This window comes from Mesoplodon bidens (assembly GCF_964165515.1).
Source record: "Mesoplodon bidens genome assembly, chromosome: Y".
Lineage (NCBI taxonomy): Eukaryota > Metazoa > Chordata > Mammalia > Artiodactyla > Ziphiidae > Mesoplodon > Mesoplodon bidens.
The window spans coordinates 6,139,548-6,283,726 of NC_138180.1; positions in this window are offsets into that span (position 1 = coordinate 6,139,548).

Consider the following 144,179-nt stretch of genomic DNA (forward strand, 5'->3'; position numbering starts at 1 on the left):
CGAAGTTCGCTGGAGAGATGATTCCCAGGTTCACATGCAGAGAGGCTCATGCCAGGGCCACAGGCGGCCCACTGTCCCTGCCCAAGATCGGCGGCCGAAAGCAGCCCTGTCTATTTCCCCTACCCCTAGAGGGAGTATTGGACCAACACTTCTAGAAAACGGGGTCCTTGTGGGCAACTCATTGGAGGGACACAAATAAATCTTTGCCGACTTTTTGCTGAAACTTACGAGCGTTCACTCCTAAGCCTTTTACAAGGTCAGCTGTTTAGCTAAACATGAGCTCATGATCTAAATTTACACAATAATGAAGAAATCAGCTACAAAGGGAGACAATCAGCAAAAACAATCAATACCAGAATTAGATTCCCTAGGCCATCCTTGAGATGTTGGAATAATCAGGTGCTAGGCAGAAAATATACATAAACCTGGAAAAGAAATAAGGAACAAGGATGTTTTCAAAGACTGGTAGGATCTCTAAAACATTTTTAAAGTACATGTCATTGATAAAGCTAAATACTCAAAGGTTGTTTAATACAACAAATTAAGCAGTGAGAAGAGTGAAATTATGCTGTTTAGAAAACTATGGAAGGTGAGATTTTCTGCCTAATTATATAAGATGATTTCTCTAAAAAATAAACATTATTTCAAAGACTTATTGGCTGTGAAATAAGTTAAGGGTATTTCAAATGTCTTGTCTGCAAAGAAAGGTGAGATGTAGGGAATCACAGAAAGCCGAGGGGATAATATGTCAATATATACATTGCTATATGGTGAACTAAGCCTTAGGCCGGCAACAGTGTAGAGGAATGGACCCTTAGAAACGTACAAGGAAGCTGGAATCTTTAAAAGTTCAAATCTTTATAAGTAAAACGATTTATTAAAAATAATAACCAAGTGTTTTACTTGACATCAGAAAATCAAAACAATAAACCCTGAGAACATAGAAAAAAGATAAAGATAGATATGAGCAGAACTTAATACCACAGAAAACGTGTAAAATTCAGGTGAGTTAGTAAGTCCAAAGAATATTCTTTGAAAAGATTTAAAAGACACACTTTGATTAAGGAAAGCACAAACATAATTAAGAATATATAGAAAGAATCAGGACAATGTTATAGCAGAGAATATATGAAATGCCAGTAAATTTGAACATTTCTGTAAAGTGGACCATTTCCTAGCTCCTACAGTTTACCAAAACTGACACAAGAGGAAATCATTTAAGGTCATCATGTCTGCCCTTGGCATTCTCGGAACGCCCTGGCCTCAGAATGCAGCATCTGTAGTCCATGGTAACCTGCGGAGAGTGGGCGGGACTGAGGGAGGCTGGAACACTGCCCTCACAGAGGGAGTGGGTGTGGCCATCTCTGCTGTGACTGAACAAAGGGCAGGGGAGAATGCGGGCCCTGGGCAGGGCCCTCAGAGCTCGGCAGGCCTAGTGGGGTGTCACAAGCATTTAGGCCCAGGCCTTAGGGCGCCTTCTTTGTCTGCACAGCTGCCCAAACTCACACTTTTCCACTCAGGCCGCCCAATTAGTTGCAGTGAGTGTGGAACCTGTCCGCGCAGTATACCTCGCTGCACAGCTGCCCATAGGTCTGGGCATCATAGCTTCCTGCCAGGTGACCGAAGTTCGCAGGAGAGATGATTCCCAGGTTCACTTGCAGAGAGGCTCCTGCCCGGGCCACAGGCGGCCCACTGCCCCTGCCCAAGATCGGGGGCCGAAAGCAGCCCTGTCTAATTCCCCTACACCTAGAGGGAGTATTGGACCAACATTTCTAGAAAACGGGGTCCTTGTGGGCAACTCATTGGAGGGACACAAATAAATCTTTGCCGACTTTTTGCTAAAACTTACGATCGTTCACACCTAAGCTTTTTACAAGGTCAACTGTTTAACTAAACATGAGCTCATGATCTAAATTTACACAATAATGAAGAAATCAGCTACAAAGGGAGACAATCAGCAAAAACAATCAATACCAGAATTAGATTCCCTAGGCCATCCGTCAGATGTTGGAATAATCTGGTGCTAGGCAGAAAATATACATAAACCTGTAAAAGAAACAAGGAACAAGGATGTTTTCAAAGACTGGTAGGATCTCTAAAACATTTTTAAAGTACATGTCATTGATAAAGCTAAATACTCAAAGGTTGTTTAATACAACAAATTAAGCAGTGAGAAGAGTGAAATTATGCTGTTTAGAAAACTATGGAAGGTGAGATTTTCTGCCTAATTATATAAGATGATTTCTCTAAAAAATACACATTATTTCAAAGACTTATTGGCTGTGAAATAAGTTAAGGGTATTTCAAATGTCTTGTCTGCAAAGAAAGGTGAGATGTAGGGAATCACAGAAAGCCGAGGGGATAATATGTCAATATATACATTGCTATATGGTGAACTAAGCCTTAGGCCGGCAACAGTGTAGAGGAATGGACCCTTAGGAAAGTACAAGGAAGCTGGAATCTTTAAAAGTTCAAATCTTTATAAGTAAAAAGATTTATTAAATATAAAACCAAGTGTTTTACTTGACATCAGAAAATCAAAGCTATAAACCCTGAAAACATAGAAAAAAGATAAATAAAGATATGAGCAGAACTTAATACAACAGAAAACGTATAAAATTTAGGTGATTTAGTAAGTCCAAAGAATATTCTTTGAAAAGATTTAAAAGACACACTTTGATTTGGAAAACAAAAAAAAGTAAATAATATACAGAAAGAATCAGGATAATGTTATAGCGGAGAATATATGAATTGCCAGTAAATTTGAACATTTCTGTAAAGTGGACCATTTCCTAGCTCCTACAGTTTACGAAAACTGACACAAGAGGAAATCATTTAACGTCATCATATCTGCCCTTGGCATTCTCGGAACGCCCTGGCCTCAGAATGCAGCATCTGTAGTCCATGGTAACCTCCGGAGAGGGGGCGTGGCTGAGGGACGTTGGAAGACTGCCCTCATTGAGGGAGTGGGTGTGGCCATCTCTGCTGTTACTGAACAAAGGGCAGGGGAGCAGGGGGCCCAGGGCAGTGCCCTCAGAGCCCGGCAGACCCAGTGGGGTGTCACAAGCATTTAGGCTCAGGCCAAAGGGCGCCTTCTTTGTCTGCACAGCTGCCCAAACTCTCACCTTTCCACTCAGGCCGCCCTCTTATTTGAAGAGTGTTGGGTACCTGTCCGCGCAGTACACCTCGCTGCACAGCTAACCATAGGTCAAGGCATCGTAGCTTCTTGCCAGGTGACTGAAGTTCGCAGGCAAACGGGTCCCAGGGACACATGCGGAGAGGCTTCTGCCCGGGCCACAGGCCGCCCACTGGCCCTGCCCCAGATCGAAGCCTGAAAAGCAGCCATGTCTGAGTCCACTGCCTCTCGAAGGAGTATTGGAGCAACACTTGTAGAAATCGGGGTTCTTGCGGGCAACTCATTGGAGGGACACAAATAAATCTTTGCCGACTTTCTGCTGAAGCTTACCAGCGTTCACACCTAAGCCTCTTACAAGGTCAGCTGTTTAGCTAAACATGAGCGCATGATCTAAATTTACACAATATTGAAGAAATCAGCTACAAAGGGAGACAATCAGCAAAAACAATCAATACCAGAATGAGATTCCCTAGGCCATCCATCTGATGTTGGAATAATCAGGTGCAAGGCAGAAAATATACATAAAACTGGAACTGAAACAAGGAACAAGGAGGTTTTCAAAGGCTGGTAGGATCTCTAAAACATTTTTAAAGTACATGTCGTTGATAAACCTAAATACTCAAAGGTTGTTTAATACCACAGATTAAGCATTGAGAAGAGTGAAATTATGCTGTTTTGAAAACTATGGCAGGTGAGATTTTCTGCCTAATTATATAAGAAGATTTCTCTAAAAAATAGACATTATTTCAAAGACTTATTGGCTGTAAAATAAGTTAAGTGTATTTCAAATGGCTTGTCTGCAAAGAAAGGTGAGATGTAGGGAATCACAGAAAGTCGAGGGGAAAATGTCAATATATACATTGCTATATGGTGAACTAAGCCTTAGGCCAGCCACAATGTATGGTACCTGACCCTTAGAAACTTGAAAGTGAGCTGGAATCTTTAAAAGTTCAAATCTTTATAAGTAAAAAGATTGATGAAAATGAATAACCAAATGTTTTAATTGACATCAGAAGATCAAAACAATAAACCCTGAGAACATAGAAAAAAGATAAATAAAGATATGAGCAGAACTTAATACCACAGAAAACGTATAAAATTCAGGTGAGGTAGTAAGTCCAAAGAATATTCTTTGAAAAGATTTAAAAGACACACTTTGATTATGGAAAACAAAAAAAGTAAAGAATATACAGAAAGAATCAGGACAATGTTATAGCAGAGAATATATGAAATGCCAGTAAATTTGAATATTTCTGTAAAGTGGACCATTTCCTAGCTCCTACAGTTTCCCAAAACTGACACAAGAGGAAATCATTTAAGGTCATCATGTGTGCCCGTGGCATTCTCGGAACGCCCTGGCCTCAGAATGCAGCATCTGTAGTCCATGGTAACCTGTGGAGAGTGGGCGGGGCTGAGGGAGGCTGGAACACTGCCCTCACTGAGGGAGTGGGTGTGGCCATCTCTGCTGTGACTGAACAAAAGGCAGGGGAGCATGGGGCCCAGGGCAGGGCCCTCAGAGCAAGGCAGGCCCAGTGGAGTGTCACAAGCATTTAGGCCCAGGCCATAGGGCGCCTTCTTTGTCTGCACAGCTGGCCAATCTCTCACTTTTCCACTCAGGCCACCCACTTATTTGAAGTGTGTGTGGAACCTGTCCACGTAGTATACCTCGATGCACAGCTAACCATAGGTCTGGGTATCGTAGCTTCCTGCCAGGTGACCGAAGTTCGCAGGAGAGATGATTCCCAGGTTCACACGCAGAGAGTCTCCTGCCCAGGCCACACGCCGCCCACTGACCCTGCCCAAGATCGGGGGCCGAATGCAGCCCTGTCTAAGTCCCCTACCCCTAGAGGGAGTATTGGACCAACACTTCTAGAAAACGGGTTCCTTGTGGGCAACTCATTGGAGGGACACAAATAAATCTTTGCCGACTTTTTGCTGAAACTTACGAGCGTTCACACCTAAGCCTTTTACAAGGTCAGCTGTTTAGCTAAACATGAGCTCATGACCTAAATTTACACAATAATGAAGAAATCAGCTACAAAGGGAGACAATCAGCAAAAACAATCAATACCAGAATTAGATTCCCCAGGCCATCCGTCAGATGTTGGAATAATCAGGTGCTAGGCAGAAAATATACATAAATCTGGAAAAGAAACAAGGAACAAGGATGTTTTCAAAGACTGGTAGCGTCTCTAAAACATTTTTAAAGTACATGTCATTGATAAAGGTAAATACAGAAAGGTTGTTTAATACAGCAAATTAAGCTGTGAGAAGAGTGAAGTTATGCTGTTTAGAAAACTATGGAACGTGAGATTTTCTGCCTAATTATATAAGATGATTTCTTTAAAAAATACACATTATTTCAAAGACTTATTGGCTGTGAAATAATTTAAGGGTATTTCAAATGGCTTGTCTGCAAAGAAAGGTGAGATGTAGGGAATCACAGAAAGCCGAGGGGATAATATGTCAAAATATACATAGCTATTTGTTGATCTAAGCCTTAGGCCCGCAACAGTGTAGAGGAATGGACCCTTAGAAACGTACAAGGAAGCTGGAATCTTTAAAAGTTCAAATTTTTATAAGTAAAAAGATTGATGAAAATGAATAACCAAGTGTTTTACTTGACATCAGAAAATCAAAACAATAAACCCTGAGAACATAGAAAAAAGATAAATAAAGATATGAGCAGAACTTAATACAACAGAAAACGTATAAAATTCAGGTGATTTAGTAAGTCCAAATAAATTTCTTTGAAAAGATTTAAAAGACACACTTTGATTAAGGAAAGCACAAACATAATTAAAGAATATATAGAAAGAATCAGGACAATGTTATAGCAGAGAATATATGAAATGCCAGTAAATTTGAACATTTCTGTAAAGTGGACCATTTCCTAGCTCCTACACTTTACCAAAACTGACACAAGAGGAAATCATTTAAGGTCATCATGTCTCTCCTTGGCATTCTCGGAACGCCCTGGCCTCAGAATGCAGCATCTGTAGTCCATGGTAACCTGTGGAGAGTGGGCGGGGCTGAGGGAGGCTGGAACACTGCCCTCACTGAGGGAGTGTGTGTGGCCATCTCTGCTGTGACTGAACAAAGGCCTGGGGAGCAGGGGGCCCATGGCAGGGCCCTCAGAGCAAGGCAGGCCCAGTGGGGTGTCACAAGCATTTAGGCCCAGGCCATAGGGCGCCTTCTTTGTCTGCACAGCTGGCCAAACTCTCACTTTTCCACTGAGGCCACCCAATTATTTGAAGTGTGTGTGGAACCTGTCCACGCAGTATACCTCGCTGCACAGCTAACCATAGGTCTGGGCATCGTAGCTTCCTGCCAGGTGACCGAAGTTCGCAGGAGAGATGATTCCCAGGTTCACACGCAGAGAGGCTCCTGCCCGGGCCACACGCCGCCCACTGCCCCTGCCCAAGATCGGGGGCCGAAAGCAGCCCTGTCTAAGTCCCCTACCCCTAGAGGGAGTATTGGACCAACACTTCTAGTAAACGGGGTCCTTGTGGGCAACTCATTGGAGGGACACAAATAAATCTTTGCCGAATTTTTGCTGAAACTTACGAGCGTTCACACATAAGCCTTTACAAGGTCAGCTGTTTAGCTAAACATGAGCTCATGACCTAAATTTACACAATAATGAAGAAATCAGCTACAAAGGGAGACAATCAGCAAAAACAATCAATACCAGAATTAGATTCCCTAGGCCATCCTTGAGATGTTGGAATAATCAGGTGCTAGGCAGAAAATATACATAAACCTGGAAAAGAAATAAGGAACAAGGATGTTTTCAAAGACTGGTAGGATCTCTAAAACATTTTTAAAGTACATGTCATTGATAAAGCTAAATACTCAAAGGTTGTTTAATACAACAAATTAAGCAGTGAGAAGAGTGAAATTATGCTGTTTAGAAAACTATGGAAGGTGAGATTTTCTGCCTAATTATATAAGATGATTTCTCTAAAAAATAAACATTATTTCAAAGACTTATTGGCTGTGAAATAAGTTAAGGGTATTTCAAATGTCTTGTCTGCAAAGAAAGGTGAGATGTAGGGAATCACAGAAAGCCGAGGGGATAATATGTCAATATATACATTGCTATATGGTGAACTAAGCCTTAGGCCGGCAACAGTGTAGAGGAATGGACCCTTAGAAACGTACAAGGAAGCTGGAATCTTTAAAAGTTCAAATCTTTATAAGTAAAACGATTTATTAAAAATAATAACCAAGTGTTTTACTTGACATCAGAAAATCAAAACAATAAACCCTGAGAACATAGAAAAAAGATAAAGATAGATATGAGCAGAACTTAATACCACAGAAAACGTGTAAAATTCAGGTGAGTTAGTAAGTCCAAAGAATATTCTTTGAAAAGATTTAAAAGACACACTTTGATTAAGGAAAGCACAAACATAATTAAGAATATATAGAAAGAATCAGGACAATGTTATAGCAGAGAATATATGAAATGCCAGTAAATTTGAACATTTCTGTAAAGTGGACCATTTCCTAGCTCCTACAGTTTACCAAAACTGACACAAGAGGAAATCATTTAAGGTCATCATGTCTGCCCTTGGCATTCTCGGAACGCCCTGGCCTCAGAATGCAGCATCTGTAGTCCATGGTAACCTGCGGAGAGTGGGCGGGACTGAGGGAGGCTGGAACACTGCCCTCACAGAGGGAGTGGGTGTGGCCATCTCTGCTGTGACTGAACAAAGGGCAGGGGAGAATGCGGGCCCTGGGCAGGGCCCTCAGAGCTCGGCAGGCCTAGTGGGGTGTCACAAGCATTTAGGCCCAGGCCTTAGGGCGCCTTCTTTGTCTGCACAGCTGCCCAAACTCACACTTTTCCACTCAGGCCGCCCAATTAGTTGCAGTGAGTGTGGAACCTGTCCGCGCAGTATACCTCGCTGCACAGCTAACCATAGGTCTGGGCATCATAGCTTCCTGCCAGGTGACCGAAGTTCGCAGGAGAGATGATTCCCAGGTTCACTTGCAGAGAGGCTCCTGCCCGGGCCACAGGCGGCCCACTGCCCCTGCCCAAGATCGGGGGCCGAAAGCAGCCCTGTCTAATTCCCCTACACCTAGAGGGAGTATTGGACCAACATTTCTAGAAAACGGGGTCCTTGTGGGCAACTCATTGGAGGGACACAAATAAATCTTTGCCGACTTTTTGCTAAAACTTACGATCGTTCACACCTAAGCTTTTTACAAGGTCAACTGTTTAACTAAACATGAGCTCATGATCTAAATTTACACAATAATGAAGAAATCAGCTACAAAGGGAGACAATCAGCAAAAACAATCAATACCAGAATTAGATTCCCTAGGCCATCCGTCAGATGTTGGAATAATCTGGTGCTAGGCAGAAAATATACATAAACCTGTAAAAGAAACAAGGAACAAGGATGTTTTCAAAGACTGGTAGGATCTCTAAAACATTTTTAAAGTACATGTCATTGATAAAGCTAAATACTCAAAGGTTGTTTAATACAACAAATTAAGCAGTGAGAAGAGTGAAATTATGCTGTTTAGAAAACTATGGAAGGTGAGATTTTCTGCCTAATTATATAAGATGATTTCTCTAAAAAATACACATTATTTCAAAGACTTATTGGCTGTGAAATAAGTTAAGGGTATTTCAAATGTCTTGTCTGCAAAGAAAGGTGAGATGTAGGGAATCACAGAAAGCCGAGGGGATAATATGTCAATATATACATTGCTATATGGTGAACTAAGCCTTAGGCCGGCAACAGTGTAGAGGAATGGACCCTTAGGAAAGTACAAGGAAGCTGGAATCTTTAAAAGTTCAAATCTTTATAAGTAAAAAGATTTATTAAATATAAAACCAAGTGTTTTACTTGACATCAGAAAATCAAAGCTATAAACCCTGAAAACATAGAAAAAAGATAAATAAAGATATGAGCAGAACTTAATACAACAGAAAACGTATAAAATTTAGGTGATTTAGTAAGTCCAAAGAATATTCTTTGAAAAGATTTAAAAGACACACTTTGATTTGGAAAACAAAAAAAAGTAAATAATATACAGAAAGAATCAGGATAATGTTATAGCGGAGAATATATGAATTGCCAGTAAATTTGAACATTTCTGTAAAGTGGACCATTTCCTAGCTCCTACAGTTTACGAAAACTGACACAAGAGGAAATCATTTAACGTCATCATATCTGCCCTTGGCATTCTCGGAACGCCCTGGCCTCAGAATGCAGCATCTGTAGTCCATGGTAACCTGCGGAGAGGGGGCGTGGCTGAGGGACGTTGGAAGACTGCCCTCATTGAGGGAGTGGGTGTGGCCATCTCTGCTGTTACTGAACAAAGGGCAGGGGAGCAGGGGGCCCAGGGCAGTGCCCTCAGAGCCCGGCAGACCCAGTGGGGTGTCACAAGCATTTAGGCTCAGGCCAAAGGGCGCCTTCTTTGTCTGCACAGCTGCCCAAACTCTCACCTTTCCACTCAGGCCGCCCTCTTATTTGAAGAGTGTTGGGTACCTGTCCGCGCAGTACACCTCGCTGCACAGCTAACCATAGGTCAAGGCATCGTAGCTTCTTGCCAGGTGACTGAAGTTCGCAGGCAAACGGGACCCTGGGACACATGCGGAGAGGCTTCTGCCCGGGCCACAGGCCGCCCACTGGCCCTGCCCCAGATCGAAGCCTGAAAAGCAGCCATGTCTGAGTCCACTGCCTCTCGAAGGAGTATTGGAGCAACACTTGTAGAAATCGGGGTTCTTGCGGGCAACTCATTGGAGGGACACAAATAAATCTTTGCCGACTTTCTGCTGAAGCTTACCAGCGTTCACACCTAAGCCTCTTACAAGGTCAGCTGTTTAGCTAAACATGAGCGCATGATCTAAATTTACACAATATTGAAGAAATCAGCTACAAAGGGAGACAATCAGCAAAAACAATCAATACCAGAATGAGATTCCCTAGGCCATCCATCTGATGTTGGAATAATCAGGTGCAAGGCAGAAAATATACATAAAACTGGAACTGAAACAAGGAACAAGGAGGTTTTCAAAGGCTGGTAGGATCTCTAAAACATTTTTAAAGTACATGTCGTTGATAAACCTAAATACTCAAAGGTTGTTTAATACCACAGATTAAGCATTGAGAAGAGTGAAATTATGCTGTTTTGAAAACTATGGCAGGTGAGATTTTCTGCCTAATTATATAAGAAGATTTCTCTAAAAAATAGACATTATTTCAAAGACTTATTGGCTGTAAAATAAGTTAAGTGTATTTCAAATGGCTTGTCTGCAAAGAAAGGTGAGATGTAGGGAATCACAGAAAGTCGAGGGGAAAATGTCAATATATACATTGCTATATGGTGAACTAAGCCTTAGGCCAGCCACAATGTATGGTACCTGACCCTTAGAAACTTGAAAGTGAGCTGGAATCTTTAAAAGTTCAAATCTTTATAAGTAAAAAGATTGATGAAAATGAATAACCAAATGTTTTAATTGACATCAGAAGATCAAAACAATAAACCCTGAGAACATAGAAAAAAGATAAATAAAGATATGAGCAGAACTTAATACCACAGAAAACGTATAAAATTCAGGTGAGGTAGTAAGTCCAAAGAATATTCTTTGAAAAGATTTAAAAGACACACTTTGATTATGGAAAACAAAAAAAGTAAAGAATATACAGAAAGAATCAGGACAATGTTATAGCAGAGAATATATGAAATGCCAGTAAATTTGAATATTTCTGTAAAGTGGACCATTTCCTAGCTCCTACAGTTTCCCAAAACTGACACAAGAGGAAATCATTTAAGGTCATCATGTGTGCCCGTGGCATTCTCGGAACGCCCTGGCCTCAGAATGCAGCATCTGTAGTCCATGGTAACCTGTGGAGAGTGGGCGGGGCTGAGGGAGGCTGGAACACTGCCCTCACTGAGGGAGTGGGTGTGGCCATCTCTGCTGTGACTGAACAAAAGGCAGGGGAGCATGGGGCCCAGGGCAGGGCCCTCAGAGCAAGGCAGGCCCAGTGGAGTGTCACAAGCATTTAGGCCCAGGCCATAGGGCGCCTTCTTTGTCTGCACAGCTGGCCAATCTCTCACTTTTCCACTCAGGCCACCCACTTATTTGAAGTGTGTGTGGAACCTGTCCACGTAGTATACCTCGATGCACAGCTAACCATAGGTCTGGGTATCGTAGCTTCCTGCCAGGTGACCGAAGTTCGCAGGAGAGATGATTCCCAGGTTCACACGCAGAGAGTCTCCTGCCCAGGCCACACGCCGCCCACTGACCCTGCCCAAGATCGGGGGCCGAATGCAGCCCTGTCTAAGTCCCCTACCCCTAGAGGGAGTATTGGACCAACACTTCTAGAAAACGGGTTCCTTGTGGGCAACTCATTGGAGGGACACAAATAAATCTTTGCCGACTTTTTGCTGAAACTTACGAGCGTTCACACCTAAGCCTTTTACAAGGTCAGCTGTTTAGCTAAACATGAGCTCATGACCTAAATTTACACAATAATGAAGAAATCAGCTACAAAGGGAGACAATCAGCAAAAACAATCAATACCAGAATTAGATTCCCCAGGCCATCCGTCAGATGTTGGAATAATCAGGTGCTAGGCAGAAAATATACATAAATCTGGAAAAGAAACAAGGAACAAGGATGTTTTCAAAGACTGGTAGCGTCTCTAAAACATTTTTAAAGTACATGTCATTGATAAAGGTAAATACAGAAAGGTTGTTTAATACAGCAAATTAAGCTGTGAGAAGAGTGAAGTTATGCTGTTTAGAAAACTATGGAACGTGAGATTTTCTGCCTAATTATATAAGATGATTTCTTTAAAAAATACACATTATTTCAAAGACTTATTGGCTGTGAAATAATTTAAGGGTATTTCAAATGGCTTGTCTGCAAAGAAAGGTGAGATGTAGGGAATCACAGAAAGCCGAGGGGATAATATGTCAAAATATACATAGCTATTTGTTGATCTAAGCCTTAGGCCCGCAACAGTGTAGAGGAATGGACCCTTAGAAACGTACAAGGAAGCTGGAATCTTTAAAAGTTCAAATTTTTATAAGTAAAAAGATTGATGAAAATGAATAACCAAGTGTTTTACTTGACATCAGAAAATCAAAACAATAAACCCTGAGAACATAGAAAAAAGATAAATAAAGATATGAGCAGAACTTAATACAACAGAAAACGTATAAAATTCAGGTGATTTAGTAAGTCCAAATAAATTTCTTTGAAAAGATTTAAAAGACACACTTTGATTAAGGAAAGCACAAACATAATTAAAGAATATATAGAAAGAATCAGGACAATGTTATAGCAGAGAATATATGAAATGCCAGTAAATTTGAACATTTCTGTAAAGTGGACCATTTCCTAGCTCCTACACTTTACCAAAACTGACACAAGAGGAAATCATTTAAGGTCATCATGTCTCTCCTTGGCATTCTCGGTACGCCCTGGCCTCAGAATGCAGCATCTGTAGTCCATGGTAACCTGTGGAGAGTGGGCGGGGCTGAGGGAGGCTGGAACACTGCCCTCACTGAGGGAGTGTGTGTGGCCATCTCTGCTGTGACTGAACAAAGGCCTGGGGAGCAGGGGGCCCATGGCAGGGCCCTCAGAGCAAGGCAGGCCCAGTGGGGTGTCACAAGCATTTAGGCCCAGGCCATAGGGCGCCTTCTTTGTCTGCACAGCTGGCCAAACTCTCACTTTTCCACTGAGGCCACCCAATTATTTGAAGTGTGTGTGGAACCTGTCCACGCAGTATACCTCGCTGCACAGCTAACCATAGGTCTGGGCATCGTAGCTTCCTGCCAGGTGACCGAAGTTCGCAGGAGAGATGATTCCCAGGTTCACACGCAGAGAGGCTCCTGCCCGGGCCACACGCCGCCCACTGCCCCTGCCCAAGATCGGGGGCCGAAAGCAGCCCTGTCTAAGTCCCCTACCCCTAGAGGGAGTATTGGACCAACACTTCTAGAAAACGGGGTCCTTGTGGGCAACTCCTTGGAGGGACACAAATAAATCTTTGCCGACTTTTTGCTGAAACTTACGAGCGTTCACACCTAAGTCTTTTACAAGGTCAGCTGTTTAGCTAAACATGAGCTCATGACCTAAATTTACACAATAATGAAGAAATCAGCTACAAAGGGAGACAATCAGCAAAAACAATCAATACCAGAATTAGATTCCCTAGGCCATCCGTCAGATGTTGGAATAATCAGGTGCTAGGCAGAAAATATACATAAACCTGGAAAAGAAACAAGGAACAAGGATGTTTTCAATGACAGGGAGGGTCTCTAAAACATTTTTAAAGTACATGTCATTGATAAATCTAAATACTCAAAGGTTGTTTATTACAACAAATTAAGCAGTGAGAATAGTGAAATTATGTTGTTTAGAAAACTATGGAAGGTGAGATTTTCTGCCTAATTATATAAGATGATTTCTCTAAAAAATACACATTATTTCAAAGACTTATTGGCTGTGAAATAAGTTAAGGGTATTACAAATGTATTGTCTGCAAAGAAATGTGAGATGTAGGGAATCACAGAAAGCCGAGGGGATAATATGTCAATATATAGTTTGCTATATGGTGAACTAAGCCTTAGGCCGGCAACAGTGTAGAGGAATGGACCCTTAGAAACGTACAAGTAAGCTGGAATCTTTAAAAGTTCAAATCGTTATAAGTAAAAAGATTTATTAAAAATAATAACCAAGTGTTTTACTTGACATCAGAAAATCAAAACAATAAACCCTGAGAACATAGAAAAAAGATAAATAAAGATATGAGCAGAAATTAATACAACAGAAAACGTATAAAATTTAGGTAATTTAGTAAGTCCAAAGAATATTCTTTGAAAAGATTTAAAAGACACACTTTGATTTAGGAAAACAAAAAAAAGTAAATAATATACAGAAAGAATCAGGACAATGTTATAGCGGAGAATATATGAATTGCCAGTAAATTTGAATATTTCTGTAAAGTGGACCATTTCCTAGCTCCTAAAGTTTACCAAAACTGACACAAGAGGAAATCATTTAAGGTCATCATGTCTGCCCTTGGCATACTCGGAATGCCCTGGCCTCAGAATGCAGCATTTTTAGTCCATGGTAACCTGCGGAGAGGGGGCGTGGCTGAGGGAGGTTGGAAGACTGCCCTCACTGAGTGAGTGGGTGTGGCCATCTCTGCTGTGACTGAACAAAGGGCAGGGGTACAGGGGGCCCAGGGCAGGGCCCTCAGAGCCCGGCAGACCCAGTGGGGTGTCACAAGCATTTAGGCCCAGGCCAAAGGGCGCTTTCTTTGTCTGCACAGCTGCCCAAACTCTCACCTTTCCACACAGGCCGCCCTCTTATTTGAAGTGTGTTGGGTACCTGTCCGCGCAGTACACCTCGCTGCACAGCTAACCATAGGTCAAGGCATCGTAGCTTCCTGCCAGGTGACTGAAGTTCGCAGGCAAATGGGTCCTGGGACACATGCGGAGAGGCTCCTGCCGGGGCCACAGGCCGCCCACTGGCCCTGCCCCAGATCGAAGGCTGAAAATCAGCCATGTCTGAGTCCACTGCCTCTCGAAGGAGTATTGGACCAACACTTGTAGAAAACGGGGTCCTTGCGGGCAACTCATTGGAGGGACACAAATAAATCTTTGCCGACTTTCTGCTGAAGCGTACCAGCGTTCACACCTAAGCCTCTCACAAGGTCAGCTGTTTAGCTAAACATGAGCTCATGATCTAAATTTACACAATATTGAAGAAATCAGCTACAAAGGGAGATAATCAGCAAAAACAATCAATACTAGAATGAGATTCCCTAGGCCATCCATCTGATGTTGGAGTAATCAGGTGCAAGGCAGAAAATATACATAAAACTGGAACTGAAACAAGGAACAAGGAGGTTTTCAAAGGCTGGTAGGATCTCTAAAACATTTTTAAAGTACATTTCGTTGATAAACCTAAATACTCAAAGGTTGTTTAATACCACAGATTAAGCATTGAGAAGAGTGAAATTATGCTGTTTTGAAAACTATGGCAGGTGAGATTTTCTGCCTAATTATGTCAGAAGATTTCTCTAAAAAATAGACATTATTTCAAAGACTTATTGGCTGTGAAATAAGTTAAGTGTATTTCAAATGGCTTGTCTGCAAAGAAAGGTGAGATGTAGGGAACCACAGAAAGTCGAGGGGAAAATGTCAATATATACATTGCTATATGGTGAACTAAGCCTTAGGCCAGCCACAATGTAGAGGACCTGACCCTTAGAAACTTAAAAGTGAGCTGGAATCTTTAAAAGTTCAAATCTTTATAAGTAAAAAGATTGATGAAAATGAATAACCAAGTGTTTTAATTGACATCAGAAGATCAAAACAATATACCCTGAGAACATAGAATAAAGATAAAGATAGATATGAGCAGAACTTAATACCACAGAAAACGTATAAAATTCAGGTGAGGTAGTAAGTCCAAAGAATATTCTTTGAAAAGATTTAAAAGACACACTTTGATTAAGGAAAGCACAAACATAATTAAAGAATATATACAAAGAATCAGGACAATGTTATAGCAGAGAATATATGAAATGCCAGTAAATTTGAACATTTCTGTAAAGTGGTCCATTTCCTAGCTCCTACAGTTTACCAAAACTGACACAAGAGGAAATCATTTAAGGTCATCATGTCTGCCCTTGACATTCTCGGAACGCCCTGGCCTCAGAATGCAGCATCTGTAGTCCATGGTAACCTGCGGAGAGTGGGCGGGACTGAGGGAGGCTGGACACAGCCCTCACAGAGGGAGTGGGTGTGGCCATCTCTGCTGTGACTGAACAAAGGGCAGGGGAGCAGCGGGCCCTGGGCAGGGCCCTCAGAGCCCGGCAGGCCTAGTGGGGTGTCACAAGCATTTAGGCCCAGGCCTTAGGGCGCCTTCTTTGTCTGGACAGCACCCCAAACTCTCACTTTTCCACACAGGCCGCCCACTTAGTTGCAGTGAGTGTGGAACCTGTCCGCGCAGTATACCTCGCTGCACAGCTAACCATAGGTCTGGGCATCATAGCTTCCTGCCAGGTGATCGAAGTTCGCAGGAGAGATGATTCCCAGGTTCACATGCAGAGAGGCACCTGCCCGGGCCACAGGCGGCCCACTGCCCCTGCCCAAGATCGGGGGCCGAAAGCAGCCCTGTCTAATTCCCCTACCCCTAGAGGGAGTATTGGACCAACAATTCTAGAAAACGGGGTCCTTGTGGGCAACTCATTGGAGGGACACAAATAAATCTTTGCCGACATTTTGCTGAAACTTACAAGCGTTCACACCTAAGCCTTTTACAAGGTCAGCTGTTTAGCTAAACATGAGCTCATGATCTAAATTTACACAATAATGAAGAAGTCAGCTAAAAGTGAGACAATCAGCCAAAACAATCAATACCAGAATTAGATTCCCTAGGCCATCCCTCAGATGTTGGAATAATCAGGTGCTAGGCAGAAAATATACATAAACCTGGAAAAGAAACAAGGAACAAGGATGTTTTCAAAGACTGGTAGGATCTCTAAAATATTTTTAAAGTACATGTCATTGATAAAGCTAAATACTCAAAGGTTGTTTAATACAACAAATTAAGCAGTGAGAAGAGTGAAATTATGCTGTTTAGAAAACTATGGAAGGTGAGATTTTCTGCCTAATTATATAAGATGATTTCTCTAAAAAATACACATTATTTCAAAGACTTATTGGCTGTGAAATAAGTTAAGGGTATTTCAAATGTCTTGTCTGCAAAGAAATGTGAGATGTAGGGAATCACAGAAAGCCGAGGGGATAATATGTCAATATATACATTGCTATATGGTGAACTAAGCCTTAGGCCGGCAACAGTGTAGAGGAATGGACCCTTAGAAACGTACAAGTAAGCTGGAATCTTTAAAAGTTCAAATCTTTATAAGTAAAAAACATTTATTAAAAATAATAACCAAGTGTTTTACTTGACATCAGAAAATCAAAACAATAAACCCTGAGAACATAGAAAAAAGATAAATAAAGTTATGAGAAGAACTTAATACAACAGAAAACGTATAAAATTAAGGTGATTTAGTAAGTCCAAAGAATATTCTTTGAAAAGATTTAAAAGACACACTTTGATTTAGGAAAACAAAAAAAAGTAAATAATATACAGAAAGATTCAGGACAATGTTATAGCGGAGAATATATGAATTGCCAGTAAACTTGAACATTTCTGTAAAGCGGACCATTTCCTAGCTGCTACAGTTTACGAAAACTGACTCAAGAGGAAATCATTTAAGGTCATCATGTCTGACCTTGGCATTCTCGGAACGCCCTGGCCTCAGAATGCAGCATCTGTAGTCCATGGTAACCTGCGGAGAGGGGACGTGGCTGAGGGAGTTTGGAAGCCTGCCATCACTGAGGGAGTGGGTGTGGCCATCTCTGCTGTAACTGAACAAAGGCCAGGGGAGCACGGGGCCCAGGGCAGGGCCCTCAGAGCCCGGCAGACCCAGTGGGGTGTCACAAGCATTTAGGCCCAGGCCAAAGGGCGCCTTCTTTGTCTGCACAGCTGCACAAACTCTCACCTTTCCACTCAGGCCACCCTCTTATTTGAAGTGTGTTTGGAACCTGTCCACGCAGTACACCTCGCTGCACAGCTAACCATAGGTCAGGGCATCGTAGCTTCCTGCCTGGTGAACGAAGTTCGCAGGCAAATGGGTCCCTGGGACACATGCGGAGAGGCTCCTGCCTGGGCCACAGGCCGCCCACTGGCCCTGCCCCAGATCGAAGGCTGAAAAGCAGCCATGTCTGAGTCCACTGCCTCTCGAAGGAGTATTGGACCAACACTTGTAGAAAACGGGGTCCTTGCGGGCAACTCATTGGAGGGACACAAATAAATCTTTGCCGACTTTCTGCTGAAGCGTACCAGCGTTCACACCTAAGCCTCTTACAAGGTCAGCTGTTTAGCTAAACATGAGCTCATGATCTAAATTTACACAATATTGAAGAAATCAGCTACAAAGGGAGAAAATCAGCAAAAACAATCAATACCAGAATGAGATTCCCTAGGCCATCCATCTGATGTTGGAATAATCAAGTGCAAGGCAGAAAATATACATAAAACTGGAACTGAAAGAAGGAACAAGGAGGTTTTCAAAGGCTGGTAGGATCTCTAATACATTTTTAAAGTACATGTCATTGATAAACCTAAATACTCAAAGGTTGTTTAATACCACAGATTAAGCATTGAGAAGAGTGAAATTATGCTGTTTTGAAAACTATGGCAGGTGAGATTTTCTGCCTAATTATGTCAGAAGATTTCTCTAAAAAATAGACATTATTTCAAAGACTTATTGGCTGTGAAATAAGTTAAGTGTATTTCAAATGGCTTGTCTGCAAAGAAAGGTGAGATGTAGGGAACCACAGAAAGTCGAGGGGAAAATGTCAATATATACATTGCTATATGGTGAACTAAGCCTTAGGCCAGCCACAATGTAGAGGACCTGACCCTTAGAAACTTAAAAGTGAGCTGGAATCTTTAAAAGTTCAAATCTTTATAAGTAAAAAGATTGATGAAAATGAATAACCAAGTGTTTTAATTGACATCAGAAGATGAAAACAATAAACCCTGAGAACATTGAATAAAGATAAAGATAGATATGAGCAGAACTTAATACCACAGAAAACGTATAAAATTCAGGTGAGGTAGTAAGTCCAAACAATATTCTTTGAAAAGATTTAAAAGACACACTTTGATTAAGGAAAGCACAAACATAATTAAAGAATATATAGAAAGAATCAGGACAATGTTATAGCAGAGAATATATGAAATGCCAGTAAATTTGAACATTTCTGTAAAGTGGACCATTTCCTAGCTCCTACAGTTTACCAAAACTGACACAAGAGGAAATCATTTAAGGTCATCATGTCTGCCCTTGGCATTCTCGGAACGCCCTGGCCTCAGAATGCAGCATCTGTAGTCCATGGTAACCTGCGGAGAGTGGGCGGGACTGAGGGAGGCTGGAACACTGCCGTCACAGAGGGAGTGGGTGTGGCCATCTCTGCTGTGACTGAACAAATGGCAGGGGAGCAGCGGGCCCTGGGCAGGGCCCTCAGAGCCCGGCAGGCCTAGTGGGGTGTCACAAGCATTTAGGCCCAGGCCTTAGGGCGCCTTCTTTGTCTGGACAGCAGCCCAAACTCTCACTTTTCCACACAGGCCGCCCACTTAGTTGCAGTGAGTGTGGAACCTGTCCGCGCAGTATACCTCGCTGCACAGCTAACCATAGGTCTGGGCATCATAGCTTCCTGCCAGGTGACCGAAGTTCTCAGGAGAGATGATTCCCAGGTTCACATGCAGAGAGGCACCTGCGCGGGCCACAGGCGGCCCACTGCCCCTGCCCAAGATCGGGGGCCGAAAGCAGCCCTGTCTAATTCCCCTACACCTAGAGGGAGTATTGGACCAACACTTCTAGAAAACGGGGTCCTTGTGGGCAACTCATTGGAGGGACACAAATAAATATTTGCCGACTTTTTGCTGAAACTTACAAGCGTTCACACCTAAGTCTTTTACAAGGTCAGCTGTATAGCTAAACATGAGCTCATGATCTAAATTTACACAATAATGAAGAAGTCAGCTAAAAGGGAGACAATCAGCCAAAACAATCAATACCAGAATTAGATTCCCTAGGCCATCCCTCAGATGTTGGAATAATCAGGTGCTAGGCAGAAAATATACATAAACCTGGAAAAGAAACAAGGAACAAGGATGTTTTCAAAGACTGGTAGGATCTCTAAAACATTTTTAAAGTACATGTCATTGATAAAGCTAAATACTCAAAGGTTGTTTAATACAACAAATTAAGCAGTGAGAAGAGTGAAATTATGCTGTTTAGAAAACTATGGAAGGTGAGATTTTCTGCCTAATTATATAAGATGATTTCTCTAAAAAATACACATTATTTCAAATACTTATTGGATGTGAAATAAGTTAAGGGTATTTCAAATGTCTTGTCTGCAAAGAAATGTGACATGTAGGGAATCACAGAAAGCCGAGGGGATAATATGTCAATATATACATTGCTATATGGTGAACTAAGCCTTAGGCCGGCAACAGTGTAGAGGAATGGACCCTTAGAAACGTACAAGTAAGCTGGAATCTTTAAAAGTTCAAATCTTTATAAGTAAAAAAGATTTATTAAAAATAATAACCAAGTGTTTTACTTGACATCAGAAAATCAAAACAATAAACCCTGAGAACATAGAAAAAAGATAAATAAAGATATGAGCAGAACTTAATACAACAGAAAACGTATAAAATTTAGGTGATTTAGTAAGTCCAAAGAATATTCTTTGAAAAGATTTAAAAGACACACTTTGATTTAGGAAAACAAAAAAAAGTAAATAATATACCGAAAGAATCAGGACAATGTTATAGCGGAGAATATATGAATTGCCAGTAAACTTGAACATTTCTGTAAAGTGGACCATAGCCTAGCTCCTAAAGTTTACCAAAATTTTCACAAGAGGAAATCATTTAAGGTCATCATGTCTGCCCTTGGCATTCTCGGAACGTCCTGGCCTCAGAATGCAGCATCTGTAGTCCATGGTAACCTGCGGAGAGTGGGCGGGGCTGAGGGAGGCTGGAAGACTGCCCTCACTGAGGGAGTGAGTGTGGCCATCTCTGCTGTGACTGAACAAAGGGCAGGGGAGCAGGGGGCCCAGGGCAGGACCCTCAGAGCCCGGCAGACCCAGTGGAGTGTCACAAGCATTTAGGCCCAGGCCAAAGGGCGCCTTCTTTGTCTGCACAGCTGCCCAAACTCTCACCTTTCCACTCAGGCCGCCCTCTTATTTGAAGTGTGTTGGGTACCTGTCCGCGCAGTACACCTCGCTGCTCAGCTAACCATAGGTCATTGCATCGTAGCTTCCTGCCAGTTGACTGAAGTTCGACGGCAAATTGTTCCCTGGGACACATGCGGAGAGGCTCCTGCCGGGGCCACAGGCCGCCCACTGGCCCTGCCCCAGATCGAAGGCTGAAAATCAGCCATGTCTGAGTCCACTGCCTCTCGAAGGAGTATTGGACCAACACTTGTAGAAAACGGGGTCCTTGCGGGCAACTCATTGGAGGGACACAAAAAAATCTTTGCCGACTTTCTGCTGAAGCGTACCAGCGTTCACACCTAAGCCTCTTACAAGGTCAGCTCTTTAGCTAAACATGAGCTCATGATCTAAATTTACACAATATTGAAGAAATCAGCTACAAAGGGAGACAATCAGCAAAAACAATCAATACCAGAATGAGATTCCCTAGGCCATCCATCTGATGTTGGAATAATCAGGTGCAAGGCAGAAAATATACATAAAACTGGAACTGAAACAAGGAACAAGGAGGTTTTCAAAGGCTGGTAGGATCTCTAAAACATTTTTAAGGTACATGTCGTTGATAAACCTAAATACTCAAAGGTTGTTTAATACCACAGATTAAGCATTGAGAAGAGTGAAATTATGCTGTTTTGAAAACTATAGCAGGTGAGATTTTCTGCCTAATTATGTCAGAAGATTTCTCTAAAAAATAGACATTATTTCAAAGACTTATTGGCTGTGAAATAAGTTAAGTGTATTTCAAATGGCTTGTCTGCAAAGAAAGGTGAGATGTACGGAATCACAGAAAGTCGAGGGGAAAATGTCAATATATGCATTGCTATATGGTGAACTAAGCCTTAGGCCAGCCACAATGTAGGGTACCTGACCCTTAGAAACTTGAAAGTGAGCTGGAATCTTTAAAAGTTCAAATCTTTATAAGTAAAAAGATTGATGAAAATGAATAACCAAGTGTTTTAATTGACATCAGAAGATCAAAACAATAAACCCTGAGAACATAGAAAAAAGATAAATAAAGATATGAGCAGAATTTAATACCACAGAAAACGTATAAAATTCAGGTGAGGTAGTAAGTCCAAAGAATATTCTTTGAAAAGATTTAAAAGACACACTTTGATTAAGGAAAACAAAAAAAAGTAAAGAATATACAGAAAGAATCAGGACAATGTTATAGCAGAGAATATATGAAATGCCAGTAAATTTGAACATTTCTGTAAAGTGGACCATTTCCTAGCTCCTACAGTTTACCAAAACTGACACAAGAGGAAATCATGTAAGGTCATCATGTCTGCCCTTGGCATTCTCGGAACGCCCTGGCCTCAGAATGCAGCATCTGTAGTCCATGGTAACCTGTGGAGAGTGGGCGGGGCTGAGGGAGGCTGGAACACTGCCCTCACTGAGGGAGTGGGTGTGGCCATCTGTGCTGTGACTGAACAAAGGGCAGGGGAGCATGGGGCCCAGGGCAGGGCCCTCAGAGCAAGGCAGGCCCAGTGGGGTGTCACAATCATTTAGGCCCAGGCCATAGGGCGCCTTCTTTGTCTGCACAGCTGGCCAAACTCTCACTTTTCCACTCTGGCCACCCACTTATTTGAAGTGTGTGTGGAACCTGTCCACGTAGTATACCTCGCTGCACAGCTAACCATAGGTCTGGGCATCGTAGCTTCCTGCCAGGTGACCGAAGTTCGCAGGAGAGATGATTCCCAGGTTCACATGCAGAGAGGCTCCTGCCCAGGCCACACGCCGCCCACTGACCCTGCCCAAGATCGGGGGCCGAAAGCAGCCCTGTCTAAGTCCCCTACCCCTAGAGGGAGTATTGGACCAACACTTCTAGAAAACGGGGTCCTTGTGGGCAACTCATTGGAGGGACACAAATAAATCTTTGCCGACTTTTTGCTGAAACTTACGAGCGTTCACACCTAAGCCTTTTACAAGGTCAGCTGTTTAGCTAAACATGAGCTCATGATCTAAATTTACACAATAATGAAGAAACCAGCTACAAAGGGAGACAATCAGCAAAAACAATCAATACCAGAATTAGATTCCCTAGGCCATCCGTCAGATGTTGGAATAATCAGGTGCTAGGCAGAAAATATACATAAACCTGGAAAAGAAACAAGGAACAAGGATGTTTTCAAAGACTGGTAGGATCTCTAAGACATTTTTAAAGTACATGTCATTGATAAAGCTAAATACTCAAAGGTTGTTTAATACAACAAATTAAGCAGTGAGAAGAGTGAAATTATGCTGTTTAGAAAACTATGGAAGGTGAGATTTTCTGCCTAATTATATAAGATGATTTCTCTAAAAAATACACATTATTTCAAAGACTTATTGGCTGTGAAATAAGTTAAGGGTATTTCAAATGTCTTGTCTGCAAAGAAATGTGAGATGTAGGGAATCACAGAAAGCCGAGGGGATAATAGGTCAATATATACATTGCTATATGGTGAACTAAGCCTTAGGCCGGCAACAGTGTAGAGGAATGGACCCTTAGAAACGTACAAGTAAGCTGGAATCTTTAAAAGTTCAAATCTTTATAAGTAAAAAGATTATTAAAATGAATAACCAAGTGTTTTACTTGACATCAGAAAATCAAAACTATAAACCCTGAGAACATACAAAAAAGATAAATAAAGATATGAGCAGAACTTAATACAACAGAAAACGTATAAAATTCAGGTGATTTAGTAAGTCCAAAGAATATTCTTTGAAAAGATTTAAAAGACACACTTTGATTTAGGAAAACAAAAAAAAAGTAAATAATATACAGAAAGAATCAGGACAATGTTATAGCGCAGAATATATGAATTGCCAGTAAATTTGAATATTTCTGTAAAGTGGACCATTTCCTAGCTCCTAAAGTTTACCAAAACTGACACAAGAGGAAATCATTTAAGGTCATCATGTCTGCCCTTGGCATTCTCGGAACGCCCTGTCCTCAGAATGCAGCATCTGTAGTCCATGGTAACCTGCGGAGAGTGGGCGGGACTGAGGGAGGCTGGAACACTGCCCTCACAGAGGGAGTGGGTGTGGCCATCTCTGCTGTGACTGAACAAAGGGCAGGGGAGCAGCGGGCCCTGGGCAGGACCCTCAGAGCCCGGCAGGCCTAGTGGGGTGTCACAAGCATTTAGGCCCAGGCCTTAGGGCGCCTTCTTTGTCTGCACAGCTGTCCAAACTCTCACTTTTCCACTCAGGCCGCCCACTTAGTTGCAGTGAGTGTGGAACCTGTCCACGCAGTATACCTCGCTGCACAGCTAACCATAGGTCTGGGCATCATAGCTTCCTGCCAGGTGACCGAAGTTCGCAGGAGAGATGATTCCCAGGTTCACATGCAGAGAGGCTCCTGCCCGGGCCACACGCGGCCCACTGCCCCTGCCCAAGATCGGGGGCCGAAAGCAGCCCTGTCTAAGTCCCCTACCCCTAGAGGGAGTATTGGACCAACACTTCTAGAAAACGGGGTCCTTGTGGGCAACTCATTGGAGGGACACAAATAAATCTTTGCCGACATTTTGCTGAAACTTACGAGCGTTCACACCGAAGCCTTTTACAAGGTCAGCTGTTTAGCTAAACATGAGCTCATGATCTAAATTTACACAATAATGAAGAAATCAGCTACAAAGAGAGACAATCAGCAAAAACAATCAATACCAGAATTAGATTCCCTAGGCCATCCGTCAGATGTTGAAATGATCAGGTGCTAGGCAGAAAATATACATAAACCTGGAAAAGAAACAAGGAACAAGGATGTTTTCAAAGACTGGTAGAGTCTCTAAAACATTTTTAAAGTACATGTCATTGATAAAGCTAAATACTCAAAGGTTGTTTAATACAACAAATTAAGCAGTGAGAAGAGTGAAATTATGCTGTTTAGTCAACTATGGAAGGTGAGATTTTCTGCCTAATTATATAAGATGATTTCTCTAAAACATACACATTATTTCAAAGACTTATTGGCTGTGAAATAAGTTAAGGGTATTTCAAATGGCTTGTCTGCAAAGAAATGTGAGATGTAGGGAATCACAGAAAGCCGAGGGGGTAATAGGTCAATATATACATTGCTATATGGTGAACTAAGCCTTAGGCCGGCAACAGTGTAGAGGAATGGACCCTTAGAAACGTACAAGGAAGCTGGAATCTTTAAAAGTTCAAATCTTTATAAGTAAAAAGATTTATTAAAAATAATAACCAAGTGTTTTACTTGACATCAGAAAATCAAAACAATAAACCCTGAGAACATAGAAAAAAGATAAATAAAGATATGAGCAGAACTTAATACAACAGAAAACGTATAAAATTTAGGTGATTTAGTAAGTCCAAAGAATATTCTTTGAAAAGATTTAAAAGACACACGTTGATTTAGGAAAACAAAAAAAAAGTAAATAATGTACAGAAAGAATCAGGACAATGTTATAGCGGAGAATATATGAATTGCCAGTAAATTTGAATATTTCTGTAAAGTGGACCATTTCCTAGCTCCTAAAGTTTACCAAAACTGACACAAGAGGAAATCATTTAAGGTCCTCATGTCTGCCCTTGGCATTCTCGGAACGCCCTGTCCTCAGAATGCAGCATCTGTAGTCCATGGTAACCTGCGGAGAGTGGGCGGGACTGAGGGAGGCTGGAACACTGCCCTCACAGAGGGAGTGGGTGTGGCCATCTCTGCTGTGACTGAACAAAGGGCAGGGGAGCAGCGGGCCCTGGGCAGGGCCCTCAGAGCCCGGCAGACCCAGTGGGGTGTCACAAGCATTTAGGCCCAGGCCAAAGGGCGCCTTCTTTGTCTGCACAGCTGCCCAAACTCTCACCTTTCCACTCAGGCCGCCCTCTTATTTGAAGTGTGTTGGGTACCTGTCCTCACAGTACACCTCGCTGCACAGCTAACCATAGGTCAAGGCATCAAAGCTTCCTGCCAGGTGACTGAAGTTCGCAGGCAAATGGGTCCCTGGGACACATGCGGAGAGGCTCCTGCCCGGGCCACAGGCCGCCCACTGGCCCTGCCCCAGATCGAAGCCTGAAAAGCAGCCATGTCTGAGTCCACTGCCTCTCGAAGGAGTATTCGACCAACACTTGTAGAAAACGGGGTTCTTGCGGGCAACTCATTGGAGGGACACAAATAAATCTTTGCCGACTTTCTGCTGAAGCTTACCAGCGTTCACACCTAAGCCTCTTACAAGGTCAGCTGTTTAGCTAAACATGAGCTCATGATCTAAATTTACACAATATTGAAGAAATCAGCTACAATGGGAGACAATCAGCAAAAACAATCAATACCAGAATGAGATTCCCTAGGCCATCCATCTGATGTTGGAATAATCAGGTGCAAGGCAGAAAATATACATAAAACTGGAACTGAAACAAGGAACAAGGAGGTTTTCAAAGGCTGGTAGGATCTCTAAAACATTTTTAAAGTACATGTCATTGATAAACCTAAATACTCAAAGGTTGTTTAATACCACAGATTAAGCATTGAGAAGAGTGAAATTATGCTGTTTTGAAAACTATGGCAGGTGAGATTTTCTGCCTAATTATGTCAGAAGATTTCTCTAAAAAATAGACATTATTTCAAAGACTTATTGGCTGTGAAATAAGTTAAGTGTATTTCAAATGGCTTGTCTGCAAAGAATGGTGAGATGTAGGGAATCACAGAAAGTCGAGGGGAAAATGTCAATATATACATTGCTATATGGTGAACTAAGCCTTAGGCCAGCCACAATGTAGAGTACCTGACCCTTAGAAACTTGAAAGTGAGCTGGAATCTTTAAAAGTTCAAATCTTTATAAGTAAAAAGATTGATGAAAATGAATAACCAAATGTTTTAATTGACATCAGAAGATCAAAACAATAAACCCTGAGAACATAGAAAAAAGATAAATAAAGATATGAGCAGAACATAATACCACAGAAAACGTATAAAATTCAGGTGAGGTAGTAAGTCCAAAGAATATTCTTTGAAAAGATTTAAAAGACACACTTTGATTAAGGAAAACAAAAAAAAGTAAAGAATATACAGAAAGAATCTGGGCAATGTTATAGCAGAGAATATATGAAATGCCCGTAAATTTGAACATTTCTGTAAAGTGGACCATTTCCTAGCTCCTACAGTTTACCAAAACTGACACAATAGGAAATCATTTAAGGTCATCATGTCTGCCCTTGGCATTCTCGGAACGCCCTGGCCTCAGAATGCAGCATCTGTAGTCCATGGTAACCAGTGGAGAGTGGGCGGGGCTGAGGGAGGCTGGAACACTGCCCTCACTGAGGGAGTGGGTGTGGCCATCTCTGCTGTGACTGAACAAATGGCAGGGGAGCATGGGGCCCAGGGCAGGGCCCTCAGAGCAAGGCAGGCCCAGTGGGGTGTCACAAGCATTTAGGCCCAGGCCATAGGGCGCCTTCTTTGTCTGCACAGCTGGCCAAACTCTCACATTTCCACTCAGGCCACCCACTTATTTGAAGTGTGTGTGGAACCTGTCCACGCAGTATACCTCGCTGCACAGCTAACCATAGGTCTGGGCATCGTAGCTTCCTGCCAGGTGACCGAAGTTCGCAGGAGAGATGATTCCCAGGTTCACACGCAGAGAGGCTCCTGCCCAGGCCACACGCCGCCCACTGCCCCTGCCCAAGATCGGGGGCCCAAAGCAGCCCTGTCTAAGTCCCCTACCCCTAGAGGGAGTATTGGACCAACACTTCTAGAAAACGGGGTCCTTGTGGGCAACTCATTGGAGGGACACAAATAAATCTTTGCCGACTTTTTGCTGAAACTTAGGAGCGTTCACACCTAAGCCTTTTACAAGGTAAGCTGTTTAGCTAAACATGAGCTCATGACCTAAATTTACACAATAATGAAGAAATCAGCTACAAAGGGAGACAATCAACAAAAACAATCAATACCAGAATTAGATTCCCTAGGCCATCCGTCAGATGTTGGAATAATCAGGTGCTAGGCAGAAAATATACATAAACTTGGAAAAGAAACAAGGAACAAGGATGTTTTCAAAGACTGGTAGGGTCTCTAAAACATTTTTAAAGTACATGTCATTGATAAAGCTAAAAACACAAAGGTTGTTTAATACAGCAAATTAAGCTGTGAGAAGAGTGAAGTTATGCTGTTTAGAAAACTATGGAAGGTGAGATTTTCTGCCTAATTATATAAGATGATTTCTCTAAAAAATACACATTATTTCAAAGACTTATTGGCTGTGAAATAAGTTAAGGGTATTTCAAATGTCTTGTCTGCAAAGAAAGGAGAGATGTAGGGAATCACAGAAAGCCGAGGGGATAATAGGTCAATATATACATTGCTATATGGTGAACTAAGCCTTAGGCCGGCAACAGTGTAGAGGAATGGACCCTTAGAAACGTACAAGTTAGCTGGAATCTTTAAAAGTTCAAATCTTTATAAGTAAAAAGATTTATTAAAATGAATAACCAAGTGTTTTACTTGACATCAGAAAATCAAAACTATAAACCCTGAGAACATAGAAAAAAGATAAATAAAGATATGAGCAGAACTTAATACAACAGAAAACGTATAAAATTTAGGTGATTTAGTAAGTCCAAAGAATATTCTTTGAAAAGATTTAAAAGACACACTTTGATTTAGGAAAACAAAAAAAAGTAAATAATATACAGAAAGAATCAGGACAATGTTATAGCGGAGAATATATGAATTGCCAGTAAATTTGAATATTTCTGTAAAGTGGACCATTTCCTAGCTCCTAAAGTTTACCAAAACTGACACAAGAGGAAATCATTTAAGGTCATCATGTCTGCCCTTGGCATTCTCGGAACGCCCTGGCCTCAGAATGCAGCATCTGTAGTCCATGGTAACTTGCGGAGAGGGGGCGTGGCTGAGGGAGGTTGGAAGACTGCCCTCACTGAGGGAGTGGGTGTGGCCATCTCTGCTGTGACTGAACAAAGGGCAGGTGAGCAGGGGGCCCACGGCAGGGCCCTCAGAGCCCGGCAGACCCAGTGGGCTGTCACAAGCATTTAGGCCCAGGCCAAAGGCGCCTTGTTTGTCTGCACAGCTGCCCAAACTCTCACCTTTCCACTCAGGCCGCCCTCTTATTTGAAGTGTGTTGGGTACCTGTCCGCACAGTACACCTCGCTGCACAGCTAACCATAGGTCAAGGCATCGTAGCTTCCTGCCAGGTGACTGAAGTTCGCAGGCAAATGGGTCCCTGGGACACAAGCGGAGAGGCTCCTTCCCGGGCCACAGGCCGCCCACTGGCCCTGCCCCAGATCGAATCCTGAAAAGCAGCCATGTCTGAGTCCACTGCCTCTCGAAGGAGTATTCGACCAACACTTGTAGAAAACGGGGTTCTTGCGGGCAACTCATTGGAGGGACACAAATAAATCTTTGCCGACTTTCTGCTGAAGCTTACCAGCGTTCACACCTAAGCCTCTTACAAGGTCAGCTGTTTAGCTAAACATGAGCTCATGATCTAAATTTACACAATATTGAAGAAATCAGCTACAAAGGGAGACAATCAGCAAAAACAATCAATACCAGGATGAGATTCCCTAGGCCATCCATCTGATGTTGGAATAATCAGGTGCAAGGCAGAAAATATACATAAAACTGGAACTGAAACAAGGAACAAGGAGGTTTTCAAAGGCTGGAAGGATCTCTAAAACATTTTTAAAGTACATGTCATTGATAAAGCTAAAAACACAAAGGTTGTTTAATACAGCAAATTAAGCTGTGAGAAGAGTGAAGTTATGCTGTTTAGAAAACTATGGAAGGTGAGATTTTCTGCCTAATTATATAAGATGATTTCTCTAAAAAATACACATTATTTCAAAGACTTATTGGCTGTGAAATAAGTTAAGGGTATTTCAAATGGCTTGTCTGCAAAGAAAGGTGAGATGTAGGGAATCACAGAAAGCCGAGGGGATAATAGGTCAATATATACATTGCTATATGGTGAACTAAGCCTTAGGCCGGCAACAGTGTAGAGGAATGGACCCTTAGAAACGTACAAGTAAGCTGGAATCTTTAAAAGTTCAAATCTTTATAAGTAAAAAGATTTATTAAAATGTATAACCAAGTGTTTTACTTGACATCAGAAAATCAAAATTATAAACCCTGAGAACATAGAAAAAAGATAAATAAAGATATGAGCAGAACTTAATACAACAGAAAACGTATAAAATTCAGGTGATTTAGTAAGTCCAAAGAATATTCTTTGAAAAGATTTAAAAGACACACTTTGATTTAGGAAAACAAAAAAAAGTAAATAATATACAGAAAGAATCAGGACAATGTTATAGCGGAGAATATATGAATTGCCAGTAAATTTGAATATTTCTGTAAAGTGGAACCTTTCCTAGCTCCTAAAGTTTACCAAAACTGACACAAGAGGAAATCATTTAAGTTCATCATGTCTGCCCTTGGCATTCTCGGAACGCCCTGGCCTCAGAATTCAGCATCTGTAGTCCATGGTAACCTGCGGAGAGGGTGCGTGGCTGAGGGAGGTTGGAAGACTGCCATCACGGAGGGAGTGGGTGTGGCCATCTCTGCAGTGACTGAACAAAGGGCAGGGGAGCAGGGAGCCCAGGGCAGGGACCTCAGAGCCCGGCAGACCCAGTGGGGTTTCACAAGCATTTAGGCCCAGGCCAAAGGGCGCCTTCTTTGTCTGCACAGCTGCCCAAACTCTCACCTTTCCACTCAGGCCGCCCTCTTATTTGAAGTGTGCTGGGTACCTGTCCGCGCAGTACACCTCGCTGCATAGCTAACCATAGGTCAAGGCATCGTAGCTTCCTGCCAGTTGACCGAAGTTCGCAGACAAATGGGTCCCTGGGACACATGCGGAGAGGCTCCTGCCCTGGCCACAGGCCACCCACTGGCCCTGCCCCAGATCGAAGGCTGAAAAGCAGCCATGTCTGAGTCCACTGCCTCTCGAAGGAGTATTCGACCAACACTTGTAGAAAACGGGGTTCTTGCGGGCAACTCATTGGAGGGACAGAAATAAATCTTTGCCGACTTTCTGCTGAAGCTTACCAGCGTTCACACCTAAGCCTCTTACAAGGTCAGCTGTTTAGCTAAACATGAGCTCATGATCTAAATTTACACAATATTGAAGAAATCAGCTACAAAGGGAGACAATCAGCAAAAACAATCAATTCCAGGATGAGATTCCCTAGGCCATCCATCTGATGTTGGAATAATCAGGTGCAAGGCAGAAAATATACATAAAACTGGAACTGAAACAAGGAACAAGGAGGTTTTCAAAGGCTGGAAGGATCTCTAAAACATTTTTAAAGTACATGTCATTGATAAACCTAAATACTCAGACGTTGTTTAATACCACAGATTAAGCATTGAGAAGAGTGAAATTATGCTGTTTTGAAAACTATGGCAGGTGAGATTTTCTGCCTAATTATGTCAGAAGATTTCTCTAAAAAATAGACATTATTTCAAAGACTTATTGGCTGTGAAATAAGTTAAGTGTATTTCAAATGGCTTGTCTGCAAAGAAAGGTGAGATGTAGGGAATCACAGAAAGTCGAGGGGAAAATGTCAATATATACATTGCTATATGGTGAACTAAGCCTTAGGCCAGCCACAATGTAGAGGACGTGACCCTTAGAAACTTGAAAGTGAGCTGGAATCTTTAAAAGTTCAAATCTTTATAAGTAAAAAGATTGATGAAAATGAATAACCAAGTGTTTTAATTGACATCAGAAGATCAAAACAATAAACCCTGAGAACATAGAAAAAAGATAAATAAAGATATGAGCAGAACTTAATACCACAGAAAACGTATAAAATTCAGGTGAGGTAGTAAGTCCAAAGAATATTCTTTGAAAAGATTTAAAAGACACACTTTGATTAAGTAAAACAAAAAAAAGTAAAGAATATACAGAAAGAATCAGGACAATGTTATAGCAGAGAATATATGAAATGCCAGTAAATTTGAAAATTTCTGTAAAGTGGACCATTTCCTAGCTCCTACAGTTTACCAAAACTGACACAAGAGGAAATCATTTAAGGTCATTATGTCTGCCCTTGGCATTCTCGGAACGCCCTGGCCTCAGAATGCAGCATCTGTAGTCCATGATAACCTGTGGAGAGTGGGCGGGGCTGAGGGAGGCTGGAACACTGCCCTCACTGAGGGAGTTGGTGTGGCCATCTCTGCTGTGACTGAACAAAGGGCAGGGGAGCAAGGGGCCCAGGGCAGGGCCCTCAGAGCTAGGCAGGCCCAGTGGGGTGTCACATGCATTTAGGCCCAGGCCATAGGGCGCCTTCTTTGTCTGCACAGCTGGCCAAACTCTCACTTTTCCACTCAGGCCACCCACTTATTTGAAGTGTGTGTGGAACCTGTCCACGCAGTATACCTCGCTGCACAGCTAACCATAGGTCTGGGCATCGTAACTTCCTGCCACTTGACCGAAGTTCGCAGGAGAGATGATTCCCAGGTTCACACGCAGAGAGGCTCCTGCCCAAGCCACAAGCCGCCCACTGCCCCTGCCCAAGATCGGGGGCCGAAAGCAGCCCTGTCTAAGTCCCCTACCCCTAGAGGGAGTATTGGACCAACACTTCTAGAAAACGGGTTCCTTGTGGGCAACTCATTGGAGGGACACAAATAAATCATTGCCGACTTTTTGATGAAACTTACGAGCGTTCACACCTAAGCCTTTTACAAGGTCAGCTGTTTAGCTAAACATGAGCTCATGACCTAAATTTACACAATAATGAAGAAATCAGCTACAAAGGGAGACAATCAGCAAAAACAATCAATACCAGAATTAGATTCCCTAGGCCATCCGTCAGATGTTGGAATAATCAGGTGCTAGGCAGAAAATATACATAAACCTGGAAAAGAAACAAGGAACAAGGATGTTTTCAAAGACTGGTAGGGTCTCTAAAACATTTTTAAAGTACATGTCATTGATAAAGCTAAAAACACAAAGGTTGTTTAATACAGCAAATTAAGCTGTGAGAAGAGTGAAGTTATGCTGTTTAGAAAACTATGGAAGGTGAGATTTTCTGCCTAATTATATAAGATGATTTCTCTAAAAAATACACATTATTTCAAAGACTTATTGGCTGTGAAATAAGTTAAGGGTATTTCAAATGGCTTGTCTGCAAAGAAAGGTGAGATGTAGGGAATCACAGAAAGCCGAGGGGATAATTTGTCAATATATACATAGCTATATGTTGATCTAAGCCTTAGGCCGGCAACAGTGTAGAGGAATGGACCCTTAGAAACGTACAAGTAAGCTAGAATCTTTAAAAGTTCAAATCTTTATAAGTAAAAAGATTATTAAAATGAATAACCAAGTGTTTTACTTGACAACAGAAAATCAAAACTATAAACCCTGAGAACATAGAAAAAAGATAAATAAAGATATGAGCAGAACTTAATACAACAGAAAACGTATAAAATTCAGGTGATTTAGTAAGTCCAAAGAATATTCTTTGAAAAGATTTAAAAGACTCACTTTGATTAAGGAAAACATAAAAATAAGTAAAGAATATGCAGAAAGAATCAGGACAATGTTATAGCAGAGAATATATGAAATGCCTGTAAACTTGAGCATTTCTGTAAAGCGGACCATTTCCTAGCTGCTACAGTTTACGAAAAGTGACACAAGAGGAAATCATTTAAGGTCGTCATGTCTGCCCTTGGCATTCTCGGAACGCCCTGGCCTCAGAATGCAGCATCTGTAGTCCATGGTAACCTGCGGAGAGGGGGCGTGGCTGAGGGAGCTTGGAAGTCTGCCATCACGGAGGGAGTGGGTGTGGCCATCTCTGCTGTGACTGAACAAAGGGCAGGGGAGCAGGGAGCCCAGGGCAGGGCCCTCAGAGCCCGGCAGACCCAGTGGGGTGTCACAAGCATTTAGGCCCAGGCCAAAGGGCGCCTTCTTTGTCTGCACAGCTGCCCAAACTCTCACCTTTCCACTCAGGCCGCCCTCTTATTTGAAGTGTGTTGGGTACCTGTCCGAGCAGTACACCTCGCTGCACAGCTAACCATAGGTCAAGGCATCGTAGCTTCCTGCCAGGTGACCGAAGTTCGCAGGCAAATGGGTCCCTGGGACACATGCTGAGAGGCTCCTGCCCGGGCCACAGGCCACCCACTGGCCCTGCCCTAGATCGAAGCCTGAAAAGCAACCATGTCTGAGTCCACCTCCTCTCGAAGGAGTATTCGACCAACACTTGTAGAAAACGGGGTTCTTGCGGGCAACTCATTGGAGGGACAGAAATAAATCTTTGCCAACTTTCTGCTGAAGCGTACCAGCGTTCACACCTAAGCCTCTTACAAGGTCAGCTGTTTAGCTAAACATGAGCTCATGATCTAAATTTACACAATATTGAAGAAATCAGCTACAAAGGGAGACAATCAGCAAAAACAATCAATACCAGAATGAGATTCCCTAGGCCATCCATCTGATGTTGGAATAATCAGGTGCAAGGCAGAAAATATACATAAAACTGGAACTGAAACAAGGAACAAGGAGGTTTTCAAAGGCTGGTATGATCTCTAAAACATTTTTAAAGTACATGTCATTGATAAACCTAAAAACTCAAAGGTTGTTTAATACCACAGATTAAGCATTGAGAAGAGTGAAATTATGCTGTTTTGAAAACTATGGCAGGTGAGATATTCTGCTTAATTATGTCAGAAGATATCTCTAAAAAATAGACATTATTTCAAAGACTTATTGGCTGTGAAATAAGTTAAGTGTATTTCAAATGGCTTGTCTGCAAAGAAAGGTGAGATGTAGGGAATCACAGAAAGTCGAGGGGAAAATGTCAATATATACATTGCTATATGGTGAACTAAGCCTTAGGCCAGCCACAATGTAGAGGACCTGACCCTTAGAAACTTAAAAGTGAGCTGGAATCTTTAAAAGTTCAAATCTTTATAAGTAAAAAGATTGATGAAAATGAATAACCAAGTCTTTTAATTGACATCAGAAGATGAAAACAATAAACCCTGAGAACATAGAAAAAAGATAAATAAAGATATGAGCAGAACTTAATACCACAGAAAACGTATAAAATTCAGGTGAGGTAGTAAGTCCAAAGAATATTCTTTGAAAAGATTTAAAAGACACACTTTGATTAAGGAAAACAAAAAAAAGTAAAGAATTTACAGAAAGAATCAGGACAATGTTATAGCAGAGAATATATGAAATGCCAGTAAATTTGAAAAATTCTGTAAAGTGGACCATTTCCTAGCTCCTACAGTTTACCAAAACTGACACAAGAGGAAATCATTTAAGGTCATCATGTCTGCCCTTGGCATTCTCGGAACGCCCTGGCCTCAGAATGCAGCATCTGTAGTCCATGGTAACCTGTGGAGAGGGTCGGTGCTGAGGGAGGCTGGAACACTGCCCTCACTGAGGAAGTGGGTGTGGCCATCTCTGCTGTGACTGAACAAAGGGCAGGGGAGAAGCGGGCCCTAGGCAGGGCCCTCAGAGCACGGCAGGCCTAGTGGGGTGTCACAAGCATTTAGGCCCAGGCCTTAGGGCGCCTTCTTTGTCTGCACAGCTGCCCAAACTATCACTTTTCCACTCAGGCCGCCCACTTAGTTGCAGTGAGTGTGGAACCTGTCCGCGCAGTATACCTCGCTGCACAGCTAACCATAGGTCTGGGCATCATAGCTTCCTGCCAGGTGACCGAAGTTCGCAGGAGAGATGATTCCCAGGTTCACATGCAGAGAGGCTCCTGCCCGGGCCACAGGCGGCCCACTGCCCCTGCCCAAGATCGGGGGCCGAAAGCAGCCCTGTCTATTTCCCCTACCCCTAGAGGAAGTATTGGACCAACACTTCTAGAAAACGGGGTCCTTGTGGGCAACTCATTGGAGGGACACAAATAAATTTTTGCCGACTTTTTGCTGAAACTTACGAGCGTTCACACATAAGCCTTTTACAAGGTCAGATGTTTAGCTATACATGAGCTCATGATCTAAATTTACACAATAACGAAGAAATCAGCTACAAAGGGAGACAATCAGCAAAAACAATCAATACCAGAATTAGATTCCCTAGGCCATCCGTCAGATGTTGGAATAATCAGGTGCTAGGCAGAAAATATACATAAAACTGGAAAAGAAACAAGGAACAAGGAGGTTTTCAAAGACTGGTAGGATCTCTAAAACATTTTTAAAGTACATGTCATTGATAAAGCTAAATACTCAAAGGTTGTTTAATACAACAAATTAAGCAGTGAGAAGAGTGAAATTATGCTGTTTAGAAAACTATGGAAGGTGAGATTTTCTGCCTAATTATATAAGATGATTTCTCTAAAAAATACACATTATTTCAAAGACTTATTGGCTGTGAAATAAGTTAAGGGTATTTCAAATGTCTTGTCTGCAAAGAAATGTGAGATGTAGGGAATCACAGAAAGCCGAGGGGAGAATATGTTAATATATACATTGCTATATGGTGAACTAAGCCTTAGGCCGGCAACAGTGTAGAGGAATGGACCCTTAGAAACGTACAAGTAAGCTGGAATCTTTAAAAGTTCAAATCTTTATAAGTAAAAAGATGTTTTAAAAATAATAACCAATTGTTTTACTTGACATCAGAAAATCAAAACAATAAAACCTGAGAACATAGAAAAAAGATAAATAAAGATATGAGCAGAACTTAATACAACAGAAAACGTATAAAATTTAGGTGATTTAGTAAATCCAAAGAATATTCTTTGAAAAGATTTAAAAGACACACTTTGATTTAGGAAAACAAAAAAAAGTAAATAATATACAGAAAGAATCAGGGCAATGTTATAGCGGAGAATATATGAATTGCCAGTAAATTTGAATATTTCTGTAAAGTGGACCATTTCCTAGCTCCTAAAGTTTACCAAAACTGACACAAGAGGAAATCATTTAAGGTCATCATGTCTGCCCTTGGCATTCTCGGAACGCCCTGGCCTCAGAATGCAGCATCTGTAGTCCATGGTAACCTGCGGAGAGGGGGCGTGGCTGAGGGAGTTTGGAAGACTGCCCTCACTGAGGGAGTGGGTGTGGCCATCTCTGCTGTGACTGAACAAAGGGCAGGGGAGCAGGGGGCCCAGGGCAGGGCCCTCAGAGCCCGGCAGACCCAGTGGGGTGTCACAAGCATTTAGGCCCAGGCCAAAGGGCGCCTTCTTTGTCTGCACAGCTGCCCAAACTCTCACCTTTCCACTCAGGCCGCCCTCTTATTTGAAGTGTGTTGGGTACCTGTCCGCACAGTACACCTCGCTGCACAGCTAACCATAGGTCAAGGCATCGTAGCTTCCTGCCAGGTGACTGAAGTTCGCAGGCACATGGGTCCCTGGGACACATGCGGAGAGGCTCCTGCCCGGGCCACAGGCCGCCCACTGGCCCTGCCCCAGATCGAAGCCTGAAAAGCAGCCATGTCTGAGTCCACTGCCTCTCGAAGGAGTATTCGACCAACACTTGTAGAAAACGGGGTTCTTGCGGGCAACTCATTGGAGGGACAGAAATAAATCTTTGCCGACTTTCTGCTGAAGCTTACCAGCGTTCAACCTAAGCCTCTTACAAGGTCAGCTGTTTAGCTAAACATGAGCTCATTATCTAAATTTACACAATATTGAAGAAATCAGCTACAAAGGGAGACAATCAGCAGAAACAATCAATACCAGAATGAGATTCCCTAGGCCATCCATCTGATGTTGGAATAATCAGGTGCAAGGCAGAAAATATACATAAAACTGGAACTGAAACAAGGAACAAGGAGGTTTTCAAAGGCTGGTAGGATCTCAAAAACATTTTTAAAGTACATGTCGTTGATAAACCTAAATACTCAAAGGTTGTTTAATACCACAGATTAAGCATTGAGAAGAGTGAAATTATGCTGTTTTGAAAACTATGGCAGGTGAGATTTTCTGCCTAATTATATAAGAAGATTTCTCTAAAAAATAGACATTATTTCAAAGACTTATTGGCTGTGAAATAAGTTAAGTGTATTTCAAATGGCTTGTCTGCAAAGAAAGGTGAGATGTAGGGAATCACAGAAAGTCGAGGGGAAATTGTCAATATATACATTGCTATATGGTGAACTAAGCCTTAGGCCAGCCACAATGTAGAGGACCTGACCCTTAGAAACTTGAAAGTGGGCTGGAATCATTTAAAGTTCAAATCTTTATAAGTAAAAAGATTGATGAAAATGAATAACCAAGTGTTTTAATTGACATCAGAAGATCAAAACAATAAACCCTGAGAACATAGAAAAAAGATAAATAAAGATATGAGCAGAACTTAATACCACAGAAAACGTATAAAATTTAGGTGAGGTAGTAAGTCCAAAGAATATTCTTTGAAAAGATTTAAAAGACACACATTGATTAAGGAAAACAAAAAAAAGTAAAGAATATACAGAAAGAATCAGGACAATGTTATAGCAGAGAATATATGAAATGCCAGTAAATTTGAACATTTCTGTAAAGTGGACCATTTCCTAGCTCCTACAGTTTACCAAAACTGACACAAGAGGAAATCATTTAAGGTCATCATGTCTGCCCTTGGCATTCTCGGAAAGCCCTGGCCTCAGAATGCAGCATCTGTAGTCCATGGTAACCTGTGGAGAGTGGGCGGGGCTGAGGGAGGCTGGAACACTGCCCTCACGGAGGGAGTGGGTGTGGCCATCTCTGCTGTGACTGAACAAAGGGCAGTGGAGCATGGGGCCCAGGGCAGGGCCCTCAGAGCAAGGCAGGCCCAGTGGGGTGTCACAAGCATTTAGGCCCAGGCCATAGGGCGCCTTCTTTGTCTGCACAGCTGGCCAAACTCTCAATTTTCCACTCAGGCCACCCACTTATTTGAAGTGTGTGTGGAACCTGTCCACGCAGTATACCTCGCTGCACAGCTAACCATAGGTCTGGGCATCGTAGCTTCCTGCCAGGTGACCGAAGTTCGCAGGAGAGATGATTCCAAGGTTCACAGGCAGAGAGGCTCCTGCCCGGGCCACAGGTGGCCCACTGCCCCTGCGCAAGATCGGGGGCCGAAAGCAGCCCTGTCTAAGTCCCCTACCCCTAGAGGGAGTATTGGAGCAACACTTCTAGAAAACGGGGTCCTTGTGGGCAACTCATTGGAGGGACACAAATAAATCTTTCCCGACTTTTTGCTGAAACGTACGAGCGTTCACACCTAAGGCTTTTACAAGGTCAGCTGTTTAGCTAAACATGAGCTCATGCCCTAAATTTACACAATAATGAAGAAATCAGCTAAAGAGGGAGACAACCAGCAAAAACAATCAATACCAGAATTAGATTCCCTAGGCCATCCGTCAGATGTTGGAATAATCAGGTGCTAGGCAGAAAATATACATAAACCTGGAAATGAAACAAGGAACAAGGATGTTTTCAAAGACTGGTAGGGTCTCTAAAACATTTTTAAAGTACATGTCATTCAAAAAGCTAAATACACAAAGGTTGTTTAATACAGCAAATTAAGCTGTGAGAAGAGTGAAGTTATGCTGTTTAGAAAACTATGGAACGTGAGATTTTCTGCCTAATTATATAAGATGATTTCTCTAAAATATACACATTATTTCAAAGACTTATTGGCTGTGAAATAAGTTAAGGGTATTTCAAATGTCTTGTCTGCAAAGAAAGGTGAGATGTAGGGAGTCACAGAAAGCCGAGGGGAAAATATGTCAATATATACATAGCTATATGTTGAACTAAGCCTTAGGCGGGCAACAGTGTAGAGTAATGGACCCATAGAAACGTTCAAGTAAGCTGGAATCTTTAAAAGTTCAAATCTTTATAAGTAAAAAGATTTATTAAAATGAATAACCAAGTGTTTTACTTGACATCAGAAAATCAAAACTATAAACACTGAGAACATAGAAAAAAGATAAATAATGATATGAGCAGAACTTAATACAACAGAAAACGTATAAAATTCAGGTGATTTAGTAAGTCCAAAGAATATTCTTTGAAAAGATTTAAAAGACACACTTTGATTAAGGAAAACATAAACATAAGTAAAGAATATGCAGAAAGAATCAGGACAATGTTATAGCAGAGAATATATGAAATGCCAGTAAACTTGAACATTTCTGTAAAGCGGACCATTTCCTAGCTGCTACAGTTTACGAAAACTGACACAAGAGGAAATCATTTAAGGTCATCATGTCTGCCCTTGGCATTCTCGGAAGGCCCTGGCCTCAGAATGCAGCATCTGTAGTCCATGGTAACCTGCGGAGAGGGGGCGTGGCTGAGGGAGGTTGGAAGACTGCCATCACTGAGGGATTGGGTGTGGCCATCTCTGCTGTGACTGAACAAAGTGCACGGGAGCAGTGGGCCCAGGGCAGGGCCCTCAGAGCCCGGCAGAACCAGTGGGGTGTCACAAGCATTTAGGCCCAGGCCAAAGGGCGCCTTCTTTGTCTGCACAGTTGCCCAAACTCTCACCTTTCCACTCAGGCCGCCCTCTTATTTGAAGTGTGTTTCGAACCTGTCCTCGCAGTACACCTCGCTGCACAGCTAACCATAGTTCAGGGCATCGTAGCTTCCTGCCAGGTGACCGAAGTTCGCAGGCAAATGGGTCCCTGGGACACATGCGGAGAGGCTCCTGCCCGGGCCACAGGCCGCCCACTGGCCCTGTCCCAGATCGAAGCCTGATAAGCAGCTATGTCTGAGTCCACTGCCTCTCGAAGGAGTATTGGACCAACACTTGTAGAAAATGGGGTCCTTGCGGGCAACTCATTGGAGGGACACAAATAAATCTTTGCCGACTTTCTGCTGAAGCGTACCAGCGTTCACACCTAAGCCTCTTACAAGGTCAGCTGTTTAGCTAAACATGAGCTCATGATCTAAATTTACACAATATTGAAGAAATCAGCTACAAAGGGAGACAATCAGCAAAAACAATCAATACCAGAATGAGATTCCCTAGGCCATCCATCAGATGTTGGAATAATCAGGTGCAAGGCAGAAAATATACATAAAACTGGAACTGAAAGAAGGACCAAGGAGCTTTTCAAACGTTGGTAGGATATCTAAAACATTTTTAAAGTACATGTCATTGATAAACCTAAATACTCAAAGGTTGTTTAATACCACAGATTAAGCATTGAGAAGAGTGAAATTATGCTGTTTTGAAAACTATGGCAGGTGAGATTTTCTGCCTAATTATGTCAGAAGATTTCTCTAAAAAATAGACATTATTTCAAAGATTTATTGGCTGTGAAATAAGTTAAGTGTATTTCAAATGGCTTGTCTGCAAAGAAAGGTGAGATGTAGGGAATCACAGAAAGTCGAGGGGAAAATGTCAATATATACATTGCTATATGGTGAACTAAGCGTTAGGCCAGCCACAATGTAGAGGACCTGACCCTTAGAAACTTAAAAGTGAGCTGGAATCTTTAAAAGTTCAAATCTTTATAAGTAAAAAGATTGATGAAAATGAATAACCAAGTTTTTTAATTGACATCAGAAGATCAAAACAATAAAACCTGAGAACATAGAGAAAAGATAAAGATAGATATGAGCAGAACTTAATACCACAGAAAACGTATAAAACTCAGGTGAGGTAGTAAGTCCAAAGAATATTCCTTGAAAAGATTTAAAAGACACACTTTGATTAAGGAAAGCACAAACATAATTAAAGAATATATAGAAAGAATCAGGACAATGTTATAGCAGAGAATATATGAAATGCCAGTAAATTTGAACATTTCTGTAAAGTGGACCATTTCCTAGCTCCTACAGTTTACCAAAACTGACACAAGAGGAAATCATTTAAGGTCATCATGTCTGCCCTTGGCATTCTCGGAACGCCCTGGCCTCAGAATGCAGCATCTGTAGTCCATGGTAACCTGTGGAGAGTGGGCGGGGCTGAGGGAGGCTGGAACACTGCCCTCACTGAGGGAGTGTGTGTGGCCATCTCTGCTGTGACTGAACAAAGGGCAGGGGAGCAGGGGGCCCAGGGCAGGTCCCTCAGAGCAAGGCAGGCCCAGTGGTGTGTCACAAGCATTTAGGCCCAGGCCATAGGGCGCCTTCTTTGTCTGCACAGCTGCCCAAACTCTCACTTTTCCATTCAGGCCACCCACATAGTTGAAGTGTGTGTGGAACCTGTCCACGCATTATACCTCGCTGCACAGCTAACCATAGGTCTGGGCATCGTAGCTTCCTGCCAGGTGACCGAAGTTCGCAGGAGAGATGATTCCCAGGTTCACACGCAGAGAGGCTCCTGCCCGGGCCACACGCCGCCCACTGCCCCAGCCCAAGATCGGGGGCCGAAAGCAGCCCTGTCTAAGTCCCCTACCCCTAGATGGAGTATTGGACCAACACTTCTAGAAAACAGGGTCCTTGTGGGCAACGCATTGGAGGGACACAAATAAATCTTTCCCGACTTTTTGCTAAAACTTACGAGCGTTCAAACCTAAGCCTTTTACAAGGTCAGCTGTTTAGCTAAACATGATCTCATGACCTAAATTTACACAATAATGAAGAAATCATCTACAAAGGGAGACAATCAGCAAAAACAATCAATACCAGAATTAGATTCCCTAGGCCATCCGTCAGATGTTGGAATAATCAGGTGCTAGGCAGAAAATATACATAAACCTGGAAAAGAAACAAGGAACAAGGATGTTTTCAAAGACTGGTAGGGTCTCTGAAACATTTTTAAAGTACATGTCATTGATAAAGCTAAATACACAAAGGTTGTTTAATACAGCAAATTAAGCTGTGAGAAGAGTGAAGTTATGCTGTTTAGAAAATTATGGAAGGTGAGATTTTCTGCCTAATTATATAAGATGATTTCTCTAAAAAATACACATTATTTCAATGACTTATTGGCTGTGAAATAAGTTAAGGGTATTTCAAATGGCTTGTCTGCAAAGAAAGGTGAGATGTAGGGAGTCACAGACAGCCGAGGGGATAATATGTCAATATATACATAGCTATATGTTGATCTAAGCCTTAGGCGGGCAACAGTGTAGAGGAATGGACCCTTAGAAACGTACAAGTAAGCTGGAATCTTTAAAAGTTCAAATCTTTATAAGTAAAAAGATTTATTAAAATGAATAACCAAGTGTTTTACTTGACATCAGAAAATCAAAACTATAAACCCTGAGAACATAGAAAAAAGATAAATAAAGATATGAGCAGAACTTAATACAACAGAAAACGTATAAAATTCAGGTGATTTAGTAATTCCAAAGAATATTCTTTGAAAAGATTTAAAAGACACACTTTGATTAAGGAAAACATAAACATAAGTAAAGAATATGCAGAAAGAATCAGGACAATGTTATAGCAGAGAATATATGAAATGCCAGTAAACTTGAACATTTCTGTAAAGCGGACCATTTCCTAGCTGCTACAGTTTACGAAAACTGACACAAGAGGAAATCATTTAAGGTCATCATGTCTGCCCTTGGCATTCTCGGAACGCCCTGGCCTCAGAATGCAGCATCTGTAGTCCATGGTAACCTGCGTTGAGGGGGCGTGGCTGAGGGAGGTTGGAAGTCTGCCATCACTGAGGGAGTGGGTGTGGCCATCTCTGCTGTGACTGAACAAAGGGCAGGGGAGCAGGAGTCCAGGGCAGGGCCCTCAGAGCCCGGCAGACCCAGTGGGGTGTCACAAGCATTTACGCCCAGGCCAAAGGGCGCCTTCTTTGTCTGCACAGCTGCCCCAACTCTCACCTTTCCACTCAGGCCGCCTTCTTATTTGAAGTGTGTTTGGAACCTGTCCGCGCAGTACACCTCGCTGCACAGCAAACCATAGGTCAGGGCATCGTAGCTTCCTGCCAGGTGACCGAAGTTCGCAGGCAAATGCGTCCCTGGGACACATGCGGAGAGGCTCCTGCCCGGGCCACAGGCCGCCCACTGGCCCTGCCCCAGATCGAAGCCTGAAAAGCAGCCATGTCTGAGTCCACTGCCTCTCGAAGGAGTATTGGACCAACACTTGTAGAAAACGGGGTCCTTGCGGGCAACTCATTGGAGGGACACAAATAAATCTTTGCCGACTTTCTGCTGAAGCGTACCAGCGTTCACACCTAAGCCTCTTACAAGGTCAGCTGTTTAGCTAAACATGAGCTCATGATCTAAATTTACACAATATTGAAGAAATCAGCTACAAAGTGAGACAATCAGCAAAAACAATCAATACCAGAATGAGATTCCCTAGGCCATCCATCTGATGTTGGAATAATCAGGTGCAAGGCAGAAAATATACATAAAACTGGAACTGAAACAAGGAACAAGGAGGTTTTCAATGGCTGGAAGGATCACTAAAACATTTTTAAAGTACATGTCATTGATAAACCTAAAAACTCAAAGGTTGTTTAATACCACAGATTAAGCATTGAGAAGAGTGAAATTATGCTGTTTTGAAAACTATGGCAGGTGAGATTTCTGCCTAATTATGTCAGAAGATTTCTCTAAAAAATAGACATTATTTCAAAGACTTATTGGCTGTGAAATAAGTTAAGTGTATTTCCAAAGGCTTGTCTGCAAAGAAAGGTGAGATGTAGGGAATCACAGAAAGTCGAGGGGAAAATGTCAATATATACATTGCTATATGGTGAACTAAGCGTTAGGCCAGCCACAATGTAGAGGACCTGACCCTTAGAAACTTAAAAGTGAGCTGGAATCTTTAAAAGTTCAAATCTTTATAAGTAAAAAAGATTGATGAAAATGAATAACCAAGTGTTTTAATTGACATCAGAAGATCAAAACAATAAACCCTGAGAACATAGAAAAAAGATAAAGATAGATATGAGCAGAACTTAATACCACAGAAAACGTATAAAACTCAGGTGAGGTAGTAAGTCCAAAGAATATTCTTTGAAAAGATTTAAAAGACACACTTTGATTAAGGAAAGCACAAACATAATTAAAGAATATATAGAAAGAATCAGGACAATGTTATAGCAGAGAATATATGAAATGCCAGTAAATTTGAACATTTCTGTAAAGTGGACCATTTCCTAGCTCCTACAGTTTACCAAAACTGACACAAGAGGAAATCATTTAAGGTCATCATGTCTGCCCTTGGCATTCTCGGAACGCCCTGGCCTCAGAATGCAGCATCTGTAGTCCATGGTAACCTGTGGATAGTGGGCGGGGCTGAGGGAGGCTGGAACACTGCCCTCACTGAGGGAGTGTGTGTGGCCATCTCTGCTGTGACTGAACAAAGGGCAGGGGAGCAGGGGGCCAAGGGCAGGGCCCTCAGAGCAAGGCAGGCCCAGTGTTGTGTCACAAGCATTTAGGCCCAGGCCATAGGGCGCCTTCTTTGTCTGCACAGCTGTCCAAATTCTCACTTTTCCACTGAGGCCTCCAACTTATTTGAAGTGTGTGTGGAACCTGTCCACGCAGTATACCTCGCTGCACAGCTAACCATAGGTCTGGGCATCGTAGCTTCCTGCCAGGTGACCGAAGTTCGCAGGAGAGATGATTCCCAGGTTCACACGCAGAGAGGCTCCTGCCCGGGTCACACGCCGCCCACTGCCCCTGCCCAAGTTCGGGGGCCGAAAGCAGCCCTGTCTAAGTCCCCTACACCTTGATGGAGTATGGGACCAACACTTCAAGAAAACAGGCTCCTTGTGGGCAACGCATTGGAGGGACACAAATAAATCTTTGCCGACTTTTTGCTGAAACTTACGAGCGTTCACACCTAAGCCTTTTACAAGGTCAGCTGTTTAGCTAAACATGAGCTCATGACCTAAATTTACACAATAATGAAGAAATCAACTACAAAGGGAGACAATCAGCAAAATCAATCAATACCAGAATTAGATTCCCTAGGCCATCCATTAGATGTTGGAATAATCAGGTGCTAGGCAGAAAATATACATAAACCTGGAAAAGAAACAAGGAACAAGGATGTTTTCAAAGACTGGTAGGGTCTCTAAAACATTTTTAAAGTACATGTCATTGATAAAGCTAAATACACAAAGGTTGTTTAATACAGCAAATTAAGCTGTGAGAAGACTGAAGTTATGCTGTTTAGAAAACTATGGAAGGTGAGATTTTCTGCCTAATTATATAAGATGATTTCTCTAAAAAATACACATTATTTCAAAGACTTATTGGCTGTGAAATATGTTAAGGGTATTTCAAATGCCTTGTCTGCAAAGAAAGGTGAGATGTAGGGAATCACAGAAAGCCGAGGGGATAATATGTCAATATATACATAGCTATATGTTGATCTAAGCCTTAGGCCGGCAACAGTGTAGAGGAATGGACCCTTAGAAACGTACAAGTAAGCTGGAATCTTTAAAAGTTCAAATCTTTATAAGTAAAAAGATTTATTAAAATGAATAACCAAGTGTTTTACTTGACATCAGAAAATCAAAACAATAAACACTGAGAACATAGAAAAAAGATAAATAAAGATATGAGCAGAACTTAATACAACAGAAAACGTATAAAATTCAGGTGATTTAGTAAGTCCAAAGAATATTCTTTAAAAAGATTTAAAAGACACACTTTGATTAAAGAAAACATAAACATAAGTAAAGAATATGCAGAAAGAATCAGGACAATGATATAGCAGAGAATATATGAAATGCCAGTAAACTTGAACATTTCTGTAAAGCGGACCATTTCCTAGCTGCTACAGTTTACGAAAACTGACACAAGAGGAAATCATTTAAGGTCATCATGTCTGCCCTTGGCATTCTCGGAACGCCCTGGCCTCAGAATGCAGCATCTGTAGTCCATGGTAACCTGCGGAGAGTGGGCGGGACTGAGGGAGGCTGGAACACTGCCCTCACGGAGGGAGTGTGTGTGGCCATCTCTGCTGTGACTGAACAAAGGGCAGGGGAGCAGGGGGCCAAGGGCAGGGCCCTCAGAGCCCGGCAGACCCAGTGGTGTGTCACAAACATTTAGGCCCAGGCCAAAGGGCGCCTTCTTTGTCTGCACAGCTGCCCAAACTCTCACCTTTCCACTCAGGCCGCCCTCTTTTTGAAGTGTGTTTGGAACCTGTCCGCGCAGAACACCTCGCTGCACAGCTAACCATAGGTCAGGGCATCGTAGCTTCCTGCCAGGTGACCGAAGTTCGCAGGCAAATGGGTCCCTGGGACACATGCGGAGAGGCTCCTGCCCGGGCCACAGGCCGCCCACTGGCCCTGCCCCAGATCGAAGGCTGAAAAGCAGCCATGTCTGAGTCCACTGCCTCTCGAAGGAGTATTGGACCAACACTTGTAGAAAACGGGGTCCTTGCGGGCAACTGATTGTAGGGACACAAATAAATCTTTGCCGACTTTCTGCTGAAGCGTACGAGCGTTCACACCTAAGCCTCTTACAAGGTCAGCTGTTTAGCTAAACATGAGCTCATGATCTAAATTTACACAATATTGAAGAAATCAGCTACAAAGTGAGACAATCAGCAAAAACAATCAATACCAGAATGAGATTCCCTAGGCCATCCATCTGATGTTGGAATAATCAGGTGCAAGGCAGAAAATATACATAAAACTGGAACTGAAACAAGGAACAAGGAGGTTTTCAATGGCTGGTAGGATCACTAAAACATTTTTAAAGTACATGTCATTGATAAACCTAAATACTCAAAGGTTGTTTAATACCACAGATTAAGCATTGAGAAGAGTGAAATTATGCTGTTTTGAAAACTATGTCAGGTGAGATTTTCTGCCTAATTATGTCAGAAGATTTCTCTAAAAAATAGACATTATTTCAAAGACTTATTGGCTGTGAAATAAGTTAAGTGTATTTCCAATGGCTTGTCTGCAAAGAAAGGTGAGATGTAGGGAATCACAGAAAGTCGAGGGGAAAATGTCAATATATACATTGCTATATGGTGAACTAAGCGTTAGGCCAGCCACAATGTACAGGACCTGACCCTTAGAAACTTAAAAGTGAGCTGGAATCTTTAAAAGTTCAAATCTTTATAAGTAAAAAAGATTGATGAAAATGAATAACCAAGTGTTTTAATTGACATCAGAAGATCAAATCAATAGACCCTGAGAACATAGAAAATAGATAAAGATAGATATGAGCAGAACTTAATACCACAGAAAATGTATAAAATTCAGGTGAGGTAGTAAGTCCAAAGAATATTCTTTGAAAAGATTTAAAAGACACACTTTGATTAAGGAAAGCACAAACATAATTACAGAATATATAGAAAGAATCAGGACAATGTTATAGCAGAGAATATATGAAATGCCAGTAAATTTGAACATTTCTGTAAAGTGGACCATTTCCTAGCTCCTACAGTTTACCAAAACTGACACAAGAGGAAATAATTTAAGGTCATCATGTCTGCCCTTGGCATTCTCGGAACGCCCTGGCCTCAGAATGCAGCATCTGTAGTCCATGGTAACCTGTGGATAGTGGGCGGGGCTGAGGGAGGCTGGAACACTGCCCTCACTGAGGGAGTGTGTGTGGCCATCTCTGCTGTGAGTGAACAAAGGGCAGGGGAGCAGGGGGCCAAGGGCAGGGCCCTCAGAGCAAGGCAGGCCCAGTGTTGTGTCACAAGCATTTAGGCCCAGGCCATAGGGCGCCTTCTTTGTCTGCACAGCTGTCCAAATTCTCACTTTTCCACTGAGGCCTCCAACTTATTTGAAGTGTGTGTGGAACCTGTCCACGCAGTATACCTCGCTGCACAGCTAACCATAGGTCTGGACATCGTAGCTTCCTGCCAGGTGACCGAAGTTCGCAGGAGAGATGATTCCCAGGTTCACACGCAGAGAGGCTCCTGCCCGGGCCACACGCCGCCCACTGCACCTGCCCAAGATCGGGGGCCGAAAGCAGCCCTGTCTAAGTCCCCTACACCTAGATGGAGTATTGGACCAACACTTCTAGAAAACAGGGTCCTTGTGGGCAACGCATTGGAGGGACACAAATAAATCTTTGCCGACTTTTTGCTGAAACTTACGAGCGTTAACACCTAAGCCTTTTACAAGGTCAGCTGTTTAGCTAAACATGAGCTCATGATCTAAATTTACACAATATTGAAGAAATCAGCTACAAAGGGAGACAATCAGCAAAAACAATCAATACCAGAATGAGATTCCCTAGGCCATCCATCTGATGTTGGAATAATCAGGTGCAAGGCAGAAAATATACATAAAACTGGAACTGAAACAAGGAACAAGGAGGTTTTCAAAGGCTGGTAGGATCTCTAAAACATTTTTAAAGTACATGTCGTTGATAAACCTAAATACTCAAAGGTTGTTTAATACCACAGATTAAGCATTGAGAAGAGTGAAATTATGCTGTTTTGAAAACTATGGCAGGTGAGATTTTCTGCCGAATTATATAAGAAGATTTCTCTAAAAAATAGACATTATTTCAAAGACTTATTGGCTGTGAAATAAGTTAAGTGTATTTTAAATGCCTTGTCGGCAAAGAAAGGTGAGATGTAGGGAATCACAGAAAGTCGAGGGGAAAATGTCAATATATACTTTGCTATATGGTGAACTAAGCCTTAGGCCAGCCACAATGTAGAGGACCTGACCCTTAGAAACTTGAAAGTGAGCTGGAATCTTTAAAAGTTCAAATCTTTATAAGTAAAAAGATTGATGAAAATGAATAACCAAGTGTTTTAATTGACATCAGAAGATGAAAACAATAAACCCTGAGAACATAGAAAAAAGATAAATAAAGATATGAGCAGAACTTAATACCACAGAAAACGTATAAAATTCAGGTGAGGTAGTAAGTCCAAAGAATATTCTTTGAAAAGATTTAAAAGACACACTTTGATTAAGGAAAACAAAAAAAGTAAAGAATATACAGAAAGAAACAGGACAATGTTATAGCAGAGAATATATGAAATGCCAGTAAATTTGAACATTTCTGTAAAGTGGACCATTTCCTAGCTCCTACAGTTTACCAAAACTGACACAAGAGGAAATCATTTAAGGTCATCATGTCTGCCCTTGGCATTCTCGGAACGCCCTGGCCTCAGAATGCAGCATCTGTAGTCCATGGTAACCTGTGGAGAGTGGGCGGGGCTGAGGGAGGCTGGAACACTGCCATCACGGAGGGAGTGGGTGTGGCCATCTCTGCTGTGACTGAACAAAGGGCAGGGGAGCATGGGGCCCAGGGCAGGGCCCTCAGAGCAAGGCAGGCCCAGTGGGGTGTCACAAGCATTTAGGCCCAGGCCATAGGGCGCCTTCTTTGTCTGCACAGCTGGCCAAACTCTCACTTTTCCACTCAGGCCACCCACTTATTTGAAGTGTGTGTGGAACCTGTCCACGCAGTATACCTCGCTGCACAGCTAACCATAGGTCTGGGCATCGTAGCTTCCTGCCAGGTGACCGAAGTTCGCAGGAGAGATGATTCCCAGGTTCACACGCAGAGAGGCTCCTGCCCGGGCCACACGCCGCCCACTGCCCCTGCCCAAGATAGGGGGCCGAAAGCAGCCCTGTCTAAGTCCCCTACCCCTAGAGGGAGTATTGGACCAACACTTCTAGAAAATGGGGTCCTTGTGGGCAACTCATTGGAGGGACACAAATAAATCTTTGCCGACTTTTGCTGAAACTTACGAGCGATCACACCTAAGCCTTTTACAAGGTCAGCTGTTTAGCTAAACATGAGCTCATGACCTAAATTTACACAATAATGAAGAAATCAGCTACAAAGGGAGACAATCAGCAAAAACAATCAATACCATAGTTAGATTCCCTAGGCCATCCGTCAGATGTTGGAATAATCAGGTGCTAGGCAGAAAATATACATAAACCTGGAAAAGAAACAAGGAACAAGGATGTTTTCAAAGACTGGTAGGGTCTCTAAAACATTTTTAAAGTACATGTCATTGATAAAGCTAAATACACAAAGGTTGTTTAATACAGCAAATTAAGATGTGAGAAGAGTGAAGTTATGCTGTTTAGAAAACTATGGAACGTGAGATTTTCAGCCTAATTATATAAGATGATTTCTCTAAATATACACATTATTTCAAAGACTTATTGGCTGTGAAGTAAGTTAAGGGTATTTCAAATGGCTTGTCTGCAAAGAAAGGTGAGATGTAGGGAATCACAGAAAGCCGAGGGGATAATATGTCAATATATACATAGCTATATGTTGATCTAAGCCTTAGGCCGGCAGCAGTGTAGAGGAATGGACCCTTACAAACGTACACGTAAGCTGGAATCTTTAAAAGTTCAAATCTTTATAAGTAAAAAGATTTATTAAAATGAATAACCAAGTGTTTTACTTGATATCAGAAAATCAAAACTATAAACCCTGAGAACATAGAAAAAAGATAAATAAAGATATGAGCAGAACTTAATACAACAGGAAACGTATAAAACTCAGGTGATTTAGTAAGTCCAAAGAATATTCTTTGAAAAGGTTTAAAAGACACACTTTGATTAAGGAAAACATAAACATAAGTAAAGAATATGCAGAAAGAATCCGGACAATGTTATAGCAGAGAATATATGAAATGCCAGTAAACTTGAACATTTCTGTAAAGCGGACCATTTCCTAGCTGCTACAGTTTACGAAAACTGACACAAGAGGAAATCATTAAAGTCATCATGTCTGCCCTTGGCATTCTCGGAACGCCCTGGCCTCAGAATGCAGCATCTGTAGTCCATGGTAACCTGCGGAGAGTGGGCGGGACTGAGGGAGGCTGGAACACTGCCCTCCCAGAGGGAGTGGGTGTGGCCATCTCTGCTGTAACTGAACAAAGGGCAGGGGAGCAGCGTGCCTTGGGCAGGGCCCTCAGAGCCCGGCAGGCCTAGTGGGGTGTCACAAGCATTTAGGTCCAGGCCTTAGGGCGCCTTCTTTGTCTGCACAGCTGCCCAAACTCTCACTTTTCCCTCAGGCCGCCCACTTAGTTGCAGTGAGTGTGGAACCTGTCCGCGCAGTACACCTCGCTGCACAGCTAACCATAGGTCAGGTCATCGTAGCTTCCTGCCAGGTGACCGAAGTTCGCAGGAGAGATGATTCCCAGGTTCACATGCACAGAGGCTCCTGCCCGGGCCACAGGCGGCCCACTGCCCCTGCCCAAGATCGGGGGCCGAAAGCAGCCCTGTCTAATTACCCTAACCCTAGAGGGAGTATTGGACCAACACTTCTAGAAAACGGGGTCCTTGTGGGCAACTCATTGGAGGGACACAAATAAATATTTGCCGACTTTTTGCTGAAACTTACGAGCGTTCACACCTAAGCCTTTTACAAGGTCAGCTGTTTAGCTAAACATGAGCTCATGATCTAAATTTACACAATAATGAAGAAATCAGCTACAAAGGGAGACAATCAGCAAAAACAATCAATACCAGAATTACATTCCCAAGGCCATCCGTCAGATGTTGGAATAATCAGGTGCTAGGCAGAAAATATACATAAACCTGGAAAAGAAACAAGGAACAAGGATGTTTTCAAAGACTGGTAGGATCTCTAAAACATTTTTAAAGTACATGTCATTGATAAAGCTAAATACTCAAAGGTTGTTTAATACAACAAAGTAAGCAGTGAGAAGAGTGAAATTATGCTGTTTAGAAAACTATGGAAGGTGAGATTTTCTGCCTAATTATATAAGAAGATTTCTCTAAAAATACACATTATTTCAAAGACTTATTGGCTGTGAAATAAGTTAAGGGTATTTCAAATGTCTTGTCTGCAAAGAAATGTGAGATGTAGGGAATCACAGAAAGCCGAGGGGATAATATGTCAAAATAAACATTGCTATATGGTGAACTAAGCCTTAGGCCGGCAAAAGTGTAGAGGAATGGACCCTTAGAAATGTACAAGGAAGCTGGAATCTTTCAAAGTTCAAATCTTTATAAGTAAAAATATTTATTAAAAATAATAACCAAGTGTTTTACTTGACATCAGAAAATCAAAACAATAAACCCTGAGAACATAGAAAAAAGATAAATAAAGATATGAGCAGAATTTAATACAACAGAAAACGTATAAAATTTAGGTGATTTAGTAAGTCCAAAGAATATTCTTTGAAAAAATTTAAAAGACACACTTTGATTTAGGAAAACAAAAAAAAGTAAATAATATACAGAAAGAATCAGGACAAAGTTATAGCGGAGAATATATGAATTGCCAGTAAATTTGAACATTTCTGTAAAGCGGACCATTTCCTAGCTCCTAAAGTTTACCAAAACTGACACAAGAGGAAATCATTTAAGGTCATCATGTCTGCCCTTGGCATTCTCGGAACACCCTGGCCTCAGAATGCCGCATCTGTAGTCCATGGTAACCTGCGGAGAGGGGGCGTGGCTGAGGGAGGTTGGAAGACTGCCCTCACTGAGGGAGTGGGTGTGGCCATCTCTGCTGTGACTGAACAAAGGGCAGGGGAGCAGGGGGCCCAGGGCAGGGCCCTCAGAGCAAGGCAGGCCCAGTGGGGTGTCAAAAGCATTTAGGCCCAGGCGAAAGGGCGCCTTCTTTGTCTGCACAGCTGCCCAACCTCTCACCTTTCCACTCAGGCCGCCCTCTTATTTGAAGTGTGTTTGGAACCTGTACGCGCAGTACACCTCGCTGCACAGCTAACCATAGGTCAGGGCATCGTAGCTTCCTGCCAGGTGACCGAAGTTCGCAGGCAAATGGGTCCCTGGGACACATGCGGAGAGGCTCCTGCCCGGGCCACAGGCCGCCCACTGGCCCTGCCCCAGATCGAAGCCTGAAAAGCAGCCATGTCTGAGTCCACTGCCTCTCGAAGTAGTATTGGACCAACACTTGTAGAAAACGGGGTCCTTGCGGGCAACTCATTGGAGGGACACAAATAAATCATTGCCGACTTTCTGCTGAAGCGTACCAGCGTTCACACCTAAGCCTCTTACAAGGTCAGCTGTTTAGCTAAACATGAGCTCATGATCTAAATTTACACAATATTGAAAAAATCAGCTACAGAGTGAGACAATCAGCAAAAACAATCAATACCAGAATGAGATTCCCTAGGCCATCCATCTGATGTTGGAATAATCAGGTGCAAGGCAGAAAATATACATAAAACTGGAACTGAAACAAGGAACAAGGAGGTTTTCAAAGGCTGGTAGGATCTCTAAAACATTTTTAAAGTACATGTCATTGATAAACCTAAATACTCAAAGGTTGTTTAATACCACAGATTAAGCATGAGAAGAGTGAAATTATGCTGTTTTGAAAACTATGGCAGGTGAGATTTTCTGCCTAATTATGTCAGAAGATTTCTCTAAAAAATAGACATTACTTCAAAGACTTATTGGCTCTGAAATAAGTTAAGTGTATTTCAAATGGCTTGTCTGCAAAGAAAGGTGAGATGTAGGGAATCACAGAAAGTCGAGGGGAAAATGTCAATATATACATTGCTATATGGTGAACCAAGCGTTAGGCCAGCCACAATGTAGAGGACCTGAACCTTAGAAACTTGAAAGTGAGCTGGAATCTTTAAAAGTTCAAATCATTATAAGTAAAAAGATTGATGAAAATGAATAATCAAGTGTTTTAATTGACATCAGAAGATCAAAACAATAAACCCTGAGAACATAGAAAAAAGATAAAGATAGTTATGAGCAGAACTTAATACCACAGAAAACGTATAAAATTCAGGTGAGGTAGTAAGTCCAAAGAATATTCTTTGAAAAGATTTAAAAGACACACTTTGGTTAAGGAAAGCACAAACATAATTAAAGAATATATAGAAAGAATCAGGACAATGTTATAGCAGAGAATATATGAAATGCCAGTAAATTTGAACATTTCTGTAAAGTGGACCATTTCCTAGCTCCTACAGTTTACCAAAACTGACACAAGAGGAAATCATTTAAGGTCAACATGTCTGCCCTTGGCATTCTCGGAACGCCCTGGCCTCAGAATGCAGCATCTGTAGTCCATGGTAACCTGCGGAGAGTGGGCGGGACTGAGGGAGGCTGGAACACTGCCCTCACAGAGGGAGTGGGTGTGGCCATCTCTGCTGTGACTGAACAAAGGGCAGGGGAGCAAAGGGATTTGGGCAGGGCCCTCAGAGCCCGGCAGGCCTAGTGGGGTGTCACAAGCATTTAGGTCCAGGCCTTATGGCGCCTTCTTTGTCGGCACAGCTGCCCAAACTCTCACTTTTCCCTCAGGCCGCCCACTTAGTTGCAGTGAGTGTGGAACCTGTCCGCGCAGTATACCTCGCTGCACAGCTAACTATAGGTGAGTGCATCATAGCTTCCTGCCAGGTGACCGAAGTTCGCAGGAGAGATGATTCCCAGGTTCACATGCACAGAGGCTCCTGCCCGGGCCACAGGCGGCCCACTGCCCCTGCCCAAGATCGGGGGCCGAAAGCAGCCCTGTCTAATTCCCCTACCCCTAGAGGGAGTATTGGACCAACACTTGTAGAAAACGGGGTCCTTGCGGGCAACTCATTGGAGGGACACAAATAAATCTTTGCCGACTTTCTGCTGAAGCTTAACAGCGTTCACACCTAAGCCTCTTACAAGGTCAGCTGTTTAGCTAAACATGAGCTCATGATCTAAATTTACACCAAATTGAAGAAATCAGCTACAAAGGGAGACAATCAGCAAAAACAATCAATACCAGAATGAGATTCCCTAGGCCATCCATCTGATGTTGGAATAATCAGGTGCAAGGCAGAAAATATACATAAAACTGGAACTGAAAAAAGGAACAAGGAGGTTTTCAAAGGCTGGTAGGATCTCTAAAACATTTTTAAAGTACATTTCGTTGATAAACCTAAATACTCAAAGGTTGTTTAATACCACAGATTAAGCATTGAGAAGAGTGAAATTATGCTGTTTTGAAAACTATGGCAGGTGAGATTTTCTGCCTAATTATATAAGAAGTTTTCTCTAAAAAATAGACATTATTTCAAAGACTTATTGGCTGTGAAATAAGTTAAGTGTATTTCAAATGGCTGGTCTGCAAAGGAAGGTGAGATGTAGGGAATCACAGAGAGTCGAGGGGAAAATGTCAATATATACATTGCTATATGGTGAATTAAGCCTTAGGCCAGCCACAATGTAGAGGACCTGACCCTTAGAAACTTGAAAGTGAGCTGGAATCTTTAAAAGCTCAAATCTTTATAAATAAAAAATTGATGAAAATGAATAACCAAGTGTTTTAATTGACATCAGAAGATCAAAACAATAAACCCTGAGAACATAGAAAAAAGATAAATATAGATATGAGCAGAACTTAATACCACAGAAAACGTATAAAATTCAGGTGAGGTAGTAAGTCCAAAGAATATTCTTTGAAAAGATTTAAAAGACACACTTTGATTAAGGAAAGCACAAACATAATTAAAGAATATATAGAAAGAATCAGAACAATGTTATAGCAGAGAATATACGAAATGCCAGTAAATTTGAACATTTCTGTAAAGTGGACCATTTCCTAGCTCCTACAGTTTACCAAAACTGACACAAGAGGAAATCATTTAAGGTCATCATGTCTGCCCTTGGCATTCTCGGAACGCCCTGGCCTCAGAATGCAGCATCTGTAGTCCATGGTAACCTGTGGATAGTGGGCGGGTCTGAGGGAGGCTGGAACACTGCCCTCACGGAGGGAGTGTGTGTGGCCATCTCTGCTGTGACTGAACAAAGGGCAGGGGAGCATGGGGCCCTGGGCATGGCCCTCAGAGCAAGGCAGGCCCAGTGGGGTGTCACAAGCATTTAGGCCCAGGCCATAGGGCGCCTTCTTTGTCTGCACAGCTGCCCAAACTCTCACTTTTCCACTCAGGCCACCCACTTATTTGAAGTGTGTGTGGAACCTGTCCACGCAGTATACCTCGCTGCACAGCTAACCATAGGCCTGGGCATCGTAGCTTCCTGCCAGGTGACCGAAGTTCGCAGGAGAGATGATTCCCAGGTTCACACGCAGAGAGGCTCCTGCCCGGGCCACACGCCGCCCACTGCCCCTGCCCAAGATCGGGGGCCGAAAGCAGCCCTGTCTAAGTCCCCTACCCCTAGAGGAAGTATTGGACCAACACTTCTAGAAAACGGGGTCCTTGTGGGCAACTCATTGGAGGGACACAAAGAAATCTTTGCCGACTTTTTGCTGAAACTTACGAGCGTTCACACCTAAGCCTTTTACAAGGTCAGCTGTTTAGCTAAACATGAGCTCATGACCTAAATTTACACAATAATGAAGAAATCAGCTACAAAGGGAGACAATCAGCAAAAACAGTCAATACCAGAATTAGATTCCCTAGGCCATCCGTCAGATGTTGGAATAATCAGGTGCTAGGCAGAAAATATACATAAACCTGGAAAAGAAACAAGGAACAAGGATGTTTTCAAAGACTGGTAGGGTCTCTAAAACATTTTTAAAGTACATGTCATTGATAAAGCTAAAAACACAAAGGTTGTTTAATACAGCAAATTAAGCTGTGAGAAGAGTGAAGTTATGCTGTTTAGAAAGCTATGGAAGGTGAGATTTTCTGCCTAATTATATAAGATGATTTCTCTAAAAAATACACATTATTTCAAAGACTTATTGGCTGTGAAATAAGTTAAGGGTATTTCAAATGTCTTGTCTGCAAAGAAAGGTGAGATGTAGGGAGTCACAGAAAGCCGAGGGGAAAATATGTCAATATATACATAGCTATATGTTGAACTAAGCCTTAGGCCGGCAACAGTGTAGAGGAAAGGACCCTTAGAAACGTACAAGTAAGCTGGAATCTTTAAAATTTCAAATCTTTACAAGTAAAAAGTTTTATTAAGATGAATAACCAAGTGTTTTACTTGATATCAGAAAATCAAAACTATAAACCCTGAGAACATAGAAAAAAGATAAATAAAGATATGAGCAGAACTTAATACAACAGAAAACGTATGAAATTCAGGTGATTTAGTAAGTCCAAAGAATATTCTTTGAAAAGATTTAAAAGACACACTTTGATTAAGGAAAACATAAACATAAGTAAAGAATATGCAGAAAGAATCAGGACAATGTTATAGCAGAGAACATATGAAATGCCAGTAAACTTGAACATTTCTGTAAAGCGGACCATTTCCTAGCTGCTACAGTTTACGAAAACTGACACAAGAGGAAATCATTTAAGGTCATCATGTCTGCCCTTGGCATTCTCGGAACGCCCTGGCCTCAGAATGCAGCATCTGTAATCCATGGTAACCTGCGGAGAGGGGGCGGGGCTGAGGGAGGCTGGAACACTGCCCTCACTGAGGGAGTGGGTGTGGCCATCTCTGCTGTGACTGAACAAAGGGCAGGGGAGCAGGGGGCCCAGGGCAGTGCCCTCAGAGCAAGGCAGGCCCAGTGGGGTGTCACAAGCATTTAGGCCCAGGCCAAAGGGCGCCTTCTTTGTCTGCACAGCTGCCCAAACTCTCACTTTTCCACTGAGGCCACCCACTTATTTGAAGTGTGTCTGGAACCTGTCCACCCAGTATACCTCGCTGCACAGCTACCATAGGTCTGGCCATTGTAGCTTCCTGCCAGGTGACCGAAGTTCGCAGGAGAGATGATTCCCAGGTTCACACGCAGAGAGGCTCCTGCCCGGGCCACACGCCGCCCACTGCCCCTGCCCAAGATCGGGGGCCGAAAGCAGCCCTGTCTAAGTCCCCTACCCCTAGAGGGCTTATTGGACAAACACTTCTAGAAAACGGGGTCCTTGTGGGCAAATCATTGGAGGGACACAAATAAATCTTTGCCGACTTTTTGCTGAAACTTACGAGCGTTCACACCTAAGCCTTTTACAAGGTCAGCTGTTTAGCTAAACATGAGCTCATGACCTAAATTTACACAATAATGAAGAAATCAGCTACAAAGGGAGACAATCAGCAAAAACAATCAATACCAGAATTAGATTCCCTAGGCCATCCGTCAGATGTTGGAATAATCAGGTGCTAGGCAGAAAATATACATAAACCTGGAAAAGAAACAAGGAACAAGGATGTTTTCAAAGACTGGTAGGGTCTCTAAAACATTTTTAAAGTACATGTCATTGATAAAGCTAAATACACAAAGGTTGTTTAATACAGCAAATTAAGCTGTGAGAAGAGTGAAGTTATGCTGTTTAGAAAACTATGGAAGGTGAGATTTTGTGCCTAATTATATAAGATGATTTCTCTAAAAAATACACATTATTTCAAAGACTTATTGGCTGTGAAGTAAGTTAAGGGTATTTCAAATTGCTTGTCTGCAAAGAAAGGGGAGATGTAGGGAATCACATAAAGCCGAGGGGATAATATGTCAATATATACATAGCTATATGTTGATCTAAGCCTTAGGCCGGCAACAGTGTAGAGGAATGGACCCTTAGAAACGTACAAGTAAGCTGGAATCTTTAAAAGTTCAAATCTTTATAAGTAAAAAGATTTATTAAAATGAATAACCAAGTGTTTTACTTGACATCAGAAAATCAAAACTATAAACCCTGAGAACATAGAAAAAAGATAAATAAAGATATGAGCAGAACTTAATACAACAGTAAACGTATAAAATTCAGGTGATTTAGTAAGTCCAAAGAATATTATTTGAAAAGATTTAAAAGACACACTTTGATTAAGGAAAACATAAGTAAAGAATATGCAGAAAGAATCAGGACAATGTTATCGCTGAGAATATATGAAATGTCAGTAAACTTGAACATTTCTGTAAAGCGGACCATTTCCTAGCTGCTACAGTTTACGAAAACTGACACAAGAGGAAATCATTTAAGGTCATCATGTCTGCCCTTGGCATTCTCGGAACGCCCTGGCCTCAGAATGCAGCATCTGTTGTCCATGGTAACCTGCGGAGAGGGGGCGTGGCTGAGGGAGGTTGGAAGACTGCCATCACTGAGGGAGTTTGTGTGGCCATCTCTGCTGTGACTGAACAAAGGGCAGGGGGGCAGGGGGCCCAGGGCAGGGCCCTCAGAGCCCGGCAGACCCAGTGGGGTGTCACAAGCATTTAGGCCCAGGCCAAAGGGCGCCTTCTTTGTCTGCACAGCTGCCCAAACTCTCACCTTTCCACTCAGGCCGCCCTCTTATTTGAAGTGTGTTTGGAACCTGTCCACGCAGTACACCTCGCTGCACAGCTAACCATAGGTCAGGTTATCGTAGCTTCCTGCCAGGTGACCGAAGTTCGCAGGCAAATGTGTCCCTGGGACACATGCGGAGAGGCTCCTGCCCGGGCCACAGGCCGCCCACTGGCCCTGCCCCAGATCGAAGCCTGAAAAGCAGCCATGTCTGAGTCCACTGCCTCTCGAAGGAGTATTGGACCAACACTTGTAGAAAACGGGGTCCTTGCGGGCAACTCATTGGAGGGACACAAATAAATCTTTGCCGACTTTCTGCTGAAGCTTACCAGCGTTCACACCTAAGCCTCTTACAAGGTCAGCTGTTTAGCTAAACATGAGCTCATGATCTAAATTTACACAATATTGAAGAAATCAGTTACAAAGGGAGACAATCAGCAAAAACAATCAATACCAGAATGAGATTCCCTAGGCCATCCATCTGATGTTGGAATAATCAGGTGCAAGGCAGAAAATATACATAAAACTGGAACTGAAAGAAGGAACAAGGAGGTTTTCAAAGGCTGGTAGGATCTCTAAAACATTTTTAAAGTACATGTCATTGATAAACCTAAATACTCAAAGGTTGTTTAATACCACAGATTAAGCATTGAGAAGAGTGAAATTATGCTGTTTTGAAAACTATGGCAGGTGAGATTTTCTGCCTAATTATGTCAGAAGATTTCTCTAAAAAATAGACATTATTTCAAAGACTTATTGGCTGTGAAATAAGTTAAGTGTATTTCAAATGGCTTGTCTGCAAAGAAAGGTGAGATGTAGGGAATCACAGAAAGTCGAGGGGAAAATGTCAATATATACATTGCTATATGGTGAACTAAGCCTTAGGCCAGCCACAATGTAGAGGACCTGACCCTTAGAAACTTAAAAGTGAGCTGGAATCTTTAAAAGTTCAAATCTTTATAAGTAAAAAGATTGATGAAAATGAATAACCAAGTGTTTTAATTGACATCAAAAGATCAAAACAATAAACCCTGAGAACATAGAAAAAAAGATAAAGATAGATATGAGCAGAACTTAATACCACAGAAAACGTATAAAATTCAGGTGAGGTAGTAAGTCCAAAGAATATTCTTTGAAAAGATTTAAAAGACACACTGTGATTAAGGAAAGCACAAACACAATTAAAGAATATATAGAAAGAATCAGGACAATGTTATAGCAGAGAATATATGAAATGCCAGTAAATTTGAACATTTCTGTAAAGTGGACCATTTCCTAGCTCCTACAGTTTACCAAAACTGACACAAGAGGAAATCATTTAAGGTCATCATGTCTGCCCTTGGCATTCTCGGAACGCCCTGGCCTCAGAATGCAGCATCTGTAGTCCATGGTAACCTGTGGAGAGTGGGAGGGGCTGAGGGAGGCTGGAACACTGCCCTCACTGAGGGAGTGGGTGTGGCCATCTCTGCTGTGACTGAACAAAGGTCAGGGGAGCAGGGGGCCCAGGGCAGGGCCCTCAGAGCAAGGCAGGCCCAGTGGGGTGTCACAAGCATTTAGGCCCAGGCCAAAGGGCGCCTTCTTTGTCTGCACAGCTGGCCAAACTCTCACTTTTCCACTGAGGACACCCACTTATTTGAAGTGTGTGTGGAACCTGTCCACCCAGTATACCTCGCTGCACAGCTAACCATAGGTCTGGGCATCGTAGCTTCCTGCCAGGTGACCGAAGTTCGCAGGAGAGATGATTCCCAGGTTCACACGCAGAGAGGCTCCTGCCCGGGCCACACGCCGCCCACTGCCCCTGCCTAAGATCGGGGCCCGAAAGCAGCCCTGTCTAAGTCCCCTCCCCCTAGAGGGAGTATTGGACCAACACTTCTAGAAAACGGGGTCCTTGTGGGCAACTCATCGGAGGGACACAAATAAATCTTTGCCGACTTTTTGCTGAAACTTACGAGCGTTCACACATAAGCCTTTTACAAGGTCAGCTGTTTAGCTAAACATGTGCTCATGACCTAAATTTACACAATAATGAAGAAATCAGCTACAAAGGGAGACAATCAGCAATAACAATCAATACCAGAATTAGACTCCCTAGGCCATCCGTCAGATGTTGGAATAATCAGGTGCTAGGCAGAAAATATACATAAACCTGGAAAAGAAACAAGGAACAAGGATGTTTTCAAAGACTGGTAGGATCTCTAAAACATTTTTAAAGTACATGTCATTGATAAAGCTAAATACTCAAAGGTTGTTTAATACAACAAATTAAGCAGTGAGAAGAGTGAAATTATGCTGTTTAGAAAACTATGGAAGGTGAGATTTTCTGCCTAATTATATAAGATGATTTCTCTAAAAAATACAGATTATTTCAAAGACTTATTGACTGTGAAATAAGTTAAGAGTATTTCAAATGTCTTGTCTGCAAAGAAATGTGAGATGTAGGGAATCACAGAAAGCCGAGGGGATAATATGTCAATATATACATTGCTATATGGTGAACTAAGCCTTAGGCCGGCAACAGTGTAGAGGAATGGACCCTTAGGAACGTACAAGGAAGCTGGAATCTTTAAAAGTTCAAATCTTTATAAGTAAAAATATTTATTAAAAATAATAACCAAGTGTTTTACTTGACATCAGAAAATCAAAACAATAAACCCTGAGAACATAGAAAAAAGATAAATAAAGATATGAGCAGAACTTAATACAACAGAAAACGTATAAAATTTAGGTAATTTAGTAAGTCCAAAGAATATTCTTTGAAAAGATTTAAAAGACACACTTTGATTTAGGAAAACAAAAAAAGTAAATAATATACAGAAAGAATCAGGACAATGTTATAGCGGAGAATATAAGAATTGCCAGTAAATTTGAATATTTCTGTAAAGTGGACCATTTCCTAGCTCCTAAAGTTTACCAAAACTGACACAAGAGGAAATCATTTAAGGTCATCATGTCTGCCCTTGGCATTCTCGGAAAGCCCTGGCCTCAGAATGCAGCATCTGTAGTCCATGGTAACCTGAGGAGAGGGGGCGTGGCTGAGGGAGGTTGGAAGACTGCCCTCACTGAGGGAGTGGGTGTGGCCATCTCTGCTGTGACTGAACAAAGGGCAGGGGAGCAGGGGGCCCAGGGCAGGGCCCTCAGAGCCCGGCAGACCCAGTGGGGTGTCACAAGCATTTAGGCCCAGGCCAAAGGGCGCTTTCTTTGTCTGCACAGCTGCCCAAACTCTCACCTTTCCACTCAGGCCGCCTTCTTATTTGAAGTGTGTTGGGTACCTGTCCGCGCAGTACACCTCGCTGCACAGCTAACCATAGGTCAAGGCATCGTAGCTTCCTGCCAGGTGACTGAAGTTCGCAGGCAAATGGGTCCCGGGACACATGCGGAGAGGCTCCTGCCCGGGCCACAGGCCGCCCACTGGCCCTGCCCCAGATTGAAGCCTGAAAAGCAGCCATGTCTGAGTCCACTGCCTCTCGAAGGAGTATTGGACCAACACATGTAGAAAACGGGGTTCTTGCGGGAAACTCATTGGAGGGATACAAATTAATCTTTGCCGACTTTCTGCTGAAGCTTACCAGTGTTCACACCAAAGCCTCTTACAAGGTCAGCTGTTTAGCTAAACATGAGCTCATGATCTAAATTTACACAATATTGAAGAAATCAGCTACAAAGGGAGACAATCAGCAAAAACAATCAATACCAGAATGAGATTCCCTAGGCCATCCATCTGATGTTGGAATAATCAGGTGCAAGGCAGAAAATATACATAAAACTGGAACTGAAACAAGGAACAAGGAGGTTTTCAAAGGCTGGTAGGATCTCTAAAACATTTTTAAAGTACATTTCGTTGATAAACCTAAATACTCAAAGGTTGTTTAATACCACAGATTAAGCATTGAGAAGAGTGAAATTATGCTGTTTTGAAAACTATGGCAGGTGAGATTTTCTGCCTAATTATATAAGAAGATTTCTCTAAAAAATAGACATTATTTCAAAGACTTATTGGCTGTGAAATAAGTTAAGTGTATTTCAAATGGCTGGTCTGCAAAGAAAGGTGAGATGTAGGGAATCACAGAAAGTCGAGGGGAAAATGTCAATATATACATTGCTATTTGGTGAACTAAGCCTTAGGCCAGCCACAATGTAGAGGACCTTACCCTTAGAAACTTAAAAGTGAGCTGGAATCTTTAAAAGTTCAAATCTTTATAAGTAAAAAGATTGATGAAAATGAATAACCAAGTGTTTTAATTTACATCAAAAGATCAAAACAATAAACCCTGAGAACATAGAAAAAAAGATAAAGATAGATATGAGCAGAACTTAATACCACAGAAAACGTATAAAATTCAGGTGAGGTAGTAAGTCCAAAGAATATTCTTTGAAAAGATTTAAAAGACACACTGTGATTAAGGAAAGCACAAACATAATTAAAGAATATATAGAAAGAATCAGGACAATGTTATAGCAGAGAATATATGAAATGCCAGTAAATTTGAACATTTCTGTAAAGTGGACCATTTCCTAGCTCCTACAGTTTACCAAAACTGACACAAGAGGAAATCATTTAAGGTCATCATGTCTGCCCTTGGCATTCTCGGAACGCCCTGGCCTCAGAATGCAGCATCTGTAGTCCATGGTAACCTGTGGAGAGTGGGAGGGGCTGAGGGAGGCTGGAACACTGCCCTCACTGAGGGAGTGGGTGTGGCCATCTCTGCTGTGACTGAACAAAGGTCAGGGGAGCAGGGGGCCCAGGGCAGGGCCCTCAGAGCAAGGCAGGCCCAGTGGGGTGTCACAAGCATTTAGGCCCAGGCCAAAGGGCGCCTTCTTTGTCTGCACAGCTGGCCAAACTCTCACTTTTCCACTGAGGCCACCCACTTATTTGAAGTGTGTGTGGAACCTGTCCACCCAGTATACCTCGCTGCACAGCTAACCATAGGTCTGGGCATCGTAGCTTCCTGCCAGGTGACCGAAGTTCGCAGGAGAGATGATTCCCAGGTTCACACGCAGAGAGGCTCCTGCCCGGGCCACACGCCGCCCACTGCCCCTGCCCAAGATCGGGGGCCGAAAGCAGCCCTGTCTAAGTCCCCTCCCCCTAGAGGGAGTATTGGACCAACACTTCTAGAAAACGGGGTCCTTGTGGGCAACTCATCGGAGGGACACAAATAAATCTTTGCCCACTTTTTGCTGAAACTTACGAGCGTTCACACATAAGCCTTTTACAAGGTCAGCTGTTTAGCTAAACATGTGCTCATGACCTAAATTTACACAATAATGAAGAAATCAGCTACAAAGGGAGACAATCAGCAATAACAATCAATACCAGAATTAGACTCCCTAGGCCATCCGTCAGATGTTGGAATAATCAGGTGCTAGGCAGAAAATATACATAAACCTGGAAAAGAAACAAGGAACAAGGATGTTTTCAAAGACTGGTAGGATCTCTAAAACATTTTTAAAGTACATGTCATTGATAAAGCTAAATACTCAAAGGTTGTTTAATACAACAAATTAAGCAGTGAGAAGAGTGAAATTATGCTGTTTAGAAAACTATGGAAGGTGAGATTTTCTGCCTAATTATATAAGATGATTTCTCTAAAAAATACACATTATTTCAAAGACTTATTGACTGTGAAATAAGTTAAGAGTATTTCAAATGTCTTGTCTGCAAAGAAATGTGAGATGTAGGGAATCACAGAAAGCCGAGGGGATAATATGTCAATATATACATTGCTATATGGTGAACTAAGCCTTAGGCCGGCAACAGTGTAGAGGAATGGACCCTTAGGAACGTACAAGGAAGCTGGAATCTTTAAAAGTTCAAATCTTTATAAGTAAAAATATTTATTAAAAATAATAACCAAGTGTTTTACTTGACATCAGAAAATCAAAACAATAAACCCTGAGAACATAGAAAAAAGATAAATAAAGATATGAGCAGAACTTAATACAACAGAAAACGTATAAAATTTAGGTAATTTAGTAAGTCCAAAGAATATTCTTTGAAAAGATTTAAAAGACACACTTTGATTTAGGAAAACAAAAAAAGTAAATAATATACAGAAAGAATCAGGACAATGTTATAGCGGAGAATATAAGAATTGCCAGTAAATTTGAATATTTCTGTAAAGTGGACCATTTCCTAGCTCCTAAAGTTTACCAAAACTGACACAAGAGGAAATCATTTAAGGTCATCATGTCTGCCCTTGGCATTCTCGGAAAGCCCTGGCCTCAGAATGCAGCATCTGTAGTCCATGGTAACCTGAGGAGAGGGGGCGTGGCTGAGGGAGGTTGGAAGACTGCCCTCACTGAGGGAGTGGGTGTGGCCATCTCTGCTGTGACTGAACAAAGGGCAGGGGAGCAGGGGGCCCAGGGCAGGGCCCTCAGAGCCCGGCAGACCCAGTGGGGTGTCACAAGCATTTAGGCCCAGGCCAAAGGGCGCTTTCTTTGTCTGCACAGCTGCCCAAACTCTCACCTTTCCACTCAGGCCGCCTTCTTATTTGAAGTGTGTTGGGTACCTGTCCGCGCAGTACACCTCGCTGCACAGCTAACCATAGGTCAAGGCATCGTAGCTTCCTGCCAGGTGACTGAAGTTCGCAGGCAAATGGGTCCCGGGACACATGCGGAGAGGCTCCTGCCCGGGCCACAGGCCGCCCACTGGCCCTGCCCCAGATCGAAGCCTGAAAAGCAGCCATGTCTGAGTCCACTGCCTCTCGAAGGAGTATTGGACCAACACATGTAGAAAACGGGGTTCTTGCGGGCAACTCATTGGAGGGATACAAATTAATCTTTGCCGACTTTCTGCTGAAGCTTACCAGTGTTCACACCAAAGCCTCTTACAAGGTCAGCTGTTTAGCTAAACATGAGCTCATGATCTAAATTTACACAATATTGAAGAAATCAGCTACAAAGGGAGACAATCAGCAAAAACAATCAATACCAGAATGAGATTCCCTAAGCCATCCATCTGATGTTGGAATAATCAGGTGCAAGGCAGAAAATATACATAAAACTGGAACTGAAACAAGGAACAAGGAGGTTTTCAAAGGCTGGTAGGATCTCTAAAACATTTTTAAAGTACATTTCGTTGATAAACCTAAATACTCAAAGGTTGCTTAATACCACAGATTAAGCATTGAGAAGAGTGAAATTATGCTGTTTTGAAAACTATGGCAGGTGAGATTTTCTGCCTAATTATATAAGAAGATTTCTCTAAAAAATAGACATTATTTCAAAGACTTATTGGCTGTGAAATAAGTTAAGTGTATTTCAAATGGCTGGTCTGCAAAGAAAGGTGAGATGTAGGGAATCACAGAAAGTCGAGGGGAAAATGTCAATATATACATTGCTATTTGGTGAACTAAGCCTTAGGCCAGCCACAATGTAGAGGACCTTACCCTTAGAAACTTAAAAGTGAGCTGGAATCTTTAAAAGTTCAAATCTTTATAAGTAAAAAGATTGATGAAAATGAATAACCAAGTGTTTTAATTGACATCAAAAGATCAAAACAATAAACCCTGAGAACATAGAAAAAAAGATAAAGATAGATATGAGCAGAACTTAATACCACAGAAAACGTATAAAATTCAGGTGAGGTAGTAAGTCCAAAGAATATTCTTTGAAAAGATTTAAAAGACACACTGTGATTAAGGAAAGCACAAACATAATTAAAGAATATATAGAAAGAATCAGGACAATGTTATAGCAGAGAATATATGAAATGCCAGTAAATTTGAACATTTCTGTAAAGTGGACCATTTCCTAGCTCCTACAGTTTACCAAAACTGACACAAGAGGAAATCATTTAAGGTCATCATGTCTTCCCTTGGCATTCTCGGAACGCCCTGGCCTCAGAATGCAGCATCTGTAGTCCATGGTAACCTGTGGAGAGTGGGAGGGGCTGAGGGAGGCTGGAACACTGCCCTCACTGAGGGAGTGGGTGTGGCCATCTCTGCTGTGACTGAACAAAGGTCAGGGGAGCAGGGGGCCCAGGGCAGGGCCCTCAGAGCAAGGCAGGCCCAGTGGGGTGTCACAAGCATTTAGGCCCAGGCCAAAGGGCGCCTTCTTTGTCTGCACAGCTGGCCAAACTCTCACTTTTCCACTGAGGCCACCCACTTATTTGAAGTGTGTGTGGAACCTGTCCACCCAGTATACCTCGCTGCACAGCTAACCATAGGTCTGGGCATCGTAGCTTCCTGCCAGGTGACCGAAGTTCGCAGGAGAGATGATTCCCAGTTTCACACGCAGAGAGGCTCCTGCCCGGGCCACACGCCGCCCACTGCCCCTGCCCAAGATCGGGGGCCGAAAGCAGCCCTGTCTAAGTCCCCTCCCCCTAGAGGGAGTATTGGACCAACACTTCTAGAAAACGGGGTCCTTGTGGGCAACTCATCGGAGGGACACAAATAAATCTTTGCCGACTTTTTGCTGAAACTTACGAGCGTTCACACATAAGCCTTTTACAAGGTCAGCTGTTTAGCTAAACATGTGCTCATGACCTAAATTTACACAATAATGAAGAAATCAGCTACAAAGGGAGACAATCAGCAATAACAATCAATACCAGAATTAGACTCCCTAGGCCATCCGTCAGATGTTGGAATAATCAGGTGCTAGGCAGAAAATATACATAAACCTGGAAAAGAAACAAGGAACAAGGATGTTTTCAAAGACTGGTAGGATCTCTAAAACATTTTTAAAGTACATGTCATTGATAAAGCTAAATACTCAAAGGTTGTTTAATACAACAAATTAAGCAGTGAGAAGAGTGAAATTATGCTGTTTAGAAAACTATGGAAGGTGAGATTTTCTGCCTAATTATATAAGATGATTTCTCTAAAAAATACACATTATTTCAAAGACTTATTGACTGTGAAATAAGTTAAGAGTATTTCAAATGTCTTGTCTGCAAAGAAATGTGAGATGTAGGGAATCACAGAAAGCCGAGGGGATAATATGTCAATATATACATTGCTATATGGTGAACTAAGCCTTAGGCCGGCAACAGTGTAGAGGAATGGACCCTTAGGAACGTACAAGGAAGCTGGAATCTTTAAAAGTTCAAATCTTTATAAGTAAAAATATTTATTAAAAATAATAACCAAGTGTTTTACTTGACATCAGAAAATCAAAACAATAAACCCTGAGAACATAGAAAAAAGATAAATAAAGATATGAGCAGAACTTAATACAACAGAAAACGTATAAAATTTAGGTAATTTAGTAAGTCCAAAGAATATTCTTTGAAAAGATTTAAAAGACACACTTTGATTTAGGAAAACAAAAAAAGTAAATAATATACAGAAAGAATCAGGACAATGTTATAGCGGAGAATATAAGAATTGCCAGTAAATTTGAATATTTCTGTAAAGTGGACCATTTCCTAGCTCCTAAAGTTTACCAAAACTGACACAAGAGGAAATCATTTAAGGTCATCATGTCTGCCCTTGGCATTCTCGGAAAGCCCTGGCCTCAGAATGCAGCATCTGTAGTCCATGGTAACCTGAGGAGAGGGGGCGTGGCTGAGGGAGGTTGGAAGACTGCCCTCACTGAGGGAGTGGGTGTGGCCATCTCTGCTGTGACTGAACAAAGGGCAGGGGAGCAGGGGGCCAAGGGCAGGGCCCTCAGAGCCCGGCAGACCCAGTGGGGTGTCACAAGCATTTAGGCCCAGGCCAAAGGGCGCTTTCTTTGTCTGCACAGCTGCCCAAACTCTCACCTTTCCACTCAGGCCGCCTTCTTATTTGAAGTGTGTTGGGTACCTGTCCGCGCAGTACACCTCGCTGCACAGCTAACCATAGGTCAAGGCATCGTAGCTTCCTGCCAGGTGACTGAAGTTCGCAGGCAAATGGGTCCCGGGACACATGCGGAGAGGCTCCTGCCCGGGCCACAGGCCGCCCACTGGCCCTGCCCCAGATCGAAGCCTGAAAAGCAGCCATGTCTGAGTCCACTGCCTCTCGAAGGAGTATTGGACCAACACATGTAGAAAACGGGGTTCTTGCGGGCAACTCATTGGAGGGATACAAATTAATCTTTGCCGACTTTCTGCTGAAGCTTACCAGTGTTCACACCAAAGCCTCTTACAAGGTCAGCTGTTTAGCTAAACATGAGCTCATGATCTAAATTTACACAATATTGAAGAAATCAGCTACAAAGGGAGACAATCAGCAAAAACAATCAATACCAGAATGAGATTCCCTAGGCCATCCATCTGATGTTGGAATAATCAGGTGCAAGGCAGAAAATATACATAAAACTGGAACTGAAAGAAGGAACAAGGAGGTTTTCAAAGGCTGGTAGGATCTCTAAAACATTTTTAAAGTACATTTCGTTGATAAACCTAAATACTCAAAGGTTGTTTAATACCACAGATTAAGCATTGAGAAGAGTGAAATTATGCTGTTTTGAAAACTATGGCAGGTGAGATTTTCTGCCTAATTATATAAGAAGATTTCTCTAAAAAATAGACATTATTTCAAAGACTTATTGGCTGTGAAATAAGTTAAGTGTATTTCAAATGGCTGGTCTGCAAAGAAAGGTGAGATGTAGGTAATCACAGAAAGTCGAGGGGATAATGTCAATATATACATTGCTATTTGGTGAACTAAGCCTTAGGCCAGCCACAATGTAGAGGACCTTACCCTTAGAAACTTGAAAGTGAGCTGGAATCTTTAAAAGTTCAAATCATTATAAGTAAAAAGATTGATGAAAATGAATAACCAAGTGTTGTAATTGACATCAGAAGATCAAACCAATAAACCCTGAGAACATATAAAAAAGATAAATAAAGATATGAGCAGAACTTAATACCACAGAAAACGTATCAAATTCAGGTGAGGTAGTAAGTCCAAAGAATATTCTTTGAAAAGATTTAAAAGACACACTTTGATTAAGGAAAACACAAACATAATTAAAGAATATATAGAAAGAATCAGGACAATCTTATAGCAGAGAATATATGAAATGCCAGTAAATTTGAACATTTCTGTAAAGTGGACCATTTCCTAGCTCCTACAGTTTACCAAAACTGACACAAGAGGAAATCATTTAAGGTCATCATGTCTGCCCTTGGCATTCTCGGAACGCCCTGGCCTCAGAATGCAGCATCTGTAGTCCATGGTAACCTGCGGAGAGTGGGCGGGGCTGAGGGAGGCTGGAACACTGCCCACACTGAGGGAGTGTGTGTGGCCATCTCTGCTGTGACTGAACAAAGGGCAGGGGAGCAGGGGGCCCAGGGCAGGTCCCTCAGAGCCGGGCAGGCCCAGTGGTGTGTCACAAACCTTTAGGCCCAGGCCATAGGGCACCTTCTTTGTCTGCACAGCTGCCCAAACTCTCACTTTTCAACTCAGGCCACCCACTTAGTTGAAGTGTGTGTGGAACCTGTCCGCGCAGTATACCTCGCTGCACAGCTAACCATAGGTCTGGGCATCGTAGCTTCCTGCCAGGTGACCGAAGTTCGCAGGAGAGAATATTCCCATGTTCACACGCAGAGAGGCTCCTGCCCGGGCCACAGGCCGCCCACTGCCCCTGCCCAAGATCGGGGGCCGAAAGCAGCCCTGTCTAAGTCCCCTACCCCTAGAGGGAGTATTGGACCAACACTTCTAGAAAACGGGGTCCTTGTTGGCAACTCATTAGAGGGACACAAATAAATCTTTGCCGACTTTTTGCTGAAACTTAGGAGCGTTCACACCTAAGCCTCTTACAAGGTCAGCTGTTTAGCTAAACATGAGCTCATGATCTAAATTTACACAATAATGAAGAAATCAGCTACAAAGGGAGACAATCAGCAAAAACAATCAATACCAGAATTAGATTCCCTAGGCCACCCTTCAGATGTTGGAATAATCAGGTGCTAGGCAGAAAATATACATAAACCTGGAAATGAAACAAGGAACAAGCATGTTTTCAAAGACTGGTAGGATCTCTAAAACATTTTTAAAGTACATGTCATTGATAAAGCTAAATACTCAAAGGTTCTTTAATACAACAAATTAAGCTGTGAGAAGAGTGAAATTATGCTGTTTAGAAAACTATGGAAGGTGAGATTTTCTGCCTAATTATATAAGATGATTTCTCTAAAAAATACACATTATTTCAAAGAATTATTGGCTGTGAAATAAGTTACGGGTATTTCAAATGGCTTGTCTGCAAAGAAAGGTGAGGTGTAGGTAATCACAGAAAGCCGAGGGGATAATATGTCAACATATACATTGCTATATGGTGAACTAAGCCTTAGGCCGGCAACAGTGTAGAGGAATGGACCCTTAGGAACGTACAAGTAAGCTGGAATCTTTAAAAGTTCAAATCTTTATAAGTAAAAAGATTTATTAAAATGAATAACCAAGTGTTTTACTTGACATCAGAAAATCAAAACAATAAACCCTGAGAACATAGAAAAAAGATAAATAAAGATATGAGCAGAACTTAATACAAGAGAAAACGTATAAAATTCAGGTGATTTAGTAAGTCCAAAGAATATTCTTTGAAAAGATTTAAAAGACACACTTTGATAAAGGAAAACATAAACATAAGTAAAGAATATAGAGAAAGAATCAGGACAATGTTATAGCAGAGAATATATGAAATGCCAGTAAATTTGAACATTTCTGTAAAGTGGACCATTTCCTAGCTCCTAAAGTTTACCAAAACTGACACAAGAGGAAATCATTTAAGGTCATCATGTCTGCCCTTGGCATTCTCGGTATGCCATGGCCTCAGAATGCAGCATCTGTAGTTCATGGTAACCTGCGGAGAGGGGGCGGGGCTGAGGGAGCTTGGAACACAGCCTTCACGGAGGGAGTGGTTGTGGCCATCTCTGCTGTGACTGAACAAAGGGCAGGGGAGGAGGGGGCCCATGGCAGGTCCCTCAGAGCCCGGCAGACCCAGTGGGGTGTCACAAGCATTTAGGCCCAGGCCAAAGGGCGCCTTCTTTGTCTGCACAGCTGCCCAAACTCTCACCTTTCCACTTAGGCCGCCTTCTTATTTGAAGTGTGTTTGGAACCTGTCCGCGCAGTACTCCTCGCTGCACAGCTCACCATAGGTCAGGGCATCGTAGCTTCCTGCCAGGTGACCGAAGTTCGCAGGCAAATGGGTCCCTGGGACACATGCGGAGAAGCTCTTGCCCGGGCCACAGGCCGCCCACTGGCCCTGCCCCATATCGAAGGCTGAAAAGCAGCCATGTCTGAGTCCACTGCCTCTCGAATGAGTATTGGACCAACACTTGTAGAAAACGGGGTCCTTGCGGGCAACTCATTGGAGGGACACAAATAAATCTTTGCCGACTTTCTGCTGAAGCTTACCAGCGTTCACACCTAAGCCTCTTACAAGGTGAGCTGTTTAGCTAAACATGAGCTCATGATCTAAATTTGCACAATATTGAAGAAATCAGCTACAAAGGGAGACAATCAGCAAAAACAATCAATACCAGAATGAGATTCCCTAGGCCATCCATCTGATGTTGGAATAATCAGGTGCAAGGCAGAAAATATACATACAACTGGAACTGAAACAAGGAACAAGGAGGTTTTCAACGGCTGGTAGGATCTCTAAAACATTTTTAAAGTACATGTCGTTGATAAACCTAAATACTCAAAGGTTGTTTAATACCACAGATTAAGCATTGAGAAGAGTGAAATTATGCTGTTTTGAAAACTATGGCAGGTGAGATTTTCTGCCTAATTATATAAGAAGATTTCTCTAAAAAATAGACATTATTTCAAATACTTATTGGCTGTGAAATAAGTTAAGTGTATTTCAAGTGGCTTGTCTGCAAAGAAAGGTGAGATGTAGGGAATCACAGAAAGTCGAGGGGAAAATGTCAATATATACACTGCTATATGGTGAACTAAGCCTTAGGCCAGCCACAATGTAGAGGACCTGACCCTTAGAAACTTAAAAGTGAGCTGGAATCTTTAAAAGTTCAAATCTTTATAAGTAAAAAGATTGATGAAAATGAATAAACAAGTGTTTTAATTGACATCAGAAGATCAAAACAATAAACCCTGAGAACATAGAAAAAAGATAAATAAAGATATGAGCAGAACTTAATACCACAGAAAACGTATAAAATTCAGGTGAGGTAGTAAGTCCAAAGAATATTCTTTGAAAAGATTTAAAAGACACACTTTGATTAAGGAAAACACAAACATAATTAAAGAATATATAGAAAGAATCAGGACAATGTTATAGCAGAGAATATATGAAATGCCAGTAAATTTGAACATTTCTTTAAAGTTGACCATTTCCTAGCTCCTACAGTTTACCAAAACTGACACAAGAGGAAATCATTTAAGTCATCATGTCTGCCCTTGGCATTCTCGGAACGCCCTGGCCTCAGAATGCAGAATCTGTAGTCCATAGTAACCTGCGGAGAGTGGGCGGGGCTGAGGGAGCCTGGAACACTGCCCTCACTGAGGGAGTGTGTGTGGCCATCTCTGCTGTGACTGAACAAAGGACAGGGGAGCAGGGGGCCCAGGGCAGTGCCCTCAGAGCCGGGCAGGCCCTGTGGTGTGTCACAAACCTTATGCCCAGGCCATAGGGCACCTTCTTTGTCTGCACAGCTGCCCAAACTCTCACTTTTCCACTCAGGCCACCCACTTAGTTGAAGTGTGTGTGGAAGCTGTCCACGCAGTATACATCGCTGCACAGCTAACCATAGGTCTCGGCATCGTAGCTTCCTGCCAGGTGACCGAAGTTCGCAGGAGAGATGATTCCCAGGTTCACACGCAGAGAGGCTCCTGCCCGGGCCACAGGCCGCCCACTGCCCCTGCCCAAAATCGGGGGCCGAAAGCAGCCCTGTCTAAGTCCCCTCCCCCTAGAGGGAGTATTGGACCAACACTTCTAGAAAACGGGGTCCTTGTGGGCAACTCATTGGAGGGACACAAATAAATCTTTGCCGACTTTTTGCTGAAACTTACGAGCGTTCACACCTAAGCCTCTTACAAGGTCAGCTGTTTAGCTAAACATGAGCTCATGATCTAAATTTACACAATAATGAAGAAATCAGCTACAAAGGGAGACAATCAGCAAAAACAATCAATACCAGAATTAGATTCCCTTGGCCACCCATCAGATGTTGGAATAATCAGGTGCTAGGCAGAAAATATACATAAAACTGGAAATGAAACAAGGAACAAGGAGGTTTTCAAAGACTGGTAGGATCTCTAAAACATTTTTAAAGAACATGTCATTGATAAAGCTAAATACTGAAAGGTTGTTTAATACAACAAATTAAGCAGTGAGAAGAGTGAAATTATGCTGTTTAGAAAACTATGGAAGGTGAGATTTTCTGCCTAATTATATAAGATGATTTCTCTAAAAAATACACATTATGTCAAAGAATTATTGGCTGTGAAATAAGTTAAGGGTATTTCAAATGGCTTGTCTGCAAAGAAATGTGAGATGTATGGAATCACAGAAAGCCGAGGGGATAATATGTCAATATATACATTGCTAATGGTGATCTAAGCCTTAGGCCGGCAACAGTGTAGAGGAATGGACCCTTGGAAACGTACAAGTAAGCGGGAATCTTTAAAAGTTCAAATCTTTATAAGTAAAAAGTTTTATTAAAATGAATAACCAAGTGTTTTACTTGACATCAGAAAATCAAAACAATAAACGCTGAGAACATAGAAAAAAGAGAAATAAAGATATGAGCAGAACTTAATACAACAGAAAACGTATAAAATTCAGGTGATTTAGTAAGTCCAAAGAATATTCTTTGAAAAGATTTAAAAGACACACTTTGATTAAGGAAAACAAAAACATAAGTAAAGAATATAGAGAAAGAGTCAGGACAATGTTATAGCAGAGAATATATGAAATGCCAGTAAATTTGAACATTTCTGTAAAGCGGACCATTTCCTAGCTCCTAAAGTTTACCAAAACTGACACAAGAGGAAATCATTTAAGGTCATCATGTCTGCCCTTGGCATTCTCGGTATGCCATGGCCTCAGAATGCAGCATCTGTAGTTCATGGTAACCTGCGGAGAGGGGGCGGGGCTGAGGGAGCTTGGTACACTGCCCTCACTGAGGGAGTGGTTGTGGCCATCTCTGCTGTGACTGAACAAAGGGCAGGGGAGCAGGGGGCCCAGGGCAGGTCCCTCAGAGCCCGGCAGACCCAGTGGGGTGTCACAAGCATTTAGGCCCAGGCCAAAGGGCGCCTTCTTTGTCTGCACAGCTGCCCAAACTCTCACCTTTCCACTCAGGCCGCCTTCTTATTTGAAGTGTGTTTGGAACCTGTCTGCGCAGTACTCCTCGCTGCACAGCTCACCATAGGTCAGGGCATCGTAGCTTCCTGCCAGGTGACCGAAGTTTGCAGGCAAATGGGTCCCTGGGACACATGCGGAGAGGCTCTTGCCCGGGCCACAGGCCGCCCACTGGCCCTGCCCCAGATCGAAGGCTGAAAAGCAGCCATGTCTGAGTCCACTGCCTCGTGAAGGAGTATTGGACCAACACTTGTAGAAAACGGGGTCCTTGCGGGCAACTCATTGGAGGGACACAAATAAATCTTTGCCGACTTTCTGCTGAAGCTTACCAGCGTTCACACCTAAGCCTCTTACAAGGTCAGCTGTTTAGCTAAACATGAGCTCATGATCTAAATTTACACAATATTGAAGAAATCAGCTACAAAGGGAGACAATCAGCAAAAACAATCAATACCAGAATGAGATTCCCTAGGCCATCCATCTGATGTTGGAAAAATCAGGTGCAAGGCAGAAAATATACATAAAACTGGAACTGAAACAAGGAACAAGGAGGTTTTCAAAGGCTGGTAGGATCTCTAAAACATTTTTAAAGTACATGTCGTTGATAAACCTAAATACACAAAGGTTGTTTAATACCACAGATTAAGCATTGAGATGAGTGAAATTATGCTGTTTTGAAAACTTATGGCAGGTGAGATTTTCTGACTAATTATATAAGAAGATTTTTCTAAAAAATTGACATTATTTCAAAGACTTATTGGCTGTGAAATAAGTTAAGTGTATTTCAAATGGCTTGTCTGCAAAGAAAGGTGAGATGTAGGGAATCACAGAAAGTCGAGGGGAAAATGTCAATATATACATTGCTATATGGTGAACTAAGCCTTAGGCCAGCCACAATGTAGAGGACCTGACCCTTAGAAACTTAAAAGTGAGCTGGAATCTTTAAAAGTTCAAATCTTTATAAGTAAAAAGATTGATGAAAATGAATAACCAAGTGTTTTAATTGACATCAGAAGATCAAAACAATAAACCCTGAGAACATAGAAAAAAGATAAATAAAGATATGAGCAGAACTTAATACCACAGAAAACGTATAAAATTCAGGTGAGGTAGTAAGTCCAAAGAATATTCTTTGAAAAGATTTAAAAGACACACTTTGATTAAGGAAAGCACAAACATAATTAAAGAATATATAGAAAGAATCAGGACAATGTTATAGCAGAGAATATATGATATGCCAGTAAATTTGAACATTTCTGTAAAGTTGACCATTTCCTAGCTCCTACAGTTTACCAAAACTGACACAAGAGGAAATCATTTAAGGTCATCATTTCTGCCCTTGGCATGTTCGGAACGCTCTGGCCTCAGAATGCAGAATCGGTATTCCATGGTAACCTGCGGAGAGTGGGCGGGGCTGAGGGAGGCTGGAACACTGCCCTCACTGAGGGAGTGGGTGTGGCCATCTCTGCTGTGACTGAACAAAGGGCAGGGGAGCAGGGGGCCCAGGGCAGGGCCCTCAGAGGCCGGCAGGCCAAGTGGTGTGTCACAAACCTTTAGGCCCAGGCCATAGGGCACCTTCTTTGTCTGCACAGCTGCCCAAACTCTCACTTTTCCACTCAGGCCACCCACTTAGTTGAAGTGTGTGTGGAACCTGTCCGCGCAGTATACCTCGCTGCACAGCTAACCATAGGTCTGGGCATCGTAGCTTCCTGCCAGGTGACCGAAGTTCGCAGGAGAGATGATTCCCAGGTTCACACGCAGAGAGGCTCCTGCCCGGGCCACTGGCCGCCCACTGCCCCTGCCCAAGATCGGGGGCCGAAAGCAGCCCTGTCTATGTCCCCTACCACTAGAGGGAGTATTGGACCAACACTTCTAGAAAACTTTGTCCTTGTGGGCAACTCATTGGAGGGACACAAATAAATCTTTGACGACTTTTTGCTGAAACTTACGAGCGTTCACACCTAAGCCTCTTACAAGGTCAGCTGTTTAGCTAAACATGAGCTCATGATCTAAATTTACACAATAATGAAGAAATCAGCTACAAAGGGAGACAATCAGCAAAAACAATCAATACCAGAATTAGATTCCCTAGGCCACCCATCAGATGTTGGAATAATCAGGTGCTAGGCAGAAAATATACATAAAACTGGAAATGAAACAAGGAACAAGGAGGTTTTCAAAGTCTGGTAGGATCTCTAAAACATTTTTAAAGAACATGTCATTGATAAAGCTAAATACTCAAATGTTCTTTAATACAACAAATTAAGCAGTGAGAAGAGTGAAATTATGCTGTTTAGAAAACTATGGAAGGTGAGATTTTCTGCCTAATTATATAAGATGATTTCTCTAAAAAATACACATTATTTCAAAGAATTATTGGCTGTGAAATAAGTTAAGGGTATTTCAAATGGCTTGTCTGCAAAGAAAGGTGAGATGTAGGGAATCACAGAAAGCCGAGGGGATAATATGTCAATATATACATTGCTAATGGTGATCTAAGCCTTAGGCCGGCAACAGTGTAGAGGAATGGACCCTTAGAAAAGTACAAGTAAGCTGGAATCTTTAAAAGTTCAAATCTTTATAAGTAAAAAAGATTTATTAAAATGAATAACGAAGTGTTTTACTTGACATCAGAAAATCAAAACAATAAACCCTGAGAACATAGAAAAAAGATAAATAAAGATATGAGCAGGACTTAATACAACAGAAAACGTATAAAATTCAGGTGATTTAGTAAGTCCAAAGAATATTCTTTGAAAAGATTTAAAAGACACACTTTGATTAAGGAAAACAAAAACATAAGTAAAGAATATACAGAAAGAATCATGACAATGTTATAGCAGAGAATATATGAAATGCCAGTAAATTTGAACATTTCTGTAAAGCGGACCATTTCCTAGCTCCTAAAGTTTTCCAAAACTGACACAAGAGGAAATCATTTATGGTCATCATGTCTGCCCTTGGCATTCTCCGAACGCCCTGGCCTCAGAATGCAGCATCTGTAGTCCATGGTAACCTGCGGAGAGGGGGCGTGGCTGTGGGAGCTTGGAAGAGTGCCCTCACTGAGGGAGTGGGTGTGGCCATCTCTGCTGTGACTGAAAAAAGGGCAGGAGAGCAGGGGGCCCAGGGCAGGGCCCTCAGAGCCCGGCAGACCCCGTGGGGTGTCACAAGCATTTAGGCCCAGGCCAAATGGCGGCTTCTTTGTCTGCACAGCTGCCCAAACTCTCACCTTTCCACTCAGGCCGCCCTCTTATTTGAAGTGTGTTTGGGACCTGTCCGCGCAGTACTCCTCGCTGCACAGCTCACCATAGGTCAGGGCATCGTAGCTTCCGGCCAGGTGACCGAAGTTCGCAGGCAAATGGGTCCCTGGGACACATGCGGAGAGGCTCCTGCCCGGGCCACAGGCCGCCCACTGGCCCTGCCCCAGATCGAAGGCTGAAAAGCAGCCATGTCTGAGTCCACTGCCTCTCGAAGGAGTATTGGACCAACACTTGTAGAAAACGGGGTCCTTGCGGGCAACTCATTGGAGGGACACAAATAAATCTTTGCCGACTTTCTGCTGAAGCTTACCAGCGTTCACACCTAAGCCTCTTACAAGGTCAGCTGTTTAGCTAAACAGGAGCTCATGATCTAAATTTACACAATATTGAAGAAATCAGCTGCAAAGTGAGACAATCAGCAAAACAATCAATACCAGAATGAGATTCCCTAGGCCATCCATCTGATGTTGGAATAATCAAGTGCAAGGCAGAAAATATACATAAAACTGGAACTGAAACAAGGAACAAGGAGGTTTTCAAAGGCTGGTAGGATCTCTAAAACATTTTTAAAGTACATGTCGTTGATAAACCTAAATACACAAAGGTTGTTTAATACCACAGATTAAGCATTGAGAAGAGTGAAATTATGCTGTTTTGAAAACTATGGCAGGTGAGATTTTCTGCCTAATTATGTCAGAAGATTTCTCTAAAAAATAGACATTATTTCAAAGACTTATTGGCTGTGAAATAAGTTAAGTGTATTTCAAATGGCTTGTCTGCAAAGAAAGGTGAGATGTAGGGAATCACAGAAAGTCGAGGGGAAAATGTCAATATATACATTGCTATATGGTGAACTAAGCCTTAGGCCAGCCACAATGTAGAGGACCTGACCCTTAGAAACTTAAAAGTGAGCTGGAATCTTTAAAAGTTCAAATCTTTATAAGTAAAAAGATTGATGAAAATGAATAACCAAGTGTTTTAATTGACATCAGAAGATCAAAACAATAAACCCTGAGAACATAGAAAAAAGATAAATAAAGATATGAGCAGAACTTAATACCACAGAAAACGTATAAAATTCAGGTGAGGTAGTAAGTCCAAAGAATATTCTTTGAAAAGATTTAAAAGACACACTTTGATTAAGGAAAGCACAAACATAATTAAAGAATATATAGAAAGAATCAGGACAATGTTATAGCAGAGAATATATGATATGCCAGTAAATTTGAACATTTCTGTAAAGTTGACCATTTCCTAGCTCCTACAGTTTACCAAAACTGACACAAGAGGAAATCATTTAAGGTCATCATTTCTGCCCTTGGCATTTTCGGAACGCTCTGGCCTCAGAATGCAGAATCGGTATTCCATGGTAACCTGCGGAGAGTGGGCGGGGCTGAGGGAGGCTGGAACACTGCCCTCACTGAGGGAGTGGGTGTGGCCATCTCTGCTGTGACTGAACAAAGGGCAGGGGAGCAGGGGGCCCAGGGCAGGGCCCTCAGAGGCCGGCAGGCCAAGTGGTGTGTCACAAACCTTTAGGCCCAGGCCATAGGGCACCTTCTTTGTCTGCACAGCTGCCCAAACTCTCACTTTTCCACTCAGGCCACCCACTTAGTTGAAGTGTGTGTGGAACCTGTCCGCGCAGTATACCTCGCTTCACAGCTAACCATAGGTCTGGGCATCGTAGCTTCCTGCCAGGTGACCGAAGTTCGCAGGAGAGATGATTCCCAGGTTCACACGCAGAGAGGCTCCTGCCCGGGCCACTGGCCGCCCACTGCCCCTGCCCAAGATCGGGGGCCGAAAGCAGCCCTGTCTATGTCCCCTAACCCTAGAGGGAGTATTGGACCAACACTTCTAGAAAACTTTGTCCTTGTGGGCAACTCATTGGAGGGACACAAATAAATCTTTGACGACTTTTTGCTGAAACTTACGAGCGTTCACACCTAAGCCTCTTACAAGGTCAGCTGTTTAGCTAAACATGAGCTCATGATCTAAATTTACACAATAATGAAGAAATCAGCTACAAAGGGAGACAATCAGCAAAAACAATCAATACCAGAATTAGATTCCCTAGGCCACCCATCAGATGTTGGAATAATCAGATGCTAGGCAGAAAATATACATAAAACTGGAAATGAAACAAGGAACAAGGAGGTTTTCAAAGTCTGGTAGGATCTCTAAAACATTTTTAAAGAACATGTCATTGATAAAGCTAAATACTCAAATGTTCTTTAATACAACAAATTAAGCAGTGAGAAGAGTGAAATTATGCTGTTTAGAAAACTATGGAAGGTGAGATTTTCTGCCTAATTATATAAGATGATTTCTCTAAAAAATACACATTATTTCAAAGAATTATTGGCTGTGAAATAAGTTAAGGGTATTTCAAATGGCTTGTCTGCAAAGAAAGGTGAGATGTAGGGAATCACAGAAAGCCGAGGGGATAATATGTCAATATATACATTGCTAATGGTGATCTAAGCCTTAGGCCGGCAACAGTGTAGAGGAATGGACCCTTAGAAAAGTACAAGTAAGCTGGAATCTTTAAAAGTTCAAATCTTTATAAGTAAAAAAGATTTATTAAAATGAATAACCAAGTGTTTTACTTGACATCAGAAAATCAAAACAATAAACCCTGAGAACATAGAAAAAAGATAAATAAAGATATGAGCAGGACTTAATACAACAGAAAACGTATCAAATTCAGGTGACGTAGTAATTCCAAAGAATATACTTTGAAAAGATTTAAAAGACACACTTTGATTAAGGAAAACACAAACATAATTAAAGAATATATAGAAAGAATCAGGACAATGTTATAGCAGAGAATATATGAAATGCCAGTAAATTTGAACATTTCTGTAAAGTTGACCATTTCCTAGCTCCTACAGTTTACCAAAACTGACACAAGAGGAAATCATTTAAGGTCATCATGTCTGCCCTTGGCATTCTCGTTATGCCCTGGCCTCAGAATGCAGCATCTGTAGTCCATGGTAACCTGCGCAGAGTGGGCGGGGCTGAGGGAGGCTGGAACACTGCCCTCACTGAGGGAGTGGGTATGCCCATCTCTGCTGTGACAGAACAAAGGACAGGGGAGCAGGGCGCCCAGGGCAGGGCCCTCAGAGCCCGGCAGGCCCAGTGGGGTGTCACAAACATTTAGGCCCAGTCCATAGAGCACCTTCCTTGTCTGCACAGCTGCCCAAACTCTCACTTTTCCTCTCAGGCCACCCACTTACTTGAAGTGTGTGTGGAAGCTGTCCACGCAGTACACATCGCTGCACAGCTAACCATAGGTCTGGGCATCGTAGCTTCCTGCCAGGTGACCGAAGTTCGCAGGAGAGATGATTCCCAGGTTAACACGCAGAGAGGCTCCTGCCCGGGCCACAGGCCGCCCACTGCCCGTGCCCAAGATCGGGGGCCGAAAGGAGCCTTGTCTAAGTCCCCTACCCCTAGAGGGAGTATTGGACCAACACTTCTAGAAAACGGGGTCCTTGTGGGCAACTCATTGGAGGGACACAAATAAATCTTTGCCGACTTTTTGCTGAAATTTAGGAGCGTTCACACCTAAGCCTCTTACAAGGTCAGCTGTTTAGCTAAACATGAGCTCATGATCTAAATTTACACAATAATGAAGAAATCAGCTACAAAGGGAGACAATCAGCAAAAACAATCAATACCAGAATTAGATTCCCTAGGCCACCCATCAGATGTTGGAATAATCAGGTGCTAGGCAGAAAATATACATAAACCTGGAAATGAAACAAGGAACAAGCATGTTTTCAAAGACTGGTAGGATCTCTAAAACATTTTTAAAGTACATGTCATTGATAAAGCTAAATACTCAAAGGTTCTTTAATGCAACAAATTAAGCAGTGAGAAGAGTGAAATTATGCTGTTTAGAAAACTATGGAAGGTGAGATTTTCTGCCTAATTATATAAGATGATTTCTCTAAAAAATACACATTATTTCAAAGAATTATTGGCTGTGAAATAAGTTACGGATATTTCAAATGGCTTGTCTGCAAAGAAAGGTAGATGTAGGGAATCACAGAAAGCCGAGGGGATAATATGTCAATATATACATTGCTATATGGTGAACTAAGACTTAGGCCGGCAACAGTGTAGAGGAATGGACCCTTAGAAACGTACAAGTAAGCTGGAATCTTTAAAAGTTCAAATCTTTATAAGTAAAAAGATTTATTAAAATGAATAACCAAGTGTTTTACTTGACATCAGAAAATCAAAACAATAAACCCTGAGAACATAGAAAAAATATAAATAAAGATATCAGCAGAACTTAATACAACAGAAAACGTATAAAATTCAGGTGATTTAATAAGTCCAAAGAATATTCTTTGAAAAGATTTAAAAGACACACTTTGATTAAGGAAAACAAAAACATAAGTAAAGAATATACAGCAAGAATCAGGACAATGTTATAGCAGAGAATATATGAAATGCCAGTAAATTTGAACATTTCTGTAAAGCGGACCATTTCCTAGCTCCTAAAGTTTACCAAAACTGACACAAGAGGAAATCATTTAAGGTCATCATGTCTGCCCTTGGCATTCTCGGAACGCCCTGGCGTCAGAATGCAGCATCTGTAGTCCATGGTAACCTGCGGAGAGGGGGCCTGGCTGAGGGAGCTTGGAAGACTGCCCTCACTGAGGGAGTGGGTGTGGCCATCTCTGCTGTGACTGAACAAAGGGCAGGGGAGCAGGGGGCCCAGGGCAGGGCCCTCAGAGCCCGGCAGACCCAGTGGGGTGTCACAAGCATTTAGGCCCAGGACAAACGGCGCCTTCTTTGTCTGCACAGCTGCCCAAACTCTCACCTTTCCACTCAGGCCGCCCTCTTATTTGAAGTGTGTTTGGGACCTGTCCGCGCAGTACTCCTCGCTGCACAGCTCACCATAGGTCAGGGCATCGTAGCTTCCGGCCAGGTGACCGAAGTTCGCAGGCAAATGGGTCCCTGGGACACATGCGGAGAGGCTCCTGCCCGGGCCACAGGCCGCCCACTGGCCCTGCCCCAGATCGAAGGCTGAAAAGCAGCCATGTCTGAGTCCACTGCCTCTCGAAGGAGTATTGGACCAACACTTGTAGAAAACGGGGTCCTTGCGGGCAACTCATTGGAGGGACACAAATAAATCTTTGCCGACTTTCTGCTGAAGCTTACCAGCGTTCACACCTAAGCCTCTTACAAGGTCAGCTGTTTAGCTAAACAGGAGCTCATGATCTAAATTTACACAATATTGAAGAAATCAGCTGCAAAGTGAGACAATCAGCAAAACAATCAATACCAGAATGAGATTCCCTAGGCCATCCATCTGATGTTGGAATAATCAAGTGCAAGGCAGAAAATATACATAAAACTGGAACTGAAACAAGGAACAAGGAGGTTTTCAAAGGCTGGTAGGATCTCTAAAACATTTTTAAAGTACATGTCGTTGATAAACCTAAATACACAAAGGTTGTTTAATACCACAGATTAAGCATTGAGAAGAGTGAAATTATGCTGTTTTGAAAACTATGGCAGGTGAGATTTTCTGCCTAATTATGTCAGAAGATTTCTCTAAAAAATAGACATTATTTCAAAGACTTATTGGCTGTGAAATAAGTTAAGTGTATTTCAAATGGCTTGTCTGCAAAGAAAGGTGAGATGTAGGGAATCACAGAAAGTCGAGGGGAAAATGTCAATATATACATTGCTATATGGTGAACTAAGCCTTAGGCCAGCCACAATGTAGAGGACCTGACCCTTAGAAACTTAAAAGTGAGCTGGAATCTTTAAAAGTTCAAATCTTTATAAGTAAAAAGATTGATGAAAATGAATAACCAAGTGTTTTAATTGACATCAGAAGATCAAAACAATAAACCCTGAGAACATAGAAAAAAGATAAATAAAGATATGAGCAGAACTTAATACCACAGAAAACGTATAAAATTCAGGTGAGGTAGTAAGTCCAAAGAATATTCTTTGAAAAGATTTAAAAGACACACTTTGATTAAGGAAAGCACAAACATAATTAAAGAATATATAGAAAGAATCAGGACAATGTTATAGCAGAGAATATATGATATGCCAGTAAATTTGAACATTTCTGTAAAGTTGACCATTTCCTAGCTCCTACAGTTTACCAAAACTGACACAAGAGGAAATCATTTAAGGTCATCATTTCTGCCCTTGGCATTTTCGGAACGCTCTGGCCTCAGAATGCAGAATCGGTATTCCATGGTAACCTGCGGAGAGTGGGCGGGGCTGAGGGAGGCTGGAACACTGCCCTCACTGAGGGAGTGGGTGTGGCCATCTCTGCTGTGACTGAACAAAGGGCAGGGGAGCAGGGGGCCCAGGGCAGGGCCCTCAGAGGCCGGCAGGCCAAGTGGTGTGTCACAAACCTTTAGGCCCAGGCCATAGGGCACCTTCTTTGTCTGCACAGCTGCCCAAACTCTCACTTTTCCACTCAGGCCACCCACTTAGTTGAAGTGTGTGTGGAACCTGTCCGCGCAGTATACCTCGCTTCACAGCTAACCATAGGTCTGGGCATCGTAGCTTCCTGCCAGGTGACCGAAGTTCGCAGGAGAGATGATTCCCAGGTTCACACGCAGAGAGGCTCCTGCCCGGGCCACTGGCCGCCCACTGCCCCTGCCCAAGATCGGGGGCCGAAAGCAGCCCTGTCTATGTCCCCTAACCCTAGAGGGAGTATTGGACCAACACTTCTAGAAAACTTTGTCCTTGTGGGCAACTCATTGGAGGGACACAAATAAATCTTTGACGACTTTTTGCTGAAACTTACGAGCGTTCACACCTAAGCCTCTTACAAGGTCAGCTGTTTAGCTAAACATGAGCTCATGATCTAAATTTACACAATAATGAAGAAATCAGCTACAAAGGGAGACAATCAGCAAAAACAATCAATACCAGAATTAGATTCCCTAGGCCACCCATCAGATGTTGGAATAATCAGATGCTAGGCAGAAAATATACATAAAACTGGAAATGAAACAAGGAACAAGGAGGTTTTCAAAGTCTGGTAGGATCTCTAAAACATTTTTAAAGAACATGTCATTGATAAAGCTAAATACTCAAATGTTCTTTAATACAACAAATTAAGCAGTGAGAAGAGTGAAATTATGCTGTTTAGAAAACTATGGAAGGTGAGATTTTCTGCCTAATTATATAAGATGATTTCTCTAAAAAATACACATTATTTCAAAGAATTATTGGCTGTGAAATAAGTTAAGGGTATTTCAAATGGCTTGTCTGCAAAGAAAGGTGAGATGTAGGGAATCACAGAAAGCCGAGGGGATAATATGTCAATATATACATTGCTAATGGTGATCTAAGCCTTAGGCCGGCAACAGTGTAGAGGAATGGACCCTTAGAAAAGTACAAGTAAGCTGGAATCTTTAAAAGTTCAAATCTTTATAAGTAAAAAAGATTTATTAAAATGAATAACCAAGTGTTTTACTTGACATCAGAAAATCAAAACAATAAACCCTGAGAACATAGAAAAAAGATAAATAAAGATATGAGCAGGACTTAATACAACAGAAAACGTATCAAATTCAGGTGACGTAGTAATTCCAAAGAATATACTTTGAAAAGATTTAAAAGACACACTTTGATTAAGGAAAACACAAACATAATTAAAGAATATATAGAAAGAATCAGGACAATGTTATAGCAGAGAATATATGAAATGCCAGTAAATTTGAACATTTCTGTAAAGTTGACCATTTCCTAGCTCCTACAGTTTACCAAAACTGACACAAGAGGAAATCATTTAAGGTCATCATGTCTGCCCTTGGCATTCTCGTTATGCCCTGGCCTCAGAATGCAGCATCTGTAGTCCATGGTAACCTGCGCAGAGTGGGCGGGGCTGAGGGAGGCTGGAACACTGCCCTCACTGAGGGAGTGGGTATGCCCATCTCTGCTGTGACAGAACAAAGGACAGGGGAGCAGGGCGCCCAGGGCAGGGCCCTCAGAGCCCGGCAGGCCCAGTGGGGTGTCACAAACATTTAGGCCCAGTCCATAGAGCACCTTCCTTGTCTGCACAGCTGCCCAAACTCTCACTTTTCCTCTCAGGCCACCCACTTACTTGAAGTGTGTGTGGAAGCTGTCCACGCAGTACACATCGCTGCACAGCTAACCATAGGTCTGGGCATCGTAGCTTCCTGCCAGGTGACCGAAGTTCGCAGGAGAGATGATTCCCAGGTTAACACGCAGAGAGGCTCCTGCCCGGGCCACAGGCCGCCCACTGCCCGTGCCCAAGATCGGGGGCCGAAAGGAGCCTTGTCTAAGTCCCCTACCCCTAGAGGGAGTATTGGACCAACACTTCTAGAAAACGGGGTCCTTGTGGGCAACTCATTGGAGGGACACAAATAAATCTTTGCCGACTTTTTGCTGAAATTTAGGAGCGTTCACACCTAAGCCTCTTACAAGGTCAGCTGTTTAGCTAAACATGAGCTCATGATCTAAATTTACACAATAATGAAGAAATCAGCTACAAAGGGAGACAATCAGCAAAAACAATCAATACCAGAATTAGATTCCCTAGGCCACCCATCAGATGTTGGAATAATCAGGTGCTAGGCAGAAAATATACATAAACCTGGAAATGAAACAAGGAACAAGCATGTTTTCAAAGACTGGTAGGATCTCTAAAACATTTTTAAAGTACATGTCATTGATAAAGCTAAATACTCAAAGGTTCTTTAATGCAACAAATTAAGCAGTGAGAAGAGTGAAATTATGCTGTTTAGAAAACTATGGAAGGTGAGATTTTCTGCCTAATTATATAAGATGATTTCTCTAAAAAATACACATTATTTCAAAGAATTATTGGCTGTGAAATAAGTTACGGATATTTCAAATGGCTTGTCTGCAAAGAAAGGTAGATGTAGGGAATCACAGAAAGCCGAGGGGATAATATGTCAATATATACATTGCTATATGGTGAACTAAGACTTAGGCCGGCAACAGTGTAGAGGAATGGACCCTTAGAAACGTACAAGTAAGCTGGAATCTTTAAAAGTTCAAATCTTTATAAGTAAAAAGATTTATTAAAATGAATAACCAAGTGTTTTACTTGACATCAGAAAATCAAAACAATAAACCCTGAGAACATAGAAAAAATATAAATAAAGATATCAGCAGAACTTAATACAACAGAAAACGTATAAAATTCAGGTGATTTAATAAGTCCAAAGAATATTCTTTGAAAAGATTTAAAAGACACACTTTGATTAAGGAAAACAAAAACATAAGTAAAGAATATACAGCAAGAATCAGGACAATGTTATAGCAGAGAATATATGAAATGCCAGTAAATTTGAACATTTCTGTAAAGCGGACCATTTCCTAGCTCCTAAAGTTTACCAAAACTGACACAAGAGGAAATCATTTAAGGTCATCATGTCTGCCCTTGGCATTCTCGGAACGCCCTGGCGTCAGAATGCAGCATCTGTAGTCCATGGTAACCTGCGGAGAGGGGGCCTGGCTGAGGGAGCTTGGAAGACTGCCCTCACTGAGGGAGTGGGTGTGGCCATCTCTGCTGTGACTGAACAAAGGGCAGGGGAGCAGGGGGCCCAGGGCAGGGCCCTCAGAGCCCGGCAGACCCAGTGGGGTGTCACAAGCATTTAGGCCCAGGACAAACGGCGCCTTCTTTGTCTGCACAGCTGCCCAAACTCTCACCTTTCCACTCAGGCCGCCCTCTTATTTGAAGTGTGTTTGGAACCTGTCCACGCAGTACTCCTCGCTGCACAGCTCACCATAGGTCAGGGCATCGTAGCTTCCTGCCAGGTGACCGAAGTTCGCAGGCAAATGGGTCCCTGGGACACATGCGGAGAGGCTCCTGCCCGGGCCACAGGCCGCCCACTGGCCCTGCCCCAGATCGAATGCTGAAAAGCAGCCATGTCTGAGTCCACTGCCTCTGGAAGCAGTATTGGTCCAACACTTGTAGAAAACGGGGTCCTTGCGGGCAACTCATTGGAGGGACACAAATAAATCTTTGCCGACTTTCTGCTGAAGCTTACCAGCGTTCACACCTAAGCCTCTTACAAGGTCAGCTGTTTAGCTAAACATGAGCTCATGATCTAAATTTACACAATATTGAAGAAATCAGCTACAAAGGGAGACAATCAGCAAAAACATTCAATACCGGAATGAGATTCCCTAGGCCATCCATCTGATGTTGGAATAATCAGGTCAAGGCAGAAAATATACATAAAACTGGAACTGAAACAAGGAACAAGTAGGTTTTCAAAGGCTGGTAGGATCTCTAAAACATTTTTAAAGTACATGTCGTTGATAAACCTAAATACTCAAAGGTTGTTTAATACCACAGATTAAGCATTGAGAAGAGTGAAATTATGCTGTTTTGAAAACTATGGCAGGTGAGATTTTCTGCCTAATTATATAAGAAGATTTCTCTAAAAAATAGACATTATTTCAAAGACTTATTGGCTGTGAAATAAGTTAAGTGTATTTCAAATGGCTTGTCTGCAAAGAAAGGTGAGATGTAGGGAATCACAGAAAGTCGAGGGGAAAATGTCAATATATACATTGCTATATGGTGAACTAAGCCTTAGGCCAGCCACAATGTAGAGGACCTGACCCTTAGAAACTTAAAAGTGAGCTGGAATCTTTAAAAGTTCAAATCTTTATAAGTAAAAAGATTGATGAAAATGAATAACCAAGTCTTTTAATTGACATCAGAAGATCAAAACAATAAACCCTGAGAACATAGAAAAAAGATAAATAAAGATATGAGCAGAACTTAATACCACAGAAAACGTATAAAATTCAGGTGAGGTAGTAAGTCCAAAGAATATTCTTTGAAAAGATTTAAAAGACACACTTTGATTAAGGAAAACACAAACATAATTAAAGAATATATAGAAAGAATCAGGACAATGTTATAGCAGAGAATATATGAAATGCCAGTAAATTTGAACATTTCTGTAAAGTTGACCATTTCCTAGCTCCTACAGTTTACCAAAACTGACACAAGAGGAAATCATTTAAGGTCATCATGTCTGCCCTTGGCATTCTCGGAACGCCCTGGCCTCAGAATGCAGAATGTGTAGTCCATGGTAACCTGCGGAGAGTGGGCGGGGCTGAGGGAGGCTGGAACACTGCCCTCACTGAGGGAGTGTGTGTGGCCATCTCTGCTGTGACTGAACAAATGGCAGGGGAGCAGGGGGCCCAGGGCAGGGCCCTCAGAGCCGGGCAGGCCCAGTGGTGTGTCACAAACCTTTAGGCCCTGGCCATAGGTCACCTTCTTTGTCTGCACAGCTGCCCAAACTCTCACTTTTCCACTCAGCCCACCCACTTAGTTGAAGTGTGTGTGGAAGCTGTCCGCGCAGTATACCTCGCTGCACAGCTAACCATAGGTCTGGGCATCGTAGCTTCCTGCCAGGTGACCGAAGTTCGCAGGAAAGATGATTCCCAGGTGCACACGCAGAGAGGCTCCTGCCCGGGCCACAGGCCGCCCACTGCCCGTGCCCAAGATCGAGGGCCGAAAGCAGCCCTGTCTAAGTCCCCTACCCCTAGAGGGAGTATTGGACCAACACTTCTAGAAAACGGGGTCCTTGTGGGCAACTCATTGGAGGGACACAAATAAATCTTTGCTGACTTTTTGCTGAAACTTACGAGCGTTCACACCTAAGCCTCTTACAAGGTCAGCTGTTTAGCTAAACATGAGCTCATGATCTAAATTTACACAATAATGAAGAAATCAGCTACAAAGGGAGACAATCAGCAAAAACAATCAATACCAGAATTAGATTCCCTAGGCCACCCATCAGATGTTGGAATAATCTGGTGCTAGGCAGAAAATATACATAAAACTGGAAATGAAACAAGGAACAAGGAGGTTTTCAAAGACTGGTAGGATCTCTAAAACATTTTTAAAGAACATGTCATTGATAAAGCTAAATACTCAAATGTTCTTTAATACAACAAATTAAGCAGTGAGAAGAGTGAAATTATGCTGTTTAGAAAACTATGGAAGGTGAGATTTTCTGCCTAATTATATAAGATGATTTCTCTAAAAAATACACATTATTTCAAAGAATTATTGGCTGTGAAATAAGTTAAGGGTATTTCAAATGGCTTGTCTGCAAAGAAAGGTGAGATGTAGGGAATCACAGAAAGCCGAGGGGATAATATGTCAATATATACATTGCTAATGGTGATCTAAGACTTAGGCCGGCAGCAGTGTAGAGGAATGGACCCTTAGAAACGTACAAGTAAGCTGGAATCTTTAAAAGTTCAAATCTTTATAAGTAAAAAGATTTATTAAAATGAATAACCAAGTGTTTTACTTGACATCAGAAAATCAAAACAATAAACCCTGAGAACATAGAAAAAAGATAAATAAAGATATGAGCAGAACTTAATACAAGAGAAAACGTATAAAATTCAGGTGATTTAGTAAGTCCAAAGAATATTCTTTGAAAAGATTTAAAAGACACACTTTGATTAAGGAAAACAAAAACATAAGTAAAGAATATACAGCAAGAATCAGGACAATGTTATAGCAGAGAATATATGAAATGCCAGTAAATTTGAACATTTCTGTAAAGCGGACCATTTCCTAGCTCCTAAAGTTTACCAAAACTGACACAAGAGGAAATCATTTAAGGTCATCATGTCTGCCCTTGGCATTCTCGGAACGCCCTGGCGTCAGAATGCAGCATCTGTAGTCCATGGTAACCTGCGGAGAGGGGGCGTGGCTGAGGGAGCTTGGAAGACTGCCCTCACTGAGGGAGTGGGTGTGGCCATCTCTGCTGTGACCGAACAAAGGGCAGGGGAGCAGTGGGCCCAGGGCAGGGCCCTCAGAGCCCGGCAGACCCAGTGGGGTGTCACAAGCATTTAGGCCCAGGACAAACGGCGCCTTCTTTGTCTGCACAGCTGCCCAAACTCTCACCTTTCCACTCAGGCCGCCCTCTTATTTGAAGTGTGTTTGGAACCTGTCCACGCAGTACTCCTCGCTGCACAGCTCACCATAGGTCAGGGCATCGTAGCTTCCTGCCAGGTGACCGAAGTTCGCAGGCAAATGGGTCCCTGGGACACATGCGGAGAGGCTCCTGCCCGGGCCACAGGCCGCCCACTGGCCCTGCCCCAGATCGAAGGCTGAAAAGCAGCCATGTCTGAGTCCACTGCCTCTCGAAGCAGTATTGGACCAACACTTGTAGAAAACGGTGTCCTTGCGGGCAACTCATTGGAGGGACACAAATAAATCTTTGCCGACTTTCTGCTGAAGCTTACCAGCGTTCACACCTAAGCCTCTTACAAGGTCAGCTGTTTAGCTAAACATGAGCTCATGATCTAAATTTACACAATATTGAAGAAATCAGCTACAAAGGGAGACAATCAGCAGAAACAATCAATACCAGAATGAGATTCCCTAGGCCATCCATCTGATGTTGGAATAGTCAGGTGCAAGGCAGAAAATATACATAAAACTGGAACTGAAACAAGGAACAAGGAGGTTTTCAAAGGCTGGTAGGATCTCTAAAACATTTTTAAAGTACATGTCGTTGATAAACCTAAATACTCAAAGGTTGTTTAATACCACAGATTAAGCATTGAGAAGAGTGAAATTATGCTGTTTTGAAAACTATGGCAGGTGAGATTTTCTGCCTAATTATATAAGAAGATTTCTCTAAAAAATAGACATTAGTTCAAAGACTTATTGGCTGTGAAATAAGTTAAGTGTATTTCAAATGGCTTGTCTGCAAAGAAAGGTGAGATGTAGGGAATCACACAAAGTCGAGGGGAAAATGTCAATATATACATTCCTATGTGGTTAACTAAGCCTTAGGCCAGCCACAATGTAGAGGACCTGACCCTTAGAAACTTAAAAGTGAGCTGGAATCTTTAAAAGTTCAAATCTTTATTAGTAAAAAGATTGATGAAAATGAATAACCAAGTGTTTTAATTGACATCAGAAGATCAAAACAATAAACCCTGAGAACATAGAAAAAAGATAAATAAAGATATGAGGAGAACTTAATACCACAGAAAACGTATCAAATTCAGGTGACGTAGTAATTCCAAAGAATATTCTTTGAAAAGATTTAAAAGACACACTTCGATTAAGGAAAACACAAACATAATTAAAGAATATATAGAAAGAATCAGGACAATGTTATAGCAGAGAATATATGAAATGCCAGTAAATTTGAACATTTCTATAAAGTTGACCATTTCCTAGCTCCTACAGTTTACCAAAACTGACACAAGAGGATATCATTTAAGGTCATCATGTCTGCCCTTGGCATTCTCGTTACGCCCTGGCCTCAGAATGCAGCATCTGTAGTCCAGGGTAACCTGCGGAGAGTGGGCGGGGCTGTGGGAGGCTGGAACACTGCCCTCACTGAGGGAGTGTGTGTGGCCATTTCTGCTGTGACTGAACAAAGGGCAGGGGAGTAGGGGGCCCAGGGCAGGGCCCTCAGAGCCCGGCAGGCCCAGTGGGGTGTCACAAATATTTAGGCCCAGGCCATAGGGCAACTTTTTTGTCTGTACAGCTGCCCAAACTCTCATTTTTCTTCTCAGGCCACCCACTTAGTTGAAGTGTGTGTGGAACCTGTCCGCGCAGTATACCTCGCTGCACAGCTAACCATAGGTCTGGGCATCGTAGCTTCCTGCCAGGTGACCGAAGTTCGCAGGAGAGATGATTCCCAGGTTCACACGCTGAGGGGCTCCTGCCCGGGCCACAGGCCGCCCACTGCCCGTGCCCAAGATCGGGGGCCGAAAGCAGCCCTGTCTAAGTAACCTACCACTAGAGGGAGTATTGGACCAACACTTCTAGAAAACGGGGTCCTTGTGGGCAACTCATTGGAGGGACACAAATAAATCTTTGCCGACTTTTCGCTGAAACTTCCGAGCGTTCACACCTAAGCCTCTTACAAGTTCAGCTGTTTAGCTAAACATGAGCTCATGATCTAAATTTACACAATAATGAAGAAATCAGCTACAAAGGGAGACAATTAGCAAAAACAATCAATACCAGAATTAGATTCCCAAGGCCACCCATCAGATGTTGGAATAATCAGGTGCTAGGCAGAAAATATACATAAACCTGGAAATGAAACAAGGAACAATCATGTTTTCAAAGACTGGTAGGATCTCTAAAACATTTTTAAAGTACATGTCATTGATAAAGCTAAATACTCAAAGGTTGTTTAATACAACAAATTAAGCAGTGAGAAGAGTGAAATTATGCTGTTTAGAAAAATATGGAAGGTGAGATTTTCTGCCTAAATATATAAAATGATTTCTCTAAAAAATACACATTATTTCAAAGAATTATTGGCTATGAAATAAGTTACGGGTATTTCAAATGGCTTGTCTGCAAAGAAAGGTGAGATGTAGGGAATCACAGAAAGCCGAGGGGATAATATGTCAATATATACATTGTTATATGGTGAACTAAGACTTAGGCCGGCAACAGTGTAGAGGAATGGACCCTTAGAAACGTACAAGTAAGCTGGAATCTTTCAAAGTTCAAATCTTTATAAGTAAAAAGATTTATTAAAATGAATAACCAAGTGTTTTACTTGACATCAGAAAATCAAAACAATAAACCCTGAGAACATAGAAAAAAGATAAATAAAGATATGAGCAGAACTTAATACAACAGAAAACGTATAAAATTCAGGTGATTTAGTAAGTCCAAAGAATATTCTTTGAAAAGATTTAAAAGACACACTTTGATAAAGGAAAACATAAACATAATTAAAGAATATACAGAAAGAGTCAGGACAATGTTATAGCAGAGAATATATGAAATGCAAGTAAATTTGAACATTTCTGTAAAGTGGACCATTTCCTAGCTCCTACAGTTTACCAAAACTGACACAAGAGGAAATCATTTAAGGTCATCATGTCTGCCCTTGGCATTCTCGGTATGCCATGGCCTCAGAATGCAGCATCTGTAGTTCATGGTAACCTGCGGAGAGGGGGCGGGGCAGAGGGAGCTTGGAACACTGCCCTCACTGAGGGAGTGTGTGTGGCCATCTCTGCTGTGACTGAACAAATGGCAGGGGAGCAGGGGGCCCAGGGCAGGGCCCTCAGAGCCCGGCAGACCCAATGGGGTGTCACAAGCATTTAGGCCCAGGCCAAAGGGCGCCTTCTTTGTCTGCACAGCTGCCCAAACTCTCACCTTTCCACTCAGGCCGCCTTCTTATTTGAAGTGTGTTTGGAACCTGTCCGCACAGTACTCCTCGCTGCACAGCTCACCATAGGTCAGGGCATCGTAGCTTCCTGCCAGGTGACCGAAGTTCGCAGGCAAATGGGTCCCTGGGACACATGCGGAGAGGCTCTTGCCCGGGCAACCGGCCGCCCACTGGCCCTGCCCCAGATCGAAGGCTGAAAAGCAGCCATGTCTGAGTCCACTGCCTCTCGAAGGAGTATTGGACCAACACTTGTAGAAAACGGGGTCCTTGCGGGCAACTCATTGGAGGGACACAAATAAATCTTTGCCGACTTTCTGCTGAAGCTTACCAGCGTTCACACCTAAGCCTCTTACAAGGTCAGCTGTTTAGCTAAACATGAGCTCATGATCTAAATTTACACAATATTGAAGAAATCAGCTACAAAGGGAGACAATCAGCAAAAACAATCAATACCAGAATGAGATTCCCTAGGCCATCCATCTGATGTTGGAATAATCAGGTGCAAGGCAGAAAATATACATAAAACTGGAACTGAAACAAGGAACAAGGAGGTTTTCAAAGGCTGGTAGGATCTCTAAAACATTTTTAAAGTACATGTCGTTGATAAACCTAAATACTCAAAGGTTGTTTAATACCACAGATTAAGCATTGAGAAGAGTGAAATTATGCTGTTTTGAAAACTATGGCAGGTGAGATTTTCTGCCTAATTATATAAGAAGATTTCTCTAAAAAATAGACATTATTTCAAAGACTTATTGGCTGTGAAATAAGTTAAGTGTATTTCAAATGGCTTGTCTGCAAAGAAAGGTGAGATGTAGGGAATCACAGAAAGTCGAGGGGAAAATGTCAATATATACATTGCTATATGGTGAACTAAGCCTTAGGCCAGCCACAATGTAGAGGACCTGACCCTTAGAAACTTAAAAGTGAGCTGGAATCTTTAAAAGTTCAAATCTTTATAAGTAAAAAGATTGATGAAAATGAATAACCAAGTCTTTTAATTGACATCAGAAGATCAAAACAATAAACCCTGAGAACATAGAAAAAAGATAAATAAAGATATGAGCAGAACTTAATACCACAGAAAACGTATAAAATTCAGGTGAGGTAGTAAGTCCAAAGAATATTTTTTGAAAATATTTAAAAGACACACTTCGATTAAGGAAAACACAAACATAATTAAAGAATATATAGAAAGAATCAGGACAATGTTATAGCAGAGAATATATGAAATGCCAGTAAATTTGAACATTTCTGTAAAGTGGACCATTTCCTAGCTCCTACAGTTTACCAAAACTGACACAAGAGGAAATCATTTAAGGTCATCATGTCTGCCCTTGGCATTCTCGGAACGCCCTGGCCTCAGAATGCAGAATCTGTAGTCCATGGTAACCTGCGGAGAGTGGGCGGGGCTGAGGGAGGCTGGAACACTGCCCTCACTGAGGGAGTGTGTGTGGCCATCTCTGCTGTGACTGAACAAATGGCAGGGGAGCAGGGGGCCCAGGGCATGCCCTCAGAGCCGGGCAGGCCCAGTGGTGTGTCACAAACCTTTAGGCCCAGGCCATAGGTCACCTTCTTTGTCTGCACAGCTGCCCAAACTCTCACTTTTCCACTCAGCCCACCCACTTAGTTGAAGTGTGTGTGGAAGCTGTCCACGCAGTATACCTCGCTGCACAGCTAACCATAGGTCTGGGCATCGTAGCTTCCTGCCAGGTGACCGAAGTTCGCAGGAGAGATGATTCCCAGGTGCACACGCAGAGAGGCTCCTGCCCGGGCCACAGGCCGCCCACTGCCCGTGCCCAAGATCGAGGGCCGAAAGCAGCCCTGTCTAAGTCCCCTACCCCTAGAGGGAGTATTGGACCAACACTTCTAGAAAACGGGGTCCTTGTGGGCAACTCATTGGAGGGACACAAATAAATCTTTGCTGACTTTTTGCTGAAACTTACGAGCGTTCACACCTAAGCCTCTTACAAGGTCAGCTGTTTAGCTAAACATGAGCTCATGATCTAAATTTACACAATAATGAAGAAATCAGCTACAAAGGGAGACAATCAGCAAAAACAATCAATACCAGAATTAGATTCCCTAGGCCACCCATCAGATGTTGGAATAATCTGGTGCTAGGCAGAAAATATACATAAAACTGGAAATGAAACAAGGAACAAGGAGGTTTTCAAAGACTGGTAGGATCTCTAAAACATTTTTAAAGAACATGTCATTGATAAAGCTAAATACTCAAATGTTCTTTAATACAACCAATTAAGCAGTGAGAAGAGTGAAATTATGCTGTTTAGAAAACTATGGAAGGTGAGATTTTCTGCCTAATTATATAAGATGATTTCTCTAAAAAATACACATTATTTCAAAGAATTATTGGCTGTGAAATAAGTTACGGGTATTTCAAATGGCTTGTCTGCAAAGAAAGGTGAGATGTAGGGAATCACAGAAAGCCGAGGGGATAATATGTCAATATATACATTGCTAATGGTGATCTAAGACTTAGGCCGGCAGCAGTGTAGAGGAATGGACCCTTAGAAACGTACAAGTAAGCTGGAATCTTTAAAAGTTCAAATCTTTATAAGTAAAAAGATTTATTAAAATGAATAACCAAGTGTTTTACTTGACATCAGAAAATCAAAACAATAAACCCTGAGAACATAGAAAAAAGATAAATAAAGATATGAGCAGAACTTAATACAAGAGAAAACGTATAAAATTCAGGTGATTTAGTAAGTCCAAAGAATATTCTTTGAAAAGATTTAAAAGACACACTTTGATTAAGGAAAACAAAAACATAAGTAAAGAATATACAGCAAGAATCAGGACAATGTTATAGCAGAGAATATATGAAATGCCAGTAAATTTGAACATTTCTGTAAAGCGGACCATTTCCTAGCTCCTAAAGTTTACCAAAACTGACACAAGAGGAAATCATTTAAGGTCATCATGTCTGCCCTTGGCATTCTCGGAACGCCCTGGCCTCAGAATGCAGCATCTGTAGTCCATGGTAACCTGCGGAGAGGGGGCGTGGCTGAGGGAGCTTGGAAGACTGCCCTCACTGAGGGAGTGGGTGTGGCCATCTCTGCTGTGACTGAACAAAGGGCAGGGGAGCAGTGGGCCCAGGGCAGGGCCCTCAGAGCCCGGCAGACCCAGTGGGGTGTCACAAGCATTTAGGCCCAGGACAAACGGCGCCTTCTTTGTCTGCACAGCTGCCCAAACTCTCACGTTTCCACTCAGGCCGCCCTCTTATTTGAAGTGTGTTTGGAACCTGTCCACGCAGTACTCCTCGCTGCACAGCTCACCATAGGTCAGGGCATCGTAGCTTCCTGCCAGGTGACCGAAGTTCGCAGGCAAATGGGTCCCTGGGACACATGCGGAGAGGCTCCTGCCCGGGCCACAGCCCGCCCACTGGCCCTGCCCCAGATCGAAGGCTGAAAAGCAGCCATGTCTGAGTCCACTGCCTCTCGAAGCAGTATTGGACCAACACTTGTAGAAAACGGGGTCCTTGCGGGCAACTCATTGGAGGGACACAAATAAATCTTTGCCGACTTTCTGCTGAAGCTTACCAGCGTTCACACCTAAGCCTCTTACAAGGTCAGCTGTTTAGCTAAACATGAGCTCATGATCTAAATTTACACAATATTGAAGAAATCAGCTACAAAGGGAGACAATCAGCAGAAACAATCAATACCAGAATGAGATTCCCTAGGCCATCCATCTGATGTTGGAATAGTCAGGTGCAAGGCAGAAAATATACATAAAACTGGAACTGAAACAAGGAACAAGGAGGTTTTCAAAGGCTGGTAGGATCTCTAAAACATTTTTAAAGTACATGTCGTTGATAAACCTAAATACTCAAAGGTTGTTTAATACCACAGATTAAGCATTGAGAAGAGTGAAATTATGCTGTTTTGAAAACTATGGCAGGTGAGATTTTCTGCCTAATTATATAAGAAGATTTCTCTAAAAAATAGACATTAGTTCAAAGACTTATTGGCTGTGAAATAAGTTAAGTGTATTTCAAATGGCTTGTCTGCAAAGAAAGGTGAGATGTAGGGAATCACACAAAGTCGAGGGGAAAATGTCAATATATACATTCCTATGTGGTGAACTAAGCCTTAGGCCAGCCACAATGTAGAGGACCTGACCCTTAGAAACTTAAAAGTGAGCTGGAATCTTTAAAAGTTCAAATCTTTATTAGTAAAAAGATTGATGAAAATGAATAACCAAGTGTTTTAATTGACATCAGAAGATCAAAACAATAAACCCTGAGAACATAGAAAAAAGATAAATAAAGATATGAGGAGAACTTAATACCACAGAAAACGTATCAAATTCAGGTGACGTAGTAATTCCAAAGAATATTCTTTGAAAAGATTTAAAAGACACACTTCGATTAAGGAAAACACAAACATAATTAAAGAATATATAGAAAGAATCAGGACAATGTTATAGCAGAGAATATATGAAATGCCAGTAAATTTGAACATTTCTATAAAGTTGACCATTTCCTAGCTCCTACAGTTTACCAAAACTGACACAAGAGGATATCATTTAAGGTCATCATGTCTGCCCTTGGCATTCTCCTTACGCCCTGGCCTCAGAATGCAGCATCTGTAGTCCAGGGTAACCTGCGGAGAGTGGGCGGGGCTGTGGGAGGCTGGAACACTGCCCTCACTGAGGGAGTGTGTGTGGCCATTTCTGCTGTGACTGAACAAAGGGCAGGGGAGTAGGGGGCCCAGGGCAGGGCCCTCAGAGCCCGGCAGGCCCAGTGGGGTGTCACAAATATTTAGGCCCAGGCCATAGGGCAACTTTTTTGTCTGTACAGCTGCCCAAACTCTCATTTTTCTTCTCAGGCCACCCACTTAGTTGAAGTGTGTGTGGAACCTGTCCGCGCAGTATACCTCGCTGCACAGCTAACCATAGGTCTGGGCATCGTAGCTTCCTGCCAGGTGACCGAAGTTCGCAGGAGAGATGATTCCCAGGTTCACACGCAGAGGGGCTCCTGCCCGGGCCACAGGCCGCCCACTGCCCGTGCCCAAGATCGGGGGCCGAAAGCAGCCCTGTCTAAGTCCCCTACCACTAGAGGGAGTATTGGACCAACACTTCTAGAAAACGGGGTCCTTGTGGGCAACTCATTGGAGGGACACAAATAAATCTTTGCCGACGTTTCGCTGAAACTTCCGAGCGTTCACACCTAAGCCTCTTACAAGTTCAGCTGTTTAGCTAAACATGAGCTCATGATCTAAATTTACACAATAATGAAGAAATCAGCTACAAAGGGAGACAATTAGCAAAAACAATCAATACCAGAATTAGATTCCCAAGGCCACCCATCAGATGTTGGAATAATCAGGTGCTAGGCAGAAAATATACATAAACCTGGAAATGAAACAAGGAACAATCATGTTTTCAAAGACTGGTAGGATCTCTAAAACATTTTTAAAGTACATGTCATTGATAAAGCTAAATACTCAAAGGTTGTTTAATACAACAAATTAAGCAGTGAGAAGAATGAAATTATGCTGTTTAGAAAAATATGGAAGGTGAGATTTTCTGCCTAAATATATAAGATGATTTCTCTAAAAAATACACATTATTTCAAAGAATTATTGGCTATGAAATAAGTTACGGGTATTTCAAATGGCTTGTCTGCAAAGAAAGGTGAGATGTAGGGAATCACAGAAAGCCGAGGGGATAATATGTCAATATATACATTGTTATATGGTGAACTAAGTCTTAGGCCGGCAACAGTGTAGAGGAATGGACCCTTAGAAACGTACAAGTAAGCTGGAATCTTTCAAAGTTCAAATCTTTATAAGTAAAAAGATTTATTAAAATGAATAACCAAGTGTTTTACTTGACATCAGAAAATCAAAACAATAAACCCTGAGAACATAGAAAAAAGATAAATAAAGATATGAGCAGAACTTAATACAACAGAAAACGTATAAAATTCAGGTGATTTAGTAAGTCCAAAGAATATTCTTTGAAAAGATTTAAAAGACACACTTTGATAAAGGAAAACATAAACATAATTAAAGAATATACAGAAAGAGTCAGGACAATGTTATAGCAGAGAATATATGAAATGCAAGTAAATTTGAACATTTCTGTAAAGTGGACCATTTCCTAGCTCCTACAGTTTACCAAAACTGACACAAGAGGAAATCATTTAAGGTCATCATGTCTGCCCTTGGCATTCTCGGTATGCCATGGCCTCAGAATGCAGCATCTGTAGTTCATGGTAACCTGCGGAGAGGGGGCGGGGCAGAGGGAGCTTGGAACACTGCCCTCACTGAGGGAGTGGGTGTGTCCATCTCTGCTGTGACTGAACAAATGGCAGGGGAGCAGGGGGCCCAGGGCAGGGCACTCAGAGCCCGGCAGACCCAATGGGGTGTCACAAGCATTTAGGCCCAGGCCAAAGGGCGCCTTCTTTGTCTGCACAGCTGCCCAAACTCTCACCTTTCCACTCAGGCCGCCTTCTTATTTGAAGTGTGTTTGGAACCTGTCCGCACAGTACTCCTCGCTGCACAGCTCACCATAGGTCAGGGCATCGTAGCTTCCTGCCAGGTGACCGAAGTTCGCAGGCAAATGGGTCCCTGGGACACATGCGGAGAGGCTCTTGCCCGGGCCACAGGCCGCCCACTGGCCCTGCCCCAGATCGAAGGCTGAAAAGCAGCCATGTCTGAGTCCACTGCCTCTCGAAGGAGTATTGGACCAACACTTGTAGAAAACGGGGTCCTTGCGGGCAACTCATTGGAGGGACACAAATAAATCTTTGCCGACTTTCTGCTGAAGCTTACCAGCGTTCACACCTAAGCCTCTTACAAGGTCAGCTGTTTAGCTAAACATGAGCTCATGATCTAAATTTACACAATATTGAAGAAATCAGCTACAAAGGGAGACAATCAGCAAAAACAATCAATACCAGAATGAGATTCCCTAGGCCATCCATCTGATGTTGGAATAATCAGGTGCAAGGCAGAAAATATACATAAAACTGGAACTGAAACAAGGAACAAGGAGGTTTTCAAAGGCTGGTAGGATCTCTAAAACATTTTTAAAGTACATGTCGTTGATAAACCTAAATACTCAAAGGTTGTTTAATACCACAGATTAAGCATTGAGAAGAGTGAAATTATGCTGTTTTGAAAACTATGGCAGGTGAGATTTTCTGCCTAATTATATAAGAAGATTTCTCTAAAAAATAGACATTATTTCAAAGACTTATTGGCTGTGAAATAAGTTAAGTGTATTTCAAATGGCTTGTCTGCAAAGAAAGGTGAGATGTAGGGAATCACAGAAAGTCGAGGGGAAAATGTCAATATATACATTGCTATATGGTGAACTAAGCCTTAGGCCAGCCACAATGTAGAGGACCTGACCCTTAGAAACTTAAAAGTGAGCTGGAATCTTTAAAAGTTCAAATCTTTATAAGTAAAAAGATTGATGAAAATGAATAACCAAGTCTTTTAATTGACATCAGAAGATCAAAACAATAAACCCTGAGAACATAGAAAAAAGATAAATAAAGATATGAGCAGAACTTAATACCACAGAAAACGTATAAAATTCAGGTGAGGTAGTAAGTCCAAAGAATATTCTTTGAAAAGATTTAAAAGACACACTTCGATTAAGGAAAACACAAACATAATTAAAGAATATATAGAAAGAATCAGGACAATGTTATAGCAGAGAATATATGAAATGCCAGTAAATTTGAACATTTCTGTAAAGTTGACCATTTCCTAGCTCCTACAGTTTACCAAAACTGACACAAGAGGAAATCATTTAAGGTCATCATGTCTGCCCTTGGCATTCTCGGAACGCCCTGGCCTCAGAATGCAGAATCTGTAGTCCATGGTAACCTGCGGAGAGTGGGCGGGGCTGAGGGAGGCTGGAACACTGCCCTCACTGAGGGAGTGTGTGTGGCCATCTCTGCTGTGACTGAACAAATGGCAGGGGAGCAGGGGGCCCAGGGCAGGGCCCTCAGAGCCGGGCAGGCCCAGTGGTGTGTCACAAACGTTTAGGCCCATGCCATAGGGCACCTTCTTTGTCTGCACAGCTGCCCAAACTCTCACATTTCCACTCAGCCCACCCACTTAGTTGAAGTGTGTGTGGAAGCTGTCCACGCAGTATACGTCGCTGCACAGCTAACCATAGGTCTGGGCATCGTAGCTTCCTGCCAGGTGACCGAAGTTCGCAGGAGAGATGATTCCCTGGTGCACACGCAGAGAGGCTCCTGCCCGGGCCACAGGCCGCCCACTGCCCGTGCCCAAGATCGGGGGCCGAAAGCAGCCCTGTCTAAGTCCCCTACCCCTAGAGGGAGTATTGGACCAACACTTCTAGAAAACGGGGTCCTTGTGGGCAACTCATTGGAGGGACACAAATAAATCTTTGCTGACATTTTGCTGAAACTTACGAGCGTTCACACCTAAGCCTCATACAAGGTCAGCTGTTTAGCTAAACATGAGCTCATGATCTAAATTTACACAATAATGAAGAAATCAGCTACAAAGGGAGACAATCAGCAAAAACAATCAATACCAGAATTAGATTCCCTAGGCCACCCATCAGATGTTGGAATAATCTGGTGCTAGGCAGAAAATATACATAAAACTGGAAATGAAACAAGGAACAAGGAGGTTTTCAAAGACTGGTAGGATCTCTAAAACATTTTTAAAGAACATGTCATTGATAAAGCTAAATACTCAAATGTTCTTTAATACAACCAATTAAGCAGTGAGAAGAGTGAAATTATGCTGTTTAGAAAACTATGGAAGGTGAGATTTTCTGCCTAATTATATAAGATGATTTCTCTAAAAAATACACATTATTTCAAAGAATTATTGGCTGTGAAATAAGTTAAGGGTATTTCAAATGGCTTGTCTGCAAAGAAAGGTGAGATGTAGGGAATCACAGAAAGCCGAGGGGATAATATGTCAATATATACATTGCTAATGGTGATCTAAGACTTAGGCCGGCAGCAGTGTAGAGGAATGGACCCTTAGAAACGTACAAGTAAGCTGGAATCTTTAAAAGTTCAAATCTTTATAAGTAAAAAGATTTATTAAAATGAATAACCAAGTGTTTTACTTGACATCAGAAAATCAAAACAATAAACCCTGAGAACATAGAAAAAGATAAATAAAGATATGTGCAGAACTTAATACAAGAGAAAACGTATAAAATTCAGGTGATTTAGTAAGTCCAAGGAATATTCTTTGAAAAGATTTAACAGACACACTTTGATTAAGGAAAACAAAAACATAAGTAAAGAATATAGAGAAAGAATCAGGACAATGTTATAGCAGAGAATATATGAAATGCCAGTAAATTTGAACATTTCTGTAAAGCGGACCATTTCCTAGCTCCTAAAGTTTACCAAAACTGACACAAGAGGAAATCATTTAAGGTCATCATGTCTGCCCTTGGCATTCTCGGAACGCCCTGGCGTCAGAATGCAGCATCTGTAGTCCATGGTAACCTGCGGAGAGGGGGCGTGGCTGAGAGAGCTTGGAAGACTGCCCTCACTGAGGGATTGGGTGTGGCCATCTCTGCTGTGACTGAACAAATGGCAGGGGAGCAGGGGGCCCAGGGCAGGGCCCTCAGAGCCCGGCAGACCCAGTTGGGTGTCACAAGCATTTAGGCCCAGGACAAACGGCGCGTTCTTTGTCTGCACAGCTGCCCAAACTCTCACCTTTCCACTCAGGCCGCCCTCTTATTTGAAGTGTGTTTGGAACCTGTCCACGCAGTACTCCTCGCTGCACAGCTCACCATAGGTCAGGGCATCGTAGCTTCCTGCCAGGTGACCGAAGTTCGCAGGCAAATGGGTCCCTGGGACACATGCGGAGAGGCTCCTGCCCGGGCCTCAGCCCGCCCACTGGCCCTGCCCCAGATCGAAGGCTGAAAAGCAGCCATGTCTGAGTCCACTGCCTCTCGAAGCAGTATTGGACCAACACTTGTAGAAAACGGTGTCCTTGCGGGCAACTCATTGGAGGGACACAAATAAATCTTTGCCGACTTTCTGCTGAAGCTTACCAGCGTTCACACCTAAGCCTCTTACAAGGTCAGCTGTTTAGCTAAACATGAGCTCATGATCTAAATTTACACAATATTGAAGAAATCAGCTACAAAGGGAGACAATCAGCAGAAACAATCAATACCAGAATGAGATTCCCTAGGCCATCCATCTGATGTTGGAATAGTCAGGTGCAAGGCAGAAAATATACATAAAACTGGAACTGAAACAAGGAACAAGGAGGTTTTCAAAGGCTGGTAGGATCTCTAAAACATTTTTAAAGTACATGTCGTTGATAAACCTAAATACTCAAAGGTTGTTTAATACCACAGATTAAGCATTGAGAAGAGTGAAATTATGCTGTTTTGAAAACTATGGCAGGTGAGATTTTCTGCCTAATTATATAAGAAGATTTCTCTAAAAAATAGACATTAGTTCAAAGACTTATTGGCTGTGAAATAAGTTAAGTGTATTTCAAATGGCTTGTCTGCAAAGAAAGGTGAGATGTAGGGAATCACACAAAGTCGAGGGGAAAATGTCAATATATACATTCCTATGTGGTGAACTAAGCCTTAGGCCAGCCACAATGTAGAGGACCTGACCCTTAGAAACTTAAAAGTGAGCTGGAATCTTTAAAAGTTCAAATCTTTTTAAGTAAAACGATTGATGAAAATGAATAACCAAGTGTTTTAATTGACATCAGAAGATCAAAACAATAAACACTGAGAACATAGAAAAAAGATAAATAAAGATATGAGGAGAACTTAATACCACAGAAAACGTATCAAATTCAGGTGACGTAGTAATTCCAAAGAATATTCTTTGAAAAGATTTAAAAGACACACTTTGATTAAGGAAAACACAAACATAATTAAAGAATATATAGAAAGAATCAGGACAATGTTATAGCAGAGAATATATGAAATGCCAGTAAATTTGAACATTTCTATAAAGTTGACAATTTCCTAGCTCCTACAGTTTACCAAAACTGACACAAGAGGATATCATTTAAGGTCATCATGTCTGCCCTTGGCATTCTCGTTACGCCCTGGCCTCAGAATGCAGCATCTGTAGTCCATGGTAACCTGCGGAGAGTGGGCGGGGCTGAGGGAGGCTGGAACACTGCCCTCACTGAGGGAGTGTGTGTGGCCATCTCTGCTGTGACTGAACAAAGGGCAGGGGAGAAGGGGGCCCAGGGCAGGGCCCTCAGAGCCCTGCAGGCCCAGTGGGGTGTCACAAATATTTAGGCCCAGGCCATAGGGCACCTTCTTTGTCTGTACAGCTGCCCAAACTCTCATTTTTCCTCTCAGGCCACCCACTTAGTTGAAGTGTGTGTGGAACCTGTCCGCGCAGTATACCTCGCTGCACAGCTAACCATAGGTCTGGGCATCGTAGCTTCCTGCCAGGTGACCGAAGTTCGCAGGAGAGATGATTCCCAGGTTCACACGCAGAGGGGCTCCTGCCCGGGCCACATGCCGCCCACTGCCCGTGCCCAAGATCGGGGGCCGAAAGCAGCCCTGTCTATGTCCCCTACCCCTAGAGGGAGTATTGGACCAACACTTCTAGAAAACGGGGTCCTTGTGGGCAACTCATTGGAGGGACACAAATAAATCTTTGCCGACTTTTCGCTGAAACTTCCGAGCGTTCACACCTAAGCCTCTTACAAGTTCAGCTGTTTAGCTAAACATGAGCTCATGATCTAAATTTATACAATAATGAAGAAATCAGCTACAAAGGGAGACAATCAGCAAAAACAATCAATACCAGAATTAGATTCCCTAGGCCACCCATCAGATGTTGGAATAATCAGGTGCTAGGCAGAAAATATACATAAACCTGGAAATGAAACAAGGAACAAGCATGTTTTCAAAGACTGGTAGGATCTCTAAAACATTTTTAAAGTACATGTCATTGATAAAGGTAAATACTCAAAGGTTCTTTAATAGAACAAATTAAGCAGTGAGAAGAGTGAAATTATGCTGTTTAGAAAAATATGGAAGGTGAGATTTTCTGCCTAAATTTATAAGATGATTTCTCTAAAACATACACATTATTTCAAAGAATTATTGGCTGTGAAATAAGTTACGGGTATTTCAAATGGCTTGTCTGCAAAGAAAGGTGAGATGTAGGGAATCACAGAAAGCCGAGGGGATAATATGTCAATATATACATTGCTATATGGTGAACTAAGACTTAGGCCGGCAACAGTGTAGAGGAATGGACCCTTAGAAACGTACAAGTAAGCTGGAATCTTTCAAAGTTCAAATCTTTATAAGTAAAAAGATTTATTAAAATGAATAACCAAGTGTTTTACTTGACATCAGAAAATCAAAACAATAAACCCTGAGAACATAGAAAAAAGATAAATAAAGATATGAGCAGAACTTAATACAACAGAAAACGTATAAAATTCAGGTGATTTAGTAAGTGCAAAGAATATTCTTTGAAAAGATTTAAAAGACACACATTGATAAAGGAAAACATAAACATAATTAAAGAATATACAGAAAGAATCAGGACAATGTTATAGCAGAGAATATATGAAATGCAAGTAAATTTGAACATTTCTGTAAAGTGGACCAATTCCTAGCTCCTACAGTTTACCAAAACTGACACAAGAGGAAATCATTTAAGGTCATCATGTCTGCCCTTGGCATTCTCGGTATGCCATGGCCTCAGAATGCAGCATCTGTAGTTCATGGTAACCTGCGGAGAGGGGGCGGGGCTGAGGGAGCTTGGAACACTGCCCTCACTGAGGGAGTGGGTGTGGCCATCTCTGCTGTGACTGAACAAATGGCAGGGGAGCAGGGGGCCCAGGGCAGGGCCCTCAGAGCCCGGCAGAACCAATGGGGTGTCACAAGCATTTAGGCCCAGGCCAAAGGGCGCCTTCTTTGTCTGCACAGCTGCCCAAACTCTCACCTTTCCACTCAGGCCGCCTTCTTATTTGAAGTGTGTTTGGAACCTGTCCGCGCAGTACTCCTCGCTGCACAGCTCACCATAGGTCAGGGCATCGTAGCTTCCTGCCAGGTGACCGAAGTTCGCAGGCAAATGGGTCCCTGGGACACATGCGGAGAGCCTCTTGCCCGTGCCACAGGCCGCCCACTGGCCCTGCCCCAGATCGAAGGCTGAAAAGCAGCCATGTCTGAGTCCACTGCCTCTCGAAGCAGTATTGGACCAACACTTGTAGAAAACGGGGTCCTTGCGGGCAACTCATTGGAGGGACACAAATAAATCTTTGCCAACTTTCTGCTGAAGCTTACCAGCGTTCACACCTAAGCCTCTTACAAGGTCAGCTGTTTAGCTAAACATGAGCTCATGATCTAAATTTACACAATATTGAAGAAATCAGCTACAAAGGGAGACAATCAGCAAAAACAATCAATACCAGAATGAGATTCCCTAGGCCATCCATCTGATGTTGGAATAATCAGGTGCAAGGCAGAAAATATACATAAAACTGGAACTGAAACAAGGAACAAGGAGGTTTTCAAAGGCTGGTAGGATCTCTAAAACATTTTTAAAGTACATGTCGTTGATAAACCTAAATACTCAAAGGTTGTTTAATACCACAGATTAAGCATTGAGAAGAGTGAAATTATGCTGTTTTGAAAACTATGGCAGGTGAGATTTTCTGCCTAATTATATAAGAAGATTTCTCTAAAAAATAGACATTATTTCAAAGACTTATTGGCTGTGAAATAAGTTAAGTGTATTTCAAATGGCTTGTCTGCAAAGAAAGGTGAGATGTAGGGAATCACAGAAAGTCGAGGGGAAAATGTCAATATATACATTGCTATGTGGTGAACTAAGCCTTAGGCCAGCCACAATGTAGAGGACCTGACCCTTAGAAACTTAAAAGTGAGCTGGAATCTTTAAAAGTTCAAATCTTTATAAGTAAAAAGATTGATGAAAATGAATAACCAAGTGTTTTAATTGACATCAGAAGATCAAAACAATAAACCCTGAGAACATATAAAAAAGATAAATAAAGATATGAGCAGAACTTAATACCACAGAAAACGTATAAAATTCAGGTGAGGTAGTAAGTCCAAAGAATATTCTTTGAAAAGATTTAAAAGACTCACTTTGATTAAGGAAAACACAAACATAATTAAAGAATATATAGAAAGAATCAGGACAATGTTATAGCAGAGAATATATGAAAAGCCAGTAAATTTGAACATTTCTGTAAAGTGGACCATTTCCTAGCTCCTACAGTTTACCAAAACTGACACAAGAGGAAATCATTTAAGGTCATCATGTCTGCCCTTGGCATTCTCGGAACGCCCTGGCCTCAGAATGCAGCATCTGTAGTCCATGGTAACCTGCGGAGAGTGGGCGGAGCTGAGGGAGGCTGGAACACTGCCCTCACTGAGGGAGTGTGTGTGGCCATCTCTGCTCTGACGGAACTAAGGGCAGGGGAGCAGGGGGCCCAGGGCAGGGCCCTCAGAGCCCGGCAGGCCCAGTGTGGTGTCACAAGCATTAAGGCCCAGGCCATAGGCACCTTCTTTGTCTGCACAGCTGCCCAAACTCTCACTTTTCCTCTCAGGCCACCCACTTAGTTGAAGTGTGTGTGGAACCTGTCCGCGCAGTATACCTCGCTGCACAGCTAACCATAGGTCTGGGCATCGTAGCTTCCTGCCAGGTGACCAAAGTTCGCAGGAGAGATGATTCCCAGGTTCACACGCAGAGAGGCTCCTGCCCGGGCCACAGGCCGCCCACTGCCCCTGCCCAAGATCGGGGCCCGAATGCAGCCTTGTCTAAGTCCCCTACTCCTAGAAGGTGTATTGGACCAACACTTCCAGAAAACGGGGTCCTTGTGGGCAACTCATTGGAGGGACACAAATAAATCTTTGCCGACTTTCTGATGAAAATTACGAGCGTTCACACCTAAGCCTCTTACAAGGTCAGCTGTTTAGCTAAACATGAGCTCATGATCTAAATTTACACAATAATGAAGAAATCAGCTACAAAGGGAGACAATCAGCAAAAACAATCAATACCAGAATTAGATTCCCTAGGCCATCCTTGAGATGTTGGAATAATCACGTGCTAGGCAGAAAATATACATAAACCTGGAAATGAAACAAGGAACAATCATGTTTTCAAAGACTGGTAGGATCTCTAAAACATTTTTAAAGTACATGTCATTGAAAAAGCTAAATACTCAAAGGTTGTTTAATACAACAAATTTTTAAGCAGTGAGAAGAGTGAAATTATGCTGTTTAGAAAACTATGGAAGGTGAGATTTTCTGCCTAATTATATAATATGATTTCTCTAAAAAATACACATTATTTCAAAGACTTATTGGCTGTGAAATAAGTTAAGGGTATTTCAAATGGCTTGTCTGCAAATAAAGGTGAGATGTAGGGAATCACAGAAAGCCGAGGGGATAATATGTCAATATATACATTGCTATATGGTGAACTAAGCCTTAGGCCGGCAACAGTGTAGAGGAATGGACCCTTAGAAACGTACAAGTAAGCTGGAATCTTTAAAAGTTCAAATCTTTATAAGTAAAAAGATTTATTAAAATGAATAACCAAGTGTTTTACTTGACATCAGAAAATCAAAACAATAAACCATGAGAACATAGTAAAAAGATAAATAAAGATATGAGCAGAACGTAATACAACAGAAAACGTATAAAATTCAGGTGAGGTAGTAAGTCCAAAGAATATTCTTTGAAAAGATTTAAAAGACACACTTTGATTAAGGAAAACAAAAACATAAGTAAAGAATATACAGAAAGAATCAGGACAATATTATAGCAGAGAATATATGAAATGCCAGAAAATTTGAACATTTCTGTAAAGCGGACCATTTCCTAGCTCCTAAACTTTACCTAAACTGACAGAAGAGGAAATCATTTAACGTCATCATGTCTGCCCTTGGCATTCTCGGAACGCCCTGGCCTCAGAATGCAGCATCTGAAGTCCATGGTAACCTGCGGAGAGGGGGCGTGGCTGAGGGAGGTTGGAAGACTGCCCTCACTGAGGGAGAGGGTGTGGCATTCTCTGCTGTGACTGAACAAAAGGCAGGGTAACAAGGGGAGCATGGCAGGGCCCTCAGAGCCCTGCAGACCCAGTGGTGTGTCACAAGCATTTAGGCCCAGGCCAAAGGGCGCCTTCTTTGTCTGCACAGCTGCCCAAACTCTCACCTTTCCACTCAGGCCGCCCTCTTATTTGAAGTGTGTTTGGAACCTGTCCGCGCAGTACACCTCGCTGCATAGCTAACCATAGGTCAGGGCCTCGTACCTTCCAGCCAGGTGACCGAAGTTCGCAGGCACATGGGTCCCAGGGACACATGCGGAGAGGCTCCTGCCCGGGCCACAGGCCGCCCACTGGCCCTGCCCCAGCTCGAAGGCTGAAAAGCAGCCATGTCTGAGTCCACTGCCTCTCGAAGGAGTATTGGACACTTGTAGAAAACGGGGTCCTTGCGGGCAACTCATTGGAGGGACACAAATAAATCTTTGCCGACTTTCTGCTGAAGCTTACCAGCGTTCACACCTAAGCCTCTTACAAGGTCAGCTGTTTAGCTAAACAAGAGCTCATGATCTAAATTTACACTATATTGAAGAAATCAGCTACAAAGTGAGAGAATCAGCAAAAACAATCAATACCAGAATGAGATTCCCTAGGCCATCCATCTGATGTTGTTATACTCAGGTGCAAGGCAGAAAATATACATAAAACTGGAACTGAAACAAGGAACAAGGAGGTTTTCAAAGGCTGGTAGGATCTCTAAAACATTTTTAAAGTACATGTCGTTGATAAACCTAAATACTCAAAGGTTGTTTAATACCACAGATTAAGCATTGAGAAGAGTGAAATTATGCTGTTTTGAAAACTATGGCAGGTGAGATTTTCTGCCTAATTATATAAGAAGATTTCTCTAAAAAATAGACATTATTTCAAAGACTTATTGGCTGTGAAATAAGTTAAGTGTATTTCAAATGGCTTGTCTGCAAAGAAAGGTGAGATGTAGGGAATCACAGAAAGTCGAGGGGAAAATGTCAATATATACATTGCTATGTGGTGAACTAAGCCTTAGGCCAGCCACAATGTAGAGGACCTGACCCTTAGAAACTTAAAAGTGAGCTGGAATCTTTAAAAGTTCAAATCTTTATAAGTAAAAAGATTGATGAAAATGAATAACTAAGTGTTTTAATTGACATCAGAAGATCAAAACAATAAACCCTGAGAACATAGAAAAAAGATAAATAAAGATATGAGCAGAACTTAATACCACAGAAAACGTATAAAATTCAGGTGAGGTAGTAAGTCCAAAGAATATTCTTTGACCAGATTTAAAATACACAGTTTGGTTAAGGAAAACAAAGACATAAGTAAAGAATATACGGAGAGCATCAGCACAATGTTATAGCAGAGAATATCTGAAATGCCTGTAAATTTGAACATTTGTGTAAACTGAACCATTACGTAGCTCCTAAAGTTTACCAAAACTGACACAAGAGGAAATCATTTAAGGTCATCATGTCTGCCCTTGGCATTCACAGAACTCCGTGGCCTCAGAATGCCGCATCTGTAGTCCATGGTAACCTGCGGAGAGAGGGCGGGGCTGAGGGAGGTTGGAACACTGCCCTCACTGAGGGAGTGGTTGTGGCCATCTCTGCTGTGACTGAACAAAGGGCAGGGGAGAAGGGGGCCAAGGGCAGGGCCCTCAGAGCCCGGCAGTTCCAGTCGGGTGTCACAAGCATTTAGGCCCAGGCCAATGGGCGCCTTCTTTGTCAGCACAGCTGCCCAAACTCTCACCTTTACACTCAGGCCGCCCTCTTACTTGAAGTTTGTGTGGAACCGGTCCGCACAGTACACCTCGCTGCACAGCTGACCATAGGTCTGGGCATCGTAAGCTTCCTGCCATGTGACCGAAGTTGGGAGGCAGATGGGTCATGGGACACACGTTGGGAGACTCCTGCCCGGGACAAAGGCCGCCAAAATCCACTACCCCAGATCGGTGGCAGCAAAGCAGTCCTGTCTGAGTCCCTGCATCTAGAGGGAGTATTGTAGCAACAGTTGTAGAAAACGGGGTCCTCGGGGTAGTGCATTGGAGGGACACAAAATAATCTTTGCCGACTTTCTGCTGAAGCTTACGAGTGTTCACACCTAAGCCTCTTACAAGGTCAGATGTTTAGCTAAACATGAGCTCATGATCTAAATTTACACAATAATGAAGAAATCAGCTACAGGGGAGACAATCAGCAAGAACAATCAATACCAGAATTAGATTCCCTAGGCCATCGATCAGACGTTGGAATAATCATGTGCAAGGCAGAAAATATACATAAAACTGGAACTGAAACAAGGAACAAGGAGGTTTTCAGAGGCTGGTAGGATCTCTAAAACATTTTTAAAGTACATGTCGTTGATAAAGCTGAATACTCAAAGGATGTTTAATACCACAGATTAAGCATTGAGAAGAGTGAAATTATGCTGTTTTGAAAACTATGTCAGGTGAGAATTTCTGCCTAATTATAAAGAAGATTTCTCTAAAAAATAGACATTATTTCAAAGACTTATTGACTGTGAAATAAGTTAAGTGTATTTCAAATGGCTTGTCTGCAAAGAAAGGTGAGATGTAGGGAATCACAGAAAGTCGAGGGGAAAATGTCAATATATACATTGTTATGTGGTGAACTAAGCCTTAGGCCAGCCACAATGTAGAGGACCTGACCCTTAGAAACTTAAAAGTGAGCTGGAATCTTTAAAAGTTCAAATCTTTATAAGTAAAAATATTGATGAAAATGAATAACCAAGTGTTTTAATTCACATCAGAAGATCAAAACAATAAACCCTGAGAACATAGAAAAAAGATAAATAAAGATATGAGCAGAACTTAATACCACAGAAAACGTATAAAATTCAGGTGAGGTAGTAAGTCCAAAGAATATTCTTTGAAAAGATTTAGAACACACATTTTGATTAAGGAAAACACAAACATAATTAAAGAATATATAGAAAGAATCAGGACAATGTTATAGCAGAGAATATATGAAATGCCAGTAAATTTGAACATTTCTGTAAAGTTGACCATTTCCTAGCTCCTACAGTTTACCAAAACTGACACAAGAGGAAATCATTTAAGGTCATCATGTCTACCCTTGGCATTCTCGTTACGCCCTGGCCTCAGAATGCAGCATCTGTAGTCCATGGTAACCTGCGGAGAGTGGGCGGGGCTGAGGGAGGCTGGAACACTGCCCTCACTGAGGGAGTGGGTGTGGCCATCTCTGCTGTGACTGAACAAAGGGCAGGGGAGCAGGGGGCCCAGGGCAGGGCCCTCAGAGCCCGGCAGGCCTAGTGGGGTGTCACAAGCATTTAGGCCCAGGCCATAGGGCACATTCTTTTTCTGCACAGCTGCACAAACTCTTACTTTTCCTCTCAGGCCACCCACTTAGTTGAAGTGTGTGTGGAACCTGTCCGCGCAGTATACCTCGCTGCACAGCTAACCATAGGTCTGGGCATCGTAGCTTCCTGCCAGGTGACCGAAGTCCGCAGGAGAGATGATTCACAGGTTCACACGCAGAGAGGCTCCTGCCCGGCCCACAGGCCGCCCAATGCCCCTGCCCAAGATCGGGGGCCGAAAGCAGCCCTGTCTAAGTCCCCTACCCCTAGAAGGAGTATTGGACCAACACTTCTAGAAAACGGGGTCTTGTGGGCAACTCATTGGAGGGACACAAATAAATCTTTGCCGACTTTTTGCTGAAACTTACGAGCGTTCACACCTAAGCCTCTTACAAGGTCAGCTGTTTAGCTAAACATGAGCTCATGATCTAAATTTACACAATAATGAAGAAATCAGCTACAAAGGGAGACAATCAGCAAAAACAATCAATACCAGAATTAGATTCCCTAGGCCATCCTTGAGATGTTGGAATAATCAGGTGCTAGGCAGAAAATATACATAAACCTGGAAATGAAACAAGGAACAAGCATGTTTTCAAAGACTGGTAGGATCTCTAAAACATTTTTAAAGTACATGTCATTGATAAAGCTAAATACTCAAATGTTCTTTAATACAACAAATTAAGCAGTGAGAAGAGTGCAATTATGCTGTTTAGAAAACTATGGAAGGTGAGATTTTCTGCCTAATTATATAAGATGATTTCTCTAAAAAATACACATTATTTCAAAGAATTATTGACTGTGAAATAAGTTAAGGGTATTTCAAATGGCTTGTCTGCAAAGAAAGGTGAGATGTAGGGAATCACAGAAAGCAGAGGGGATAATATGTCAATATATACATTGCTATATGGTGAACTAAGCCTTAGGCCGGCAACAGTGTAGAGGAATGGACCCTTAGAAACGTACAAGTAAGCTGGAATCTTTCAAAGTTCAAATCTTTATAAGTAAAAAGATTTATTAAAATGAATAACCAAGTGTTTTACTTGACATCAGAAAATCAAAACAATAAACCATGAGAACAAAGAAAAAAGATAAATAAAGATATGAGCAGAACTTAATACAACAGAAAACGTATAAAATTCAGGTGATTTAGTAAGTCCAAAGAATATTCTTTGAAAAGATTTAAAAGACACACTTTGATTAAGGAAAACAAAAACATAAGGAAAGAATATACAGAAAGAATCAGGACAATGTTATAGCAGAGAATATATTAAATGCAAGTAAATTTGAACATTTCTGTAAAGCGGACCATTTCCTAGCTCCTAAAGTTTACCAAAATAGACACAAGAGGAAATCATTTAAGGTCATCATGTCTGCCCTTGGCATTCTCGGAACGCCCTGGCCTCAGAATGCAGCATCTGTAGTCCATGGTAACCTGCGGAGAGGGGGCGTGGCTGAGGGAGCTTGGAAGACTGCCCTCACTGAGGGAGTGGGTGTGGCCATCTCTGCAGTGACTGAACAAAGGGCAGGGGAGCAGGGGGCCCAGGGCAGGGCCCTCAGAGCCCGGCAGACCCAGTGGGGTGTCACAAGCATTTAGGCCCAGGCCAAAGGGCGCCTTCTTTGTCTGCACAGCTGCCCAAACTCTCACCTTTCCACTCAGGCCGCCCTCTTATTTGAAGTGTGTTTGGAACCTGTCCGCACAGTACACCTCGCTTCATAGCTAACCATAGGTCAGGGCATCGTAGCTTCCTGCCAGGTGACCGAAGTTCGCAGGCAAATGGGTCCCTGGGACACATGCGGAGAGGCTCCTGCCCGGGCCACAGACCGCCCACTGGCCCTGCCCCAGATCGAAGGCTGAAAAGCAGCCATGTCTGAGTCCACTGCCTCTCGAAGGAGTATTGGACCAACACTTGTAGAAAACGGGGTCCTTGCGGGCAACTCATTGGAGGGACACAAATAAATCTTTGCCGACTTTCTGCTGAAGCTTACCAGCGTTCACACCTAATCCTCTTACAAGGTCAGCTGTTTAGCTAAACTTGAGCTCATGATCTAAATTTACACAATATTGAAGAAATCAGCTACAATGTGAGACAATCAGCAAAAACAATCAATACCAGAATGAGATTCCCTAGGCCATCCATCTGATGTTGGAATAATCAGGTGCAAGGCAGAAAATATACATAAAACTGGAACTGAAACAAGGAACAAGGAGGTTTTCAAAGGCTGGTAGGATCTCTAAAACATTTTTAAAGTACATGTCGTTGATAAACCTAAATACTCAAAGGTTGTTTAATACCACAGATTAAGCATTGAGAAGAGTGAAATTATGCTGTTTTGAAAACTATGGCAGGTGAGATTTTCTGCCTAATTATATAAGAAGATTTCTCTAAAAAATAGACATTATTTCAAAGACTTATAGGCTGTGAAATAAGTTAAGTGTATTTCAAATGGCTTGTCTGCAAAGAAAGTTGAGATGTAGGGAATCACAGAAAGTCGAGGGGAAAATGTCAATATATACATTGCTATATGGTGAATTAAGCCTTAAGCCAGCCACAATGTAGAGGACCTGACACTTAGAAACTTAAAAGTGAGCTGGAATCTTTAAAAGTTCAAATCTTTATAAGTAAAAAGATTGATGAAAATGAATAACCAAGTGTTTTAATTGACATCAGAAGATCAAAACAATAAACCCTGAGAACATAGAAAAAAGATAAATAAAGATATGAGCAGAACTTAATACCACAGAAAACGTATAAAATTCATGTGATTTAGTAAGTCCAAAGAATATTCTTTGAAAAGATTTAAAAGAAACACTTTGATTAACGAAAACAAAAACATAAGTAAAGAATATATAGAAAGAATCAGGACAAAGTTATAGCAGAGAATATATGAAATGCCAGTAAATTTGAACATTTCTGTAAAGTTGACCATTTCCTAGCTCCTACAGTTTACCAAAACTGACACAAGAGGTAATCATGTAAGGTCATCATGACTGCCCTTGGCATTCTCGGAACGCCCTGGCCTCAGAATGCAGAATCTGTAGTCCATGGTAACCTGCGGAAGGTGGGCGGGGCTGAGGGAAGCTGTAACACTGCCCTCACTGAGGGAGTGTGTATGGCCATCTCTGCTGTGACTGAACAAAGGGCAGGGAAGCAGGGGGCCTAGGGCAGGGCCCTCAGAGCCGGGCAGGCCCAGTAGTGTGTCACAAGCCTTTAGGCCCTGGCCATAGGGCACCTTCTTTGTCTGCACAGCTGCCCAAACTATCACTTTTCCACTCAGGCCACCCACTTAGTTGAAGTGTGTGTGGAACCTGTCCGCGCAGTATACCTCGCTGCACAGCTAACCATAGGTCTGGGCATCGTAGCTTCCTGCCAGGTGACCGAAGTTCGCAGGAAAGATGATTCCCAGGTGCACACGCAGAGGGGCTCCTGCCAGGGCCACAGGCCGCCCACTGCCCCTGCCCAAGATCGGGGGCCGAAAGCAGCCAAGTCTAAGTCCCCTACCCATAGAGGGAGTATTGGACCAACACATCTAGAAACGGGGTCCTCACGGGCAACTCATTGGAGGGACACAAATAAATCTTTGCCGACTTTTTGTTGAAACTTACGAGCGTTCACACCTAAGCCTCTTACAAGGTCAGCTGTTTAGCTAAACATGAGCTCATGATCTAAATTTACACAATAATGAAGAAATCAGCTACAAAGGGAGACAATCAGCAAAAACAATCAATACCAGAATTAGATTCCCTAGGCCACCATCAGATGTTGGAATAATCAGGTGCTAGGCAGAAAATATACATAAACCTGGAACTGAAACAAGGAACAAGGATGTTTTCAAGGACTGGTAGGATCTCAAAAACATTTTTAAAATACATGTCATTGATAAAGCTAAATACTCAAAGGTTGTATTATGCAACAGATTCATCCTTGAGAAGAGTGAAATTATGCTATTTTGAAATCTATGGCAGGTGAGATTTTCTGCCTAATAATATGAGAAGATTTCTCTAAAAATACACATTATTTCAAAGACATATAAGCTGTGAAATAAGTTAAGGGTATTTCAAATGGCTTGTCTGCAAAGAAAGGGGAGATGTAGGGAATCACAGAAACTCGAGTGGAAAATAGGTCAATATACACTTTACTATATTGTCAACAAAGCCTTAGGCCAGCAACAATGTAGAGAACCTGACCCTTAGAAACTTACAAGTAAGCTGGTATCTTCAAAAGTTCAAATCTTTATAAGTAAAAAGATTTATTAAAATGAGTAACCAAGTGTTTTAATTGACATCAGAAGATCAAAACAATAAACCCTGAGAACATAGAAAAAAGAAAAATAAAGATATGAGCAGAACTTAATACAACGGAAATCGTATAAAATGCAGGTGATGTAGTAAGTCCAAAGAATATTCATTGACAAGATTTAAAAGACACACTTTGATTAAGGAAAACAAAACCATAAGGAAAGAATATACAGAAAGAATCAGGACAATGTTATAGCAGAGAATATCTGAAATGCCAGTAAATTTGAACATTTGTGTAAAGTGGACCATTTACTAGCTCCTAAAGTTTACCAAAACTGACACAAGAGGAAATCTTTTAAGGTCATCATGTCTGCCCATGGCATTCTCGGAACGCCCTGGCCTCAGAATGCAGCATCTGTAGTGCATGGGAACCTGCGGAGAGGGGGCGGGGCTGATGGAGGTTGGAACACTGCCCTCACTGAGGGAGTGGGTGAGGCCATCTCTGCTGTAACTGAACAAACAGCAGGGGAGCAGTGGTCCAAGTGCAGGGCCCTCAGAGCCCGGCAGGCCCAGTGGGGTGTCACAAGCCTTTAGGCCAAGGCCAAAGGGCACCTTCTTTGTCTGCACAGCTGCCCAAACTCTCACCTTTCCACTCAGGCCGACCTCTTACTTGAAGTGTGTGTGGAACCTGTCCGCACAGTACACCTCGCTGCACAGCCAACCATAGGTCTGGTCATCGTTACTTCCTGCCAGGTGACCGAAGTTCGCAGGCAAATGGGTCCCTGGGACACACGCGGAGAGGCTCCTGCCCGGACCACAGGCCGCCCACTGCCACTGCCACTGCTCGTGGGCGCAAAGCAGCCCTGTCTGAGGCCGTGCCTCTAGAGGGAGTATTGGACCAACACTTGTAGGAAACGGAGTCCTCGCGGGCAACTCATTGGAGGTACACAAATAAATCTTTGCGGACTTTCTGATGAAGTTTATGAGTGTTCACACCTAAGCCTCTTACAAGGTAAGATGTTTAGCTAAACATGAGCTTATGATCTAAATTTACACAATAATGAAGAAATCAGCTACAGGGTGAGACAATCAGCAAAAACAATCAATACCAGAATTAGATTCCCTAGGCCATCCATTAGACGTTGGAATAATCAGGTGCAACGCAGAAAATATACTTGAAACTGGAACTGAAAAAAAGGAACAAGGATGTTTTCAAAGACTGCTAGGATCTCTAAAATATTTTTAAAGTACATGTCATTGATAAAGCTAAATACTCAAAGGTTGTGTCATACAACAGATTCATCATTGAGAAGAGTGAAATTATGCTGTTTTGAAAACTATGGCAGGTAACATTTTCTGCCTAATAATATGAGAAGATTTCTCTAAAAATACACATTACTTCAAAGACTTAATAGCTGTGTAATATGTTAAATGTATTTCAAATGGCTTGTCTGCAAAGAAAGGTGAGATGTAGGAAATCACAGAAAGTCTAGGGGAAAATAGGTCAATATATACTTTGCTACATTGTGAACTAAGCCATAGGCCAGCAACAATGTAGAGGACCTGACCCTTAGAAACTTACAAGTAAGCTGGAATATTAAAAAGTTCAAATCTTTATAAGTAAAAAGATTTATTAAAATGAGTATCCAAGTGTTTTAATTGACATCAGAAGATCAAAGCAATAAATCCTGAGAACATAGAAAAAAGAAAAATAAAGATATGAGCAGAACTTAATACCATGGAAAACGTATAAAATTCAGGTGATGTAGTAAGTCCAAAGAATATTCTTTGACAAGATTTAAAAGACACACTTTGATTAAGGAAAACAAAAACATAAGTAAGAATATACAGAAAGAATCAGGAGAATGTTATAGCAGAGAATATCTGAAATGCCAGTAAATTTGACCATTTGTGTAAACTGAACCATTTCCTAGCTCCTAAAGTTTACCAAAACTGACACAAGAGGATATCATTTAAGGTCATCATGTCTGCCCTTGGCATTCTCGGATCGCCCTGGCCTCAGAATGCAGCATCTGTAGTGCATGTTAACCTGCGCAGAGGGGGCGAGGCTGAGGGATTTTGGAACACTGCCCTCACTGAGGGAGTGGGTGTGGCCATCTCTGCTATGCCTGAACAAAGGGCAGGGGAGCAGGGGGCCCAGGGCAGGGCCCTCAGAGCCCGACAGGCCAATTGGGGTGTCACAAGCATTTAGGCCTAGGCTAAAGGGCGCCTTATTTGTCTGCACAGCTGCCCAAACTCTCACCTTTCCACTCAGGCCTCCCTCTTACTTGAAGTGTTTGTGGAACCTGTCCATGCAGTACACCACGCTGCACAGCTAACCATAGGTCTGAGCATCGTGGCTTCCTGTCAGGTGACCGAAGTTCACAGGCAGTTGGGTCCCTGGGACACACGCGAATAGGCTCCTGCCGGGGCAATAGGCCGCCCAATGCCTCTGCCCCAGATTGGGGGCCTCAAAGCAGCCCTGTCTGAGTCCCCTGCCTTTAGAGGGATTATTGGACCAACACCTGTAGAAAACGGGGTCCTGGCGGGCAACTCATTGGAGGGACACAAATAAATCTTTGCTGATTTTCTGCTGAAGCTTACAAGCGTTCACACCTAACCCTTTTACAAGGTCAGCTGTTTAGCTAAACGTGAGCTCATGATCTAAATTTACACAATAATGAAGAAATCAGCTACAAGGGGACATAATCTGCAAAAACAATCAATACCAGAGTTAGATTACTTAGGCCTTCCATCAGACGTTGGAATAATCAGGTGCAAGGCAGAAAATATACATAAAACTGGAACTGAAACAAGGAACAAGGATGGTTTCAAAGACTGGTAGGATCTCTAAAACATTTTTAAAGTACATGTCACTGGTAAATCTAAATACTCAAATGCTGTGTAATACAACAGATTCACATTGAGAAGAGTGAAATTATGCTGTTTTGAAAACTATGGCAGGTGAGATTTTCTGCCTAATAATATGAGTAGATTTCTCTAAAAATACACATTATTTCAAAGACTTAATGGCTGTGTAATATGTTAAGGGTATTTTAAATGGCTTGTCTGCAAAGAAAGGTGAGATGTAGGAAATCACAGAAATTCGAGTGGTAAATAGGTCAATATATACCTTGCTATATTGTGAACTAAGACTTAGGCGAGCAACAATGTAGAGGACATGACCCTTAGAAACTTACAAGTAACCTGGAATATTAAAAAGTTCAAACCTTTATAAGTAAAAAGATTTATTAAAATGAATAACCAAGTGTTTTAATTGACATCAGAAGATCAAAACAATAAACCCTGAGAATATAGAAAAAAGATAAATAAAGATATGAGCAGAAATTAATACAACAGAAAACGTATAAAATTCAGGTGAAGTATTAAGTCCAAAGAATATTCTTTGACAAGATTTAAAAGACACACTTTGATTAAGGAAAACAAAACAAAAGTAAAGAATATACAGAAAGAATGAGGACAATGTTATAGCAGAGAATATATGAAATGCCAGTAAATTTGAACATTTCTGAAAGTGGACCATTTGCTAGCTCTTAAGTTTACCAAAACTGACACAAGAGGAAATCATTTAAGGTCATCATGTCTGCCCTTGGCATTCTCGAACGCCCTGGCCTCAGAATGCAGCATCTGTAGTCCATGGTAACCTGCGGAGAGGGGTCGGGGCTGAGGGAGGTTGGAACACTGCCCTCACTGAGGGAGTGTGTGTGGCCATCTCTGCTGTGACTAAACAAAGGGCAGGGGAGCAGGGTTCCCAGTACAGGGCCCTCAGAGCCCTGCAGGCCCAGTTGGGTGTCACAAGCATTTAGGCCCAGGCCACAGAATGCCTTCTTTGTATGCACAGCTGCCCAAACTCTCACCATTCCACTCAGGCCCCCCTCTTAATTAAAGTGTGTGTGGAACCTGTCCGCGCAGTACACCTCGCTGCACAGCCAACCATAAGTCTGGGCATCGTATCTTCCTGCCAGGTGAATGAAGTTCGAAGGCAGATGGGTCCCTGGGACACACGCGGAGAGGCTCCTGCCCGGGCCAAAGGCAGCCCACTGCCACTGCCACTGCTCTTGGGGCGCAAAGCAGCCCTGTCTGAGGCCGTGCCTCTAGAGGGAGTATTGGAACAACACTTGTAGAAAACGGGGTCCTCGCGGGTAACTCATTGGGGGAAACAAATAAATCTTTGCGGACTTTCTGATGAAGCTTACGAGTGTTCACACCTAAGCCTCTTACAAGGTCAGATGTTTAGCTAAACATGAGGTCATGATCTAAATTTACACAATAATGAAGAAATCAGCTACAGGGGGAGACAATCAGCAAAAACAATCAATACCAGAATTAGATTCCCTTGGCCATCCATCAGACGTTGGAATAATCAGGTGCAAGGCAGAAAATATACATAAAACTGGAACTGAAACAAGGAAGAAGGATGTTTTCAAAGACTGGTAGGATCTCTAAAATATTTTTAAAGTACATGTCATTGATAAACCAAATACTCAAAGGTTGTGTAATACAACCGATTCATCATTGAGAAGAGTGAAATTATGCTGTTTTGAAAACTATTGCAGGTCAGATTTTCTGCCTAAATATATAAAAGATTTCTCTAAAAAATACACATTATTTCAAAGACTTATTGGCTGTTAAATAAGTTAAGGGTATTTCAAATAGCTTGTCTGCAAAGAAATGTGATATGTAGGAAATCACAGAATGTCGAGGGGAAAATAGGTCAATATATACTTTGCAATATTGTGAACTAAGCCTTAGGCCAGCATGAATGTAGAGGACCTGACCCTTAGAAACTTACAAGTAAGCTGGAATCTTGAAAAATACAAATCTTTATAAGTAAAAAGATTTATTAAATGGAATAACCAAGTGTTTTAATTGACATCAGATTATCAAAACAATAAACCTGAGAACATAGAAAAAAGATAAATAAAGATATGAACAGAACTTAATACAAAGGAAAACGTATAAAATTCAGGTGATGTTGTAAGTCCAAAGCATATTCTTTGACAAGATTTAAAAGACACACTTTGATTAAGGAAAACAAAGACATAAGTAAAGAATATACAGATAAAATCAGGAGAATGTTGTTGCAGAGATTGTATTAAATGCCATTAAATTTGTATATTTCTGTAAAGTGGACCATTTCCTAGCTCCTAAATTTTACCAAAATTGACACTAGAGGAAATCATTTAAGGTCATCATGTCTGCCCTTGGCATTCTCGGAACGCCCTGGCCTCAGAATGCAGCATCTGTAGTCCATGGTAACCTGCGGAGTGGGGGCGGGGCTGAGGGAGGTCGGAACACTGATCTCACTGAGGGAGTGGGTGTGGACATCTCTGCTGTTAGTGAACAAATGGCAGGGGAGAAGGGGGCCAAGGGCAGGGCCCACAGAGCCCGGCAGGCCCAGTGGGGTGTCACAAGGATTTAGACCTAGGCCAAAGTGCGTCTTCTTTTTCTGCACCGCTGCCCAAACTCTCACCTTTCCAATCAGGCCGCGCTCTTACTTGAAGTGTGTGTGGAACCGGTCCGCACAGTACACCTCACTGCACAGCTAACCATAGGTCTGGGCATCGTAGCTTCCTGCCAGGTACAGAAGTTCGCAGGCAGATGGGTCGTGGGACACATGAGGGGAGCCTCCTGCCCAGGCCACAGGCCGCCAAGAGCCACTACACCAGATCGGTGGCAGCAAAGCAGCCCTGTCTGAGGCCGTGCCTCTAGAGGGAGTATTGGACCAACATTTGTAAAAAACGGGGTCCTTGGGGTAACACATTGCAGGGACACAAATAAATCTTTGCGGACTTTCTGATAAAGCTTAAGAGTGTTCACACCTAAGCCTCTTACAAGGTCAGATGTTTAGCTAAACATGAGCTCATGATCTAAATTTACACAATAATGAAGAAATCAGCTACAGGGGGAGACAATCAGCAAAAACAATCAATACCAGAATTAGATTCCCTATGCCAAACATAAGGCGTTGGAATAATCAGGTGCAAGGCAGAAAATATACATGAAACTTCAAGTGAAACAAGGAACAAGGATGTTATCAAAGACTGTTAGGATCTCTAAAACACTTTTAAAGTCCATGTCATTGATAAAGCTAAATACTCAAAGGTTGTGTAATACAACAGATTCATCATTGAGAAGAGTGAAATTATGCTGTTTTGAAAACTATGGCAGGTCAGATTTTCTGCCTAAATATATAAGAAGATTTCTCTAAAAATACACATTATTTCAAAGACTTATTGGCTGTGAAATAAGTTAAGGGTATTTCAAATGGCTTCCCTGCAAAGAAAGGTGAGTTGTAGGAAATCACAGAAAGTCGAGGGGAAAATAGGTCAATATATACTTTGCTATATTGTGAACTAAGCCTTAGGCCAGCAACAATGTAGAGGACCTGACCCTTAGACACTTACAGGTAAGCTGGAATCTTGAAAAGTTCAAAACTTTATAAGTAAAAAGATTTATTAAAATGAATAACCAAGTGTTTTAATTGACATCAGATGATCAAAAAATAAACACAGAGAACATAGAAAAAAGATAAATAAATTTAGGAGCAGAACTTAATACAACAGAAAACGTATAAAATACAGGTGATGTAGTAAGTCCATAGAATATTCTTTGACAATATTTAAAATACACACTTTGATTAAAGAAAACCAAAATATAAGTAAAGGATATACAGAAAAAATCAGGAGAATGTTGAAGCAGAGAATATATGAAATGCCAGTAAATTTGAATATTTCTGTAAAGTGGACCATTTCATGGCTCCTAAAGTTTACCAAAATTGACATTAGAGGAAATCATTTAAGGTCATCATGTCTGCCCTTGGTATTCTCGGAACGCCCTGGCCTCAGAATGCAGCTTCTGTTCTCCATGGTAACCTGCGGAGAGCGAGCTGGGCTAAGGGAGTTTGGAACACTGCCCTCACTGAGGGAGTGGGTGTGGCCATCTCTGCAGTGACAGAACAAAGGCAGGGGAGAAGGGGGCCAAGGGGAGGGCCCTCAGAGCCCGGCACGCCTAGTCGGGTGTCACAAGCATTTAGGCCTAGGCCAAAGGGCGCCTTCTTTGTCTGCACAGCTGCCCAAACTCTCACCTTTCCACTCAAGCCGCCCTCTTACTTGAAGTGTGTGTGGAAACGGTTCGCACAGTACACCTCGCTGCACAGCTAACCATAGGTCTGGGCATCGTAACTTCCTGCCAGGTGACCGAAGCTCCCAGGCACATGGGTCGTGGGACACACGCGGGGAGTCTCCTGCCCGGGCCACAGGCCGCCAAAAGCCACTACCCCAGATAGGTGGCAGCAAAGCAGTCCTGTCTGAGTTCCTGCCTCTAGAACAAGTATTGGATCAACACTTGTAGTAAACGGGGTCATCGGGGTAACTCCTTGGAGGGACACAAATAAATCTTTGCCGACTTTCTGCTGAAGCTTACCAGCGTTCACACCTAAGCCTCTTACAAGGTCAGCTGTTTAGCTAAACAAGAGCTCATGATCTAAATTTACACAATAATGAAGAAATCAGCTACAATGTGAGACAATCAGCAAAAACAATCAATACCAGAATGAGATTCCCTAGGCCATCCATCTGATGTTGGAATAATCAGGTGCAAGGCAGAAAATATACATAAAACTGGAACTGAAACAAGGAACAAGGAGGTTTTCAAAGGCTGGTAGGATCTCTAAAACATTTTTAAAGTACATGTCGTTGATAAACCTAAATACTCAAAGGTTGTTTAATACCACAGATTAAGCATTGAGAAGAGTGAAATTATGCTGTTTTGAAAACTATGGCAGGTGAGATTTTCTGCCTAATTATATAAGAAGATTTCACTAAAAAATTGACATTATTTCAAAGACTTATTGGCTGTGAAATAAGTTAAGTGTATTTCAAATGGCTTGTCTGCAAAGAAAGGTGAGATGTAGGGAATCACAGAAAGTCGAGGGGAAAATGTCAATATATACATTGCTATATGGTGAACTAAGCCTTAGGCCAGCCACAATGTAGAGGACCTGACCCTTAGAAACTTAAAAGTGAGCTGGAATCTTTAAAAGTTCAAATCTTTATAAGTAAAAAGATTGATGAAAATGAATAACCAAGTGTTTTAATTGACATCAGAAGATCAAAACAATAAACCCTGAGAACATAGAAAAAAGATAAATAAAGATATGAACAGAACTTTATACCACAGAAAACGTATAAAATTCAGGTGAGGTAGTAAGTCCAAAGAATATTCTTTGAAAAGATTTAAAAGACACACTTTGATTAAGGACAAAAAAAACATAAGTAAAAAATATATAGAAAGAATCAGGACAAAGTTATAGCAGAGAATATATGAAATGCCAGTAAATTTGAACATTTCTGTAAAGTTGACCATTTCCTAGCTCCTACAGTTTTCCAAAACTGACACAAGAGGTAATCATTTAAGGTCATCATGTCTGCCCTTGGCATTCTCGGAACGCCCTGGCCTCAGAATGCAGCATCTGTAGTGCATGGTAACCTGCGCAGAGGGGGCGGGGCTGGGGGAGTTTGGAACACTGCCCTCACTGAGGGAGTGGGTGTGGCCATCTCTGCTGTGACTGAACAAAGGGCAGGGGAGCAGGGGGCCCAGGGCAGGGCCCTCAGAGCCCGGCATGCCCAGTGGTGTGTCACAAGCCTTTAGGCCCAGGCCACAGGGCACCTTCTTTGTCTGCACAGCTGCCCAAACTCTCACTTTTCCACTCAGGCCACCCACTTAGTTGAACTGTGTGTGGAACCTGCCCGCGCAGTATACCTCGCTGCACAGCTAACCATAGGTCTGGGCATCGTAGCTTCCTGCCAGGTGACCGAATTTCGCAGGAGAGATGATTCCCAGGTTCACACGCAGAGAGGCTCCTGCCCGGGCCACAGGCCGCCCACTGCCCCTGCCCAAGATCGGGGGCCGAAAGCAGCCCTGTCTAAGTCCCCTACCCCTAGAGGGAGTATTGGACCAACACTTCTAGAAAACGGGGTCCTTGTGGGCAACTCATTGGAGGGACACAAATAAATCTTTGCCGACTTTTTGCTGAAACTTAGGAGCGTTCACACCTAAGCCTCTTACAAGGTCAGCTGTTTAGCTAAACATGAGCTCATGATCTAAATTTACACAATAATGAAGAAATCAGCTACAAAGGGAGACAATCAGCAAAAACAATCAATACCAGAATTAGATTCCCTAGGCCACCCATCAGATGTTGGAATAATCAGGTGCTAGGCAGAAAATATACATAAACCTGGAAATGAAACAAGGAACAAGGAGGTTTTCAAAGACTGGTAGGATCTCTAAAACATTTTTAAAGTACATGTCATTGATAAAGCTAAATACTCAAAGGTTGTTTAATACAACAAATTAAGCAGTGAGAAGAGTGAAATTATGCTGTTTAGAAAACTATGGAAGGTGAGATTTTCTGCCTAATTATATAAGATGATTTCTCTAAAAAATACACATTATTTCAAAGAATTATTGGCTGTGAAATAAGTTAAGGGTATTTCAAATGGCTTGTCTGCAAAGAAAGGTGAGATGTAGGGAATCACAGAAAGCCGAGGGGATAATATGTCAATATATACATTGCTATATGGTGAACTAAGCCTTAGGCCGGCAACAGTGTAGAGGAATGGACCCTTAGAAACGTACAAGTAAGCTGGAATCTTTAAAAGTTCAAATCTTTATAAGTAAAAAGATTTATTAAAATGAATAACCAAGTGTTTTACTTGACATCAGAAAATCAAAAGAATAAACCCTGAGAACATAGAAAAAAGATAAATAAAGATATGAGCAGAACTGAATACAACAGAAAACGTATGAAATTCAGGTGATTTAGTAAGTCCAAAGAATATTCTTTGAAAAGATTTAAAAGACACACTTTGATTAAGGAAAACAAAAACATAAGTAAAGAATATACATAAAGAATCAGGACAATGTTATAGCAGAGAATATATGAAATGCCAGTAAATTTGAACATTTCTGTAAAGCGGACCATTTCCTAGCTCCTAAAGTTTACCAAAACTGACACAAGACGAAATCATTTAAGGTCATCATGTCTGCCCTTGGCATTCTCGGAACGCCCTGGCCTCAGAATGCAGCATCTGTAGTCAATGGTAACCTGCGGAGAGAGGGCGTGGCTGAGGGAGGTTGGAAGACTGCCCTCACTGAGGGAGTGTGTGTGGCCATCTCTGCTGTGACTGAACAAAGGGCAGGGGAGCAGGGGGCCCAGATCAGGGCCCTCAGAGCCCGGCAGACCCAGTGGGGTGTCACAAGCATTTAGGCCCAGGCCAAAGGGCGCCTTCTTTGTCTGCACAGCTGCCCAAACTCTCACCTTTCCACTCAGGCCGCCCTCTTATTTGAAGTGTGTATGGAACCTGTCCGCGCAGTACACCTCGCTGCACAGCTCACCATAGGTCAGGGCATCATAGCTTCCTGCCAGGTGACCGAAGTTCGCAGGCAAATGGGCCCCTGGGACACATGCGGAGAGGCTCCTGCCCAGGCCACAGGCCTCCCACTGGCCCTGCCCCAGATCGAAGGCTGAAAAGCAGCCATGTCTGAATCCACTGCCTCTCGAAGGAGTATTGGACCAACACTTGTAGAAAACGGGGTCCTTGCGGGCAACTCATTGGAGGGACACAAATAAATCTTTGCCGACTTTCTGCTGAAGCTTACCAGCGTTCACACCTAAGCCTCTTACAAAGTCAGCTGTTTAGCTAAACAAAAGCTCATGATCTAAATTTACACAATATTGAAGAAATCAGCTACAAAGGGAGACAATCAGCAAAAACAATCAATACCAGAATGAGATTCCCTAGGCCATCCATCTGATGTTGGAATAATCAGGTGCAAGGCAGAAAATATACATAAAACTGGAACTGAAACAAGGAACAAGGAGGTTTTCAAAGGCTGGTAGGATCTCTCAAACATTTTTAAAGTACATGTCGTTGATAAACCTAAATACTCAAAGGTTGTTTAATACCACAGATTAAGCATTGAGAAGAGTGAAATTATGCTCTTTTGAAAACTATGGCAGGGGAGATTTTCTGCCTAATTATATTAGAAGATTTCTCTAAAAAATAGACATTATTTCAAAGACTTATTGGCTGTGAAATAAGTTATGTATATTTCAAATGGCTTGTCTGCAAAGAAAGGTGAGATGTAGGGAATCACAGAAAGTCGAGGGGAAAATGTCAATATATACATTGCTATATGGTGAACTAAGCCTTAGGCCAGCCACAATGTAGAGGACCTGACCCTTAGAAACTTAAAAGTGAGCTGGAATCTTTAAAAGTTCAAATCTTTATAAGTAAAAAGATTGATGAAAATGAATAACCAAGTGTTTTCATTGACATCAGAAGATCAAAACAATAAACCCTGAGAACATAGAAAAAAGATAAATAAAGATATGAGCAGAACGTAATACCACAGAAAACGTATAAAATTCAGGTGAGATAGTAAGTCTAAAGAATATAATTTGAAAAGATTTAAAAGACACACTTTGATTAAGGAAAACACAAACATAATTAAAGAATATATAGAAAGAATCAGGACAATGTTATAGCAGAGAATATATGAAATGCCAGTAAATTTGAACATTACTGTAAAGCGGACCATTTCCTAGCTCCTAAAGTTTACCAAAACTGACACAAGAGGAAATCATATAAGGTCATCATATCTGCCCTTGGCATTCTCAGAACGCCCTGGCCTCAGAATGCAGCATCTGTAGTCCATGGTAACCTGCGGAGAGGGGGCGTGGCTGAGGGAGCTTGGAAGACTCCCCTCACTGAGGGAGTGGGTGTGGCCATCTCTGCTGTAACTGAACAAAGGGCAGGGGAGCAGGGGGCCCAGGGCAGGGCCCTCAGAGCCCGGAGACCCCCTAGGGTGTCACAAGCATTTAGGCCCAGGCCAAAGGGCGCCTTCTTTGTCTGCACAGCTGCCCAAACTCTCACCATTCCACTCAGGCCGCCCTATTATTTAAAGTGTGTTTGGAACCTGTCCGCACAGTACATCTCGCTGCACAGCTAACCATAGGTCAGGGCATCATAGCTTCCTGCCAGGTGACCGAAGTTCGCAGGCAAATGGGTCCCTGGGACACATGCGGAGAGCCTCCTGCCCGGGCCACATGCTGCCCACTGCCACTGCCCCAGATCGAAGGCTGAAAAGCAGACATGTCTGAGACCATAGCCTCTCGAAGGAGTATTGGACCAACACTTGTAGAAAACGGGGTCCTTGCGGGCAACTCATTGGAGGGACACAAATAAATCTTTGCCGACTTTCTGCTGAAGCTTACCATCGTTCACACCTAAGCCTCTTACAAGGTCAGCTGTGTAGCTAAACAAGAGCTCATGACCTAAATTTACACAATATTGCAGAAATCAGCTACAAATTGAGACAATCAGCAAAAACAATCAATACCAGAATGAGATTCCCTAGGCCATCCATCTGATGTTGGAATAATCAGGTGCAAGGCAGAAAATATACATAAAACTGGAACTGAAACAAGGAACAAGGAGGTTTTCAAAGGCTGGTAGGATCTCTCAAACATTTTTAAAGTACATGTCGTTGATAAACCTAAATACTCAAAGGTTGTTTAATACCACAGATTAAGCATTGAGAAGAGTGAAATTATGCTCTTTTGAAAACTATGGCAGGGGAGATTATCTGCCTAATTATATTAGAAGATTTCTCTAAAAAATAGACATTATATGAAAGACTTATTGGCTGTGAAATAAGTTAAGTGTATTTCAAATGGCTTGTCTGCCAAGAAAGGTGAGATGTAGGGAATCACAGAAAGTCGAGGGTAAAATGTCAATATATACATTGCTATATGGTGAACTAAGCCTTAGGCCAGCCACAATGTAGAGGACCTGACCCTTAGAAACTTAAAAGTGAGCTGGAATCTTTAAAAGTTCAAATCTTTATAAGTAAAAAGATTGATGAAAATGAATAACCAAGTGTTTTAATTGACATCAGAAGATCAAAACAATAAACCCTGAGAACATAGAAAAAAGATAAATAAAGATATGAGCAGAACTTAATACCACAGAAAACGTATCAAATTCAGGTGAGGTAGTAAGTCCAAAGAATATTCTTTGAAAAGATTTAAAAGAAACACTTTGATTATCGAAAACAAAAACATAAGTAAAGAATATATAGAAAGAATCAGGACAAAGTTATAGCAGAGAATATATGAAATGCCAGTAAATTTGAACATTTCTGTAAAGTTGACCCTTTCCTAGCTCCTACAGTTTACCAAAACTGACACAAGAGGTAATCATGTAAGGTCATCATGTCTGCCCTTGGCATTCTCGGAACACCCTGGCCACAGAATGCAGAATCTGTAGTCCATGGTAACCTTCGGAGAGTGGGCGGGGCTGAGGGAAGCTGTAACACTGCCCTCACTGTGGGAGTGTGTATGGCCATCTCTGCTGTGACTGAACAAAGGGCAGGGGAGCAGGGGGCCCAGGGCAGGGCCCTCAGAGCCGGGCAGGCCCAGTAGTGTGTCACAAGCCTTTAGGCCCTGGCCATAGGGCACCTTCTTTGTCTGCACAGCTGCCCAAACTATCACTTTTCCATTCAGGCCACCCACTTAGTTGAAGTGTGTGTGGAACCTGTCCACGCAGTATACCTCGCTGCACAGCTAACCATAGGTCTGGGCATCGTAGCTTCCTGCCAGGTGACCGAAGTTCGCAGGAGAGATGATTCCCAGGTTTACACGCAGAGAGGCTCCTGCCCGGGCCACAGGCCGCCCAATGCCCCTGCCCAAGATCGGTGGTCGAAAGCAGCCCTGTCTAAGTCCCCTACTCCTAAAAGTAGTATTGGACCAACACTTCTGGAAAACGGGGTCCTTGTGGGCAACTCATTGGAGGGACACAAATAAATCTTTGCCGACTTTTTGCTGAAACTTACAAGCGTTCACACCTAAGCCTCTTAAAAGGTCAGCTGTTTAGCTAAACATGAGCTCATGATCTAAATTTACACAATAATGAAGAAATCAGCTACAAAGGGAGACAATCAGCAAAAACAATCAATACCAGAGTTAGATTCCCTAGGCCATCCTTGAGATGTTGGAATAATCAGGTGCTAGGCTGAAAATATACAGAAACCTGGAAATGAAACAAGGAACAAGCATGTTTTCAAAGACTGGTAGGATCTCTAAAACATTTTTAAAGTACATGTCATTGATAAAGCTAAATACTCAAAGGTTGTTTAATACAACAAATTAAGCAGTGAGAAGAGTGAAATTATGATGTTTAGAAAACTATGGAAGGTGAGATTTTCTGCCTAATTATATAAGATGATTTCTCTAAAAAATACACATTATTTCAAAGACTTATTGGCTGTGAAATAAGTTAAGGGTATTTCAAATGGCTTGTCTGCAAAGAAAGGTGAGATGTAGGGAATCACAGAAAGCCGAGGGGATAATATGTCAATATATACATTGCTATATGGTGAACTAAGCCTTAGGCCGGCAACAGTGTAGAGGAATGGACCCTTAGAAACGTACAAGTAAGCTGGAATATTTAAAAGTTCAAATCATTATAAGTAAAAAGATGTATTAAAATGAATAACCAAGTGTTTTACTTGACTTCAGAAAATCAAAACAATAAATCCTGAGAACATAGAAAAAAGATTAATAAAGATATGAGCAGAACTTAATACAACAGAAAACGTATAAAATTCAGGTGATTTAGTAAGTCCAAAGAATATTCTTTGAAAAGATTTAAAAGACACACTTTGATTAAGGAAAACAAAAACATAAGTTAAGAATATACAGAAAGAATCAGGACAATGTTATAGCAGAGAATATATGAAATGCCAGTAAATTTGAACATTTCTGTAAAGGGGACCATTTCCTAGCTCCAAAAGTTTACCAAAACTGACACAAGAGGAAATCATTTAAGGTCATCATGTCTGCCCTTGGCATTCTCGGAACGCCCTGGCCTCAGAATGCAGCATCTGTTTTCCATGGTAACCTGTGTAGAGGGAGCGGGGCTGAGGGAGGTTGGAACACTGCCCACACTGAGGGAGTGGGTGTGGACATCTCTGCGGTGACAGAACAAAGGCAGTGGAGAAGGGGGCCAAGGGCAGGGCCCTCAGAGCCCGGCACGCCCAGTCGGGTGTCACAAGCATTTAGGCCTAGGCCAAAGGGCGCCTTCTTTGTCTGCACAGCTGCCCAAACTCTCACCTTTTCACTCAAGCAGCCCTCTAACTTGAAGTGTGTGCGGAACCGGTCCGCACAGTACACCTCGCTGCACAGCTAACCATAGGTCTGGGCATCGTAGCTTCCTGCCAGGTGACCGAAGTTCGCAGGCACATGGGTCGTGGGACACACGCGGGGAGCCTCCTGCCCGGGCCTCAGGCCGCCAAAAGCCACTACACCAGATCGGTGGCAGCAAAGCAGTCCTGTCTGAGTCCCTGCATCTAGAGGGAGTATTGGACCAACACTTGTGGTAAACGGGGTCATCGGGGAAACTCATTGGAGGGACACAAATAAATCTTTGCGGACTTTCTGATGAAGCTTACAAGCGTTCACACCTAAGCCTCTTACAAAGTCAGATGTTTACATAAACATGAGCTCATGATCTAAATTTACACAATAATGAAAAATCAAATACCGGGGGAGACAATCAGCAAAAAGAATCAATACCAGAATTAGATTCCCTAGGCCATCCATCAGATGTTGGAATAATCTGGTGCAAGGCAGAAAATATACACAAAACTGAAACTGAAACAAGGAACAAGGATATTTTCAAAGACTGGTAGGGTCTCTAAAACATTTTTAAAGTACATGGCATTGATAAAGCTAAATACTCAAAGGTTGTATAATGCAACAGATTCATCCTTGAGAAGAGTGAAATTATGCTGTTTTGAAAACTATGGCAGGTGAGATTTTCTGCCTAATAATATGAGATGATTTCTCTAAAAATACACATTATTTCAAAGACATATAAGCTGTGAAATAAGTTAAGGGTATTTCAAATGGCTTGTCTGCAAAGAAAGGGGAGATGTAGGGAATCACAGAAAGTCGAGGGGAAAATAGGTCAATATACACTTTACTATATTGTGAACAAAGCCTTAGGCCAGCAACAATGTAGAGGACCTGACCCTTAGAAACTTACAAGTAAGCAGGTATCTTCAAAAGTTCAAATCTTTATAAGTAAAAAGATTTATTAAAATGAGTAACCAAGTGTTTTAATTGACATCAGAAGATCAAAACAATAAACCCTGAGAACATAGAAAAAAGAAAAATAAAGATATGAGCAGAACTTAATACAACGGAAATCGTATAAAATTCAGGTGATGTAGTAAGTCCAAAGAATATTCATTGACAAGATTTAAAAGACACACTTTGATTAAGGAAAACAAAAACATAAGGAAAGAATATACAGAAAGAATCAGGACAATGTTATAGCAGAGAATATCTGAAATGCCAGTAAATTTGAACATTTGTGTAAAGTGGACCATTTCCTAGCTCCTAAAGTTTAACAAAACTGACACAAGAGGAAATCATTTAAGGTCATCATGTCTGCCCTTGGCATTCTCGGAATGCCATGGACTCAGAATGCAGCATCTGTAGTCCATGGTAACCTGTGGATAGTGGGCGGGGCTGAGGGAGGTTGGAACACTGCCCTCACTGAGGGAGTGGGTGTGGCCATCTCTGCTGTGACTGAACAAAGGGCAGTGGAGCAGTGGTTCCAGTGCAGGGCCCTCAGAGCCCGTCAGGCCCAGTGGGGTGTCATAAGCATTTAGGCCCAGGCCAAAGGACACCTTCTTTGTCTGCACAGCTGCCAAAACTCTCACCTTTACACTCGGGCCGCCTTCGTACTTGAAGTGTTTGTGGAACCTGTCCGCGCAGTACACCTCGCTGCACAGCTAACCATAGGTCTGGGCATCATAGCTTCCTGCCAGGTGACCGAAGTTCACAGGCAGATGGGACCCTGGGACACACGCGGAGAGGATCCTGCCCGGGCCACAGGCCACCCAATGCCACTGCCCCAGATCGTGGGGCACAAAGCAGCCCTGTCTGAGGCCGTGCCTCTAAAGGGAGTATTGGACCAACATTTGTAGAAAACGGGGTCCTCGCGGGTAACTCATTGGAGGGAAACAAATAAATCTTTGCGCACTTTCTGATGCAGTTTACGAGTGTTCACACCTAAGCCTCTTACAAGGTCAGATGTTTAGCTAAACATAAGCTCATGATCTAAATTTACACAATAATTGAAGAAATCAGCTACAGGGTGAGACAATCAGCAAAAACAATCAATACCAGAATTAGATTCTAGGCCATCCATCAGACGTTGGATTAATCAGGTGCAACGCAGAAAATATAGATGAAACTGGAACTGAAACAAGGAACAAGGATGTTATCAAAGACTGTTAGGATCTCTAAAACATTTTTAAAGTACATGTCATTGATAAAGCTAAATACTCAAAGGTTGTGTATATACAACAGATTCATCATTGAGAAGAGTGAAATTATGCTGTTTTGAAAACTATGGCAGGTCAGATTTTCTGCCTAAATATATAAGAAGATTTCCCTAAAAAATACACATTATTTCAAAGACTTATTGGCTGTGAAATAAGTTAGGGGTATTTCAAATGGCTTGTCTGCAAAGAAAGGGGAGATGTAGGGTATCACAGAAAGTCGAGGGGAAAATATGTGAATGTATACTTTGCTACATTTTGAACAAAGCCTTAGGCCAGCAACAATGTAGAGGACCTGACCCTTAGAAAGTTACAGGTAAGCTGGAATCTTGAAAATTTCAAATCGTTATAAGTAAAAAGATTTATTAAAATGAATAACGAAGTGTTTTAATTGACATCAGAAGTTCAAAGCAATAAACCCTGAGAACATAGAAAAAAGAAAAATAAAGTTATGAGTAGAATTTAATACAACGGAAAACGTATAATTTCAGGTGATGTAGTAAGTCCAAACAATATTCTTTGACAATATTTAAAAGACACATTTTGATTAAGGAAAACCAAAACATAAGTAAAGAATATACAGAAAGAATAAGGACAATGTTATAGCAGAGAATATCTGAAATGCCAGTAAATTTGAACATTTCTGTAAACTGGACCATTTCCTAGCTCCTACAGTTTACCAAAACTGACACAAGAGGAAATCATTTAAGGTCATCATGTCTGCCCTTGGCATTCTCGGAACGCTCTGGCCTCAGAATGCAGCATCTGTAGTGCATGGTAACCTGCGCAGAGGGGGCGGGGCTGAGGGAGGTTGGAACACTGCCCTCACTGAGGGAGTGGGTGTGGCCATCTCTGCTATGACTGAACAAAGGGCAGGGGAGCAGGGGGCCCAGGGCAGGGCCCTCAGAGCCCAGCAGGCCCAGTGGGGTGTCACAAGCATTTAGGCCCAAGCTAAAGGGCCCCTTCTTTGTCTGCACTGCTGCCCAAACTCTCACCTTTCCACTCAGGCCTCCCTCTTACTTGAAGTGTTTGTGGAACCTGTCCATGCAGTACACCTCGCTGCACAGCTAACCATAGGTCTGGGCATCGTGGCTTCCTGTCAGGTGACCGAAGTTCACAGGCAGATGGGTCACTGGGACACACGCGGAGAGGCTCCTGCCCGGGCCACAGGCCGCCCACTGCCACTGCCCCAGATCGTGGGGCACAAAGCAGCCCTGTCTGAGGCCGTGCCTCTAGAGGGAGTATTGGACCAACATTTGTAGAAAACGGGGTCCTCGCGGGTAACTCATTGGAGGGACACAAATAAATCTTTGCGGACTTTCTGATGTAGCTTACGAGTGTTCACAACTAAGCCTCTTACAAGGTCAGATGTTTAGCTAAACATGAGCTCATGATCTAAATTTACACAATAATGAAGAAATCAGCTACAGGGGGAGACAATCAGCAAAAACAATCAATACCAGAGTTAGATTCCCTATGCCATACATAAGGCGTTGGAATAATCAGGTGCAAGGCAGAAAATATACATGAAACTGGAACTGAAACAAGGAACAAGGATGTTATCAAAGACTGTTAGGATCTCTAAAACACTTTTAAAGTACATGTCATTGATAAAGCTAAATACTCAAAGGTTGTGTAATACAACAGATTCATCATTGAGAAGAGTGAAATTATGCTGTTTTGAAAACTATGGCAGGTCAGATTTTCTGCCTAAATATATAAGAAGATTTCTCTAAAAATACACATTATTTCAAAGACTTATTGGCTGTGAAATAAGTTAAGGGTATTTCAAATGGCTTGCCTGCAAAGAAAGGTGAGTTGTAGGAAATCACAGAAAGTCGAGGGGAAAATGGGTCAATATATACTTTGCTATATTGTGAACTAAGCCTTAGGCCAGCAACAATGTAGAGGAACTGACCCTTAGAAACTTACAGGTAAGCTGGAATCTTGAAAAGTTCAAATCTTTATAAGTAAAAAGATTTATTAAAATGAATAACCAAATGTTTTAATTGACATCAGATGATCAAAACAATAAACCCTGAGAACATAGAAAAAAGATAAATAAAGTTATGAGCAGAACTTAATACAACAGAAAACGTATAAAATTCAGGTGATGTAGTAAGTCCATAGAATATTCTTTGACAATATTTAAAATACACACTGTGATTAAAGAAAACCAAAATATAAGTAAAGGATATACAGAAAAAATCAGGAGAATGTTGTAGCAGAGAATATATGAAATGCCAGTAAATTTGAATATTTTTGTAAAGTGGACCATTTCCTAGCTCCTAAAGTTTACAAAAATTGACATTAGAGGAAATCATTTAAGGTCATCATGTCTGCCCTTGGCATTCTCGGAACGCCCTGGCCTCAGAATGCAGCATCTGTTTTCCATGGTAACCTGTGGAGAGGGAGCGGGGCTGAGGGAGGATGGAACACTGCCCACACTGAGGGAGTGGGTGTGGACATCTCTGCGGTGACAGAACAAAGGCAGTGCAGAAGGGGGCCAAGGGCAGGGCCCTCAGAGCCCAGCAAGCCAGGTCGGGTGTCACAAGCATTTAGGCCTAGGCCAAAGGGCGCCTTCTTTGTCTGCACAGCTGCCCAAACTCTCACCTTTCCACTCAAGCAGCCCTCTAAGTTGAAGTGTGTGTGGAACCGGTCCGCACAGTACACCTCGCTGCACAGCTAACCATAGGTCTGGGCATCGTAGCTTCCTGCCAGGTGACCGAAGTTCGCAGGCACATGGGTCGTGGGACACACGCGGGGAGCCTCCTGCCCGGGCCACAGACCGCCAAAAGCCACTACACCAGATCGGTGGCAGCAAAGCAGTCCTGTCTGAGTCCCTGTCTCTAGAGGGAGTATTGGACCAACACTTGTAGTAAACGGGGTCATCGGGGTAACTCATTGGAGGGACACAAATAAATCTTTAGAGACTTTCTGATGAAGCTTAGGAGCGTTCACACCTAAGCCTCTTACAAAGTCAGATGTTTACCTAAACATGAGCTCATGATCTAAATTTACACAATAATGCAGAAATCAAATACCGGGGGAGACAATCAGCAAAAACAATCAATACCATAATTAGATTCCCTAGGCCATTCATCAGATGTTGTAATAATCAGGTGCAAGGCAGAAAATATACACAAAACTGGAACTGAAACAAGGAACAAGGATGTTTTCAAAGACTGGTAGGATCTCTAAAACATTTTTAAAGTACATGTCATTGATAAAGCTAAATACTCAAAGGTGGTATAATGCAACAGATTCATCCTTGAGAAGAGTGAAATTATGCTGTTTTGAAAACTATGGCAGGTGAGATTTTCTGCCTAATAATATGAGAAGATTTCTCTAAAAATACACATTATTTCAAAGACATATAAGCTGTGAAATAAGTTAAGGGTATTTCAAATGGCTTGTCTGCAAAGAAAGGGGAGATGTAGGGAATCACAGAAAGTCGAGGGGAAAATAGGTCAATATACAATTTACTATATTGTGAACAAAGCCTTAGGCCAGCAACAATGTAGAGGACCTGACCCTTAGAAACTTACAAGTAAGCTGGTATCTTCAAAAGTTCAAATCTTTATAAGTAAAAAGATTTATTAAAATGAGTAACCAAGTGTTTTAATTGACATCAGAAGATCAAAACAATAAACCCTGAGAACATAGAAAAAAGAAAAATAAAGATATGAGCAGAACTTAATACAACGGAAATCGTATAAAATTCAGGTGATGTAGTAAGTCCAAAGAATATTCATTGACAAGATTTAAAAGACACACTTTGATTAAGGAAAACAAAAACATAAGGAAAGAATATACAGAAAGAATCAGGACAATGTTATAGCAGAGAATATATGAAATGCCAGTAAATTTGAACATTTGTGTATAGTGGACCATTTCCTAGCTCCTAAAGTTTACCAAAACTGACACAAGAGGAAATCATTTAAGGTCATCATGTCTGCCCTTGGCATTCTCGGATCGCCCTGGCCTCAGAATGCAGCATCTGTTGTCCATGGTAACCTGCGGAGAGGGGGCGTGGCTGAGGGAGGTTGGAAGACTGCCATCACTGAGGGAGTTTGTGTGGCCATCTCTGCTGTGACTGAACAAAGGGCAGGGGGGCAGGGGGCACAGGGCAGGGCCCTCAGAGCCCGGCAGACCCAGTGGGGTGTCACAAGCATTTAGGCCCAGGCCAAAGGGCACCTTCTTTGTCTGCACAGCTGCCCAAACACTCACCTTTCCACTCAGGCCGCCTTCTTACTTGAAGTGTGTGTGGAACCTGTCCACGCAGTACACCTCACTGCACAGCCAACCATAGGTCTGGGCATCGTAGCTTCCTGCCGGGTGACCGAAGTTCGCAGGGAGATTGGTCCCTGGGACACACGCGGAGAGGCTCCTGCCCGGGCCACAGGCCGCCCACTGCCACTGCCACTGCTCATGGGGCGCAAAGCAGCCCTGTCTGAGGCCGTGCCTCTAGAGGGAGTAATGGACCAACACTTGTAGAAAACGGAGTCCTCGCGGGCAACTCATTGGAGGGACACAAATAAATCTTTGCGGACTTTCTGATGAAGTTTACGAGTGTTCACACCTAAGCCTCTTACAAGGTCAGATGTTTAGCTAAACATGAGCTTATGTTCTAAATTTACACAATAATGAAGAAATCAGCTACAGGGGGAGACAATCAGCAAAAACAATCAATACCAGAATTAGATTCCCTAGGCCATCCATCAGACGTTGGAATAATCAGGTGCAACGCAGAAAATATAGATGAAACTGGAACTGAAACAAGGAACAAGGATGTTTTCAAAGACTGCTAGGATCTTTAAAACATTTTTAAAGTACATGTCATTGATAAAGCTAAATACTCAAAGGTTGTGTAATACAAAAGATTCATCATTGAGAAGAGTGAAATTATGCTGTTTTGAAAACTATGGCAGGTCAGATTTTCTGCCTAAATATATAAGAAGATTTCTCTAAAAAATACACATTATTTCAAAGACTTATTGGCTGTGAAATAAGTTAAGGGTATTTCAAATGGCTTGTCTGCAAAGAAAGGGGAGATGTAGGGTATCACAGAAAGTCGAGGGGAAAATAGGTCAATATACACTTTACTATATTGTGAACAAAGCCTTAGGCCAGCAACAATGTAGAGGACCTGACCCTTAGAAAGTTACAAGGAAGCTGGAATCTTCAAAAGTTCAAATCTTTATAAGTAAAAAGATTTATGAAAATGAGTAACCAAGTGTTTTAATTGACATCAGAAGTTCAAAGCAATAAAACCTGAGAACATAGAAAAAAGAAAAATAAAGTTATGAGCAGAACTTAATTCAACGGAAAACGTATAAATTTCAGGTGATGTAGTAAGTCCAAAGAATATTCTTTGAAAAGAGTTAAAAGACACACTTTGATTAAGGAAAACCTAAACATAAGTAAAGAATATACAGAAAGAATCAGGACAATGTTATAGCAGAGAATATATGAAATGCCAGTAAATTTGAACATTTGTGTAAAGTGGACCATTTCCTAGCTCCTAAAGTTTACCAAAATTGACACAAGAGGAAATCATTTAAGGTCCTCATGTCTGCCCTTGGCATTATCGGAATGCCCTGGCCTCAGAATGAAGCATCTGTCGTCCATGGTAACCTGCGGGGAGGGGTCGGGGCTGAGGGATGTTGGAACACTGCCCTCACTGAGGCAGTGGATGGGGGCATCTCTGCTGTGACTGAACAAAGGGCAGGGGAGAAGGGGGCCAACGGCAGGGACCTCAGAGCCCGGCAGGCCCAGTCGGGTGTCACAAGCATCTAGGCCCAGTCCAAAGTGTGCTTCCTTTGTCTGCACAGCTGCCCAAACTCTCACCTATCCACCCAGGCCGCCCTCCTACTTGAAGTGTGTGTGGAACTTGTCCGCAGAGTACGCCTCCCTGCACAGGTATCCATAGGTCTGGCCTTCGTAGTTTCCAGCCAGGTGACCGAAGGTAGCAGGCAGTAGTGTCCCTGGGACACGCGTGGCGAGGTTCCTGCCCAGGCCCCTCACCACCCAGTGCCCCTTCCCCAGAGTTGGGGCATCAAAGCAGCCCTGTCTGAGTCCCCTGCCTCTAGAAGTAGTATTGGACAACACTTCTAGATAACGGGGTAATTGCGTGCAAATCATTGGAGGGACACAAATAAACGTTTGCCGACTTCCTGCTGAAGATTATGAGCGTTCACACCTAAGCCTCTTTCAGGGACAGCTGTTTAGCTAAACATGAGCTCATGATCTAAATTTACACAATAATGAAGAAATTAGATACAAGTGGAGACAATCAACAAAAACAATCAATACCAGAATTAGATTCCCAAGGCCATCCATCAGATGTTGGCATAATCAGGTTCAAGGCAGAAAATATACATAAATTTAGAACTGAAACAAGGAACAAGGATGTTTTATAAGACTGGTAGGATACTTAAAACACGTTTAAAGTACATGACATTGATAAAGCTAAAAACTCAAAGGTTGTGTAATACAAGAGATTAATCATGGAGAAGAGTGAAATTATGCTGTTTTGAAAAATATGGCAGATTAAATTTTCTGCCTATTTATATAAGAAGATTTATCTAAAAAAATACACAGTATTTCAAAGACTTATTGGCTGTGATATTGGCTTGTCTACAAAGAAAGGTGAGATGTAGGAAATCACAGAAAGTCGAGGGGAATATAGGTCAATATATACTTTGCTATATTGTGAACTAAGCCTTAGGCCAGCCACAATGTAGAGGACCTGACCCTTTGAAACTTACAAGTAAGCTGGAATCTTCAAAAATTTCAACTCTTTATAATTAAAAGGATTTATTAAAATTAATAACCTATTGTTTTATTTTACATTAGAAGATCAAAACAATAAATCGTGAGAACAAAGAAAACATAAATGAAGATATGAGCAGAACTTAATAAAACAGAAAACGTATAAAATTGAGGTGATTTAGTAAGTCAAAAGAATATTCTTTGAAAAGATTTTAAAAACACACTTTGATTAAGCAAAAGAAAACAGAGGAAAATAATATACTGAAAGAATCAGGACAATGTTATACCAGAGAATATTAAAATGCCAGTAAATTTGCACAATTCTGTAAAGTGGCCAATTTCCTATCTCCTAAAGTTTACCAAAACTGACACAAGGGGTACTCATTTAAGGCCATCATGTGTGCCCTTGGCATCCTCTGTATGCCCAGGGCTAAGGATGCAGCCTCTGGAGTTCATGGCAACCTGTGGAGAGAGGGCGGGGCTGCAGGATGTTGGAACACTGTCCTTACTGAGGGGGTGTGTGTGGCCATCTCTGGTGTGACTGAACAAATGGCAGGGGAGCAGGGGCGCCAGGGCAGGGCCCTCAGAGCATGGCAGGACCAGTGGCGTGGCACAAGCTTTAAGGCTCAGGATAAAGAGAACATTCTTGTGCTGCATGGCAGCCTGACGACTCATTTTTCCTCTCAGGCCACCCTCCTAGTTGAAGTGTGTGTGGAAGCTTTCAACGTAGTACACCAAGCTGAACAGGTAACGATAGGTTTGGGTATCGTAACTTCCTGCCACGTGACCGAATGTCGCACCAGGTGGGTCCCTGGGAAATTCACGGAGAGGCTCCTGCCAGGGCCTGGGCCACTCGATGCCCCTTCCCCAAAGCAGGGGCCACAAACAGCTGTGTTTGAGTCCCATGCCTCTAGAGGGAGTATTGGACCAA